This window comes from Solea solea, chromosome 12 (genome assembly GCF_958295425.1).
Source record: "Solea solea chromosome 12, fSolSol10.1, whole genome shotgun sequence".
Lineage (NCBI taxonomy): Eukaryota > Metazoa > Chordata > Actinopteri > Pleuronectiformes > Soleidae > Solea > Solea solea.
The window spans coordinates 17,097,320-17,239,219 of record NC_081145.1 but is presented as its reverse complement, the minus strand read 5'-3'; the positions used below and the strand labels follow the sequence as shown (position 1 = coordinate 17,239,219).

General features: G+C 41.6%; 8 protein-coding genes across 13 annotated transcripts; 1 reads left to right on the top strand and 7 right to left on the bottom strand.

Moving 5' to 3' along the window:
* Positions 1-11,371: 11,371 nt before the first annotated feature.
* LOC131469754 (filamin-C-like) lies at positions 11,372-34,276 on the bottom strand. Of its 2 annotated transcripts, XM_058645051.1 has the most exons (47): positions 33,516-34,276; positions 30,351-30,599; positions 28,846-28,943; positions 27,538-27,688; positions 27,154-27,272; positions 26,985-27,062; positions 26,706-26,868; positions 26,391-26,591; positions 26,110-26,226; positions 25,379-25,516; positions 25,094-25,220; positions 24,872-25,008; positions 24,586-24,779; positions 24,386-24,499; positions 24,000-24,143; positions 23,766-23,889; positions 23,381-23,541; positions 23,181-23,271; positions 22,910-23,079; positions 22,695-22,812; positions 22,339-22,601; positions 21,636-22,233; positions 21,154-21,327; positions 19,948-20,110; positions 19,530-19,858; positions 18,913-19,036; positions 18,602-18,758; positions 18,325-18,514; positions 18,104-18,127; positions 17,771-18,012; positions 17,567-17,666; positions 17,309-17,449; positions 17,003-17,131; positions 16,718-16,891; positions 16,442-16,606; positions 16,118-16,321; positions 15,874-16,026; positions 15,642-15,764; positions 15,281-15,529; positions 14,902-15,174; positions 14,653-14,790; positions 14,408-14,523; positions 13,348-13,480; positions 13,059-13,235; positions 12,720-12,938; positions 12,221-12,442; positions 11,372-12,070 (listed from the first exon to the last, which is right to left on the bottom strand). In XM_058645051.1, exons 1-47 carry the CDS (start codon positions 33,880-33,882, stop codon positions 11,883-11,885), a joined length of 8,229 nt encoding a protein of 2,742 aa, XP_058501034.1. In that variant the 5' UTR covers positions 33,883-34,276; the 3' UTR covers positions 11,372-11,882. The 2 variants fall into 2 exon arrangements, with proteins under 2 accessions (XP_058501034.1, XP_058501035.1); XM_058645052.1 differs by lacking the exon at positions 26,110-26,226 and having other exon boundaries at positions 33,516-34,275.
* Positions 34,277-36,700: 2,424 nt separating this feature from the next.
* Positions 36,701-46,898, bottom strand: LOC131470277 (sarcolemmal membrane-associated protein-like). 3 transcript variants are annotated; one of them, XM_058645996.1, is made up of 7 exons: positions 46,531-46,898; positions 45,225-45,527; positions 43,669-43,786; positions 42,651-42,927; positions 42,280-42,411; positions 40,470-40,582; positions 36,701-38,724 (listed from the first exon to the last, which is right to left on the bottom strand). In XM_058645996.1, the coding sequence occupies exons 2-7, from the start codon at positions 45,499-45,501 to the stop codon at positions 38,712-38,714; spliced, it is 930 nt and encodes a 309-aa protein (XP_058501979.1). In that variant the 5' UTR covers positions 45,502-45,527; positions 46,531-46,898; the 3' UTR covers positions 36,701-38,711. The 3 variants fall into 3 exon arrangements, 2 of the variants coding, with proteins under 2 accessions (XP_058501979.1, XP_058501980.1); XR_009241875.1 differs by having other exon boundaries at positions 38,651-38,724; positions 40,470-40,533; positions 46,531-46,862; XM_058645997.1 differs by lacking the exon at positions 40,470-40,582 and having other exon boundaries at positions 46,531-46,894.
* Positions 46,899-47,043: 145 nt separating this feature from the next.
* Positions 47,044-56,676, bottom strand: LOC131470275 (cilia- and flagella-associated protein 251-like). Its single transcript, XM_058645995.1, has 3 exons — positions 56,565-56,676; positions 56,333-56,396; positions 47,044-49,388 (listed from the first exon to the last, which is right to left on the bottom strand). The coding sequence occupies exons 2-3, from the start codon at positions 56,382-56,384 to the stop codon at positions 48,910-48,912; spliced, it is 531 nt and encodes a 176-aa protein (XP_058501978.1). The 5' UTR covers positions 56,385-56,396; positions 56,565-56,676; the 3' UTR covers positions 47,044-48,909.
* A 19,394-nt stretch (positions 56,677-76,070) lies between these two features.
* Positions 76,071-88,521, bottom strand: LOC131470260 (transmembrane and coiled-coil domain protein 3-like). Its single transcript, XM_058645967.1, has 4 exons — positions 88,280-88,521; positions 79,221-80,209; positions 78,966-79,101; positions 76,071-78,449 (listed from the first exon to the last, which is right to left on the bottom strand). Exons 1-4 carry the CDS (start codon positions 88,343-88,345, stop codon positions 78,144-78,146), a joined length of 1,497 nt encoding a protein of 498 aa, XP_058501950.1. The 5' UTR covers positions 88,346-88,521; the 3' UTR covers positions 76,071-78,143.
* Positions 88,522-91,184: 2,663 nt separating this feature from the next.
* nr2c1 (nuclear receptor subfamily 2, group C, member 1) lies at positions 91,185-98,787 on the bottom strand. Of its 3 annotated transcripts, none has more exons than XM_058645410.1 (14): positions 98,658-98,787; positions 97,188-97,322; positions 96,693-96,926; positions 96,478-96,556; positions 96,216-96,395; positions 95,837-95,987; positions 94,768-94,864; positions 94,343-94,527; positions 93,387-93,540; positions 93,126-93,247; positions 92,886-93,028; positions 92,493-92,630; positions 92,256-92,361; positions 91,185-92,103 (listed from the first exon to the last, which is right to left on the bottom strand). In XM_058645410.1, exons 2-14 carry the CDS (start codon positions 97,257-97,259, stop codon positions 91,929-91,931), a joined length of 1,836 nt encoding a protein of 611 aa, XP_058501393.1. In that variant the 5' UTR covers positions 97,260-97,322; positions 98,658-98,787; the 3' UTR covers positions 91,185-91,928. The 3 variants fall into 3 exon arrangements, with proteins under 3 accessions (XP_058501393.1, XP_058501394.1, XP_058501396.1); XM_058645411.1 differs by lacking the exon at positions 98,658-98,787 and adding an exon at positions 98,473-98,610; XM_058645413.1 differs by lacking the exon at positions 98,658-98,787 and adding an exon at positions 98,477-98,610.
* A 549-nt stretch (positions 98,788-99,336) lies between these two features.
* Positions 99,337-113,260, bottom strand: LOC131469945 (FYVE, RhoGEF and PH domain-containing protein 6-like). Its single transcript, XM_058645409.1, has 21 exons — positions 113,021-113,260; positions 109,837-111,880; positions 108,183-108,354; positions 107,992-108,053; positions 107,548-107,578; positions 104,560-104,711; positions 103,557-103,713; positions 103,306-103,393; positions 102,828-102,878; positions 102,666-102,724; positions 102,515-102,586; positions 102,102-102,170; positions 101,642-101,725; positions 101,463-101,542; positions 101,230-101,332; positions 100,991-101,137; positions 100,700-100,805; positions 100,495-100,589; positions 100,282-100,416; positions 100,032-100,171; positions 99,337-99,945 (listed from the first exon to the last, which is right to left on the bottom strand). The coding sequence occupies exons 1-21, from the start codon at positions 113,028-113,030 to the stop codon at positions 99,909-99,911; spliced, it is 3,894 nt and encodes a 1,297-aa protein (XP_058501392.1). The 5' UTR covers positions 113,031-113,260; the 3' UTR covers positions 99,337-99,908.
* Positions 113,261-120,061: 6,801 nt separating this feature from the next.
* Positions 120,062-125,920, top strand: LOC131469992 (methionine aminopeptidase 2-like). The gene is made up of 11 exons (XM_058645474.1): positions 120,062-120,535; positions 121,203-121,334; positions 121,548-121,610; positions 122,632-122,734; positions 122,957-123,118; positions 123,311-123,492; positions 123,664-123,758; positions 123,861-123,957; positions 124,246-124,349; positions 125,135-125,250; positions 125,349-125,920. Exons 1-11 carry the CDS (start codon positions 120,385-120,387, stop codon positions 125,599-125,601), a joined length of 1,458 nt encoding a protein of 485 aa, XP_058501457.1. The 5' UTR covers positions 120,062-120,384; the 3' UTR covers positions 125,602-125,920.
* Positions 125,921-126,351: 431 nt separating this feature from the next.
* Positions 126,352-137,213, bottom strand: LOC131469989 (netrin-4-like). The gene is made up of 10 exons (XM_058645472.1): positions 136,920-137,213; positions 135,592-136,121; positions 133,120-133,395; positions 131,713-131,839; positions 131,313-131,501; positions 130,337-130,544; positions 129,746-129,858; positions 129,532-129,600; positions 128,413-128,586; positions 126,352-127,843 (listed from the first exon to the last, which is right to left on the bottom strand). The coding sequence occupies exons 1-10, from the start codon at positions 137,059-137,061 to the stop codon at positions 127,701-127,703; spliced, it is 1,971 nt and encodes a 656-aa protein (XP_058501455.1). The 5' UTR covers positions 137,062-137,213; the 3' UTR covers positions 126,352-127,700.
* Between the last annotated feature and the right edge of the window lie 4,687 nt (positions 137,214-141,900).

Here is a 141,900-nt window from a genome sequence, read left to right as displayed (position 1 = left end):
ATGACGATAGCTTGCACTCAGCATCTTTCAGCAATAAGAGTCTATATTCAAAATGATTAGACCTACACAGATAGGGCGCGTGTCATAAACTCAATTGAGTTCCCTGAGCACATGATTGCTTTACCCTTTAAAGGAAATCTTTACACGGAACGGCTTGATTCAGAGATAATGACATATTTCAGTCTTGCAGGAACAGCAATATGGCAATGAATGGGTGAGCTGCAATGAATAAACGAGATAACCTGCCTATTAAAGATAAAAGGAAGGTGTTGAGGTCATCAGCTGCAGCGCCGCAGCTATTGGATAGCAGTTCAATTTAAGAGTGGGTGGACCGTCCTTTGAGAGTTTTGTAATTAATCAAAGTCCCCCCCTTTTAAACTCAACTTTTTCACATTCAATTTTATCTGCTTGTCTCCCACATGCAAAGCCCTTGTGTGATGTGAGCCCATATCTTAATTACTCTCAGATCACTGATACACACACAGGCACACGCGTGCACACACACACACACACACGTAGAATCTCTTGAAGAGACAGAAAATCATTTTACAGCTGAGAAGATAAGTCCCCTTGCTCCCTTTAACAGCCCCCCTAACCAAAGCACATCTGACAGTATTGTAATGACAGACAGGCAGTGAAGGGCCTTGTTGCGATAATTCCTCAGCTACATACTAATAATGAGACCCCCACCCACCCCTACACCCCCTTCCCCCGCCCGTGATGGATTTCAAATTGAGCCCCTGCAAATGTATTAGAATTTCAAAGCAGATATAATCATTAATATGTTATTAATGGCACTGGTTGCTGGTTGGAACTGTCCTGCTGCTGTGCAAGTTTCTCGAGATGAGTGATGGCTCATTATGAGATGTGTGTTTGAGCGTGGGTATATGCATTTGTGAGTTGCCTGCAAAAAAATAAAAAATAAAATCAGAAGAAAAGAAAACATAAGATCACACTACACCTTCCGATCTGTGTACACTGCAGATCAGTCACCCAATGCACTCCCAATGTCATGTGGCCAATTTTCTTAACCTCTTTTTTTCTTTGGCTCTGTTGCTCTGTTGGGATCAACTCCCTTAAAAACGATCAGCAGAATGGTGCTAAAAGTTCATCCATTAAGTATTAATGGATGTTTCATGGTTAATTAAAGATTAGTGCATCCACAGGAGTGACTGCAGTGGCTGTAAAAGTGATTGCAAAGGTATGTGTTTACACAAAGTTTGGACAGAGGGCGTGATTGAAACCTCAAAAACTCTGATTTGGACGCATCGCTGTGAAGTGCCTCCGGTCGCTTGTCAGATATTGTGATTGCAGGTAGCACTTACAAGCTGTAGAATGACACAACCCGGTGTGTCTCTCTTTATGCTACAATAATTATAAATCCTTTGCTCTATAAATAAACCTGCAGCACTAAAGTGCAATATTTTGATATGCTAAGCCCTTTATCTGCAAAGGGAGAAAAAGCCAGAGGGCAATGCTGGGCTTTGAGCATAGCTCAGGGCCCACGCTGACAACACAAGTGTGTGTGGTTAAATTAACAAGAGAATCAAATAAACACGAGCTAAGTGACCCAATCTGAACCGCTAATATTAAATAGAATTCGACTTTCTGATCTGCCTGAGCAGACACAGCAAAATGGTGTGTCTCCTGACTAAATGAGAGTAGTAAAACCACGTTTTATTGCAATTTAAGATTCTCATTATAGTTGAGCTCACCACCACCAGTATAAACATTGTTAAGGAATCTATTGCCGCATGAAGCAGCACAAAGACTCAACTACAGCAGTTTGGTTTTCCCCATTGGAGGATGATTCAGCATACATCGGGCTAATCACCTCCTTTCAATTTTTCAGCTTGTTACTGGCTAACCATGCTCATTTAGATGGCTCACGTTTGTAATTACTCCTGTCAAGCAGTCCCAGGCCAAACAGGTCAGCTTACTAAGAAGGCCAAGCCTATTATGAAGATGTTAAGTTATGATCATAGCCTGCAAGTCAGCTGTAGTGCGACCCTAGGGAACAAATGCCAGCCGTTCTTATCGGGAAAGTGTTTGTTCAGCATAGTGCGATGCGAGATGCATGTGTTGCGTAGCTTCGATTATCATAAATGACCATTACTCATTTATGGCTCGTCAGAGGCTGCTGTTCTCCACTCGGGCCGTTTCAGTCGAACTCAGCAAGCCCTATTGACGAAAACAGTGAATGTGTGCCTCTGTGTCTCGTTTAATATTAAGAACGTGCAACTGCATTTGCAACGGCTGATGATGATCATGAAAAACCGAGCTTGTGCAGTTGATTGTTAGGGTTTTTTTTGTTTTTCTGAGGCCGTGTGAGCGATGTTTCGGGGGGGTGGGGGGGTGCACAGATGCAGTCACGTCCTGGGAAGTCAGGAAGCGTCTGTACTTACCATACAAAGAAACATCTTATTTAGGATGCAGGGAGTGCAGAGACACTCAGAGGATTAGTTGCAGTGTTTTCCATAAAGTGAACGCCGCTCTCAGGACGCCTTCAGGCCTTTCTCACTTTCCATTTAACTCCTCAATTCCTTCCCTCACTTTTCTTTTACTCCATTGTCACACTCCCAAGAGGTAAAAGAAATAAGTCCTGAACTGCTAGAAAAGAGAAGGAAAGAAATGAGAGCGCGGTGAACTTCAGATGTGTGTGCAAGCAGTATGCATGTGGGGATACACAGACAGACATCTGGGGATGTCATGAATCCTGAAGGCAATAAACCAGTGTTAAAAAAAAACCACCCAATGCAGAGCTGCAGCTGGACTGCAGCAGTGTTATGGCTGGTTTATGGCCTGTGCCCATCCAATCAGACCTCTAATTAAGCAAGAGCAGTGTGGGAATGGTTAGAGTGTAGCACCTCATAGCCCCCCAGATTATATTGTTTCCTCGAGCCAGAAGACTTTGCACTGTGTGGCTGCTGCAGAGCCACGTTGACATGGCTGTTTTTACTATAAGCAAATACAGTTTTTCCTGCACCTTCTCTGTTTTAAAAGAGTCTTGGTGAGACGGATCCAGGAGGCTGCACGTTGTATTTCATTTCCATTTGAAAAACCGTGCAGTGGAAATGACAAATGTGAGAGGCCTATTGAGGAGCCTTCAGGGGAGTAATGTAAATAACAGGAATTAATCATCTTTCCAAAGAGGGAGAAACATACCCCGCGGTCACATCAAAGGTCACAAATCCAGCCTACACCTTCACATCTTCCAAACAAGAAATGACAGACTTCTGACACAACACTAATGTTTGACTGTGTGGTCTTCTTGTGTGTTTCCGTGTTTGAGCATGAGTCTTCGCAGGCTTGTGCTTAAACTGCCTTTGAATTGTTCCAGTTTTGTGTGAGGCTGTGCATTTGAATCAATATTCATATGTACTCGCACACTTCTATTGTCTGTTGGAGGGAGTGTTTGGACACAGATTTGCAGGATACCTTTTTTTCTCTGAGGCTGAACCTTCTACTTTTCGCTGACAGCAAATAGTTGAGCAGAACCAATTTAATCTTGTTTTCCAGACTAGGATGACACACGGGAGAATAAAGCAGCGAAGCTTGTCCTAACTCTCCTAGTGGAGGCAGTCACTACAGGCGGCTGCGCACCAAGGAATAGGTGGTAATTGCAATCTTGATTTGAACTTATGGGCATCATGGGAAGCAATGGCAACACAATGCAGCATTACCATGCATGGTGTTACCCGTTCATAGCTAGTCAAACAACTTCCAGGAAAGCTAATTTGCAGCTCAGGAAAATAATACCTGACAGATCGATTCACCAGTTGTGCGGATAATTAATGGACGATTCACTCCCATGGAAAAAGGGTTCTCTGGGGAGCTTTAGCACAGAAGGAAAGGGAGCACAAATGTTGCTCTCCCACATCTCATAAATGTCACAATTAAAACTAACCACAGGCTCTGTGTACATTACAATGCCTCTTGGGGGACAGCTTGACATTTGGACAATCATGTTGAGCTTCCTTTCACAAAAGAAGTTGTATGTACCCCGCAGAGCGTGTGCACTGCCGCATTATTGGCCATCATTTGCGGAGCGAGAGCCAGTTGCATTGGAAGTAAAGCATGGCAGATTGTTGCACACGTAGCAGTGAGCGCCACCAAAATAGGCTTTTTCATGACGGCATGATCTATACATAGAGCAGGTCTGAGCTGAAGTGTTGCTGGTGAGGAGCTCACACCAGCTGTCACTGTGGGGAAAGCGAAGAAAATAGCTTTCATCATGGTGGGGAGAGGACTGCAGGGCCATGGAGACGGAGACTGAGTCAGTCTCACATTTTCAAATAAATTCATGTGGGTTAACTGGAATTCAACTGCAGAAATCTCCAGAGTTGTACATAACACAACCAAACCGCTTATCATCGCACAGAATCTGGAGCGGAGGGGAGCTCCAAACAACAAATCCTTTCAGCTCACACAATTATGCAAAACAGATCAACAGTATTTTGCACAGCATTTGATGAAAATTTAAAGGATTGCTTCTCATAACACTAGGAGTGGATGTGACCAAACTTGTGTTCACCCGCTTCATTCTTTCTCTATTCTGAATGGATGAAAGAGGGTAGACTAATCATTGCCTCCTTGCTTATGTTTTTGTTGATGGACGAAATTATGGGATTTGAGTAAGAGGATATAAACGAGCAGTTAATGAAACACAGCTGGGTCTGGACCACACACACACACACACACACACACACTTATGCCTACACATCAGTGCACAAACACACATCTTACTCTCTCTCTCTCTCTCTCTCTCTGTCTAACATGCACATAGAGACCAACAGACAAGCTGCCACTCACTTCCATATAATTCTTATTACAACGACTTTATTATCCCTCTCAAATAAACCAGATTAATTCACGTTTCCTCTAGTGGATTTGAAGTATTTAGGCAGGATACACTGGGAATAAAAGCATTATCGTAAGCTCCCACGATCTGCCTTCTTCTGTCGAATAAAATCTAATCTTATGTTAAATGTTGGTTTCAGGGAAAGGGGCCAACATGTGCACATAACAACGAGGCTTCTGATGCTGTAAACGAAGTTAAATATTGATCCACTTGGCATTACTGACCTATGTCGGTCATTATTTTTCATTAGGTTTAGATACAGAGAAGGAAATGGCACTTTCAAGAGAAACTATGGCAGCATGTTATCGCTCTCTATTCTGACATGACAGTCACACTGAAAGCTTTGAGCACTAATTGACTTCTGGACATCTGTTTAACACAACACTCACCTCATGTCCCCTTATTAAGTTGATTTAAGTTTAAGTTGACATTAAGAAAGACTTATCATTTGTATGCATAGCTACAAAAAGCTAAGCACAATAAACATCAGCTCTGAAACAAACCCATACACCCCTTATTTTGAAGATATAACAAAGCAGAAGTATAACTTTTCAAATAATAATCTACATGGCCTGTGAGCTAACAGCATTTTTAAATGATGGATCCAGTAGTTATTCCCTCCTGGACAGTAAACTTTACCACTTCAAGAGAAACAGTATTTCTCAGTGTGGTTAGTAACCATGATCCAAACATTTTTAAATGAAAAAAGACAAACTAAAAGAGTTGATTGAAGGGAACTCTCTCGAGACCGCCATATTGATTAACAGGCCTCGTGTTTTTGTAAACAGCAGCAAAATCGATGCAATCAGTAATTACTTATGGATAAGGGTTGCGGTTATGGTTAAACACAACACGCAAAATAATTTAAAGCTGCAGTGTGTAACTTTTGGTGATTTGTTTTGTTATTATTCTGCCTCTGTTTAGTCTTCTTGAACAGAACAAAACCATCAAACCTGACCAAGGGAGCATTTGTGTGTATACATCCGCAGCACAGAGGCAGTCGGAGACAAGAAGCATTTTTCCCATCAACCCACAGAACGACTAGGTTTTTTGAGCACTACAATTTGCTTCTGAATTAGTTTGTTGGCGCCATTTGCCATTTTTACTTTACTATTGCAATGTCACCTTTGACTGTGAATGGACATTTGTTTATATTTATAATAAGTTGAGGTCTACATTTAAAAGTTATGATCAGCCAGCAAACAAACCAAATGACTGCATGCACATGTGCAGACTGATGTAAACATACATATGTATGTATGTTTAAAAAATAATAAATGTATGTGTTCTATATGAAAATGTCAACACGTAATAGTCAATACAGCAACTACAGTATTCTGGATATGGAGCAGAGCGTGTTTTTACTTCATGATCACAAATTGATTTCCTGTGATAATCATTCTCATAATTATTCATGCCGTCAGAATCTGCTGAAGTGAGATTCTCCATGTTATGTAAAATATAAAATGTTAATGACATTAACAGACATGATGTGCTCATGAAAGGCCTGCAGCACTCGGATACACACCAAAAACAACACGCTTAATTAAATCCATGGGCAGTGTGATGGGCCTACATGACACTAATGTGGCCTCAACCTATATGATAATGTAAAATGCATGTTAATAAAGACGCATCGACTTTAAAGATTCTAAATAATGTAAGCAACGCATTATTAATCATGGCGAGGAGCATGCCGAGAAGACGGAGTGCCTGCAACGCATGCATTTTGAAGCAGTCCTGATGAAACTACTAGTGTGTGAGTGTGTGTGCTTGTTCATGTGTGTGGGTGGTTTAATCTATGCACTCCGCGTGACTTTTGCACACATTGCAATGCATTATTTTACATTTTCTCATGCAACAGTCGAAAATGTCATCCCCTGCACCAATTTGCTGCGGCACAGTGGTTGTGATTCCTCTCATCTTTCAATCTTACACGCGGCCCTGTGTTCAGCTGCTACATTCAAACGGGGGCGACTGTTCTAATAAAACTTTGATTAAAAAAAAAAAAAAATAATACTGATAAAATAAAGTAGCTATGATTCTCCCGCAGAAACGTGCATTAAAGTGAGCGCCGCCAGTTAGTTGGATACAAAGGATAAAATGCAGAAAAGGCATTGGGTGTCAGAGGGAGATCACAGCAGCACGTCCGTGGCTGTGAATTTCAGTTCCATGGTGTGATATGGGCTGAGGAGTAAGCTAGCAAGATCAGAGGAAAAACTTGTCTGTTTGCAGCGTTCCTGTGGTCATGCCTGCTGGACGCACCCAACATCGCACCAAGTACTGACCTGCCTGCTGGTAATCAGATTCATCAATTAAGTCCAGCACTTGTTGAGGGTGTAAACAGTCAATCTGCTCTAATATTTGGAAACATGTCTCTCCTTTCAAAGCTCAAGGGCCACAGCATTGTTTAGCTTGGTCTGATGCTGTGATGAATTAGTGAAATTCTGTGAATGTGCTCTGAATTCCATTATGCTACTATGAATTCATTATGCTAATGTTAGCAGACAGACTATCTGCAAGGAGCATAGTGTTCAGTCAAGCTATTTCTTGGCAGTGGAATCCAGATTTAAGCACCTGTGCATATTATATATATTTATATATATATATATATATATATATATATATATATATATATATATATATATATATATATACTATCTGTACAACACGATTTTCATGGAAAGACTGTGGCCGTGACTGAAGACATGCTCTGTGATAAGAATTGACATACTTAGTGAAATGTAAAAAAAAAAAAAAAGGTAGTGTACATGCAGGACCCTATTTTTTATGGGTTAAAAGCAGTGACTTCAATAGTATGGGGGGAAAAAATGACGCTCCCATTTCAAATCAGCCCGTGTTTCAGACTGCACACAGGACTGTGATGCTTCAGTGGTCTGAGAAATTACAGGATACCACCCCTTCCAATTTTGCCATCACTGGACCGGACTGTTGCAGGCTTTTGAAACAATTACCCCAAGGGGACCAGAGTAACCTTGTTTACAGCTCATTGAGCATCCACAGTTCCAATTTAGCCCAGGTAATTACAACATTGTTATCATCTTCTAAATCTTCACTGAAGTCGTATCCTAAAAAAAAAAAAAAAACTACCTTTGAGTCACTGCTACCTTTAACTCCGATCCAAAGCAACGCGCCATCAGTGTGTGCCCAGGCATTTCTTTGATGAGCTTTTGTTCATTCTCTAGGTGTTGGTGACCCGGCGCAGTCTGCTCACCCAGAGTCCATCAGTCACACTAGCACACATCTGTCGCACCAACCCAGTCTGCTCCATCAGAGTCATAGTTGGTCTCTCTCTCTCCTTGAATTTCTAGCCCCGCTTGGAGAGGACAAACAAATTTTCTGAATTGTCTCTTATCTGCAGTCTAACCTCAGTGTGGGACAGCGCCAACCTAGCACATCAAGGACAAGCGCTCCACATGAGCTCTGTCCATTAGAAAAGCATCCTGCCTCCACCGTTGTGTGCTAGGCACAGGGCAAAGGGATACGCTCCAATTAGAGTTGTAGACACGGGGACTTTGCCCCTGACATGTCCCCGATGCTCCACGAAGAGAGTGCGAGCACACCTCTCGCATACAAAAGGAAGGGTTTCTTCTCAGTCATCTTTCCTACCTCGGGCTGTTGCTGTCCATTCACCCCATGAAGCCATACCATTTTGAATCTGTGTGCCGTGTGGTGCATGAATGCCCCGACCATTTCTGAATGTACGTATATATGAAATAAACCATGTGTGACGTGTACTGATGCCTGTATGAAAATAATATCTTGAGGGGATCTTTGGCATGCATCTCTATTCCGGGGCTTCCGTCGACAGAAATCCATACATTTATGTTCAGTCTCGCTGTATTGGCTTGAGGTAGGCGGCACCAGCTTCATGCCTCATGTATTTGCATGCTGCATCAACACAAACTGCTGACGTCCTGTGGGAACTCCTTCAATCCATTTACATAGTTTTTTTACACTGCAATGTGATAGCAACCAATATATGGCCATACAGTAGTATGTCTTGAGTTTTAATCAGGATTTGTGTGCAGAGAGCTAAAAGACATAGAAGAAAGCATAACAACTACACTGTGTTATGAATATTTCATCTCTGTTCTATATGAATAAAATACAACAAGGTCTCTAGTCAACCACAGGACAGCGTACCTTTGACTACCCCTGTAGCTAAAGCTAAAGGAGAGAGTAGCACTTAGATATGAATGAGGCTTTCCTGTACAGTATAAGGCACCTCCCATGGAAACATAACTTCACCAATGGCCTGCAAATGTGAGTACAGCCCAGAGAAAAACTAGTGTATTTGGTTGATTATGCAGTGTATCAACTATGCATGAAGCAATTACATTGCAGAGCCTAGGGGCTTGGATGGAAACTGAATGGATGCATTCCTGAAACAATTCTTCCCTCCGCTCTCTCTCCACGTGTCCATTCATTAATCCAACCGAGCAGCCATTTGCTTGTACAAACATTAGTTTAGCTGTTTGTTGTCTATTCGCTCAGCCATGTACATTTTCTGCTTTGTCCCCCCCACCCCCCACAAATGAAAGTGTATAGTGACTATTGATACAGATTTCCATCTGAGCTGAAGAGACGGGCTGCACAGATAAATAAAGGTCAGAGGTTCAACAAGCAGACCTGGGGACAAGGCTCGTGGTGGCAGAAGAAGTGAGACGAGAAATAAACCACTGGCTCTGCAGAAGCCCAGATTGATTGAAATTTATAGAGAGGGAGAAAAAAAATTAAATTGGGGAAGGGTTGGAGCAAGGGAGGCAGAAGATGGATCAGAGGAGATGGAGGCAGAGAGAGAACAAGAGTCAGCATGATTGGACGGGCCAAACGGAGAATGAGATTTCAGTTCGCTGACACCAACACACTAAGCCATTACAAAATTTTACCCTCAACTAGGCCTGATTTTTGAGACTGTGTGTGTGTGTGTGTGTGTGCCTCAGGGTTAGGGTTATGCATTTTGTTGTGATGATTCAGGTTAGGGCAGGATGGGGATGAAAGAGATGTGAGAGAGAAGCATCTCCGTGGCAACCACACCTGCTCATTGATCCCCTCAGAACAGAATTAATAACTCATCACCCATTTCACTAAATCCAACATTTATGATTGCTTTGAAGGTTAATCTATAGTCTGCAGTAGCATGTTCCCAATGAATTTGCATGTTTTAAATTAACCCACAGCACTGATTAATTCTCATGCAGTGTGTGTGTGTGTGTGAGAGAGAGAGAGAGAGAGTGTGAGTGAGTGTTTTTCAAGTTTTCTCAAATACTCCTGCTTGCCTGTGTCTGGGTATGTGTCTGTGGTTCTGTCCCTTTCTTCCATCTGGATACTTTTAATCCCATTCTCTTCCCTCCGTCTAATTCACACCACTACTACCACCAGCACGCTGCTGTACCTCTCGCTATCAGTCTATTTGCATGATCGCTGCAGTCTGTGCAGCAAGGAGCTGCGTCTTGTGATTCACTTGGCAGCCACTTGAGATAAACATGTTGTGGTGGACAGACGCCTGCGTCCTGGTCTGGAGGAGCAGGACGGCGAGGACAGACTGACGTGGGCGGGCCCTACACTGGTCCCAACGTCAGCCCGGGCAGTGCCAGCCACTTGGCCAGATGGTCTAGAGTCATGCTCTCGCCACTGTTCATCAAATGCACCCACTCGCTCTGTCTTGCCTCGCCATGGCCCCTAGCATCATGTCACAGTGGAACCAGAGAAAATTAGCACCTAATTATAGGCTCCTCTCTGTGAAGAATGGTACACTTGCTCTGGAGTGTGTGTCAGTGTGAGGAAGCTGGGTGGTTGACTCACTGAGGGAGTGAGGACTGCAGAGGACACACGGAACACACACACACACACACACACACACAGGCCATGGCAGAGACACGTTATATACAGTATGCATGGGAGCACAAGGCTGAACCTCCTTTCTCTCTGGTTGATATGTGCCTCAGCAGGGTCTGCCTCCCACCCATGACGATGCCACAACAGAAACCACTTGTGCTCCATCTCTGATCCAACAGGATTAATTACAAACACAATGGAAGCTGATGCCTCTGGTTTCCATGCTCTGCAGGCTCCCTTGTGTTGAGGATGGTGTAGTTAATCTTCACAGGGAACAATGGATATTTTGTTCTGGTGCGTTTGGTTGAGACGCAGACGCAGAGCAGAGCTTGACTATGCTGCCATCTTGTGATTGTATCAGCACAAGTACAGGATGCAAATGAGCAGACCAGGATCATATCATGATGTGTTTTATTAATGCGACACCAAATGCCAACTGATGAACATGAAGTGATGTCAGAGGTAAATGAAGGGCTAAAGGATTCAACTGCTCCAGGTCAGACGCTCCACTGAGCGCCTCTGTGATAAGGAGAGAAAGTCTCAGAGGGATGAGCCGGCAGCGGTCAGAAAGCGGCTGCATGATAAAAGAAAAGCAAAAGATACCACCTGCTGAACCAGCACTGCCAGAAATCAAATAAACTCAGTCACTTTCATGTGGGAAGTAAGCAATGAAATCTTTATTAGGGCTGCAAAGACTTACCAAAAAATAGGTTAATATAACAAAAAGGTAATTTTCCCATTCTTAGACCATACAAAACCACGTCGCATCACACTTTGACACTGCTGATAATTCCAAAACATTTCTAAAAACATCCGCATATTATTGAGTGTTATTGTTTACATCACAACAAAAAAAGGAGTGGGGGAACTTTATGGAGCGAGCACAACATTTCACCAACATCACTCGAAGGCTTGTAAACCGTTGCCTTTACACCACTCACACAGAATGTGGATTCTGGAGTTAATACAAAACTTTGGCACGGTAGGTATTCTATCATGGCGGAAAACTGTAAGCAAGTATTTCTGCAGGTTTTAGTGAACGTCGAGTACAGTGTGATCCATGGAAGAGCGAAGTACGGGGAGTTTGATGTGAGCACACGACAAGTAAAGGCTGCTGGGTCAGCAGAGGATGAGGGATGGAATACTGGGGCAGTTTATTTTAGGGTATGACCACTTTGTATGGGCTCCCAGGGACACTGTCATCCCCCCATTTGACAATGACGGTGTAGCTGCCCTTGTCCTTGACAGTGTAAGTAACATTGTAGAGCTTGTTGCCCATGTGCTTGACGTACACCTCTTCACAGGGAGTATGGGGCCCATGCACTCCCACCATCAGCATGTTGGTACCTGGACAGAACAGTGAGAGGCAGGTTTTGTGAAGTATAATATTGCACCGGTGCATGCATTTGTGTATTATCAGCTGATTCTGTAGTTCCCCCCGGCTCTACAAACATTACTTTCATTAATGGGTTTGTGCATTTAACTGTTTTCTCTCACCTGCTTTGCTGCAGTCAACTGTAAAATTGTTTTTCTGCCCCACCAGAGCCTTGGACAGCCCCGCTCCGCGACACACAACCTTGCTGGCATCGGACGACAGTTTGCTCGCGGTGGAGGACGAGGAGGCGCTGTAGGCACCGCCCACTTTGGAGGACTTTGTGACTGTTTCGACCAAGACGGAGGAGGTCTCGTGGAGGCTGTGTCCACCCGAGAGCCGCACACCTGGAGGTGAGAAAAACACACAGAGAGATGGTTACCCGATGTCTTTCAGCACAAAAGGAAAAATATTCTTAAAAAAAACAACTTTTTAATCAAGTACGGCAAATAGTAGCAGGAATAGACTGCACGAATCCAAGTTGTACACTGAGCAGTACAAGCACAGATGACACAACATTCTCCTGACATCCACACTTTTTTTCAGGGGAACATTTGTTTCGTGAGTGAGACACTTGTCATCTGTGATCCACAGATCAGATGGGAGAATGACTGTCAAGCAGACCTGTGATTTTAGCTTTGAAAGGGCTGCCCACGATGTGCTGCGGCCCGCCGTATTTGATGGTGATGAGATAGTTGCCAGGTGCCATGGGAGTGTAGGTGATTTTGTAGCCTTCAGGACACTCCCGACAGTCCATCTTAACCTTGGAAGGTCCGTCGATGTTGACAGATAGAGTGCCTGAGCCGGCATTACAGGTTTTGACCACAAACTCTGAAGCGACACCTGGAGGGAAGATACAACAGAAAAAGATACAGATGGTGAGAAAACAGATTTTTTTATTTTTTTTTTTGCACATATTACATCTTAAAAGGTGCACATTTTAGAGGTGAAAGTAACACCGACCTGTGGTTCCTCCCTGTAGTCCAAGACCATGTGCAGTCACCATGCCTGGGTCTCCAATCATTCCCAGGTCTCCCACTCTCACATTGAAGGGGCTTCCAGGAATGTGGCATCCATTGAACTTGACATCTATTGAGTGAACTCCATTCTCCCGTGGAATGAAACGGATTGCACTCTTGTCTGGAAACAACACAAGAGGGGAGGAGAGGTTACAGCGAGATTCAGACAGATACAAAGCTGCACTCTCTAACTTTTTGGATTTTGCGGTGTGATTATTGCAGTCCATGCGTACCGCTGTCGAGCTCAGTGACGTAGCACTCCTCAGAAGAGCCAGAGGGCGTGTGGACTTTGGCGTCAACCACACCTCGAGCCCCATTTCGCTGCACCATGAAGGAAGCTTCTTGGTTTATCTTCAAGTCCTTCTCCTGCTTGAGACGGGGAAGAATGTCATCAGAATATCTGTAAGTGCTTTGTAAGTGTGTTTGTGTGTGTGTGTGTGTGTGTGTGTGCCAGCACCCGAGGGACACAAAGCATGTGACTCATCAGGCCCGAACAAGAATAGATCGAGTGGTTTGATGTGAGAGGCAGAAAAGGTCAAAGTTTACAGCGAGGCGTTTAGTATTTTTGCCCTACAGACCGACGATTGGGCCTTTCAGATATGAGAGGTAGTGTGACATTTTAAATGCTGGTCTGTTATTGCACTTCACCTGGTTTCTAGTGGTAGAAAAAAAAAAACACACTGAAGTGGCAACGCAGTGAACTAGATATGTGTTTCGGCATAGTTGGCAGCTGTGATGGAAACAGAGAGTGCAAATAAAACAAGCATCTGCAAAGTGAGGTGAGCCACAATGTGAGCTGTCGCAGGTATCTTTATCTTCTGCCACTCTTCTCTTTCTCCCTCCCTCTCAGACTGAAACACAATCGCACTGCCCACACATACCACAGCTTGTGTTGACCCACATTGGCAAGGGACAGTTAATCCAGGCCTTCATCGCTGGCCAACCTCACAGTATTATAGTCATAGATGCTGCTCCAACACTGGCACTCGAGCACACTTTAAGGGCAAAGTGCTATTAGACAATCCCTCTTATATTTAGTTAAAATTGCCCTGTGTAGCTGTTATAAACAAATATCTGTTGCATTCAAATCATTGTCAAGTGACTAAGCCTGTGTGTTTCTCAATATAGCGGTGCTTAGATTCACCGTATACACACAAATGCTCCCTCAGTCACGACTGATAGTTACGCACTGCAGCTTTAAATACAGTCTGCTATTCGGGAGTTCACCGATTGTGTGCGTTTCACGCAGCAAAATGTGGCTCTTTGACAACGTTTTTTGCTGTTTCATCTTACATGAAGGCTGGTGACGGTGAGCCTGCGGGCCTCGTCTGACAGCGTAGCAATTGGGACGATGAAGGGACTGTCGGGGATGTGCTCGTTATTGAACTTGATTGACACCTCGTAGTCACCTGGGGAAGCAGACAGGTTGTTTATTTAATTTCCAACACTGAAAGAGCTCAAGAAAGTATGCAGGAATTACTGAAATGTTGAGCAGTTTAGAGACAAAGTGGAATATCTGTATATGACACAAGTCCTACCTGGTTCTTTCACGATGTAGGAGACTCCGCAAGAACCATCCTTCCTGTCCTCAAAGGAGATTTCCGCTTTGCTAGGGCCCTCGACAGCAATGGACAGTCCACCAGCACCAGCCTCTCTGGTCCAAATGCTGAATTCAGCTAATTACAGTCAGACAAAAATAGATTAGATCGCTGTGGGTCATTATTTCATGAAATAATTGATCTCTAGTATAACGGTTGAAAACTCAATTCTTCCAGGAGATAACATACTGGGTGCACCAGCCACGCCCCTCTGCAGGCCGGGTCCTCCAGCACGGACTTTATGTGCTCCTCCCTCCCCCATGGGCCCTACAGTAAACTGGAAGGGGCTTCCAGGGACGTGCTGGCCTCTGTATTTGACGTTGACAGTGTGGGGTCCCATTTCTTGTGGGATGAAGCGGACGCTGTACGTGTTGCTCCCTCCATCCACAATGTCAGCATCCACCGTTTTCCCACTGGGGCTCGTCACCTGACCTGTCATGGCCTGCGAGCCGCCACTCTCCACTACAAAGGCAGCACGGCACAGCAGGTTAGATGCAAACCAAGCAGTGATTTGCTAATTTAAAAGCAGAGATTTGCTAATTTAAAAGAAGACTGTTTAAACTATTACCTTCCGGTCTGGCAGTGATGCCAGCGAAGCTGCTGAGGCTCTCTCTGCCCAGAAAGTCTCCAAAAACGTCTCTAAATGGGCTTCCTCTTCCTCCCATCTGTGTGCTCTCCTCCACTCGAACCTCCCTCTTGGTCTCTCCGCCACGGGTTTTGCTGATCTCTGTGCGCTCTGTGCGTGTGTACGTGTGGCTGCTGCGGGTAAATGTCCTGGTCAGCCTCTCCTGAGCTGAAACCATCTGAAACCAGTTTCCTACATCAAGGAGAAAGCAGATAGAATGTGAAATGTGAGTGTAAAAGCCATTTGGTACATTTTAAGATGGCTATTCACAGCGGTCTAACCACTGAATGGCTCCTGTTCTCACCTGGGATCTTGAGGTTAAGGCCACATGTGCTGCCCACTGAGGCAATAGAAGAAGCCTGCCTCTTCCTAGTGATACTTTCTTTGATCCTTCCTTCTCCAGTTACCTTCACTGTGAAAGGACTTCCTGTATTGAAAGAATAAATTGAATGCAGTGAATAACACTACATGCTTTTTAAAAAAAAATTTGCTGTCAATTTTATTTATATATATATTTATTTTTATTTTTTTTGTACCTGGAATGTGCTTTTCAGCAAACTTGATATTAACAGTGTAATTCCCAGGTTCTGTTGGACAGTAGGTAACTCTGCACGTCCCGTCCTCCATATCTTCACAGTTGATGTCCACTTTGCTCGGACCCTCGACTGACAATGCTAGACCTCCATAACCTGAATGGAAGGGGAAAATATTAAACGTTAAAAAGAAGGTGTTCTATATTTCCGTGCGTGGCTATTTTCTCTCTTTGCTGCTCAGGCTTACCTGCATTTCTTGTATCCACAAAAAATTCTGCCATTTCGAAAGTGTGCGCTTCCACCAGGCCTTTACCGAAGGCCTTGACTCGGCTGGCCTCACCGATCTCTGACTGGCCGACCATGATCTTGAAAGGGCTGTTGGCTACGTGCATGCCGTTCTTTCTCACACTCACTTCATGTTCGCCAACCTCCTTAGGTGTGAAGGAGATGCCTGTGAACATGACAAAGGTAGGCGGGGGGGGGGGAAGATTTAAGACGTAGAACCAGAGTGAAAATGAAACAAGTGCCAGAGATGTGTTTTATTTGTGTCTCTGTGAAGGCAGTGTCTCACCAAGGTGTCTGTTGGGCAGTCTCTTGAGCAGACAGGGCTCCTCGTTGCCTGATGGAGCCCTGACACTGGCAGTGAGAGAGCTCAGATCAGTCTCTGTGATCTTCAGGGACACGTCAGCTGATGAGCCCACATTCAGCTGAGATGTCCTGGTAATGGAGTCATCACCTTGAAGAAATAATGCTGGTTTAGATGTTTATCAATCCTAAAAATCTTAAGTCCTAAAAAATATGTCAACAGTTTTTCAAGGTCTATGGGAGCCATCATTTATTTCCTCACCAGTGATCTTGGCAGTGAAGGGACTGCCCGAAATGTGCTTGTTGTCAAACTTGACAATGATATTGTAATCTCCAGGAGCCGTGGGCAGGTAGGACACAGTGCAGGTACCGTCCTTGTTGTCCTTACAAGTGATCTCAGCTTTAGAGGGGCCCTCTACTGCCAGTGACAGCCCACCTGAGGGGGAGAGAATACACATAGGTTCATCCTTTTCTTCGCTGTGAAGTTGCCACAGTTTGTAAAGGTCAGTTGCGTCACCACAGATCCACTGTGCTGTCACAATCTTACCTTCTCCTGCGTTCTTGGTGACCACAGTGAAAGTGGCAGACTTGTTCACTGTGCCGTAACTCAAACCTGGACCATAAGCATTCACCACCCCACTGTTCACAGCGTCCACATAGAATTGCAGAGGGCTTCCTGCGGGAGTTAGAATCATTGACAAACAATAATTAGACCTCAGAAATGTGAAAAGACTCGTTTTTTTGATCGTATTTCGCTGTCTAAAGAAAAACAGCAATGCACTCTTTAATTAATCGCGGCAGTGTTCTAACACAACAGGGCCACATCCTGTCACTCTAAGGTTGTGTCTCTGACCTGGAATGTGGTTGCCTTCATATTTGATATCCATCTCATGCAGTCCTCTCTCTGTGGGCTGGTACTTGATTGTGATGGTGCCATCGTTGTTGTCAGTGATATGCGGGCGGCCAGTCTTGCCTGAAGGCATTCGCACCTCACCTAAAAATGACAGTGACATGGTTAAAACATCAGTGACCTCAACAATATGTGGAATGGCATGTGTGTGTGTGTGTGTGCAAAAGGATTTTGCTTCTGTGCGAGTGGAGTACATCACACCTGTGATTTCTCCCTGATGTGGCGTGAAGGGAACGAGGAAGTTAACGGGACGGAACTGGGGATCCACGGTATCGCGGGGGGCCACTGGTTCATTTGTGGCCTGTCATTTCGGTAAAAACAAAAAAGAGAAATATTTAAATATCATGAACAAGAGACCACATAAGTATCCAACTGCAGCTTCTTAGAGTAAATATGTTTACGCACCACCACATGGAAGGGGCTCTTGGGGATGTTCTGTCCCCCAAAGCGTATCGTAATTACATATTTTCCAGGTTCAGGGGCGGTGTAGTAAATGTCAAAGGTCCCATCGTGATTCTCCACCACATCCATGTCCAGCTCCATCCCCTGTGGGGTCAGCACTTTACAGGTCACCTTGCCTTTCCCAGCAGCTTTGGCATCGACTGTGATAACTGTATCCTCAGACGTCTGCAGTTTCTGAAGGCTTGCTGTTCAGAGGACAGGGATGTATGACAGTTAAAAAAAGTGCTGCATGAATGCTGCATAACAGAGTATGGAAATAAAAGGAAAATTACTCACATACACCATGTCCTCCAATGGACACTGGAAGTAAACAGAGAATAGTAAATTTACATGTTTATATTTTTTTTTTTATGCTTTCTTGTCAAAAGTGAAACTTGTTTTTTATTATTTTATTTGTTTAAGGGCCCCACATGTGGTGTTTCCTCTTTGTTTTATGCATATTCTGTCAGGTATGCCAGGGAAGTGTGGCTCAGTGGGAGCTATAGTAGTTTTCTTACCAGTAAGGCGACATTTGCTGGCATCTCCAGTAGGCAGGGACTGGATGCAGTACGGGGAGTAAGGAATCTCATCTCCACCATATTTAATGGTAATAGTGTAGGGGCCTGTGGAGTCAGGTACATATGACACTGTGTAGGTGCCGTCCCTGTTGTCCTGGATGGTTGCATTCTTTGGTTTGCCTTCTGGGTCCTGTCAGTTGAGGACATTGTTAGTTATTTTTATTTTTGTCACCTTCAGATTTACTTTAACTCTTTGACTCAATGTAGGTGAACTCACAAGAATCTGTACTGTGAGCAGTCCCTCTCCAGCATCGCGGGCATCGATAGTAAACTCAACAGGCAGACTCGCAGACACACCCTTTGTGTCCAGTCCAGGGCCACTGGCACGTACCTTGCTGGCATCATGCCCGGGCTGAGACATCACCTTGAATGGACTGAGGTAGAAGGACATCACAATTATCACATGTAATTGCTAAAGAAGATACAGAAAGTGTGCGAGGCGATACTTTTCTTCCTCAGCCAGGGCCTTAATTAAGACATATCTGCAGGTAATATCTGGCTCAGTGCTTCTCTAAACTCGTTCTGTACCTGTGTGGGACTTCCTGATCTGCATATTTGACAGCCACAGTGTAAGGGCCGTCCTGAGCCGGGGTGTAGTGAACCGTGTGAGTTCCATCGCCATTGTTCTTCACACCAACTGGCTCCACAGCACCTGAATTTAAAACACCAAGTAAATAAACACCACACCATGAATGATATTTGGACACACTGTTCAAATCTAACTCTGATTTATGACAGATCAGATTTGACGGTTCACATGCCGAACATGACTGCCCTCTACAACAGCACATGTGCGGTTTAGAGTGAGCTTTAGCGCTAGAGGACAACAGTCACCTCCACTGCTGTTTGATTTTTGCTGCATTGCCGCATAGATTCTCATTCACGTTGCATGGCCACATATTGGATATAAATCTGATCTAGGACCACATACTAAAGTGACACAGATCTGATTTGAAAAAAATCTGAATTTGGGAACAGATTTCTTTATCCACACTGCCCCAAGGTTTGTTTTTTATATGAAATTTTAGCAATCACATCAACCGAAACTGCATATGAGTCCCTTCAGCCTCGTAATCTGAATGTAGCCTATGAGTCAGAGTGTACAGAGTTTATGTGTTTTTCACAGTTGTCCAGTCTGTCCTCACCTGTTGGGCCATAGAGTTTGACATCCAGTGGGGCCTGTCCAGCTTTGGTACAGTCTGCTGTGAAGGTCTGAGGAATGTGGGCTCTCACTCCGGCACCCAGACCTGGACCTGAGCACTTCACTTTGCTGGGGTCCACAGGATCCCTCACTGGAACACGGAATGGACTGCCAGGGATAGGGTGACCTCCATAGTTAATGTTGACATCATAATCCCCAGGGGTGTAGGGGACATACTCCACACTGCAGCTGCCATCTTTATTGTCTTTACAGGATATTTTTGACTCTGAGGCTCCCTCGATAGTCAGGCCCAGGCCTCCTGTACCAGCACCCCTAAGAAGAAGAAGGCCACCACTATCACATATTTGCACATATTTGAATTAATCCAGAGTTTTTTTCCTTTAAAAAGAAATCCAAAATACCTGGTCTCCACAGTGAAGCAATTAGGCTTGTTGGTTATTCCTCCTTCCAGACCTGGTCCAAAGGCACGGACACGGGTAGGATCACATCCTTCCACCACAGACACTCTGAAGGGACTCTTTGGCACAGGTGCATCATCATACAGCACCTCTATCAGATGCATTCCTACACACAAGCAGACACAGCACATCAGTTGAGTATGTAATGTCCCTGCATTAGAGTTCTCAGAGCAAAGTAAATACCTTCTGCTTTTTTTTTAACCACTTGCTTTTAATTATGGAGCAGAAGACAAACTCCTTTTTAGAGAGATAAAGACCTGTTTATTTATAAAAGATGCCATCTAGAGTGCAGACGCTCTGGTGAGCATACAAGGAATTACATGGGTTCCCTCTTTGTTATTCTGTTACAACATTTTTCTGACAGAGCCCTCTCAGCAGGCCTATATGAAGGACTCCCAGCCACACTATGATATTAGAGCCTGTCTAGTGGCAGAGAAATGCTCTGTGATTTCGTTGCTTTGTGTTATAGGTCTCTATTAATATCCCCTGTCATTCACCCCACGATACTGCTGTGCGCAGGCAGCCTTGAGCACACATACCTGCCTGGTTAAGAGCTTGTGTTCCAGAGCACACTATTTATAAAACAGAGCTTGCCTGCTTCACTCCCTCCCTGCTCCCTTCCCTCTTAAACTGTTGCTTCACTGCATCATTTTGTATTTATACCCCCTTTCTCTCTCACCTTCTCTTTTCCCACTCCTATGCTCTATTCCCAAATGGCGCCTCGCACAAGCAACTGTTAGTGATTTCTCTGTCTGTCTGTGTGCACCCTTTAAACAGGCTGTCTATGTAGAATCCTCAGTCTATTGACTGCAGATAAAAAGATTAGTTGTTTTGGAAATGTGACCAATTATACAATTATACCTCTGCCGAGGAGGTTTGTTTGACTGTGACCAGCACAACTCGAAAAGAAAATTAAACATTTGGTTCCAAATTCCCGGGATGTAGATTAGCGCCTAAGGAAGAATTATTCAATTTTGATGATCTAATTAGGATATGGATGCAGCGATCGTTAATCTTCAAAGATAGGGGAGTGCACTGGTACTGTGGGAAACAGGTCAGCTTTGGTGAAGTCTCTAGTCGATTCTTTAATCATATGGATTAGCACTGATAAATGCTGTGTGATGTGCTACTTTTCCTCTATGCACCTACCGTCCTCAAATGCAGTGTACTCCACTCTGTAGGTGCCATCTCCCTTGTCGGTGATGTAGTTCTCTGTGTTGGTGCCAGAGGGGCTGATAATGTGAACCTTCACATGAGCTCCTCCAACCTTGCTGAGGGCTCTTGCATCAACAATGAAGTGTGTCGTGACTTCTCTGAGGACCCCTTTAAACAGGAGAGAGTATAACATTAAACAGAATCCCACAACTATGCATTAAAAAAACCTTTATAACTATACTGAGGCTTGTACTACCAGTTAACTCTTTTATGTCAGCTCATAGTGAAAAACGGAGTGAATGTATTAAGATTTTAAGTAGTGAAAAGCAGCAATTTGAATACTTTAGAGAGAAGAAATGATGCCTAGCTTTGCATTTAAAATAAACAAATCATTCGACATTGAAAAACTAATAATGTAATCATCTTTTTAGCACAGGTATAAGGGCAAACTCATTTGAAGCCTTAGATCTTTGTACCTCTGGGCTCCACTCCTGGTCCGTACACATGCACCCCACTGGTGTCCACAGCTGGCTCGACCTGCAGGACCTTGGGAAACTGTGGGATCATGTGGCCACCATATTTGATTGTGATGGTGTGTGTGCCATGGAAGGAGGGGGTATAAGTCACAGAGAACGTGCCCTCTGCAGTTTTCTGGATGTGAACTTCAGCCTTGACCCCAGTCTCTGACACAATCTCGATGGTGAGCTCGCCATCGCCTGCTCGGGTGCAGTCCACGGTGAAGGTTGCTGGTTCACCTGCCTTGGCCCTCTCCAGACCAGGACCTTTAGCTGTTGCCTTGCTGGGATCGAAAGCTGGGCGCACCGCAGCCTTGAATGGAGAACCGGGAATGTGTTGCTCTGCAAACAGGATGTTAATGGCATACTCCCCAGGCTCAGTGGGCAGGTAGGACACCGCGCATGTGCCATCGCCGTTGTCCTGACACTCAATTTTAGCTTCACAGGGGCCCTCTACAGTCAGGCCCAGCCCACCGGCACCTGCTGCTTTTGTATCAATAGTGAATGGAGCAGGTTTACCCACAATGCCATTCTTCAGGCCTGGACCAAAGGCTCTCACCTGTAGAGCAACAATGAGGCCAGTTTTTAAAACGTGGTATTAAGCACTTGTATTTAATAGACAGAGAGGAAAAGATGCAGCTTTGAGTTTTTTACAAAGTTTTACCTTTGAAGGATCAGCAGGCATCACTGCTTCAACACCAAAGGGGCTTCCCATCACCGGGTTGCCATCATAGCTGACATCAACCTTGTACTGGCCCTCCTCTGGGGGAATGTACTTCACACTGTGTGCACCTTTAGCTTTGTCAGATTCCAGCTTACATGGAATTGGTCGACCAGAAGGTGAGGTCATCTTCACACCTACATTTCCCAGCCCACCAGCTCCCTTTGTGTTAACAGAGAACTCCTGATCCTTTCCAACTTCCACTTCTGCAAGGCAAAGTAACACAGAGTATCAAAGTATGCTGCCAAAAGCCAATACACCAAACAGAAGATCAAGTTTTAGTAGTAGTAGTAACTTACTGGTGTCTAATCCTTCCACTTTCACTTTTCCAATATCCAGCTGTGGTGCTACTGTGATGTGAAAGGGGCTCTTGGGAATGGGATCTCCTCCATGAGTCACTGAAATTGCCATGTTACCCTGGATAAAAACAACAGAAGCACAATGGATATCCATCAAATTGTTGTCAATAATGCTACTCTAATGGTAATAGACTTCAAACAGAGGCGTACAGTACCTGCTGAACAGCCGTGTACTTGACAGTGTAGGAGTAATCGTGGTTATCAATGATCTCAAAGTCACGAACCGCCTCTCCTGGGCCTGATGCTGCAAAATGCACCTCAGGCTTGGCTTTTCCAGCTCCCTTTGTGTAGATGGTGAAGTGGGTGGGAGTGCCCACCTCCACTCCTGAAGCACACGTGTTTTGTTAGAGTTACAGCATTCAAAGTCAAACCACGGCTACATTAATACATTTTGTGTGTTTGTCATCTTACAACTATATATCTCACCTGTCTTGTTGAGTCCAGGACCCTCGGCTCTCACCTTGCCAGCATCATGGGAAGGATCTACTTTGACTTTGAATGGACTGATGGGAATTTCCTGGTGAATTGTTACAAATGACATAAGTCATTTAAAAAAGACAAAAGACAGTCTATATTGTCAGAAGGGAATGACACAGTGTCTCTGCCACTGGAAACTGTGTTCTTACCTGGTCAGCAAACAGCACCATGATGGTATATTTGCCTGCACCAGGAGGAGTGTACTTGACAGTGAAGGTGTCATTGTCATTCTTGATGATGTCAAAGTCAATGTCTGCCTCGGCAGGACCAACCACTCCAGGGGCACACTTGATTCCAATGCTGATGTCCCCTAACGGTTCAGAGCAACGGCCACAGTTAACAAAGGTGAATGAAAAGTTGACGGCCTGAATAGTAAAAGTAGCAAATCTTCTTTTCACTAACGCTACTTCATTTCGAATTTACTCTTTTGATAAGTGCAAATGAACACATTTGTATTATTCTGTTCGTTTTGTGCTTCAAGAAATAGTGTTTTTTCACCCCCCTCCACATGATCATCACCTGGTGCATGCTCACCTTGACCAGCCTCACTGCAGTCCACTGTGAAGTAGGTTGGCTCGTTGGCCTTCAGCCCCGTCTTCTCCACTCCAGGCCCATAGACCTTGACTTTTTCTGGATGAGAACCCTCTCCAACCAGCACCTGATGAAGTCACAGTGTACTTGAGGTGGAAGCAGCTGATTGAATTAGAACTGCTGCACTCCTCTTACTTTGTGAGTGTGTTTGTGTGTGTGTGTCTCCACACTCCTTACCCTAAAGGGGCTGTTGGGCACATTAACCTCCCCCCAGGTGACGATGATGGTGTGTTTAATAGGCTTTGCAGGAGTGTACACACACAGATATGTGCCATCTCCTTTGTCTGTGATCTTGATGTTGATGGTGCAGCCTTCGGCGTCCTTGGAGGATACAAAAACCTATTAACTGTAGTCAGTGCAGCCACACGACACAATATAAACACGAGAAAGCACTGCATATACTGTTAATGCAATCCCCTATTGTGAAATGTTTTAGAAATCCGGAATATGGATCCATATCACGAGTAAAATCCAATCATTTCTTCCTTGTCGTTGTCTTTGCGAATGATGCTGTGAAATGGTGTTTTCCTATTAATAGTCATGAGAAATAGTGCTCTCCATACCTGCGCGTATATCTTGAGGTGACCCTTTCCAGCCATGCGTGCATCAATGGTGAATTCAGTTGGTTTGTTCACAATGACACCAGTTGGCTTCAGACCTGGTCCAAAAGCTTTCACCTGCATCGACACAAGACAATAGTTTTGACATCATGATCAGGATTGTTCTTACATGTATGGTTCCGAGCTCAGTAAGTAGGCATTACCTTCTCCGGGAAGATGTCATTGGCTGCAGGGAGGATGTGCGCTATGAAAGGACTGTCCTTGATGTCTTCATCGTCACAAATGACATGGACAGCATAGTCACCAGGCTCAGTGGGCCAGTAACGTACGTCACAAGAGCCATCACCCTTGTCATCGCATTCAATTTTAGCCTGGGATGGGCCTTCAATGGAGAACCCTGAGCAAGGAAAGTATTCCCACATCAGAGTTGAACATTTTAAAATAGCATTTTTCATTTGTAAGAGCTCATAGCACTTGCACGCGTCTTACCCAGTGTTCCAACTTCAGTGTTGATGGCTTCAACGACAAAGTCTGCAGATTTTCCCACCATGCCAGTCTTCAGACCTGGACCCCAGGCCCTCACCTTCTGAAGACCTGCCTCCAGACCCACTTCCACTTCAAAGGGACTGCAGCACACAGCAGTACATACAATTCAAGTACTGCAAATGATCATTTACATTATTAATGAGGAGCTAAATAATGGGACCCTACCTGCGTGGGATGGGCTGGCCTCCCCACATGATGCTGACTGTGTATTTACCAGGTTTAAGGGGGTAATATTCACATTCATACACGCCGTCCCCTGCGTCACGCACTTTCACTTGCTCCTCTGCTCCAGCTGAGGATAAATTAACACATTCAGTGTAGGTTTTTTTTTTTATGAATTACAGGGAATATGTAATTTCATTACTGCAGACCCAAACGCCAAGCAAAAGAAATCGCTCTAAAAATATTCCATGAAGTGTGTTGCAGAGAAGAGAGAGCAGTCTGACTCACTTGGTCCTTTGACTGAGACATTCAGTGCTCCACTGCCAGCTCCCTTGGTGAAAACTTTGAAGTCTGCAACCTCTTTCACTCTCACGCCTTTAGGCTGAAGGCCTCTACCTGTAGCTCTGCAGGCGTTTGGGTTCATGGCTGAAGGGAGTAACAACAAAAAGGAAAAATTCAATACAAGAAACATTTAGCAAAGCGGAAAGCGAATGAGTGTAGCCAGCATTTGGCAGCAGAGTTAGTAGCGAACATGTAAAAATAACACATTCAAATGGGATTCCTGAAAAGGTTGACAGACATGACCTGAAAATGATGCTTTTTTTGCAGCACATACAAAAGTACAGAATGCTTAATGCTATATAAACACGCTGAAGTACATCAAGGCAGCGTCTGACAACATTTCCGTCAGTCAGTCAGAAATGTTGACTGCAGGCTTAAACTGAAGGCTGGCTGATGCAATTTTAGATGTGATGAAGAAGAAAAAAAAATAACATGTCAACAGCACAAGCGCAGATAGACGAACAAAGTAGACATAAAACGCAAACTAGAAACATCTCTAAACTATTTGTACAAAATTGTATCCCAGTGCTGAATTTAAAGCTGCAGGGCGCAAGAAAAAAACACATTGAGCCACCAGAATCTCATAGAAAGCACAGAGGGGCATCAACATGGTGAAAGCTTTGGGGCGATCTGGCTGAGCAATGGGAGGAAGCTCCTTCCCAACAGACCATACTAACTTGGACGGCCCGGTTTTGGAGGGGGAGCCCCCTTCCCCCCTTTCACTCCTGGAGGGGTGCGCACTGACTGAGGGATTATCTGCAGTGGCGCTCCCTTGGGAGCAACAACAGGCGGTGCTAGAATTGACAAATAGGAAGGGTTATCGTCTCGACTGGGTGGGTTTTCCCAGGAAGAATAAAGATGACTGTAGATTGTGATGGATAGATCACCCTGACACTAATGGCACACAGAGAAATCTAATTTGTCTGACAGTTATTTACAACACAGACGGATGGCTCACCCTCTGCAATGTCGACAGTGAAAGGGCTCTTGGGGATCTCCTGGTCTGCAAACAGTACATGGATGGTATGAGGGCCCTCTAACATTGGACGATAGGTGCAGCGGAAGACGCTGTCGCCCTTGTTCTCCAGGATGAGCTCGACGGTGTCCTTTTTGCCCTGAGGATCGACGATGACCACACTGACATCGCCCTTACCGGCACCTGAGTGAGACGGAGAAATCATCGTTTATGAGATGACACAGTTCCTGCTGTAGCTTTAGTCGCTCAGATCCTAGTCCTTCCTTTGCATGTCTGTGCATCACTATGTGAAGTTACCAGCTGTGTAGATATCAAAGTAGGTGGGTTTGTTCGCCAGATTGCCCGTGCGCTCCAGCCCTGGTCCTCTAGCATGGACTTTGCTAGGGTCGCCCAAATCTTTCGCCACATTCACTGTGTAGGGGCTCTTGTCAATGTCCTGACCAGCAAACAGCACTTTTACCTACAAATACAAAATGAAGACACGCTAAGGCACATTCAAATTGAATTATTTGTCCCTTTGTGCTGGCTGACCATTGCACTTCATACAGGATAATGGCAGCTCACTCAGGTCTTTACCTTATGGACACCCTCGACTTTGGGAACATAGGTGACTGTGTAGGTTCTGTTTTTGTCGTTATTGGGTTTAACCTTAGCCTGAAAAAAGAGGAAGACAAAGTCAGAGAGGGCTTGATTCAAAACTGAGAAGGCAATCGGACAGTATGTTAATGATGAAGGTAAAACTTGCCTCTTCTTTGTGTCCCTCTGGATCCTCCACATACACCAGGACCTCACCACTTCCAGCTTCCAGAGTTTCCACAGTGAACACGGCTGGTTGCAGCACTTTGTTGCCATGGGGCTCAATACCTGTCGTTTAAATATACAGTAGAGACATGCGGTGTGGTGTTATACTTGATCCTATATTCCTAACACCAGCCAACGAAGTGGATACACCAACAGAAAAATATATTATTCATTTTCCTGAAAGGAAGATGTGTGTGAAGTTTTTCCTGAAGCACAGTAGCACAACTGCCTTTAATATTCTGAATGAAGAAGGAGGAGGACAATATTCATTCAACTTTTATACTGTTCTTCTGCGTTGTTGTAAATTGGGCCACTCTGGGCTGCCTACCTGGTCCATAGGCTTTAGCCTTGTCTGGAAAAAGCTGTTTGGTCTTGAGAGGAGCGCCGGGCTTCAGTTTTGCTTTCGGGAATTGAGACAGGTAGGTCATCACAGAGTGCTCGTCCACATTTGGGTCCACAATCTCCTCGGGTGCAATTACCTACAGTACCGAGAGACGACAGGGTTTTATCAGTCAACGTGGCTGTAGGAAAATATATTTGTAATTAAAAGGTAACACAAAGTGTAAAGTTCATTTGCAAGTTCTTGCGACAACTGTTGCACCACAGTTGAATTTCCATTTCCGATTGCATTATCTGTATGAATGGCTTGGATTTGACAATTTCTGTATTCCCTCCACCTCTTACTTCTCACCCCCTTGCAGCACTTGTTTGCCTGTCTATCACACAGAGGCACAAAGCCATGCTCCATGCCGGTTATATTTAACCCTTGGACAGGAGGGTTAAGGATTGTTGCCTTCAATAATCCAGCCAGGGGGATTTATCCTGAGCCAGACCTCTCCCACATCTCCTAAACACCACCACAATGAAACCCAGCCTCGGGAGGCTTGCAGAGCCATGACATACATCCTGCCGCTATCTCACCAATGCTAAGCCTCATGGAGGGAAAAAGAAGCTCCGTGTCTTAGACAAACAAGTAAACAACCTGCATTGTGCACATTACAGTATGCACACTCAGAGTCTTACAAATGGGTCTGGGAAATGTTGCACTCTTGCCTTTTGCCTCACATTGTTATTCTGATAAGCACAGTCATATTTTTTCCTGTGTTTTGGTGGCTGGCGCTGAAGGTGTTAAGAAATATCACACCTTCACAAATTCACAAAGCTACCAAATAAAATCACACACACACACACACACACACACACACACACTGAAAGCTACAATAAAGTGAATGGAAATATTGGATGTGAGCTGGGTCATAAATATTTCATGAAACCCTCCAGCATGATCTCCATGGAAAAAACACTGAGCACTATTTCATACACATTACTGACTTTTTTTTCAGTTCAGTGCAACCTCACTGGTGTATATAACCTCACTGGTGTACGTACATGTGCTGAGGAATGTTCACATTTGCAAATGTGCTACTTTACTTGCAAGTAACTGCTTCTCGATGGTTGGCTGTCACTGAGTGTCTATCAGCCTGTGCTCAGAGAGTGTGTTGCCAATCACAAAAGATGCTTGCTTCCTCTTGTCGTACTCTTGTGTCATGAGCTCAACCCCCCACCTATCTGACACGCAGTGGAGCTAAAGCAAAACAAAAGGCACTGTGTCACTGGCACCTTTCGTGCATCTTACCTGGGGCACACCCAACCAGTCGTCAGCCTGCTGCATGGCTTCTCTGGCATTTTGCACGGGCTGGTTTGGGTCCCACTCCGCCCAGTCGGGACACAAACCTGACAGAATGAAAACAGACACATTAAACAGTTGTGCGCGATCACATGCAGGCGGCATTACACTGTGATTACCCCTACTATCTCTCCAGCACCTCACCTCCAACTAGAACCTGCCTTCACTGCTGCGCTCCTGACTGTGATCGCAAATATGCAACAATGCAGGTGTCTGTTGACTCTTCAGAGGAAACAACTTTCCCTGTGGCTAAAGCTCGCCTCCTCTGTGCTACTAATGCCTAAATTGGATTAGTGCTGGTGATGGAAAGGCTACTCGCTCAACAAGTCCACACAGGCAGACCACAGAAAATTATTATCCAATTAATAAACAGTGAGCAGCTCAACGGGAGCTTCACAGGCGGGACTGTGCACTATAATAAAACAGAGAAACATTTATTTAAAGCTGTCAGCATCATAGCACCGGGCTGGGACTTCAGCAATATTACAGTTCTGGAGTAAAACCACAGCCACGTTGTTCATACTACAACAGTGTTGTAGCAGGGGAAGCAGGCTTAGACTACCACTGTATAGTTGAATTACATTTGAATCAGATTTAAAAGCAGCACTTCAAATTTAGAACAGTCAGTGTTTTATGTAACCCTGCTGTTCGGTAACAGCTGACGAAACAACAGAACCTTGTATGGTCAGTGTAGCAGCATTGTTTGAAAGATCTGTCTCCTCAGATCAATGGCTCATGTAAACACAGTTAAACACGGTGATCTAGCCTTCGCCTGCTCCTCGGTCACTTTGATTTTCATTCTGCGGAGCCAGGTTAGGAGAGGACTTTACAGTGTTCCATGTTGGAAACACAAAATCCTAAATTGGCAGTGACTCAAATGTTGTGGTCCTTGGATGAGTGGCTCAGACACCTCCCTGTGACAGATCACTCCGCATTTTGATGCACAGCCAAGCATCCCCCCAGAGAGAAGAGGAGGAATGGTGCCCAAATTAGGGGTTGTTGTGTAGCAGCGAAGCTATAAACGCTAAAGCCAAGCCTCGGCCTCAGAGACCCAAAATGTGAGAGTGAAAGCTTCAGTCATTGTGAGACAACTGGCAGGGACGACCCCTTACCATCAGAAACGCCTCTACACCCCCCCTACACTGCCTGCTCTCCAGGGGGAGATTACACTGGCTGACATATGAATCTGTGTGTGTGTGTGTGTATGGGCGCTCCAGAAAGTTTATGGGATATTCAGTTCACTTGTAGACGAGGAGCAAAGGAGATAGATTTTCTTGAGTAGGTGATACGCTCTTAAATACCCTGAGTGACACATGCCTGACCCTGAGCTCCACAGCAACCAAACAAAACTGCTACATACAACAAGGCTGTCAACGGGCACGGCACGTATTCTGACTCAGCACTTTCTCAGCGCAGTGCGTAGTCTCAGCGGGAAACCACTAAAAGCTTCTTACCGGGGGCACAGTTGTCGACCAGAGCTCCCAGGGCTTTGCCATCCCGCCAGTCACGGTGGAAGTTGGTGATGGGCAGCTGAGGCACTTTGTTCTGTATCCATCCCAACAAGCGCTGTTTGGGCGTCAGCTTCTTAGCTTCCTCGTCATCCTCGTCATCCCACATGGGCATGGAGATGGAGTAGTGGAGGATGAGAGTCCAGATAAGACCCAGGATCAGCTTTAGATTCCCATCCACAATGGCTTTGCTATCTGCATTTGGAGAGAAGACGGAACAGACTGTGTGAGGATTATAACTTCAAAAAGTTCACTAAAATGCATCACGTCCTGCAGCGGCAAGTTGTGTTTTCATTATTAATTATTCTTGGAACCTGCAGGGAGGTTTGTGCCATCTATTATTGAATTAGTTTAATACATAATCTCATATGTATATCACAGTGACACATCACCACCCAAGGCACCTTAAAGCTCCAGTGTGCAACTTCCATCGCGGAAACACTGCTCGCGTTGCTACCCACTGGACTTACGCAGTGTCACAGGTGAACCTGCGAGCTTTCTGACTAACATTCACTTCAGTATCTCACGACCTCACTGGAGTTTCAGAGAACTTTTCAGAGCTAATTCCCTAACTTAAACTTTGCTGCCATCTCACTGTAATAATGCAGAGAGTGCACACATCTGGCAAAAAAAGTTTGAATGCAACAAACGTTTGTTTTTTATTGAAAAGTTACACAATTATTATAAAGACCGAATTATTCATATACTTTAAATCACAAATAGTCCTTCCTTGCTGTAGTGCAGCAGACTTGACCCGGCTATTCTGAGTCGAAATATAAACTATAATGATTGACTGCTGAGGTGACAAGAATCTAATGCTCCTTGCTGCTTCCCCCCCGAGCCCCTTTCTCTTAGACAGCTGTCTGGCTGAGGACCCCTGACAATCTGTCATCTAGTCACAATGGTGCTCGAGACAGTGACAGCTGAGGATATGTGGAAGTGGATCCCCTCTGCATAAATACCACTTGGACTTCAATTACTTCTGAAACTTATAGCGCTAGAGTGCGATAAATCAAACAGACAGAGATTAGGTTCATTGACAGTGAGCATGCAGCTCCTTTCCTGTGGTCCTCGAAGGAAAGGTTTGTCAAATAAGCCATTTTTCATTTTAATTGTAAAAAAAGATTTCAGCCCTGTAAGCTGAAAACCCTCTGAGAAGTGTTAGACTTTAACGTTACATTGACTAATCTACTGTGTGATGCACTCTGGTTAATTCAGTAAAACTTTCAAAGCGGAGGGACTTTGATGCAGTTGTTTATCACGAGGCTTCTCCCCAGGCTATTTATCTTCTCATAAATCAGTGGCTTTTATCACAGGGCACTGTTTGATGTGTCCCTGTTTGACAGGCACAGGCAGGTGGCACGATGCGGCACAGTGTGGTTTTGATCCCGCTGTGTCCAGCTTTAAGGGCAACTGTGTAGTCAAAGGGACATCCATCATATGGTGTCAGGTTACACACTGTGACACATGTGCAAATAAGCCTGTGGTGATCTTTTTTAGTGTCTCGGGGGTTACTGTAATAGGAGTGAGACATCATTTCAGTGGTGACCCACTGGAGCTGCATGCAGGAGGGAAATGTAAAATGCCGGGACTTCTATTATCATGCCCTGTTTCTGTCAAAATCGTCTGACCTATTGTGTGTGTGTGTGTGTGTGTGTGTGTCTATACAGCTGCTGAGGCTGAGCCAGACACCTGCTAATGTTGCTCTGCAGACTCTGTGGTGATATCTGTGATTGTGATCTTTGGCCTCCACTGATCAGCAAGACCCCCGTGCTGATTCATCCAGAGTTCAGTGTAATCACACACACACACACACACACAAAAACACTCAGGGCATGTCCAGGGTGACAAACTGTGGCCTTCACAGTGCAGCAGCCAAAGCCTCAACTATGCCAAGAATTTCACTCAGATGTGTGGCCATACCGAGTGTCTCCAAACCAGGAAAATACTGTCAGAATCTTAATAAGCCCTCTCATGGTTGAATTGTGTACGTGTCTATAATTAAGTCGTAACTCTTCGTCTCACAGTATTTGCACTTTTCGTGTCAGGCTACGACTTTCTCCTCACTTACGAAACAGGCGGCATCCCGTTAGACGTGGACGAGTGAAGGTTGTCCTAATGTGACTCTGTGGATGTGACACAAATCCACTACAATTTAATGTAACCTCAGTATTATGTGGCAACGGACTGATCCCTAAATTCCACCTGAGTTAATCCTCACCTCACAGGAGCTGCTGAGTAAAATTGGCTGTCAATGAAAAGCCCCCGGTGAGACACGCGTCTGAGGCGAAGCACATACATTTGTGCCTATATGTGTGTGTGTGTGTGTGTGTGTGTGTGTGTGTGTGTGTGTTATGGTACGTTATGTGCCTTGCATGAATTAATAGTGTAATTGTCATTAGCACAGTCCTAGTGAATTTGCAGCCCGTCATATTGTTGCAGTCGGGGTACAGCTGAAGCAAACTATAAGGTCCTTGACTGTGACACAAGTTAATGACCTCACCTCTGCAGTATCTGCCCAATAAGCTTTTGACCTCTACTCTGTGCAGCTTTCCAGAGGTGTGTGAAAGCCATGTCTCACTGCTGGCTGACACCTGGGCTGATAACATACCAGAATGTGTCTCTTGTGTATTGTGAGCATGTGGCTGTTTTAAAAATACCAAAGCAATGTGAGATATTGTCAGTGTAACTGCGTAACTTTTTAACTGTTTAAAGCACCGCCTGTGACGTGCCATTAGGATTCGGACACGCTTTGTCGGTGTCAGCCATCATGGATTCCTCCTCTAGTCACAGGTTCCTGTCTAATAGAGTCACTTACCCTCAGGCCACAGATACAGCTCCTTCACTCGCATCAAGCTTTGTGTCAATATTCATCAGAGTCATTAATTAAAACATACATTTACACATTTACGTCTCACACTACTACTTTTTAGGGTTATTTATTGTTGTGATAATAGATGATGTGCCGTGGAATAGTCACTGAGGATTGTCACATGCTGAGTTGATGGTATGAAGTTGTACATAAATCAGTGAATTGTTTGAATTGAATTGACCTGGCAAACGTTTTCTATTTTTTTCCTTGTTTTAAAAGACAATTTAAGACTGACTCACCAATAGAGACCAGTTTGATGTGCTCTCTGTCCAGGAACTCCAGCGCCACAGAGACATTTTCCAGTTTCATCTGACGGAAGTTTGGCCTGATGTGGTACTTTCTGTACATTTTCTTCTGGCTCAAAACCTCCAGGAGTGAAATGAGCTTGAGCCCATCACTAAAATCCCTCTGAAGGTCAGTGATGGTCTTGTTCACGCACTTGAGGTGCTCATTGCACCACCTGGTGAAGGTGTTCTGCTGGATCTTCTTCCATGGCGCGTCCTCGGCGAGGTCCTTCTCCGTGGCGGGCATCTCGTCGTCCTCCTCTTCCCCAAAGTCAGTGGCCTGGTAGTACTGCGGCTCGTCGGTGTAGTTATTGCTCATCATGGTGGCTTTTTCCGTGTCCACTTTTATACCGCGGTGACACCTGGGTGTTGAATTGTGCGCTCGGCGGCGCAGAAAACTTTCACAGGTCGGTAACAAGCGCGCGCTCGCGGAGGAGAGTTCAAACTCGGAGGAGTTTAAAAAAGCAGCCAGGAAAATTTTTCAGAGGTGCTTGCGAAGAGTCCGCTTGTGTCAGGGCAGTGATGAATTAAACGATTCGATTTCTAACGGGCAAGGCAGCTGCTCGTCGTGGGTTGTTTTTTTTAATTGGCACCCTCTCGATAGGTCCGTCCTTCCTGATAAGTCCTCGAGAAAAGTTTGGAAAATGTTTGGTGGCAGGTGAGCTGGATCAGCACTGAGCGTGTGTAAAGTTGACTGAACATAGGGGGAGGACATGGGTTTATAAAGGAGCCCGGGCTGCGTCACACACAGCCTCTGTGATCATAGTCTATTTGTTCATCCACGGGGATAACGGGAGTCGGGGTCAGTTTACGGGGAGAATGGGGCAGGGGATTGGTCAGTGCAGCGGCAGCGCAACAGATGCGCCACGCTCTATGCATGCTACTTATTTTTAGGCGCGCCTATTTGGGAACGTGGGGGCTGTAACTTAGCGATTGTTGTGAATGTGTGTCACACTCGGGGTCCAAGTGTCTGAACAATTGAGCTAAGAAAAGAAAGACGTCTCATCTTAAAAAGAGTTTCGTCTCCTTCCCTCTGTTTCAGAACAAACACGTTAAGAAGCTCAGTTTGTCTTTAAATGTTTTCCCTACTTATTTTGTCATTCATTCCACCTGTTGCCACTGTACAGAAGGGTTACGTTCATTATTCAAACTAAAGTTATACAGTATGTTGTGTCTTGCTGGCTGTTGCAGTTTATTATAGGGTAATAAAGTGAGAAGTGTAGCAATGTCTTAGTCTGGATACGTTGTCAGTGCAGAGGATCATTTTCCAAAGCTGGATTTTTACGCATCACATTTTTTGACACTGTGGCCCCAGAGAGGCACATTTTAAAGGATGAGGTCATTCTGGTGAGGATGTAGCAACTGCATTACGTGTGCTTCTCATCAATCTGCCACCACTCAGTGAAATGTTTCTCTACGTGGACAAGCAAAGGTCAACGCAAGCACAGGGAGGGTCATAGGAGGAACCCTGATATTCATGCACTACTGTGATTTAGGTCTTTGATAGAGAATTAGATCATTTTTCCAGCATCAACAGGCAGTGACATAGTACCGTTTGAAGAAAAATGTTGTACTGGAGTTCTCTTGACAAGGGCTGCAACACCAAAAAGTAATCAATTACTAATTATTTGGATGATTGAGTTGAAATGTATGCATTTCTCTTTCTTTGGTTTGTGGACAAAACAAGACATTTGAAGACATCATTATCTGAAACCGTTGACCATTTAAAAACAGTTATTAGTTGCCACCTCAGTAGTAAATGATGCTGAAGGACAAGAAATCATAACACTTGCCACTATACGTGATTAAAATGTTCCACACGAGAATCTCTTTTGACAGGATCAGAAGTGACAGACGCTACAGAGCAGGAAATGTAATCATCTTTATTGAAAACCAGTCAGAGCCAATGGATATTGTTTTTTGCCCGCTTGCTTAGGAACTGTGGTGGTGGTGTTGTGACTCAGCAGTCAGTGACAAGGCAGTGACACCAGATGCCAGCACCAGCCTTGATGAAGCAGTGGGAGGTAAGATTCACTGTGACACATGCAGAAAGAATTCTCAGGCTATTCTCTGTGGACTCCAGGAACCTCAATGTTAATCTCCCCCCCCCCCCCCCCCCCCCCCCCCCACTATGTAGTGAGGTTGTTCTGTTTAAACCATTCTGAGCCTTTTGGTCAATTAGCTTTATCGTGAATTATAGATAAACTGTAGAGCCACTGATGTGTGAAGTTAAATGAATCTGACACTTGTGTGAAGTCAACGACTCCCACAGTTGGATCGGCGACAAGAATGGCTACTACAATTATTATTAGTAGTAGTATAGTAATATAGTATTTGTCATCACGTCTAAATGAATAGAAAGGCCGAAAATAGATGGTTACGTGACTTCATCTCTACGTTAAGTATAAGTGTGTATGTGAGTAACAAGTCACGGAACTGTATCTTTTGACCTGGACACTCTTCACCTGACTTGGTGTCTCCAGAGAATCCATGGCTTCTCTCACAGTCCTTTTTAATTAGCATTTTCTTGTTAGCCTGTCAGCTGCATATATAAATTATTTAAGACTGGATTTGGGGTGAATTTGTTGGACAGATAAGCCCAAGGCCAAGGGACAACTGATTAGATTTAGCTGGTGATGTAGATCTGACATTTCCTTTTGGTCATAACTCTGATACTGAATGAGATTTAAAGAAAGAAAGAAAACCTGGGTCAGAAACATTTGAGAACATTTGGAGGCGAAGATGAAGATGTTCAGTGAGGGTTTCTCCTAACTTTATCTAATGACTTCGACCTCATGAAGCTGGCGTTTGGACTATTTTTAGATAATTAGCTGCACTTAGTAAATCATGAGTCCTGGCAGCGCGGGTCATAGCTGTAGTATAGACACCTCATGAGTAACATTCACTCACCAGTTCCGGCTATCTGTAAAACCTCCATGTCTGTGAGCCTATGTCATGTCTCAGGAGTGAAGGTTATTAATAACCACACAACCCATGTAACGTGACGCCAGCATCGAGATATAGTTCTCACTCACTTTGACTGCTGACTGATTTTGACTGATTTTAATGAATGAGATTGTGTGAGATCCTAAACCATTCGTTTTTTGATAGGGGAAAAAAAAAAGGTCTCAAACATCATATGAGATGGACATATTTATTTTCAAATCATTTACAGTACAAAATAGACCTCCAGGTAACAAAATAGCCACAATTATATTTAAAACATCACTGCTATCAATATATAAAGCAGCAAGCTGAGCAACACTGTGCAACATAGACTCGTAGGATTAAGTTAAATATTCATGGCGTAAGCTCAAAGACGATAATAAATATTCCCAAATCCAACAAACATTCATATATTCATATGCACTATTGCAGTCAATGGGAATTCATTTCTGTTTCAAATGACGTATGTGTAAATGCAAGAAAAGTGGTCATGCTTTGATTGTTAAGTTTCTAATTAGCACGTTTCAAAAAATGACTTTCACTGCATTTCTGAAATGTAACATACTGGAAAAAGCAGGAGTTTTTTTTTCCGTTTCCCAAAGTCAAATGTAATCTAAATGAATGCAATGCCTATGTGACCTTTGTGCTTAGAGGTACATAAGTGATTAGCGATGCTGGAAGGGCTTGTTAATAGTATTACCATAAATAAACATTAATTATTTGGCTATCAAATATACGGTGCTCTTTCCAGAAGAATAAACTTTCTAAAAACGGAGTACAAATGGAGTTAAGAAACCTCTCGCTCCCATAGTACTATTGTGTCACATCTATTTACACGAAAATATAACGGTAACATTGTCAGCTTAAACAACATAAATTATACAGCATATTGTGCTTCTATGCATTTTGTAGCATGCTTTTCTCAGTCCTAGAATTATTTCACAAAAAAAGGTTTCACAAATGTAAACAATAATCAGAGTCCTTCCACATATGTATATATTTTTTGTGATTAATGCTTAGACAAATTTCAAAATTGACATAAAACATTGCCCTCGTTGTTAAATAAGAATGACCGTTTCCTTCATCTGGGCTTGACCACATGCACACTGGTCAGATGTGATCTACGGTTTGTCACATGAAGTAAACGACGGCGGCAGCGAATTGTCAAGAAAATTATTTATCCAACTCGTCTCGGAATTCGCTGTCAGAGTCGCTGAGATAAACGTTGACTGCTACTGCAAACTGTGTTTGAAGTGTAACTGTGCAGCTGTGGGTGTGTGAGCGCTCAGTGCCATGAGCCGACCAGATGAATCAGAAACACTGCGCCGACTTTCTGGCTTCTTGGTTAAATGATAATTAAAGGGAGACAAGTGGGAGTCGTCTGTTATCAGAGTCAAGACAGCAAGACAACGCCGAAGCAAGCGGACAGATGGAGCTCGATGCAAAGCAAAAAAAACGGAATAAGCACACATCAAGCGACGATGTGCTGTCTTCACCCACAGAGGCTGACGTCCTGTTAAATATTGGTTTTACATATACAGTTAAATTGGCAGGTGCTGTTCTACCTGCATTAGCATACAGTTGTTTGTAATAGAAAGAGATTATAGTGCCGGGGCAGCAGACTGGGGAGTTTGCATTCAGTGCATTATTTTGGGGTAAGTTGGTCACAGGTTGAAACTCGATAACAACAAATAAAAACTGCTCTTTCTATTGACGTATAAGGGCATATATTCATGTGACAGCCACAAACTCTATCTAAACAAACAAACAAACAAATAAATAATTGTTAAATAAACTGAAAGCCATTTCGTTGCACATTAATAATCATCTTAATTCCATAAGTGGAGGAGAGGAAAAAGTACACGCACAGACACACAGGAGAACACACAACACTAGCATACATTTAGTGGAGTGAGATCAGTCCTCGCGTGGGCTCTCTGCAGGTCGCCGTCGTCGCCGTCGTGGCTGCTCCCTCGTCCGAGTCTGCATGTGCAACACACTTTCTACTCAGCTCTATTATTCTATGTAGAGAATGTCACTTCAGCCTGTAACGTGGCCGGAGCAAAAGAGGGCTGGTCTGAAGCAGACGTCTGTCCCCGCGCAGTTGTTGCCCATCCAGTCAACTTCGGGCGAGGGCTCTCAACAAGCTAGTCATCATTAGTAGCACTGCTGTGGCTGCAGTGATAGTCAAAATGGAGTTCCAACCTACCTCACTCCCCTGGGGGCAAACAGGAAGAGGAGTGAGTCAGGAGTCAGTAAAGACAATCCATCAGTCATTAATAAACCATACTGAGCTGATAAAGGAATAGTTCAACCGCCGAGAAGATTGTTACCACTCTCTGTATGTTTAATAAGGGGCTGGGCTCAGGGTGACGTTTGCTAAATGAAGCAGGGAGAACTGAGACACTGTGGTTAGTTTATTTCCAAATTAATGTTAATCACTGTTACTAATTCTTGAGGTGAAACCACAGACTGTATATAAAAACAGACTTTCACTTTGAAACGTAAGAGCCCACATCTAGTACCACAATGTTGCAAACAATCAGTGCAGGTTTTCTTCTCATAGAACCTATTTCCTCCGTATCTTTACGGGCTGAGGAAACAAATCAGCATACGTAGTTCCCAGCATGTTGAACTATTCCTGTAAATGATTTATTCAGTGTGACTCAGGGATTTTGACAAACTGCCCACCCGTCCCGTGTCCATTTTCCATGAATATATCATTATCTTTCAGTATCTTACTCCACTGAGACTTCCCCCAGCTGTATTTGGCTTTTCTTCAGCGTAGACCCTTCCATAACAACCAAATAAATCCTGAGTAACGGCGACTTCCAGAAATTACAATTAAACACATCATCAGTTCATTCGAGTGACAACATAACATTTATCTCAGTGGTATTTGGCCATAAAAAAAGGCTTGTATTCATTTTCAACTGGATTATTTGATTTGTGATTCTCACAGCATTAAGATTTTACATGTTTACATTATGTTTCCAGAGACATTGACCTGGTTACTTTGGATAATCAGTCATTTCATTCATAGGATCATTGATCAGCTGGTTTCTGCAGATAATACAGTGCAGCTATTCACACTTAACACCTGTCATTATCACTCTATTGACTCCCTCCTGCCAACATCTCTGCTCCACGTCCTCTTCTGGCTCTGCTGCGTTTGCTGTAAATCTAATTACGTTCAGAATATGTTTATTACAGGGGGGGTTATTACTCCCAGCTGAACCACGACTCTTGTCCTAAAAAGAGGAGCCATTTTTCCAACTATAGTCTATTAAATGGTTGTATATGGTTCTTGGCATTCCCTTAAATGTGTGTCTCTAATAAAGCACATTCTGCTTAAAGGAATACTTCACCGGTTTGCATTAAGCTTTGTATTACTAGAATAGGGCTAGTATTTTTGAAAAATTGTGCTTCCCAACCTCAGTTTCCCCTGAGTTGAGAAATATCTTCATTCTTTTCTTTGTTACGTGCTCACCAGTGACACTAGGTCCTGTTAGCGTAACTGTTAGCAAAGATGGCGGACACTGTTTACATTCTGGGAATGAGGTCCCGCCCCCTACGAGTGGGTCTAAAAAGTGCCGAATTAGCGTAGCAGTTGTACACGTAACAAAAAAATTACTGAAGATATTTCTCGACTCAGGAGAAACTGAGGTTGGGAAGCACAATTTTTTTTCAAAAATACTACTTAATAATACTTACTATTCTCGTAATACAGAGCTAAATGCAAATCGGTGAAGTATTCCTTTAACAATGCATCAACAGAAACTATGGACAGTTTGTTAGAAGAGTCTAGATCAAGTTCATAGATTTAGATGAGGCAAACCGCACTATGTGCTGTGCTCAGTACAACTAGCACATCGTAAGAAATAAATTTGCTTTATTTGTACTTTATTTGCATGGAAAGCAAATGTGTGTAACATGTCAGAAAGAGATAAGCTCCTCCCATACCTTACTCTCTGGGACGCCAGCTCCGACAACCAGCACCAGACCACAGCCACTATAACAATCATTCCTATGAAGGGGATGGAGAGAACAGGGTGCTCAGATGGATGGATGAATCTCTGAGGAGGGAATAAAAACAAACACAAGGGCAATGGAGATGAAGGGGATGGATGAATGGATGGACTGAAGTTGCCAAATAATAAAACAGATAAAAAAAAAAGGAATGGACCACCACGGCATAAATCACTAACACAAAGGTGTGACATGGTCTATGGCTGTGATAAAACAGGGGATGGAGTGTAACAGAGGGTGTGTACATTTTCTGTTAAAACGACTTAATAATGATATACACATCAACTATGAGTGAGCAATCCTGTGTGACATCTACTGGCTGCATATGATGTTATGCTCACAGAAAAAGAAAAAGGGAAGACATGAGGTACGGACGTTGCGACTGGCACATACGGAGATATTCCTGTCTCTCTCTATCCTCACATTCATAATGAAGTCGTTTTTGCTGTTTAACAGGCTGAGAGGCCACGGACATTCAGAGAACAAGGACAGCATCAGAGACAGGTGGACGGGCAGACAGTTTGACAAAACACAGAAACACTGCGTCACGGCTGTTGGAGACAAAACACAATGTGGTAGTCTGTGTGTGTGTGTGTGTGTGTTGATAACTAACTGACATTAAGGAGTGACTTTTAGTAGTGTTCACACAAGTCAATCTTGCTGCATTGCTTTGGGCAATTTTCCGAAAGATTTTTTCAGTTTTACTCTCGTTTTTATATTCACTGGTATCAAATACAAGAAAATCAACTTGCTTCAAATGTGAGGCGAGGTGAAAGCACAAATTCTACACTGCACTGCATTTAGAAAGTGTTATTGTCAGAGGTTAAACCCAGACAACAACAAAAAATAACTTGTGCTCAGTGGCTCAGATGTTTCTTGTGAAACACACACTGTATTTGTTTAATTTCATGCATGTTTTTCCTCCTTTTATATTTTATATTATATATATGTGTGTGTATATATATATATATATATATATATATATATACACATATATATACATTATATGTAATATTTACTAGAGTACTATTTTTCTACTCTTAGTTTTGTTACTCTATTCTTTTGCATGGGTAACATAGTATTGTGTGTGCATCTATATTTGTATATGCTACTATTTCTATCCTGTTGAATGAATGCATGAGTGAATGCACGTATGAATGCATGTCTGCTAAGTCTGCTGAAACGAAATCTCTGACCCAATTTCACTGTATGACGCCTGCGTTCAGCGACAATAAAGGAATCTTTAATCTTTAATCACCTTATAAAACCTTATAAAAGTCTGAATATAGAAAAAAAAATAGGTAGGTAGGTCTTTTAATGGACTCTGCATAGTGGTTAAAAAAGGGGAGGCTCTCTTGCTGATTATGTTGGCGAGTTTTGCAGATTTTGTGTTTTTGTCCATCAACAGTTTCAAAGCGTTGCTGTCACAGAGAGGTTAGGACACAGACACACTCCCATAGTTTACGATATGTGCTGACAGGCCAAGTCAGTTCATATCAAAACACACAGTATTTCTACAGAATGAAACATATAAAGAGAGCTCAACAGACACAGGGTACAGTAGGTTTGATGTGAGTTGAGGATACAAAGAAACGTCTCTCTAAATCTTTACCCAGGAAGAAAAATTAGCTGGAAATGAATTAATATACTACACTATAATATATATACTATAATACACTGACAACATGGTATGTATTCTAATAATGATTTCCCACTGCTTGAGATATTCCTGGCTGCCCCTCACCTGAGCACCCCCTGACAACTTCTCCAGCTCTGCCTTGCAGCGCTGCAACTCCTCCTCCAGCTCGGCTCGTTCCCTCTGGCTACTGTCGTACAGCACCTGCAGCTCCTGCAGCTCCGTCTTCAGACCATCGCACTGGGAGAGACAAGGGGAAATCAATATGGTGTTTGATTAACTGTACAGGTCCCACATTGTAAGATGTCCGTGTCTCTTTTAATTATATGCTTTAAATCGTCCAAATTATTCTCTGAATTGTTCAATTATGCATAAACGTTCTCTTGTCAAAATGTGTAGCGTGGATTGTGGCGCGATAGTGTGTCGTCTTTAAAAAGTGTGGGTCCCCTTTCTGAGTAGTTTGGGAAGCGGTGCACTACCTCTCTTTGAACCTGTGAGGCCTTCTCCTCCGCCTGTTTGAGCTGGTCCCTCAGGGAGAAGATCTCCCCGACGCCTCCGTTCCAGGCGGTTGGTGTCACGGGCTTCCCATCGAAGGAGATATTTTTCTGGATGGAAGCGTCCACCAGGCGACTCTGCGCAGACTGGGCCATGGTCATGTAGCTCTCTGTCATGACCTCATCTGTGCCCGTCTCCATCTCCTTCCCCTCTGTGTCCTCACCCGCGTCCTCCTCTTTCAGTGAGAGATAGACGCTGGAGCTGCAAGGCGGAGGAAAAGAAGCGTTGCGATAATAATGTCACGCTCAGCTAAAGTGAGCTATGGTTGATATTTTGTGTGATTATGACAAAAGTTAGTACTGAGTAAATACTGAGCACTAATCATGTGGTAATGACGACTCAAAAGTCACTGTGTCAGGAGTGAGGTCATAGAACTGCAACTAAGGACCATCTTTGATGAATACTTTAAATATTTCATTTTTATATTTTAGATATTTTATGTTTATAAAATGCCTATAAAAATGTTTTTATTTTTTTATTTTTTTTATTTTGTTTTGTCAGAGGAGCAAATCTGTATCCACATTATGTTCCCTGTATGTACAGTATCTACTGTATGTAACATCTATGACCTTGACTTGAGCTGTTAATGCATCACAAGATCATCCTCAGAAAACAGTTTGACTTCTAAATCTAATTAGATGCACGGTGTGATGCGTTCAGCAAACTCCAAAACAGCTACTAAACAAATCTCTCGGTGAGATTGTTCTCAAGGTCACGAAGGATCTCTGAGTCTCACATTTAAGTTGCACCCTGCTCTGTGAAGCCTTTGATTAAATATAAATAAGTAATTTCTCAATCATAAAACACATTTACAGCAATCAAGACACCCCTGTTGGCAACGATTTACTGAATTTGAATGATGAGGTGTTGTATTCCAGAGGGGAAGCCCTCTCGCTGAGCCAGTAAGCACAGACGATGAGTGAGGAGTCATTGACCTCTCACCATGTCCTCTGTCTCTGCAGCAGCTGCAGCCTCTCAGAGAGACGTCTGTTGTCCTCCTTCAGGGTCTGACACTCCTCCCGCAGCATACGGCACTCTTCCTTCAGCAGGTCCACGTCACCTGACGGAACGAGGAAGGTCACAGATGAGTGTACTTTAAAAGGATAGAGGTCAGAAACAAATGTGGAGCTATTCCTTTAAAAGCTGATGTTGACAGTGTAGATTTTCTACCCATGATGTTTCATGATATAATATGAAATGTGGAGATCGTCCACTCCCTCAGTCCCAGATGAGGCTCAGCTGCAGAGTCCAGTCCCCCTGACATCATGAGTTGGAACAGTGTGTCCCTCCTCCTAATGACTTCATATACCCAGCGTCCACAATGCCAAACACATGTGCACATAGACTTTTGGGCTACACCAAATAAGTGTGGGACACTTCTTTCAAATGACATGAATTAAGCAACATTTTTTCCTCTTGTGTTTTTCTAATGGATTAGAGTGTTTAATCTTTGCTGATTTATCAAAGAAGGGATCAGAAATGAATCATTTAACAATATGGTTTTCACAATTTATAAATGTTCTAAAAATAAAATGTAGCATTGCACTCTGTTAGGATTAGAGTGATCAAAATGGCAACTAAATGATGTATGAAATACATATCTATATATGGTGCAGTGTACATTAGCGGCTATTCACGTAGTACATGCTTATGTACCTTGGTACTAGTGTATTACAGAGTTGCGACAAATGCTCTGCTTCTTCTTTTTCTTTTTTTTTGTTCCATACTCAAACGTACAAGCAGATGTTGAAGTACAAACCAAAGCTAACAGTCCATGTGCTAATTAAACATGGTTGCTGCTCCCGGAACAAAGGAGGGTTGGTTTTTTTTTCACTTAAACTGCAGCACTCTGAGTCTCAGACACACATTTAAAGCTCAGGGTGGTTAAACCGCTCTAATATCAGGGGCCTTGCAGGAGCTGCTGCACATGCATCACTGACAGTGCAGTCTGTGCGACGCTGCTCATCGTGTTAGCTCATATTATTCAGATTTACATATCAAGTGATCATTGACAATGTGAGGACAGATTGAATTATGCGCCTACTTTCGGCATGATCAAAACAGACGGTGAGGGAGGAGCTTTGACCTCTCGTGACCTCCACACAAGCAGACGTGCTGGAAAACGATGAGTGGATAATAAAGCACATTAAGTATAATTTTTGTTACTGTGTCACTGTATGGCCATATGTTGCACGGGTATGCAGGAGGAGGAGAATTTTAATATTATTAAATGCAATGATTAACGGCTGAAGGATGTAGATGTGGTTTGATTCCATAACAGAAGGTCACAAAGTACGAGGACTTGCTGTAAGTTAAATGGTGTTGTCTTTTGATCTTGGTGGTCCTACTAACTTATTCAAACAAGGCCAAAGAGGAGAGGGGTTCTGTGTGAAGAGCAGTTGAACATGGGTCAGTCAACCTTAAGACTTATCCATGCCTCATCGCACACATCCATACATATCACACTGATCTCTGCGCCCATCAACCCCATCCCTCACCCTCTCTCCTCTCAGCCTCCCTTCGCTGACTCTTCATGCTGATCTCTGCCCTCAGCGTGGTGATCTCCAGCTCGTACTCCTGGGTCTCGTCGCTGAGGCGCTGCAGCTCGGCCCGCCGGCGACACAGCTCCTCCTGCAGCGAGGCGATGTCATTCTCCCTCTCTGCTGCCGCTTCTTCCGCTGCATGTTGGAGAAGCATCACCTCCTCCTGAGCAACACGCAGCTCCTCCTGGGCCTCGGCCAGCTCACTCTCCTTCTCCTCTTCCAGGCTGTCCATCTCCTCCTGTACAGAGCGCAGCTGAGCTGTGGGGAGAGGAGGAGGAGGAAGAGATGGAGGAGGAAAAGGAAGTTAGAAGTTTTTTATGGAGGACGTGTGGGTGAGACTGCAGCATCAGTGTTTGTGTGTCATGCAGTATGTGAGTACTGTTTAGAAGGTGCTGATGTAACAGATGGCAACAGACTTTCTTCTGGGTCAGACTTTTAGTTTAGTATTTTAAGGACACCATCTTGTAGAGGTAGAGGTGTAGAGGTTTATTTATTTTATGAATTAGTAGATTACAGTATTTTCCCACTTCAAAGCTCATAAAAAACCTTACCAATCAATATCCAGAAAATATTTGAAAAAAGAGAAAGCAAGTTTAACTAAAAAGGAACAGAGATCTTTAAAAAAGAAAAGAAAAAAAACATTTCTGTCAAAGGAATCAATCTGTGGAACAACCTGAACAAAGAAACCAAATAATCGACATTCAATTAAAACCAGTATGTTAAGGAAATACAATGAAATATGTTACATTTAAATAACTTCCCTGTGAAATTTTGTAATTTTCTTGTTTGTCTTAACAGGAAAGTGAGTGGCTGTGACTATGATTTGATTTACTTGTTTTATTTTGTATATTGTATATATTATTGTAATTTTGTTTTTTTATACATACACATTCAAGACATTCACGTCTTGGAATTTTATGTTTATATTAAATTGTTGTTGTTTTTTATTTGTGAATGAAATGAAATAAATAAACTTGTAGAGGTAGAGAAATAAACTTGTTTGCTAAATGGCTGTTATCAATTAGCAGGTCAGTTAGTCCGTTACATCGCAGCACTTCCACTACTCCGTCGAAAGTGGGTCAAGATGAATGTCTTATTGATCAATGCAAATAAACTGTCCAGCCTGCGGAGCAACAAACAAACAATGGTGTGATTTGTAATTCTTATCATGCTGTTTCCATTATTGATCAGCTGAACGGCAGAGTTATACAGAGAACTAAACAACTGATCTCCACTCTGAAGAATTATATTGTTTTGCTACCTTGTAGATTCTGGATCTGGCGCGTAAAGGCCTCAGCCTGATGAGCACTGGCCAAACGCTCGTCCTCCAAAAGGCCTAGAGGAGAGGAGAGGAGACAGTAGATGACAACTTAATAAGCTGTTCATCCTGAGAGTAAGATTAAATGACAGAGGCAGGTTTGTGTGACTATAATGTGAGCAGGGATTCTTAGTACATTCATTCATAAAAAAATCTATTTTATTTGACAGAGACTCTAATAAATTTTAACAACAGCAGAACAAAACAAAAGTACCATAAATCATTTTGGCTATTTCCCTTCACCTACACGATGTCCGTGTGGGGACAGAAAATCTCAAACCAAAAACTACATGACCAGATACCCGGAGGGACCTGAGTCAGAAAATATTGTTGTCACTGAACTGTAAAAAGATTTTATTTCCAGACTTTTCCAGGTGCTTCCTATCACAGGTCATTTTCTGCTTCCGTCACATTATAGGACAGGTCAGTGTGGTGCATCTGACACAGCCTGTGTCAGTCATCTGTCATAGATATTTGTAGAGCCGTACAGAGATATCCTGGATTTTTACTTACACCTCAGCATACGTCACTCTCTTACCATCCAACGTGGGCCCCACCACCACCACCACCACCTCCAATGCTCCGCCACCTCCTCCCCCTAACAGCTGCCAGCTCCTGGAGCAGCTGACTGTTCCCCACTGGGAGTTTACCAACAGCGATTTCTCATTGTGGTCTAGGACACCCAGTCTGGAAGCTTCCCTCAGCATGCACGCAGTTGTCTGAGGAATGCCTGAACTGTTGCCAGACAAACAACTGAGCTCATGTCTTTTAGTAGGACACAGTTACATATGCTCCCTCTCTCTTTCACACACACACACAGTGTAGATGTTCACTGCGGCTCAATGCCTAAGGTCTTACTCACTGCTTGTGTCCCTGACCATTAAGCTCATCATTTCTAAGGTATGATGCGATGCTCCATTTAGCTGCTGTGAGGCACAGACTGTGTCAGTGACCGCATATAAACATTTATTATATCTAAGCGGCTTCATCGAGATTGCGATGAACAGGAGACACTTCGCTCTTGCGGGCAGAGAATGAGGCTGAACTTTTGTGATTGTGAGTACAGAATTATAAAAGCATAGAGAATCACTGAGAGGAAGGTCGTCTTTATCTCTCCTGGTAATTCAATGCAATGAAAGAAACATTTGAGATCACAGCATTATGGTCATCATCGGCGTAAAAAGTGTCTTTGATTGAATTTAAATTGATTTCTTTCCACTTGGTCGAATGGAAAATAACCTTAAAATCATTATGATGCTGCTGTGTTTCATTTGACCACATTTGACCAAATTTTGTTTTTAATTTCCTTTAAAACACAGTAAAGAGCAGTGTGGACTACAATATTCTGGTACTGGACCAGACCTTTGTTTTTTTTGGTTTTTGTCTTCAAATAAATCGACGTAAACGTTTACCTGCCTCCTGTGGAATACTTGTGAGTAACATTGGGTTTCTCAAAAATAAATAATTGGACACGAGTCAGAAACAAAACGGCTGCAAATTAAGTGGCCGTAGGAACATGGACTGTGGTATGAACGGCCATTACAAGCAGTGTAGGGCTTTTATTTTCTTTGAAGGAAATTACTTTGATGTCAACTGTTTTGTCAATTTGATTTCTTTTTTCAAACCTAACTTCCTCTGTTCAGCTCAGGTCCACTGTCTGATGGTAAAATAACACAATTCGATTTTTGGGTGAAGTGGCCCTTTAAAGCAAGATGGTGAGATGCCCCTAGTAGGATATTTGAGTCATAGCAGAAGGATCATGTTTACTTGATTTTTTTGTTAAGCTTATAATGGGACATTGACTTATTCTTTAATCTGAGTTCATCTCAGTCAACTATATTTATTGATCTTTATCATATTTGTACTCACTGAGACTTAAAATGGTTCCAACACTGACGTGGACCGATTGTTGTAAACAAACCGTGTGTCGCAGAGGTGATTTTGTGAGCGCTGCTCATGCACAGATAGTGACGGCTTCAGCCGTGACAAATAAAAATAATGAATGCATTTTCAAACCTGCTTATGAAACTAAGAAAAAAAAATGGAGTTGTCTGAAATGTAAATTTGGAGTCGTTTTGGTGAAATGGACCTCAGCATAACATATTTACTGCATGATCAATTGGCCGGAGTGGCTGTCACACTGGTTTGTTTTCATTTAGGAGCAGGCAGGAGCATGGTTACTGTCTGCACACTTCCAATTTGCAGAAGTGAGACAACAAACTACACACTCTGCAGACTGAATTGAAAATTGCTCCTTAGGAACCATTAAGATGGTACAGAAACTAACATTTAAGATGCGAGCTGTGGCTGCCGAGGCCCCAGTTATCCTTTCCAAAACAGCTTGTAAAAATACAGCAGAAGAAAAACACTGAGGTTAATAAATGGCTCCAATAGGAGAGTGGTTTTAGGGATGAGACGGCTGATTATTAAGAACGAATAAAAAGGCCTGTTGTTACTGTCAGTGGCCCCACCTTGCAGCTCACTGAAGCTCTCCTCGTGTTTGTTTGACGTTTCCCTGGCATCCTCCAGCTCCAGCAGCAGCTGCAGCACCTGGGCCCTCAGCTCCTCCAGCTCCTGCTCCTCTGTCAGTGGCTCCTGCTCCTTCCTGCTCTTGTCTTCGCCCTCACCCTCCTCCTCCTCCTCCTTCAGCTTCCTCTCTTCACCCTCCTCCTCCTCCTCCTGAGCTCTCTCCTGGTCCATCTCCTCCTTCTCATTGTTCTCCTCCAGCACACCTCGCTCCTTGGCCGTCATCTCGTTGTCCATGTTGGGGCTGATCTCGGCTTTTAGATCGCAGGGGTCATCTGCAGGAAAGACGACAGCCTATATTACAATGTGCTGGCTGCATTCAGAGGTTTCAAACACCTCCGATAGAATTCAGTCATGCATCAAACAGCATCGCTGCTTCTGTTTCTTTTGAGTCAACAGTGCCATCTTGTGATTAAAGTGGCACTGAGTCCATTGTACATCAGCTTCTATTCAACTTCACTCATCAATCTTTTATGCACAGTTTAACACTTGGCGGTCCTGGAGGGGAGGGGAGGGGGGGGGGGGGGGGTGACTGGAATCACATCCCAGCTGACAGTGAGCTATACATGCAGGGGCACATTCATGTCTCCAGCCTTAAACAGGAGGAAACATACAGAGGCAAGTGAGTGTTCACGCTCACACTCACACCTACAGACAATTCTGTGCCTAACCTGGACTGTGGGAGGAACCTGAAGTACCTGGAGAAAACCCACACGCACTCGAGAAGAACACGCAGAGAGAGAAACTTCTTGCTGTGAGCTACCAGTTCCCCCGATTGAACACGCTAATAACCCTTCAAGGGATTAAAGCTGAGATAATGACAGAAAATAAGAATGTCCTTCATCTGGGAAATCAAGAGGTCAGAATATGCCAAAAAAACAAAAAACAAGGGCGTCATGCTTTAAATAGTTTTATTCTTGCATCACTTTGCTTCCTAAATCTGAGCTGTGTGGATTCAGGTTTTCAGCCAGTAGGTGGAGCGAGTTAGCCAACCCAGTGGGGGGAGAAAGAGAGGGAGAAAGAGAAGGGGGGGAGGAAGGGCCAATATGCTGAAGCAATCACTGTGACTCACCACAGAGCAATGCACCTCAGTCCATAATAACACAAGCTACTACTCATAGTAAGACGTGACAAGACATCTTTCTCATATTACACACATATTGGACACATCATGAGTTATTTTTTCGTGTCCCATTTGTCGTTGTCGTCGTCGTGCCAGTCTTTGTTGGTAACTGTGGAGCCAGATCAGACGTTGTAATATGTGACGTAAAGTAAAGTTGATCTGATATCACAGCAGCTGTTGTTTGCCACAGCTGTCGAAGACAAATGCAAAGCAGGGGAAGGTGTCGTTTGCGGCGCGGCGGCATGACGACGACTCCCATTAGTCAAATGAGATTTGCCGCGATGCAGGAAAAGGCCACGGCTAAATGGAGATTAAAATCACAGTGATTGTTTGTGCTCAGGAGTAGTTTTACAGGTGAGCTGTCAATGTGCCGTTTCCAGTCTCATCCAGTTCAATCCGGTATACACCGAACACACTGGCCTGCTGTTAGTTATGTCCTTTATAGCTTTCCAGAAACATTTATTCATATGCGGGATCATCAAGTGGTGACATAAAGTAGTGTGAGAAAGGAAGAGAGAGAGAGAGGGGGATGCTGAGTGACAGGAACAGAGAGGAGGAGGAGGAGGTGCAGCAGGGGACAGAATGAAGCATTAACTAAAGATCTGCCTAATTAACAGTGAAGCTCACTAGTGTAATCTCGGCTCGGGGGATTCTTCTTTTGGTATTAATTATTTCTTCTTTCTTGTTGCCATTGTCGATAGATGTAACTACCAAAACCACACGTGACACATTTTAATCATATCTGTGAGACATTAATTGCCACCTTATTTTTGTCCCATTAATTCAAACACCGCAGCCCCTGAGAGGCGTGTGAGAGGTTTCATGAGCACAGGGCTATTTTGTCATTAAACTTTGATGTCGGTGTAATGAGTTAGTCATAAAGAAGAGAAAGCTGGGTCCGTGTGTGGCAGGGACAGAGCCGGAGCTGCTTTTATAGCCAGCAGCAGCCAAAGGCCATGAAGAAACAAAAGACTTCCTACGACTGAATCACACTCACATCCAAACCCTTCAGGGACGTCGAGTTCAGGGTGTAATAACTAGGAGAGATAAGTGATTTGTGCTGCATTTCAGCGCTTTGTCTTTGTAGATGCAGTATCCACAGTGTTCATACAGCATACAGTGAATCCACATGGGAAAGACTGGCTATTGTTTACATTTTACTTCTGTTGGGATGCTGCACTTCATTTTCACAAAGTCGTCCGGGGAGATATGGCGTTCAAGGTTAGGGCTGCATGCTAGAGAGAAAATGTACCACAGTCTTTATTTGTCACAAAAGATAGAGCAAAGACTGCTGTGATGGCGATTAACATTGATTTTGTTTGGCCAAAGACCACAAAGGTTGTTTTTTTAATGTTATCATTTTCTCTAAATATTGCACACATATTTAATGATTTATTTTAATAACCAAGGTCATAAGGGATGTTTTCTCACTGTCTTAAGTTATATCATCATCCCAATATTCAACAATGTCTTTGCATATTGCAGGTTTTGCTGCTCCGTCCAAGGACATTTGGCACACAGACTACAGGAGCCAGGACAATCTGTTTGGTGGACGACCAGCTCTACTTCCTACCAGCCCACATGTCAACTCTCCTCATTTTCCTTTAACGATATCACTATCTCTTAACGGTGTTAACGTGTCATCGACACCACATCAAGGAACCTCACCTCCCATCTTTATTTCACACTTTATCTATCACTTCATCAAGCTGTATCACCTAACCCTCGTGCAAGAAATAGCAAACACGGCGTGCAAGAGAATCGGCTGCTGCACCACCTGTGATCACTCCGCTGCATACGTGGCACAGTGCTTGCGTTTAGTCATGCTGGGATTGCATTAGACATGGAACGCTACATGAATACAGGAGCAGGGACGGGCAGGAAAAGTCGTCTCAGGCTCCAGGGTGAGGGCAGCTTTATCTAGCCCTGGCACATTCTTTCGTAATCACATTGCAGGGAAACAAATTGAGGATTTCAGAGCAAACACCGCGCCACTCTCCAGAAGAGAGACAACAAGGAGGCCGAGGGTTCACTTGTCAGCATCCCAGAATAGCTGCGTGAGATTACATACATACCTACACATATATAACACTAATGTGAAAACACCAGCTCAGTGTTCGGTGATGGAGTGAGCAGTGGATTGAAATTGGCACGTTGCAAAATTGAGATTGGGAGTGCAAAGAGATGGATTGATGGATGGGAAACAGGATATCCTGCTCTGATCAGTGTGATCCAGCTGTTTTGAGTTCTTATCAAATAAAATATATTATTATAGCGTAATAGAGAATATACTGAACGAGATCCAGAATCTCCAGTATTTTTTACCCTCCTTCAACCAAACTTGATTATATTTGAATACAAGATCACTTAACAATACTATACACACGTTATGTTATGGCTCTGTTGCAAATGGATTCCAGCTACTGGCTGTTCTCAGTGAGATAACCCTGCTCCCAAACTTCACCTCTAAATGTATAACTATGGAGTTGTCATGTGGAAAAATGATTCAAGATTATGGCACAGGTCTTTTCTTTATGAAGCAAATGACTCGGTGCTGTTCTCTCCTTGTGGCGGCTGCAGTTGCACACTTAACGTTCCTGCGCTGAGAGGAACATCTGGAGTGAAATCAGCTGTGGAAAAACATGAAGGCTCACTGAAACAAACAAGCGCTGGAGGCTGTCTACAGGTGTGTTGTGCCATGTGTTTGCGTGTGTGTGTGTGTGTGTGTGTGAGTGCAAATGAACGTCACTGTGTGGTGACCTATATGAATATAAACAAGTCTTTCATGTTTAAACTGCGTGTGTTCAGTATGCACAGTACAGAGTGTATATATATATATATATATATATGTGTGTGTATGTGTGTGTCACTGAGCTCTGAGGCTATGTATAGGAGACCATGCATAATGCACACCAGCCCTTCATAACCCAGTTTTGAAGCAGCCCAGCAGTGATGTTGCCGGCTTTTCCCTGCACTGACACGTCCTCACAACATATAACACAGAGCAGGAGGGAGTGTGATAAAAATACAGAGAGACGATATCAGTGATGCAGGGGAGGATAAAAAAGTTGCGGTATGGACTGAGGGCATTTGAGCTGCTAGAAGGAGGCAGGTGAAGACACTGGTTCGTCTCCATGGAGACGAAGACACCACACTAACATCCCAGGGCTTCAGCATATGGAAAGTAACTGTGGTAAAAAAGCTGAGTCCACAGTTTTGCTTACCATGGAAACTTCTGTTTGCCGTTTGCTTTTCCCCCTCCCGAGAAGCCCAAGTGATTTTATCAGATGAATAAATGACGTGCTGACATCATCGTCATAAAAGATCAGCGCACTGAAAAGTCAACTGCTGGCGATGAGGAGTGAAATTACAACACTTATGGTGTTAAAGTCACTGCATCTCTTCCCGTCCCTGAATGGAAAACGTCCAGGGAGTTGGAGGAACAACAGCAGGACGAGAAGACAAGAAAAGAAACCACGAGCACCCAAGGGTTGGGCCAAATAAATGAGCTGCTCTGTTATTTAAAATTGAAAGCCCATGATTGTACTTTCAAAGGGACTTGAGAGAAAGTGGGCTAATGGAATACAAAAGCATCACAGATTGCGCTATAAACTGGCCTCATTAGATGAGCATGCATTAAAAACTGTGTCAGTCAGTCCATATACTGTACATGACTGATTCAGAGATAATGGGTTTGTTGATAAGCTTTTGCATTAAAGGATAATGAATAGTGACGGAGAACAAAGCAGCAAAAACAAGTGGCGTGGTAATAAGTGATTTGATCACAAATCAGTGCCATCGCAGCATCGCATGTCACTGCAAAACTCCTACAGCAAAAGAGAGAGGAGGGTGGCACAGAAGTGATAAGGCGACAAAGTTCAGCATCTCTGCAAGAGGACAATTTAAGCTGAAGGAATGGGCCACATGAGTTCACCAACATCTCTATTCAGCTCCAAAAAGGGACTGAGAGGAGATAAATGAACAGGCACTTTTGTCGGGAACCTGCAGAGTGGTTTGAAAGCCCCTTTTTTTTTAAACTGAAGCACATGCAGTCTGAGTAAAATGTGTCGAGCTTCAGGCCTGAGAGAGAGAGAGAGAGCGAAGGAGCCAGAGCGCTTTAATATGAAACAGCATCTAATATTTGTTTTTTCTTTAAAGCCCTGCGACTGACCATGTTAAACACTGACATGAGAATCTCACGTTGTTGTTTTTCTCAGTGGCCTGTGCAGCTCAGATCTTCAAAGTTTGTCTATGGCAGCGCTTTTTTCCTTTTTATTAGTTCCAGAGAGCTGCGAGAAATCCTGCGTGTGAACCCATGGGGAGTATCACTGCTGATGTGGATTTCACAGGAGGAGAGAAGAGGACAGGGAGAGAAAAGCTGTGTGGGCTGATGCACTGGCAGGTGAAAAGGTTTCTCTGTGTGTACGCGCGCGTGTACACGTTGGAGGGTGTGTGGGTGCTAAGGAGAGCAGGGGATTGTGACTAAAAGAGGGGAAAGAGTATACTGAGTGGAAAAGCCAAAAAAAAATAGTCGATAAAGAGAGATGGTTGGCAGCTTGTACAAACCTGGAACAATACGGTGACGGAAACAACCGTGCGATTGTCAAATCAGCCTCTGATGGTGTTGTATTGATCTGTGGATGTGTTTGCTTGTGTGAGAGCATCTGTATTCCCTGTTGGCAGAGGAGCCAATTGATGTCAGAAACATATCTTCCAGTGCAGTCAGTGTGGAAATTATCTCCAACAGGACAGAAAAAGCACTGGAGATAAAATTATTTAAAAAAAATGTGTTCAGAATAAAGGCATCCAGTTCAAAATAACCCAGATAAAATAGACACTTTAATCAATTGACGAAATGAAATAGATGTAAGATAAAGCTGTCACTCTCTCTTTATTTTCTTTATTGTGACTAATCAGTCAGGATTCATGCTGCATTAAGTCAGACACTTTCCATGAGTCCTTGCTGAATTTCCGGCTTTAAAAGCAAGCCTCGGGCTGTGATGAAAGGAAAGAGGTCCCCAGAGATAAGATAACAGGAACATGCTTGTTAGAGAGGAAGAACGTCTCATGAGACAGCCTCCATTTTATGAAGGTCACTACTTGGGTTTCAGCATAATAAATGTGGTAAAGGAAATTACAGGAAGTGATTTAATCACGCGGTAACTAGTTCTACAGAGCGCAGAGGCCGGCAACTATACGTTATTGAAAAGAAAGCAAGTTCTGGCAAAAACACTGCTTGCTGGTCTGGGGGCTGCGACCTGTGTTCCTCTCTGAGTCGCTCCACACCATAAACATCCTCCAATCAAAGCAGTGTCCCACTCTTAGCTGCTGTGTGCAAAACCATTCACAAAAAGCCACACAGAGACACACTTCTTCCTTGCCGGGATACAACAACAACATTCCACACATTCTTCCCCCCGAACACTTGCTTGCAGTTACACAGAACTGCTCCTTTATCAGGCTTAAACTATGAATATGCATTTGTGCCAAATGTCACAGAGCAGCAGCAGCAGCAGCAGCAGCAGCAGCAGCAGCAGGAAGAGCAGCGTTATTCAGTGGTGATGAAGTTTCCAAGCAAACCGCAGTTCAACACAAGCCACAAGAATTCATGTGTGAGCTGAATATAATCAAAGCAGAAAGAGAATAACAAGCAACACGGCACGACGCCACGCTCTCTCATCATCCTCACAATCACACAGACTCAAGAAAGACAGCAGCACATGCAGTCTCCTCATTACCTGGCAGAGTGCAGCTCCCGTCAAATGTGCACAGATGCCACAGCTCATATAGCCCACTCGTCAGTTTAGTCTGTCAGCTCCAGTCTCACCGCTCCTCATAATAATGACGAGCTTCCACAATAATCCCCACACACCTCCTACCACCTGACCATCTCTCCTCCTCCTCCTCCTCCTCCTCCTCCTCCAGCTCCTTCACCGCCTCCTCCCTCACTCCACCAGTAAACACCGTGATAAACATCGACCCATCTACCTCGATCACATCAGATCTGTAGTACAAAACTAAAAATAGCACACAACTTCACACACTCACACACACACACACACAAACAGAGAGAGAGAGAGAGAGACGCACACAGACCTGTAGAGTCCAGAGCCTCCTCGATGAGTGGAGGTAAACGCAGCCCATCCATAGTCTTCTGTAGCTGTGGAGAGGAGAGGAGGGGGGAGGACAGAAGAGAGGGAGAGTGGGCGAGAGAGGGTCAGAGGCTTCACACGCCCACCTCAGCTGCAGGGAGAGAGAGAGAGAGAGCAAGAGAGAGAGAGGAAGGCTACAGTGCACAAACACACACACACACAAACATATGCTGTACCTCAGGAGACTTTGGGAGGGAGCTGAAGACTGAGCTGGGGAGCGTGGGAGAGATGTCGAGAGAGAGAATCAGGAAGGAGCAAAGATGCTGTTTTCTAGGCAGGAATGCTCTCTCTCTCTCTCTCTCGCTCTCTCTGTGTCTCTCTCTTTCTCACAAACACACACAGACTTGGACTCTGTTTACTATTTTTTTTGCAGTCAACTCCCTCCCTAAAACCCCCATCCTCCACCAAAAATCTGTTTACTTCACACCACAGATGCACCAAAGAACACGATAAGGCTGCATAACAAGATTCAGGTCACATCAAAAGATATCTGATTTGATATGGAGGTGTAAAGATTAACTCAATCTAAACATCAATTCCATCTCATCCACATCCCAGGGATGGGGATGTTACGATAACTGCAGCACTGTGGGGACATTCAAGAATCTGTGCTTTAACCCTAACCTTTTAGTGCCTAACCCTAACGTTAACTTAACCACAGTTCAAATCTTAAAGCCCCAAATATAACCAGTTCCTCAGAAATGAGGTTCTGCCTCATTTGGACCACATGTGCACAGGGCTACTGGTGCTGACAAGGTCAGTATAATGCCAGAAAAAGTCCAAAAAAGGCAACAAATACAAGCACACACACACACACACACGTATAATCAGCCTCAGCCCCTAAACCAAATGATTTTACCTATAATGAGATCCAGACGGAGTTGCAGTGGAGGCTGACAGCTAACACCGGCAGATTACTGATCATTTCCTTTTCATTGTTCATTTCCTCCCCTCCCCTCTCTGACTGTCATTCTCTGTTTACTGCTAATGACCAGCTTTGGCTTTCAAAGACACGGCTATGTCTGCTATGAGCAGCAGGCCCCATATTTATAACTAGAAATATACTATATACTATCTATACTATAAATATGAATGTGAGGGGAAACACAGATACGGCAAAGAGGGCCAAACTTGACTAGCCAAGTAGAACGATATTCCAAACATAGCACTGTCAGAGAACAGGAAGTGCTCTGCAGGCACACACAAATACACATGCAGACACACACAAGTGTGGTCAAAAGTGTTGCATGTGGAACCTGGCAGCATCGAAAAGAGGAAATGAAGTTTGTGTCACAGAAATAGACGGAAGAAGAAGGTCTGTTTCTGAGGACCAGCGGGTGCTTGTTTGTACCTGTGACAAACGTTGAGAGATTTCTCAAGGACACACAACATGTAACGAGGGATAAAAGGCAGCAAATTGAATATATTGGTGCCTATTTTTAAGCACTTCCCTCTCCGCCGTGTGGCTCTGTGCAGCTCTCCTCAGGCAGCTGTAATCACCAGACAAGGTGAGAGAGAGAGAGCGGAGGCATCTTTCAACTTGAAGTCATCCCACACTCTCCTCCAGCACAGTGACACACACAAGTGTACACAGGAAGTGGGCACCGTGCAGAAAGTTTGCTGACAAGGTGTTGGTAATGAGCTGACAGCTAGTTCCTGGCTTCAGTCTAACCGTGTCACACAGATGTGGCAAGATTTTGACAGCATTGTCCAAGATGTAGTCGAATTATTTTCATTTACAGCATTACATTACATTAAGTACAGGCAAACTTTAAAAATGATATATGTAAAATATGTCCAACAAAATGGTTACTCTAATCCCAGATGCATACACAGCACACACATAACCGTCCAATCGTCTCTTTTGTTTTTATATACATTGAAGTATGTCAGCAGCAAGCGAAGATTGGTAGTGAAAGTGGATAATTAACATATAATGAGGGGAGAAGACAAGGTGACCGTAATAGACTGTAAAGGCATTTTTTCATGAATTCACTGTCAACAGCTTTATACTCCACATGCGCGTTTGTGGGGAGATGGAGCCATTGGACAAAAGACTGTGTACACCCTGGACAGGTCAACACAGCGTCAAACAACCGTCCACTCTCACACACGGTCAATTTAGAGTGTCCACTTAACCTCTGCATGTTTTTGTACTGTGGGAGGGACCTAGAGTAGCCAGAGCAAACCATAAGAGATGTTTTTTAAAGGGGTTGTGAGGCTTTTAAGGTTTGGTAAAGGTCAGTATTTCTGTTGCTAACAGCTAGCTGCTCTCTGCGACACTACATGATAGACTACTTTGCTCCATCACCAAATATTTACATATTTACAGTATATGAAATCAACCAGTGGCATGCACAGACATTTGGAAGGGCAGGGGCGAAAATTAAAAGGGCACCTACTGTGTATCGGTGGGGCAGGCACCACTGGTATATAATTTGCCACGTTCTGAATATCTGAATATCATGTCCTCTAAGGACACCATTTGTCCTTAGACCATGTAGGGAGAGTAGGAAAATTCAAAACAGCACCCTTTTTGATTGGAAGGGCAGCTATAGGAAACACAGTTGCAAGGACATCGTATAGAACACCACATCACTTTTCACCATTATAAAAACACTCCAAACTATTTATTTTTTAATTCATATATTGCTCTAGAGGCCACAAATGAATGGTAGCCAGTAGGGAAATTCGTCATGTGACTCAAGAGGGCACTTAAGCACGCTGCATTTTTGTCCATTAGGGCACTGGCCCCCTATCCCCTGAGAACGCCTCTTATCACACATCATGGCCATTTGTTTTTTGTCTTGATGTAATAAATTTATAACGTAAAGCATCTTTAAACTGCAAAAAGTGTCAAGTTTCATATGACTCAGATCTGATGGCCTTGCAGTGAAAGAATGCTGGAGACAGATGAGCTGTTTGTTCTGTAAAAGAGGGCAGTCTCACAGAGTATGAGGTCATATGAAAGAATCTCTGCACTCATGATGAGACTGTGCTCTTTGTTCGGCTCAGATTCGACACATGGATCCCACAGCTATGGTATGGCAGACCTCAGAAATGTGAGCTTGTAATTAACATGTGACAACAATGAACATAAACATATGTAAACACAAGGGTCATTAGTTTCAATGAATGGATGCTTAACTGTGTTTAAAACAAATTCAGACTTCTTTTTTTTTAACTTACACTATTAATGTGTCTCACTAGAATGCATGCAGCGCAAGCATCTCTTGTTATTCTCCAGCACCATTCTTCTTGTTATCCATGATAAAACTCTGCTTTGGAGCTTTTAAAAAATCAAGACGAGGGTGATTTTAAAACTGTAATTTCTAACACGCGTTTTTCTCAAATTGAAATGTGGGAGCTGACGCTCACAAACCAAAAATTGAATCGCTATCATCAACCGTTCTTGAAATATGACAACTTTAAAACATATTGTTTTCACAAAAATACCAAGTCTGGCCTGCGGGCCAATCACAGCCCTCCCAGATTTTGTAGGGCCCACAGCTTCGGTTAAACAGTGCATTGTATGTAAAAGTTACTGTTAAAAAGAATGGTGTGAAGTGACAATTGGCCCCCGGATATCTTCACATTATCAAATCTGGCCCTCGTTAAAAAAGGTTTGGACACCCCTGGTCTAAATACTTCAAGTTTAAAGGTTCAATCCATCCAAAATCAGCACCAAGAAGCAGGCACAATCAAAAATTTGCAGCGGAATTTTCTAGTAGATGCTTTCAGAGTTCTCACTAGAATGCCTTGCAGGAGCAGGCACTCTAACTATGACTTTTTTGTCTAAATTTTGGACGACATTTTTGTGTGATTTTGGACCAATGTACTAAACTATGACATTTTGGTGACTTTTTAGATGACATACTTAACTATTTGACTAAATTTGTGACACAACTAAGTTCAATTATATATTATTAAATTATAGTATATATATTCTGCATATATATATATATATGTGTGTGTGTGTGTGTGTGTGTGTGTATATATACACATACATATATACAAAAAAGTCAATGGTTAGTATGTCGTCCAAAATGTGACAAAAATTTCACATTTTCTCCACCACTGGGGGGGTGGAGTGGCTCATTGGTTAAGTGGTTAAGATGCCCTGTGTGCAAAAGACTTCATGGTCGCAACTCCACCCCTGGCAGGTTGTACTCAATTGCCTTGTAAGTCGCTTTGGATAAAAGCGTCTGCTAAATGACATGTAATGTAATGTATGACGTTCAAAATATGACAAAAAAGTAATAGGTTAGTATGTCGTCCGAAATGTGACAAAAAAGTCATAGTTTAGTATGTTGTCCAAAATATGGAAAAAAAAAGTCATAGGTTAGTATGTTGTCGGAAATATGACAAAAAGTCGTAGATTAGTATGTCGTCGGAAATATGACAAATAAGTTATAGTTTAGTATGTCGTCCAAAATATGACAAAAAAGTCAATGGTTAGTATGTCGTCCAAAATATGACAAAAAAGTCAATGGTTAGTATGTCATCCGAAATGTGACAAAAAAGTCATAGTATAGTATGTCGTCCAAAATATGACAAAAAAGTCATAGGTTAGTATGTCGTCCAAAATATGACAAAAAACTCATAGGTTAGTATGTCGTCCGAAAAATGACAAAAAATCATAGGTTAGTATGTCGTCAAAAATATGACAAAAAAGTCAATGGTTAGTATGTCGTCCCAAATGTGACAAAAAAGTCAATGGTTAGTATGTCGTCCAAAATATGACAAAAATATCATAGGTTAGTATGTCGTCCGAAATGTGACAAAAAAGTCATAGGTTAGTATGTGGTCCAAAATATGACAAAAAAGTCATAGGTTAGTATGTCGTCCAAAATATGACAAAAACGTAATAGGTAAGTATGTCTTCCCAAATGTGACAAAAAAGTCATAGGTTAGTATGTCGTCCGAAATATGACAAAAACGTCATAGGTTAGTATGTCGTCCCAAATGTGACCTGAAAGTCATAGTATAGTATGTCGTCCCAAATGTGACAAAAAAGTCAATGGTTAGTATGTCGTCAAAATATGACAAAAATATCATAGGTTAGTATGTCGTCCCAAATGTGACCAGAAAGTCAAAGTTAGTATGTCGTCCAAAATATGACAAAAAAGTCATAGGTTAGTATGTTGTCCAAAATATGACAAAAACGTAATAGGTTAGTATGTCGTCCCAAATGTGACAAAAAAGTCATAGGTTAGTATGTCGTCCCAAATGTGACAATAAAGTCATAGGTTAGTATGTCGTCCAAAATATGACAAAAAAGTCATAGGTTAGTATGTCGTCCAAAATATGACAAAAAAGTCAATGGTTAGTATGTCGTCCGAAAAAATGACAAAAAAGTCATAGTATAGTATGTCGTCCGAAATGTGACCAAAAGGTCATAGGTTAGTATGTCGTCCAAAATGTGACAAAAAAGTCAATGGTTAGTATGTTGTCCGAAATTTGACCAAAAAGTCATAGGTTAGTATGTCGTCCGAAAAAATTACAAAAAAGTCAATGGTTAGTATGTCGTCCGAAAAAATGACAAAAAAGTCAATGGTTAGTATGTCGTCCGAAAAAATGACAAAAAAGTCATAGTATAGAATGTCGTCCGAAATGTGACCAAAAGTCCATGGTTAGTATGTCGTCCGAAATGTGACAAAAAAGTCATAGTATAGTAAGTCGTCCAAAATATGACAAAAACGTCAATGGTTAGTAAGTTGTCCAAAATGTGACAAAAAAGTCATAGGTTAGTATGTCGTCCAAAATATGACAAAAACGTCATAGGTTAGTATGTCGTCCAAAATATGACAAAAAAGTCATAGGTTAGTATGTCGTCCAAAATATGACAAAAAAGTCAATGGTTAGTATGTCGTCCGAAAAAATGACAAAAAAGTCATAGTATAGTATGTCGTCCGAAGTGTGACCAAAAGGTCATAGGTTAGTATGTCGTCCAAAATATGACAAAAACGTCATAGGTTAGTATGTCGTCCAAAATATGACAAAAACGTCATAGGTTAGTATGTCGGCCCAAATGTGACAAAAAAGTCATAGTATAGTATGTCGTCCAAAATATGACAAAAAAGTCATAGGTTAGTATGTCGTCCGAAATTAACCAAAAGGTCATAGGTTAGTATGTCGTCCGAAAAATGACAAAAAATCATAGGTTAGTATGTCGTCGAAAAATATGACAAAAAAGTCAATGGTTAGTATGTTGTCCCAAATGTGACAAAAAAGTCAATGGTTAGTATGTCGTCCGAAATATGACAAAAAAGTCAATGGTTAAGTATGTCGTCCAAATATGACAAAAATATCATAGGTTAGTATGTCTTCCAAAATATGACAAAAAAGTCATAGGTTAGTATGTCGTCCAAAATATGACAAAAAAGTCATTGTATAGTATGTCGTCCCAAATGTGACAAAAAAGTCAATGGTTAGTATGTCGTCCGAAATTTGACCAAAAGGTCATAGGTTAGTATGTCGTCCGAAATATGACAAAAAAGTCAATGGTTAGTATGTCGTCCCAAATGTGACAAAAAAGTCAATGGTTAGTATGTCGTCCGAAATTTGACCAAAAGGTCATAGGTTAGTATGTCGTCCGAAATATGACAAAAAAGTCAATGGTTAGTATGTCGTCCGAAAAAATTACAAAAAAGTCAATGGTTAATACGTCGTCCCAAATGTGACAAAAAAGTCAATGGTTAGTATGTCGTCCAAAATATGACAAAAATATCATAGGTTAGTATGTCGTCCGAAATATGACCAAAAAGTCATAGTATAGTATGTCGTCCGAAATGTGACAAAAAAGTCAATGGTTAGTATGTCGTCCAAAATATGACAAAAAAGTCATAGGTTAGTATGTTGTCGGAAATATGACAAAAAGTCGTAGATTAGTATGTCGTCGGAAATATGACAAATAAGTTATAGTTTAGTATGTCGTCCAAAATATGACAAAAAAGTCAATGGTTAGTATGTCGTCCAAAATATGACAAAAAAGTCAATGGTTAGTATGTCATCCGAAATGTGACAAAAAAGTCATAGTATAGTATGTCGTCCAAAATATGACAAAAAAGTCATAGGTTAGTATGTCGTCCAAAATATGACAAAAAACTCATAGGTTAGTATGTCGTCCGAAAAATGACAAAAAATCATAGGTTAGTATGTCGTCAAAAATATGACAAAAAAGTCAATGGTTAGTATGTCGTCCCAAATGTGACAAAAAAGTCAATGGTTAGTATGTCGTCCAAAATATGACAAAAATATCATAGGTTAGTATGTCGTCCGAAATGTGACAAAAAAGTCATAGGTTAGTATGTGGTCCAAAATATGACAAAAAAGTCATAGGTTAGTATGTCGTCCAAAATATGACAAAAACGTAATAGGTAAGTATGTCTTCCCAAATGTGACAAAAAAGTCATAGGTTAGTATGTCGTCCGAAATATGACAAAAACGTCATAGGTTAGTATGTCGTCCCAAATGTGACCTGAAAGTCATAGTATAGTATGTCGTCCCAAATGTGACAAAAAAGTCAATGGTTAGTATGTCGTCAAAATATGACAAAAATATCATAGGTTAGTATGTCGTCCCAAATGTGACCAGAAAGTCAAAGTTAGTATGTCGTCCAAAATATGACAAAAAAGTCATAGGTTAGTATGTTGTCCAAAATATGACAAAAACGTAATAGGTTAGTATGTCGTCCCAAATGTGACAAAAAAGTCATAGGTTAGTATGTCGTCCCAAATGTGACAATAAAGTCATAGGTTAGTATGTCGTCCAAAATATGACAAAAAAGTCATAGGTTAGTATGTCGTCCAAAATATGACAAAAAAGTCAATGGTTAGTATGTCGTCCGAAAAAATGACAAAAAAGTCATAGTATAGTATGTCGTCCGAAATGTGACCAAAAGGTCATAGGTTAGTATGTCGTCCAAAATGTGACAAAAAAGTCAATGGTTAGTATGTTGTCCGAAATTTGACCAAAAAGTCATAGGTTAGTATGTCGTCCGAAAAAATTACAAAAAAGTCAATGGTTAGTATGTCGTCCGAAAAAATGACAAAAAAGTCAATGGTTAGTATGTCGTCCGAAAAAATGACAAAAAAGTCATAGTATAGAATGTCGTCCGAAATGTGACCAAAAGTCCATGGTTAGTATGTCGTCCGAAATGTGACAAAAAAGTCATAGTATAGTAAGTCGTCCAAAATATGACAAAAACGTCAATGGTTAGTATGTTGTCCAAAATGTGACAAAAAAGTCATAGGTTAGTATGTCGTCCAAAATATGACAAAAACGTCATAGGTTAGTATGTCGTCCAAAATAAGACAAAAAAGTCATAGGTTAGTATGTCGTCCAAAATATGACAAAAAAGTCAATGGTTAGTATGTCGTCCGAAAAAATGACAAAAAAGTCATAGTATAGTATGTCGTCCGAAGTGTGACCAAAAGGTCATAGGTTAGTATGTCGTCCAAAATATGACAAAAACGTCATAGGTTAGTATGTCGTCCAAAATATGACAAAAAAGTCATAGTATAGTATGTCGTCCAAAATATGACAAAAACGTCATAGGTTAGTATGTCGTCCCAAATGTGACAAAAAAGTCATAGTATAGTATGTCGTCCAAAATATGACAAAAACGTCATAGGTTAGTATGTCGTCCAAAATATGACAAAAACGTCATAGGTTAGTATGTCGGCCCAAATGTGACAAAAAAGTCATAGTATAGTATGTCGTCCAAAATATGACAAAAAAGTCATAGGTTAGTATGTCGTCCGAAATGTGACCAAAAGGTCATAGGTTAGTATGTCGTCCGAAAAATGACAAAAAATCATAGGTTAGTATGTCGTCGAAAAATATGACAAAAAAGTCAATGGTTAGTATGTTGTCCCAAATGTGACAAAAAAGTCAATGGTTAGTATGTCGTCCGAAATATGACAAAAAAGTCAATGGTTAAGTATGTCGTCCAAATATGACAAAAATATCATAGGTTAGTATGTCGTCCAAAATATGACAAAAAAGTCATAGGTTAGTATGTCGTCCAAAATATGACAAAAAAGTCATTGTATAGTATGTCGTCCCAAATGTGACAAAAAAGTCAATGGTTAGTATGTCGTCCGAAATTTGACCAAAAGGTCATAGGTTAGTATGTCGTCCGAAATGTGACAAAAAAGTCATAGTATAGTTTGTCGTCCAAAATATGACAAAAAAGTCATAGGTTAGTATGTCGTCCAAAATGTGACAAAAAAAGTCAATGGTTAGTATGTCGTCCAAAATCAGTCAAAAAAGTCATAGGTTAGTATGTTGTCCAAAATATGCCAAAAAGTCATAGGTTAGTAAGTTGTCCAAAATATGACAAAAAGTCATAGGTTAGTAAGTTGTCCAAAATATGACAAAAACGTCATAGGTTAGTATGTCGTCCGAAATATGACGAAAAAGTCATAGGTTAGTATGTCGTCCAAAATATGACAAAAAAGTCAAAGGTTCATATGTCGTCCAAAATATGACAAAAAAGTCATAGTATAGTATGTCGTCTGAAATGTGACAAAAAAGTCAATGGTTAGTATGTCGTCCAAAATCAGTCAAAAAAGTCATAGGTTAGTATGTCGATCAAAATATGACAAAAAAGTCATAGGTTAGTATGCGTCCGAAATATGACGAAAAAGTCATAGGTTAGTATGTCGTCCGAAATGTGACAAAAAAGTCATAGGTTAGTGTGTCCTCCCAAATGTGACAAAAAAGTCATAGGTTAGTATGTCCTCCCAAATGTGACAAAAAAGTCATAGGTTAGCTCACTTGGTAGAGCTGCCGTCCCATGCTGAGGTTACAGTCTTCACTGCAGCCTTGGTTCGAATCCAGCAGCGGACAGTCCTTTCCTGCATGTTGTTCCCCCTCTCTGCCTCCCCATTTCCTGTCTCTCTGCACTACACTATTGATTAAAGGCATTAAAAGCCCAAAAAAATACTTAAAAAAAAAAAAGTCAATGGTTAGTATGTCGTCCAAAATATGACAAAAAAGTCATAGTATATAGTATGTCGTCCCAAATATGACAAAAAAGTCAATGGTTAGTATGTCGTCCAAAATGTGACAAAAAAAGTCAATGGTTAGTATGTCGTCCGAAATGTGACAAAAAAGTCATAGTATAGTATGTCGTCCAAAATATGACAAAAAACATCAATGGTTAGTATGTCGTCCAAAATGTGACAAAAAAGTCATGGGTTAGTATGTCGTCCGAAATATGACAAAAAAGTCATAGGTTAGTATGTCGTCCAAAATATGACAAAAAAGTCAATGGTTAGTATGTCGCCCAAAATATGACAAAAAATATCATAGGTTAGTATGTCGTCCGAAATGTGACAAAAAAGTCATAGTATAGTATGTCGTCCAAAATATGACAAAAAAGTCATAGGTTAGTATGTCGTCCAAAATGTGACAAAAAAAGTCAATGGTTAGTATGTCGTCCAAAATCAGTCAAAAAAGTCATAGGTTAGTATGTTGTCCAAAATATGACAAAAACGTCATAGGTTAGTATGTCGTCCGAAATATGACGAAAAAGTCATAGGTAAGTATGTCGTCCAAAATATGAAAAAAAAGTCATAGGTTAGTATGTCGTCCGAAATGTGACAAAAAAGTCATAGGTTAGTATGTCGTCTAAAATGTGACAAAAAAAGTCAATGGTTAGTATGTCGTCTGAAAAAATTACAAAAAAGTCAATGGTTAATTTGTCGTCCAAAATGTGACAAAAACGTCATAGGTTAGTATGTCGTCCGAAATATGACAAAAAAGTCATAGGTTAGTATGTCGTCCAAAATATGACAAAAAAGTCAATGGTTAGTATGTCGCCCAAAATATGACAAAAAATATCATAGGTTAGTATGTCGTCCGAAATGTGACAAAAAAGTCATAGTATAGTATGTCGTCCAAAATATGACATAAAAGTCATAGGTTAGTATGTCGTCCAAAATGTGACAAAAAAAGTCAATGGTTAGTATGTCGTCCGAAATGTGACAAAAAAGTCATAGTATAGTATGTCGTCCAAAATATGACAAAAAACGTCAATGGTTAGTATGTCGTCCAAAATGTGACAAAAAAGTCATAGTATAGTATGTCGTCCAAAATATGACAAAAAACGTCAATGGTTAGTATGTCGTCCAGATGTGACAAAAAAGTCATAGGTTAGTATGTCGCCCAAAATATGACAAAAAATATCATAGGTTAGTATGTCGTCCGAAATGTGACAAAAAAGTCATAGTATAGTATGTCGTCCAAAATATGACAAAAAAGTCATAGGTTAGTATGTCGTCCAAAATGTGACAAAAAAAGTCAATGGTTAGTATGTCGTCCAAAATCAGTCAAAAAAGTCATAGGTTAGTATGTTGTCCAAAATATGACAAAAACGTCATAGGTTAGTATGTCGTCCGAAATATGACGAAAAAGTCATAGGTAAGTATGTCGTCCAAAATATGACAAAAAAGTCATAGGTTAGTATGTCGTCCGAAATGTGACAAAAAAGTCAATGGTTAGTATGTCGTCCAAAATCAGTCAAAAAAGTCATAGGTTAGTATGTTGTCCAAAATATGACAAAAACGTCATAGGTTAGTATGTCGTCCAAAATATGACAAAAAAGTCAATGGTTAGTATGTCGCCCAAAATATGACAAAAAATATCATAGGTTAGTATGTCGTCCGAAATGTGACAAAAAAGTCATAGTATAGTATGTCGTCCAAAATATGACAAAAAAGTCATAGGTTAGTATGTCGTCCAAAATGTGACAAAAAAAGTCAATGGTTAGTATGTCGTCCAAAATCAGTCAAAAAAGTCATAGGTTAGTATGTTGTCCAAAATATGACAAAAACGTCATAGGTTAGTATGTCGTCCGAAATATGACGAAAAAGTCATAGGTAAGTATGTCGTCCAAAATATGAAAAAAAAGTCATAGGTTAGTATGTCGTCCGAAATGTGACAAAAAAGTCATAGGTTAGTATGTCGTCCAAAATGTGACAAAAAAAGTCAATGGTTAGTATGTCGTCTGAAAAAATTACAAAAAAGTCAATGGTTAATTTGTCGTCCAAAATGTGACAAAAACGTCATAGGTTAGTATGTCGTCCGAAATATGACAAAAAAGTCATAGGTTAGTATGTCGTCCAAAATATGACAAAAAAGTCAATGGTTAGTATGTCGCCCAAAATATGACAAAAAATATCATAGGTTAGTATGTCGTCCGAAATGTGACAAAAAAGTCATAGTATAGTATGTCGTCCAAAATATGACAAAAAAGTCATAGGTTAGTATGTCGTCCAAAATATGACAAAAACGTCATAGGTTAGTATGTCGTCCGAAATATGACGAAAAAGTCATAGGTTAGTATGTCGTCCAAAATATGACAAAAAAGTCATAGGTTAGTATGTCGGCCCAAATGTGACAAAAAAAGTCATAGTATAGTATGTTGTCCGAAATGTGACAAAAAAGTCATAGGTTAGTATGTCGGTCCAAAATATGACAAAAAAGTCATAGGTTAGTATGTCGTCCAAAATCAGTCAAAAAAGTCATAGGTTAGTATGTTGTCCAAAATTTGACAAAAACGTCATAGGTTAGTTTGTCGTCCGAAATATGACGAAAAAGTCATAGGTTAGTATGTCGTCCAAAATGTGACAAAAAAAGTCAATGGTTAGTATGTCGTCCGAAATGTGACAAAAAAGTCATAGTATAGTATGTCGTCCAAAATATGACAAAAAAGTCATAGGTTAGTATGTCGTCCAAAATATGACAAAAAAGTCAATGGTTAGTATGTCGCCCAAAATATGACAAAAAATATCATAGGTTAGTATGTCGTCCGAAATGTGACAAAAAAGTCATAGTATAGTATGTCGTCCAAAATATGACAAAAAAGTCATAGGTTAGTATGTCGTCCAAAATATGACAAAAACGTCATAGGTTAGTTTGTCGTCCGAAATATGACGAAAAAGTCATAGGTTAGTATGTCGTCCAAAATGTGACAAAAAAAGTCAATGGTTAGTATGTCGTCCGAAATGTGACAAAAAAGTCATAGTATAGTATGTCGTCCAAAATATGACAAAAAACGTCAATGGTTAGTATGTCGTCCAAAATGTGACAAAAAAGTCATAGGTTAGTATGTCGTCCAAAATGTGACAAAAACGTCATAGGTTAGTATGTCGTCCGAAATATGACAAAAAAGTCATAGGTTAGTATGTCGTCCAAAATATGACAAAAAAGTCAATGGTTAGTATGTCGCCCAAAATATGACAAAAAATATCATAGGTTAGTATGTCGTCCGAAATGTGACAAAAAAGTCATAGTATAGTATGTCGTCCAAAATATGACAAAAAAGTCATAGGTTAGTATGTCGTCCAAAATGTGACAAAAAAAGTCAATGGTTAGTATGTCGTCCAAAATCAGTCAAAAAAGTCATAGGTTAGTATGTTGTCCAAAATATGACAAAAACGTCATAGGTTAGTATGTCGTCCGAAATATGACGAAAAAGTCATAGGTAAGTATGTCGTCCAAAATATGAAAAAAAAGTCATAGGTTAGTATGTCGTCCGAAATGTGACAAAAAAGTCATAGGTTAGTATGTCGTCCAAAATGTGACAAAAAAAGTCAATGGTTAGTATGTCGTCTGAAAAAATTACAAAAAAGTCAATGGTTAATTTGTCGTCCAAAATGTGACAAAAACGTCATAGGTTAGTATGTCGTCCGAAATATGACAAAAAAGTCATAGGTTAGTATGTCGTCCAAAATATGACAAAAAAGTCAATGGTTAGTATGTCGCCCAAAATATGACAAAAAATATCATAGGTTAGTATGTCGTCCGAAATGTGACAAAAAAGTCATAGTATAGTATGTCGTCCAAAATATGACAAAAAAGTCATAGGTTAGTATGTCGTCCAAAATGTGACAAAAAAAGTCAATGGTTAGTATGTCGTCCAAAATCAGTCAAAAAAGTCATAGGTTAGTATGTTGTCCAAAATATGACAAAAACGTCATAGGTTAGTATGTCGTCCGAAATATGACGAAAAAGTCATAGGTTAGTATGTCGTCCAAAATATGCAAAAAAAGTCATAGGTTAGTATGTCGTCCGAAATGTGACAAAAAAGTCATAGGTTAGTATGTCGTCCAAAATATGACAAAAAAGTCATAGGTTAGTATGTCGTCCAAAATCAGTCAAAAAAGTCATAGGTTAGTATGTTGTCCAAAATATGACAAAAACGTCATAGGTTAGTTTGTCGTCCGAAATATGACGAAAAAGTCATAGGTTAGTATGTCGTCCAAAATATGACAAAAAAGTCATAGGTTAGTATGTTGTCCAAAATATGACAAAAACGTCATAGGTTAGTATGTCGTCCGATATATGGCGAAAAAGTCATAGGTTAGTATGTCGTCCAAAATATGACAAAAGAGTCATAGGTTAGTATGTCGGCCCAAATGGGACAAAAAAGTCATAGTATAGTATGTCGTCCGAAATGTGACAAAAAAGTCAATGGTTAGTATGTCGTCCAAAATATGACAAAAAGTCATAGGTTAGTAAGTTGTCCAAAATATGACAAAAACGTCATAGGTTAGTATGTCGTCCGAAATATGACGAAAAAGTCATAGGTTAGTATGTCGTCCAAAATATGACAAAAGAGTCATAGGTTAGTATGTCGGCCCAAATGTGACAAAAAAAGTCATAGTATAGTATGTCGTCCAAAATATGACAAAAAAGTCATAGTATAGTATGTCGTCCCAAATGTGACAAAAAAGTCAATGGTTAGTATGTCGTCCGAAATTTGACCAAAAGGTCATAGGTTAGTATGTTGTCCGAAATGTGACAAAAAAAGTCAATGGTTAGTATGTCGTCCAAAATATGACAAAAAATATCATAGGTTAGTATGTCGTCCGAAATGTGACAAAAAAGTCATAGTATAGTATATCGTCCAAAATATGACAAAAAAGTCATAGGTTAGTATGTCGTCCAAAATGTGACAAAAAAAGTCAATGGTTAGTATGTCGTCCAAAATCAGTCAAAAAAGTCATAGGTTAGTATGTCGTCCAAAATCAGTCAAAAAAGTCATAGGTTAGTATGTTGTCCAAAATATGACAAAAACATCATAGGTTAGTATATCGTCCAAAATATGACAAAAAAGTCATAGGTTAGTATGTCGTCCAAAATATGACAAAAAAGTCATAGGTTAGTATGTCATCCAAAATATGACAAAAAAGTCATAGGTTAGTATGTCGTCCAAAATATGACAAAAAAGTCATAGGTTAGTATGTCGTCCAAAATGTGACAAAAAAGTCAATGGTTAGTATGTCGTCCAAAATATGACAAAAAAGTCATAGGTTAGTATGTCGTCCGAAATGTGACAAAAAAGTCATAGGTTAGTATGTCGTCCAAAATATGACAAAAAAGTCATAGTATAGTATGTCGTCCGAAATGTGACAAAAAAGTCATAGGTTAGTATGTCGTCCAAAATATGACAAAAAAGTCATAGTATAGTATGTCGTCCGAAATGTGACAAAAAAGTCATAGGTTAGTATGTCGTCCAAAATATGACAAAAAAGTCATAGTATAGTATGTCGTCCGAAATGTGACAAAAAAGTCATAGGTTAGTATGTCGTCCAAAATGTGACAAAAAAGTCATAGTATAGTATATCGTCCAAAATATGACAAAAAAGTCATAGGTTAGTATGTCGTCCAAAATGTGACAAAAAAAGTCAATGGTTAGTATGTCGTCCAAAATCAGTCAAAAAAGTCATAGGTTAGTATGTCGTCCAAAATGTGACAAAAAAAGTCAATGGTTAGTATGTCGTCCAAAATCAGTCAAAAAAGTCATAGGTTAGTATGTCGTCCAAAATCAGTCAAAAAAGTCATAGGTTAGTATGTTGTCCAAAATATGACAAAAACATCATAGGTTAGTATATCGTCCAAAATATGACAAAAAAGTCATAGGTTAGTATGTCGTCCAAAATATGACAAAAAAGTCATAGGTTAGTATGTCATCCAAAATATGACAAAAAAGTCATAGGTTAGTATGTCGTCCAAAATATGACAAAAAAGTCATAGGTTAGTTTGTCGTCCGAAATATGACGAAAAAGTCATAGGTTAGTATGTCGTCCGAAATGTGACAAAAAAGTCATAGGTTAGTATGTCGTCCGAAATGAGACAAAAAAGTTTAGTATCCATCCGTTATCTACTGCTTTATCCTGAGGGTCACAGGGTGTGCTGTATCAGTCTCAGCTGACAGGGCGATAGGCGGGGTCACACCTTGGACAGTTTGCCAGTCCATCGCAGGGCCACATATAGAGACAAACAACCCTTTGTCAGCTAAGATGGGCACAGCCCCCCCCTTGACCCTCCTTTGGAGGATAAAGCAGTAGATAATGGATGGATCACATCACTGTTAAGCCAACAATAGCTTAATGTTATTTATTAATCAAGCAGGTACAGAGCATCACTGCATTCGGGCTGATAATATATCCTTCATTCGGAGTCATAGTGTCCACTTGACAAATTCCCTCGCCTTTTAGCTTGATTTTAGTTCACCTGTTAAATGGTCTATACATTACCTTTTACCAATTGTCTGTTGGAATCCATCCGTTTAATTTTCTCTCTGTTGTGTACAGTAGTGTAGAACAGACAGGTTTTTCTGCCGTGACAGAAAACAACAGGTTAGACAGAGAAGGGAGATAAAACTGACGGCTGGAATAGCACAAATAAATATATAAATAACGGTTTCATCTGGTGAAATGCACATGCATGTCGAATTTCACAAAAAGAAAAGCCTAGTAAGTGGTGCAGTACCCTGTTCTGAGTAGAGATAGACACCCATACATATGAAAATCATAACAACCCTTAACATACAAACACACTTACATATGAAATAACAGGTGCAATCTACCAAATTCAACAATTAAGCAGAAGCATGACAGGTCGTTTAGAATCAGTCCTAAATATCAAAATGGCGAACTGCTTGTTCACTTGCACTTGGTCAGATTCTACAACTGATTTAATTTGCTTGTGGATGCATCAGAGTGACTGACAGGCTGAATAATGACTCTTACTGTGGTAGTGTATCATTGTCACTGTCAGCTGTCTGTGTAATGGAACCTCAGAGCTATAAAAGTCAGTGATTCACCCCACAATCCCCGTTATGACTGGGTTTAACTCTGAACATCGCTGCAGCGCTCCATGGTTGCCTAGCAACTCAAGGAAATTGGAGGTGCCTTTGAATTAAGGCATTTTATGAGGTGATTTATATGAAGACCTTCATGATGAATGTTTCCATAAATCCAGATTTCCTAAAGACGCTTTTTATGTGATCTTTTTTTTTGTATTCTCTGGTCACAGACACGTCAGCATCGCAGAGACGCAGACCCTGTGTCTGCTCAGCTGTGACGATGAGGCTCTCTGCTCGGTGCAGGATACATTTTTATGTTGTAGTGCAAAAGCAGAGGAAGGGAGCACGGCCGGTTTCCATGACATCATAAACAGGAAATGGGAAGGGACCAGTCCTGCCAGAGGAGTCTAAATCAGAGTGGAGGTTGACAGAGGTCAGACCTTTCCCATAATGTGAGTTCATGCACTCAGAGACTGACACACAGAAACCCAGACTCAGCCACATGTTTAGAAAACACTGGCACGGTTAACACTTACAGGGGGGAACAAAAGTGTTTCTCTCACTCGCCCTCCTCAGATGAAAAGAAGCAGTGGCGAAGCTGCAGTGGTTCTCTTTGTGGCCTCCTCCATGCTGGTCCCATCCCCTACGATCACCATGCCAACCTGTGTGAAGAGGAGGTTTGGCCGCAGGCCCAAAGAGACTTGATGAGGTCCTGGGATAATTATCAGCTCATTATGGAGCCCAGTGAATAGGCCATGAGCTTGAGGAGCCACAAGGGAGCGTGCAATGGAAAACATACAGGATCTGAGCGCACATCAAAGGGAAGCACACACTTTTTAGATCACCTCATACAGAGAGGAGAGGGAGAGAGGATGGGAAGAAAAGATTGTTCTCCTTTCACACCTACAAATATAGCTCATAATCCCTGTTTTTATGCGTGTGTGTGTGTGTGTGTGTGTGTGTGTGTGTGTGTGTGTGATGTGTGTGGGTGGCTGTGTGCATATGTGTCCTAGTCAGGATCTCTGCATCACACCAAAAAAGAGATTATTTTTTTTCTCTGCCTCAGAGGCCTTAGTTGCTCCACAAATGCATTAAAACAGCCAGCCACACACAATAAAGTTAAGCTCTCATAAAGAACAGGAACACTGTGTGAGAGCCAGAGATCCTCGGTTAAGCTTTCTGTCTGTCATCCCTGTTCCTGTATCTCACCTCTGTTGCCTCCGTGTGCTCTGCAGGCTCATGCCGGTCACTTTGCCTGAACCAAGCACATCTGAGTCAGTCTGTTGACCCATATTACAGCGACGCTGAATTTAACCCTGTATCATCTTGGTCACCAGCCACTTTATCTGATAAACAAGACATCTACATTACAGTACATTGTAGCCCTTCTTCTTTTTTCTTTTCTTTTTTACATGTTCAATCAGACATGGTCGTCCTTATACCTTGGTTGTAACAAGAGTTTATTTCAGTCACTGTTTTGAATCATTCTGGCAACAACAAGACATATAAACACTAACTTAGTCTTGTTTCGGTTTTTTTTGTGTCACTAAAAATGGCTGTGCGTGAAAGACCCAGTCGATCAGCAGTTTCTGAAACACTCAGACTGACCCACGTGACGCCAACGACCAGGCCACATTCAAAGCCACTTGAATCACCCTTCTTCCCCATTCTGATGCGGACCTTGAACTGGAAATAGAAAGGTTGATCATGTCTACATGCCTAAATGAACTGAGTTGCTGCTCCATGATATGATTGAACCATTAGATAATTATGTTAACGAGCAGTTGATCCTAATAAGGTGGCATAGATAAGATGTGCCCTGATTAAATACCGCTGCTGTTCGATATTAATACAACCACTTTAGTCTCGGTTGCATACAAGTATCTGTCTACAGAGAGCACTGCTGCTCACAGCATGTGACCCAGATTTGTGTAAATACACAGACATCTGCAGCAGTGGAGTCGTGCACTCAAGAACTGCAAAGCAATATGGAGAAAAGCTGTACTTTCAATATTTATTTGTTACAACAGCGGGGAGCGCCATGCTTCTATCCTTCACCACTACATACTTGTCTTGTCAGTCTTCTGTGATATCGAGATCATAAACAGTGTAGGAAAAATACGTGTGAGAGGCTGATTGATTTTGAAAGAGGGGGGAAATTAATTCATTATTTTAGATATTTATAGAAAGGCATATAACATGTTTGGTGCAGCCTCCTGTAATGCCAAAAGTGTAGCACCGACTCCACCTAGTGGTGGTAAAGGAGAGAGTATTTAGTTTGAGTGAAATGCAAAAACTTTATTTACACAGAGTGTAATGAAACATTACAAACAGCGGAAACTGTATGCTGAGTTCTAAGGATATATTCTTCTGTTTTGAATGTTCCCCAGGTAAATAAAGAAGCTAACGATTAAGAAATCTGCACTTTTATGTGTTTATCTTATGTAAATAGGTTACTCTAAAGAATACACCTTTTGTTATTTGGCATCATGACACATGACTTTAATAGTCAGTGTCCCCACAATACTGAAACAAATCTCATCACATGACCAAACTAATTCAAGACATCCATCACAGCTTGTTTAAAATGGTTTAATTTAACAGAAATTATCAGACAAAGGCACATAATGCATGAGGATAAAAGTGATTGATCACATGGTGCACTGGATGAGAACAGAAAAATGTAAACCAGATTTGTAGTTCTGCAGGCAAAACTTCCTCAAACATTTCAAAACGGGAACAAAAACAAATATGACACAGTCAGTAGAACAACAACAAACAAATGTTACAATGGTAAACAAACAATGTCAAAAAAAGTGGTCCGTACATATATATAGGCAATGTTTGTAAGACGAATATGAAATAACACATTAGTCCATACAATAGGCTCAGAATACATCACTTAGAAACAGCACTGTGCTCCTCTGTCGTCAGTGGAGCACTAGAGGCTGTTTGTTGCTTCTCTATTAAAGAAAAAAAAAAAAAAAAAAAAAAAAAAAAAAGGTAAATTGCATTTTCCTCAAATGTCTTGTATCACAGTATAACCCATTGCCGCTCCACCGCATTATTAGTAAAAAAAGATATCAGAGTAAAACTCATAAGACATGTAAATGGTGGACAGTGTCTGTGTTGTTTGGGTGTGAGCAGGATCACTGCACTGGTGAGCCGGTGTGTGTTGATATCACCATGCTAAGACGACAGTAATGGAGTTGGAGCCCTGCAGAGAGAAGACAGCTGGTCTTATCAGAGCCCAGCAGTGGCTTCAGTGGTTGTGGATCTCTGACGCCAACATTAATGACTCCTCCTACACACACATACACACACCATACATAACCCTGTAAAACATTGCTGTAACACACTTACTCCTAAATGAATCTTTTTTTTTCTTCTTTTTTTTTTTTTTTAAAACAAACAGTGCTCATAGTAAAATCAACATATTGCACTTTAAATATGATGAACAGAACACAGAGTAACTTGAAGAGATGACTGATAACACAACGGGAGGAAATAAGGCAGGGATGGGGAACCTCCAGCCTGCAAGACAAAGTGTTGTGGCCTGACAGACGATTTATAAATACACGCATGCACACACAAAATACTCATGACAGAAAAATTTACTTTTCAGTGATTCAAAAAAGACAAGGCTAACAGGTCCTTCTGCCTGAATGCCCGTCTGGTCACAGGTTGGGTGAACAAAAACACCCACATCATCACTTATGGTGACTGTTACGGAAAGTAGATGTGGAATGTTGGAAAATTGACTGGTATCGTGAGAGACATGCCAGTGTGCGGAAAGTTTGCAGGAAGCACTTGTAGTGATAAAAAAAATGCCAACAGGTGGAGACTCTCCTCTGTCGTAAGGAATGAAAAAAAAAAAATGCATAGAAAAGAGGATGTCCATTTCCTCTCAGTTTCAGGTTTCTCATTTAAAAGAGTCAGTGACATTTTAAGATCTGTGATTATTTACCAAATTTTGTGAAAATAATATGGAAGTAAAACCAAAAATGTGTTAGCTTAAACTAGAAAAGAGACTGAAAAAGAAGGAACTAACTAGCCTGGCTCTCGCTGTCTGAAAGTAATAAGATCTTCCTACCAGCATCCAAACCTCACAAACAATACTTCACGGCTGCTGATTCTCGCCCAGTAATTACCACACAGACATGAGAGCGGTACCAATCTTTTCAAGAGTGCAACTATTTCTACAAAGTACTTCACAGCTTTGCCCGACAATCGACCTACAGAAGCACAGAATGTTCCTTGTGTTTTCATGTGCATGCTTGAAAGAACTTTGAGAGATATTTTAAGGTGCACTACAGCAAAATGAGTAGCCATTCGTCTCAATTTTACCTGACCTATGGATTATTTCGCCAAAATCAACGGTAAAAATGTGAGTCAAATATTACTGTTGTTTTAGAAATCATCAGGGAAGTAACACAATTAATTGCAATATAATCATTATCTTTGAGATTAAGTGAAAATATAAGCTAAACACTTTCAAGTTCTAGATAAGAATATCAGCTAATTTCAATTTCAGGCTAACTTTTTAAAACTAGTGATTTCTGTAAATGCAAGTGTTCTGACGATTGTACAACCAATCCTCTGAGACATCCGACAGTGTTTCGTCACTGTTTTCAGTATGTTCTCCTTTCCGTCAGGCAAGCAACAACAGCCTGTCCAAGGTGTACTGTAAACGGTCCCAGCTCTTCCAGAAAATGGTCAAAAAACAAATCCCCAGGATGGTAGCTACCACATGGTATCGGCTCCTCATCAGTGGAGCAGCAAACTTGGCAACGGTGGACACGCACACCAAGATGACCGTGATGATGGCCAGCATGATGTTGATGCTCTTCCCCAGCAAAACCCGGGCGTCGTGGCTCTCGAGCTGGACTGTCTGCTGCTGATGCTGCTGCTGGAGCTCCAACTTGAACACTCGCGTCTGACACGACTCGAGGGCTTCCTAAAATAGACGAGAGAGAGTCTTAATGGGTCTGAATACTTGCGTTTCCTTTTTTCTGAACTTTAAATCTTACTCAATTACCCTAAATACCACAAAAAGCTTTATTGTTATTGTTATGGTCAAAAAACATGGACATTATCAACCCAACTCAAATGTATTTATCGAGCACATTAAAAAACGATTGAGGTTGACAGAATGACGCCAATAAAAATCAATAAAAAATAGAAAGCATAAAAACATTAAACATTTAAATAATCGATACAGAGCATAATAAAAGCACATAAAAGCAGACAAACGACCAAGAATGGGAGTCCAGCTCAACCTGACCAATTTTCATATGAGGGACACAGCATTCACGTAACATGACATCATTTGTGCTCACACAAAGCAAATAGAGGCAGAACAATAACAACAACAACAACAACAACAAAGATCACCAGACGTTACACACTGCAGCTACTGATTCATGAAACAAGCATGAATAAACCTGTACTCTACACTATTATATGAATGTACCTGTATATCCCTGGCCCTCTCTTGTGCCTGGTAGGCCACCCTCTCCTCAATGCTGGCCAGTTCTTGTTTCAAATTGGCCATTTCATGTTGATGAAGCTCCGTCAGGTCATTCAGCTGATCTTCCAAATGCCCGTACCTGGCCATCAGAGTAAGAGAAGCACAAATGTTATCACTGATAACATAAGATTTTTAAATGTATAATGATGTTTATATTATGTTTATGATTAAGCTGACAGTAGGCATAATGTTAGTTACTTGTATCTCTCTTCCTGCAGTGTTTGGCTGACGATGCCATACTCTCTCTTGAACTGAGACTTTAGTTCCTCCATATCTTCCTCCAACTGGCTCTGAGCGTCTCTGATCTCCCTCACCTCCTCCAGGCTCAGAGCCAGTCTGCTCTGACTGTCGCCACCTGCTGGCTGCCCCTGGCCCTGGCCCGGATCTGGGTTATTCTGCCCTGCTGATGCTCCTCCACCTGCTGGGTTACCATTACTTTCTGCTGAAATGGAAGCGCTCTCTGAGGAGCACTCGTCATCACTGGGATACTTAGGCTTTCCCACCATGGAGGTGCTGCTGCTCAGCCCCTTTTCTGCACCGTCGGTGGGCAATGAAGAGGAAACGTCAAGGCTGGTCTTGAGTTGGGCAATGTTGTCAGCACTGCCAAACCTGTTCCTAATGAGGTTGGCAAACTCTCTGGGTTTGCTGAAGAAGAAAGGAGGGGACAGGGAAACACCAGGTCCTATGGTCTTGATCTTGTCCATGGTTGGGTGGCGGCCACTGCCCGTCATATCCTTCAGCAGCTCTCTGGGTGACTCCCTTGGAATGGTGCTGTGTTTGACAGTAGACAGGCGAGGGGATGTGCTCTGACTGATTTCGTTGTCTTTCATCTTTCGATGATACTGCTCCAGCTTCTTTTGCATCTGGGCAATGTGTTGAGCTGATTTCTGGTTCTTCTTCTCAAACACCTGCTTGATGCGCCCCATTTGCTGCTTGTCTGCACTGTTCACCAGCTTCAAATACTCAGCTACATTCTCTTCTTTCGCCGTCTGCTCAATCTTCAGCTGCTCGGTGACTTTCAGTATCTTTTGCTGGAGGCTGTCTAAACAAGAACGACTACGGTGGACCTCTAAACCAAGAGCAGGACCAGGACTTCCATCACTGACATCAAAATCAAGGTTGTTCTCTGAAGAACCCCTCCGCATCGATAAGGGGATGCTGGTGAAACTGCCCTCAGAACCCCGATCCTACAATGAGAAGAAATAAAGACTGTAATTAAGCATATTCACAGAGATTATTTAGGTATGTATGTAAAGCTATTACTTATTGGTACATCCGTTGTTTTAGCAACAACAACTGAATCCTTGTTTGTTCATAGTATAGTGCACAGATGCAAGTTGAGCGCGCACATCTAATTTAGGTCAGTGTTAATGTCTCGCATGGTGGCGCCTAAGAAAATCCCATTTCCAGACAAAGTCCCTTAGGTCTACAGTAAGTAACAATTTTCCGGATGAGGCTGAACATCACATTCAGTAAACTGTGACTGACACGTGAATAGTTCACTTCTGAGTATACATCTGTAATACATTTGAGGAAGTGAAACAAATAAGACTCCAATAAGCAATTTTAACAACCCCAGAATGCACAAAAAAGGAAGCTGGGGAAAAGGGCATTAAATGAAGATTCAAATTAGTTTCGCAGGGGCTGCATTTTTAGAGCACAAGTGTTGCTTCAATGCAACAGAGGCCTATAAGAGGCACTTGCTCACAGCACAACACCAGAGGATGTAAACCTAATAAAAAGCTGTTTTACAACAAGCACCATGGGCTGTACAAAGCTGTGCTTATACTTAACAACTGCCCGTCTCAAGCAAATAAACAGATCACTGCTAACTCAAGCAGACTTAGAGCTTGATCCTGCTTTGCATTTCCACATTTCCACATAACACAGTTATATGTCGCAAGACAAGGACCTTCACAATTGACTAATGTGTCAAGCTCAAGACGCGATGACGCTCCTCGACACATGACTGTCAGGTGAACTCAAGTGAGGGGAATACCATGTACGCTGAGACGAACAATAGTGCACAAACAGAGTAACATTTATTGGTGACCTAAAACAAAACTAAAACCAAAAACACACTGAGCAGGATTATTCCTCTCCTAATTCAGTTACACACGCACCTCCCTACATACTTGCTGTTGGCAATATGACATCACCCTCGAACAACCAGACAAACTTGTTTGTGAGGCCACTTGGTGAGTAGCAGGGGTATCAGCTCTGTTTATTCCTCAATGTTGGTTTCACCATAGAAGGTGACAAAGAATCAGCTTTACTTTTATTTGTCCGGACTGAAATATCAGTCAAATAGCAGCTATGGGATGTAGTGTCATGAAATGTGCGTTCTCCAGAAGATAAACTCTAATTATTCTGGTAATCCCATGACAGTTTCTGTAATATGATTTCCTTTTTTAACATTATTCCAGTTTCAGTGATTAGGTACTCATGGTCATATATTGACAAGTTTGTTGTAATAAACTGGTAATGATAATGCCAGCTAAACATCAGCATGGTCACATGACATTGTAAACATGCAGGCATAACTTAGTCCAGTCATTTTTGGGTCAGCATAAATTAAAAACTCAGCATTTCTCTCAAGAATTATTTAACACCTACATAAAATAAAGTTGGAGTTAATTTATTAAACAGATATCTCGTTTAAATGTTTACCTATTGCAAACCAAGATAAACTATAACAAAAATGGCCCTAAAAATAGTCAGAAAATGTAAAATAATGCACAAATTTGCTCTTGTCACAATTTATTGTGTAAATTGTGTTGGGAAAGTTTGTCATCTTTAAAACGTGAGCCTTTTGGGGAAATGTAAGGGAAATGTACCACAGCTATGGGTAATAGATTAGCGCAATTTCGATAGGCTGCTAGTTACACTGTAAATGTGTATAAAATGTATGGTCAAGTCTCTTTGTGACTGTAATTTTACTGTAATTTATGTGTAATGTGTGGCCACAGAATGGCTGACTTATTTCTACAAGCATGTCTGGGGTATTTCGGCGACTCTGTCCTCGACCCATTCTCTCCCCCTCGCTGACATCGGTCCGTCTTGAACACAGGACTCTTTCTCTACAGAGAAAAAGAGCACACTTTGTCGTGTCCTACCTCTGTCCACAACCCTGATGAGCGAGCTGCTGCATATAGATCCACTGGCCTAACGCAGCCAGTGGAGCCTTGTACCAAGTCGTAACGCAATCGCTCGCCTTCCAGGGACCAAATATGCAAATATCACTCTTTTCGAAACAATCAGTTTCAGTTTAAGCTGACCCTTCGTCAAACCTGTTTGCACACAAAAGACAGGGGGCCTAATATCCTCCTCCTCAAAGAGGAAGTATGGGACAGGCTGCTGTGTGCTCATATTACCCTGTCTTTTCAGCTTGAGAATGAGAATACACAAAGAACTGCCTGTTCAACCACAAAGCTTTACTGGAATGACTGGTAGCTTTTTCAGGCACTTTACCACCACTAGCTTTTACTTCTGTATTAGGGGCCAAATAGAGGTCTGCCTTTATTGCTTCAATGTGCTGTGGCAGCATAGATAAGGGATGAGTGTAAAACAGATGTAGCAGTGACCTAATTGCAACCATTGCTGAATCACTGTTAAGAGCTGCCACAAAACAAAGCCTTCACAGGGTAGGAGGTGGTTGAAAAGAGTATCAATACAACCTCCATAGTTGAATGTGAATGTCAAGCCATATTTTACACAGCGAGAAGGATATAGGTGCACCCTTTGGGTTACAAAAACAAGATCGTTTTTGGCAGGTTGAGGCCTAATTCACAAGACAGAGCTCAAGTAATAGAGATAACACTACCCAGATGTTTTAGACATATTAGAACCCAAAGGTTTGACATTTTACAAATTCCCTGAAGAGAGGTTCCTTGGAAATTTATACAATTTCAGTTTAATAAGCCCATGTCCACAGCTGCTGCTGCTGCTCAAGATTTCTTCTCTCACACTGATGAAACTGCTGGAGCAATCTGAGGTTCTGTCCGGATAAGATGTTATACGAAATGAAAATGTGCTCCCAAATCTGAAGAGGAGGTGCCCTACTGTTCACCCCATTTCTCCCAAGCTCTTATGGAGGCGTTCTTGAGGTAGGAGGATAAGAACTGGAGGTCACCGGGATGGGGATGGTTGGAGTTGTCAGAGGGGGTGGAAGCCCAGGAACTAGGGGAAAGGCTACAACACAGCAGATGGCAGCCGAAAAAAATGTCTCAACAGTAAAATGCACTGTCCTTATCTAAAACCACAGTGGATATGGATGAGTTACCTTCTAGCGTCATGTGACCAGTCTGTCTGTTCTTGACCAACACAATATATATGTGGGAGTTAAAATGGAACGCTGTGCGGCCCTCATCGTATCTTCAAAATCCAGTCTGTCACTACAAATGTGAGGAAACCCACTCACAATTACTTGCTTAGACTGTTGTCTTGAAATTAACAAGCCAGGCATACGCCCACTTCTTTGTGACTCACCCAAGGATGTTGGTGTCAACACAAGCAGAACAAACACATAGACAGTAGGAGACAAAACAGACAGACTGACAGAGCAACAGAACCTGAAACAGAGGATCAATAAGGGGACAGGATTGAAACCAAAAAGAATTGTGACTGATTGGTTCTCCTGAGGATAGATGTTAATACCAGGTCTGAACGGGGCCAAAGAGAAATTGGTTCCAAAAGCAGCTAAACAGTGCATGATCATCTGCACCAACAGGATCTATGAGAGTCCTCGGGGTGTCTCTCTCACACCTCAGCCCTGCATGACCCCCCAACTGCCCTACATAGCACACAGTGTTTGTGCAACACTAGAGCCTATTTAATATGCTCTGATCTCACTAAACAGCAGAACATAAAGATCCAAAAGCATGGGCCTCAGTCTTTAATCCATCAAAGGGGGCTTTGTACTGTTGTGCTTTGGAAATTCAAATCTTTGATACTATGGGGACAAAGTCAGGGGAGTGGATAGAAACTGCAGATCCTGCTTATCTTGCACTGCAGTGTTCTCTCTCTTGGATCAATGATCTAGTTAGTGATTCAGTTTTTAAGGCAAAAACAGACACTACACTCATTTTTCTACTGCAGCAGCAGCAGCATCACCAGCAGAGCAGAGCATAATAGAAACTGAGCCTGTTTCTGACCGAGCTTGCTGGCCCTCAACAAAGAAGACGTCTTGTGTAAATAGGAAGGCACTGAACATGTCATGTGGAAGTGATGTTTTGAAGAACGTACTCACAATCGTAGCTATAATCAGGTAAAACCATCAGTTCACAGTGTATGCAAGCTGATAAGCACATTTGTTGACAGTGATCTGAATGTGGTGTGACTAGTTCATAAGGCTGCACTTATTCATCATTCACCCTGTTATTGCCTCAGTGTGCACCACGTAAACACACACAAACAGAGCTGGCACACTCTTTGAGAGGGAACAAAACCGTCCCTTCAGTTCAGAACAGAACCACAGAGGGGAAGAAGCCTGAAGTGCTTATTGGTATTCCTTCCAGCTGATCCACATGGATACAGACACTCTCCCACTTGGGGTTCACACAGGGAAACGGGACAAAACTAGAGATAGAGAGAGTGAACGCGACAGAGAGCACATCTTTCATTTTAGTCAGAAAGCTGACCCAGCATCATTTCATATGCATCCCACAGCTGCCTGTGGTCACACTTTGATTCCTTTCCTTAAGGCTAAACAGTATGCCTCATGTGAAGAAAAGAGGGGGGGGCGGGGGAGAAAACCAGCAAAACATATTGAAGTGATAGGTTTTCTGAATGACTAAGCCCCAGAAGTCCAGTGGAAGGAATTCATGTGTTCACTATTATGTCATTGACAAGCTCCACTATGACTAAATCAATAGCCCATTAACACAGAGCACACAAGCATCTGCTTTGCCTGAGAGTAATGACTGGGATTCAATTAAGATAAATATGTAGTAATATTAAATGTACTCCAAGTGAAAGAGTGACTAGAGGCAGTGACAAAGCAGAGTCAAGCAGCTCATTAGCCGAGAAGAAATATAACAGACCATGAAAACAATACAAAAGAGGGACAGTCATTTTGATTTCATGATTCACAGCAAAAGGGAATAAAGCTTGTTAAAAAGTTTGCCAGTTAATACGTTTGCCTTTGTCTGCTGGTAGAACTGTGAGACAACTACTGCAGGTAAAACACACAGATTATGTAAAGACTGACTTGTCTAAGGGAGATTTTCTGGACATGAGCCATTCGAACTGAATTGTTGCGTCATCTTGGCCTCTAAACCAACTATATCTGCTGCACAATGGCTTTTTGAGAAACAAAACTGGAATGTCATTTCTGGACAATACAAGGGGGGAAACACAGTCCAGCAGTAATAAACCAGCCAAAGAGTCAGATACGTCTTTGCAGCACTGTCTTGATTTTTATACAGTGGCTTCAGAATGTAAAGAAACCCCTTTATTTATTGCAGAATGTATGTTGTATGTACTTCAATGTTCTTCATTTCAACTGTCAACAAATTTTACATTTGGCAAATTTAAATATCTTCCAGAATAGTGACAGTACTACCTGTTCCATTAATAATTCTTGAGACCGTGTATAGGACTTTGCACACACATCGGTGTATCTAAGGTCCCATGGACAAAAGCCAAGTCATGAAGTCCAACAAACTCTCTGTACACCACCATATTAGGTTGTGATGAGGCAAGGATCAGGTCATTTCTAAAAAAGAGTTGAGTGCAGTGGCCAAGAAGGTTGGAAGCACCCAGCCTTTTCCTTGAGTTGCCGGTCTGGCCAAACTGAACAAGAAGAACCTTGATCACACTGATGACCAAGAAGCCACAGGTTGCTGCTGAAAAAGAAGACCAACCAAAAGAACAACCATCTCTTTCTGAAGCCTTTCAATCAGTGCCTTATTCCTGAAACATATTCCCACCATAGCATTCTGGATTACTGAATTTGAGTATTTCATCAGTTTATATTTGTACAACACAATAAACATTAAAAATGTGAAAGAGTCTGAATAATCTCTGAATCCACTGTATTAGGTGCTGATCGATTCATCGAAATTGTTATAAAAATCTCAACATTTCTACAGCAAACTTCAAATCGCAAGAGGCACAATATTTGTTGAAGTCCAAATACGTGTCAAAATATAATTTCAGACTCATTATTGTCTGGATCTATACACGTCTTATTCTACAGGCTGAAGTGAATGTCTTTGCTTCTCACAGATCTGCACAAATATCACACAGTATTCATTTTAAATGTTTACTTCCAATAAAAATGAGAATAACGACCTGACATCGCGAATCATATCGCAATCGCAATTCCTGTCAAAATAATCGCAATTAGATATTTATTCAAAATCGTTCAGCCTTACACCGTATCACGACCATCTGACTTACATTACTATGTTAGTTATTATTAGGTTATTCTTTTTAGCCCTTGTTTTAATGTAATCAATCAAAGTTACATTTTAATCTGAAATTCCTGCAACTGATGACCACGCAGCAGAGTGAAGCCAGTGCTATTGAACAACATGTAATCATAGAGAATAAAGGACAACTTCCATCTGTGTTGAAGAACTTCGAACTGTGATAACAGACTGGGAACTTTGAACTGTGGAGGGCAGCATTTCACCATTTCCTTGCAAACAGCCTGGAACTTTTTAGAAGAAGAAGAAAATGTCATTATCTCCATTCCTTTGAAATACATACGTGACTGTAACAGTTCTGAGAGCTTACGCACACGCTTGAAAGACAAACAGTATGTGTGGTACTTTGTTGACTTTCTGGTTGCACAAGAACTACACTTGACCAGGCATTCCACTCCTCAGTGTCAACGTGACCGGGTGCACCTGGCTGGCTCTGAACACATACTCAGGCCACTGGGAGAATTTTGACAATTACATACATTCACACTTTCATTTGTTATCGCGTGATTAGGCAGCTTCATCCAAAACTTGCTGGCTTTAGGTTAAAGGTGGTTAATTCTCTATGTGTAGGAAAGCACTACGTTGTCATTAAAATCGTTCAAATTTGTGATTCTGGCTCGAAAACGAATCACTTTGACTTCACACATTCAATACTTTGTTTCAGGGTAAAGACATAAAATAAGATACAGAGTCTGAAAGTATTTACTACTCATGATAATTTTCATTTCGCACTGAAAACACATTTTGCATAATGTATGAGTACAAGTGTGGTTGTACATGAAATTACAACACAGAAAATCTGTTTTAGAGTTTAAATTATGTTTAACTTATTTCAGTGACCTCCTTTCTACTTCCTCGACAATATTTAAAAGAACACCAATGTAACAAAATGGTAACCACTTCTAAATGTCAGAGGCATAGCGGTAAAAAAAGGGGGTCAGAAATTAACCACAAAATCAGAAAAAAGAAAAAAACCTTCTTGTATACTTTTTTGCTTTGTAGTGTTTACAATTCAATAGAATGATCTTTGGTCATAAATATTTTTGTTATGGTGCTGCTAAATTAGACAAACTGCAATTATACATGACATTAAATACCTCACACACCAACATGGTTGGAGAAGGGTGGAAAAATTAGGAACTTACAATCCAATACAGTAATGAACCACAATGTACAGTAGAAATCACCATATGGGTAAACTCACAGTGCAAATTCAGATCCATTTCATACAGGAACACACTTGTGGACTGAATTGTATTTTTTCTAGGCAACAGAAGGGTCGACACTTTTAGTCGATTAATCCATAAGGGGATGAAAAAAAAATAACTGACTGATTTCTTTGAGTGATTTAAGTCGAATACCTAAAATCTATGGTTCCAAAGCTAACAATTCTTAGCTAAAGACTCTGAACCCGTGACAGGAATTTCTCAATAGGTCCTTACAGTGTATGGTCTCTACACTATTAATCAAAAAATCGATTGATTTCAGATCAAATTTAACAATTCAACGCGACACAAACAGATATGACCATCATGAATGCATACGATACCGTACAGCGGAAGGTTCGCGTGTTTTTGCTGCGGTAGTTGCTGTAACTGATGGATCTACTCGTTAATAAAAAAGCTCTTTGTTTGATGAGGGAAACACAAACGGCTTTAACAGAAACAAGGCGCAGCTGTTTAGTTTCTCATGACGAGGAGTTCAACAGGCGACAGTGGAGTGAAACGCTGCTGCTACATATACATACGTGATACATGTACATACATGTACATACGTGATACATGTGTACATGTACACGTTTGTATGTCACACTCGAACGATACTCACCATACGGCTGCTGAGGTATTTCTCCACTTGGGATAAACTTCGCACGGACACGTTGGCGCTGGGCATAATAATCCCGGTTTAGTGTTCAGCCAGGAGACGGTAGTTTTTCCAGCTCGACACCAACACCGGTTTACAACTACTGTCTAATCTCGTGTCCATGTTTAACCCCGGTCTCTCTCTCTCTTACTCTCTTTCTCTCTCACCCAAAAGCACACACTACACACGGACTACTCTCCTCAACAAACTGTGCGAATCTAAACTCCGCCCACTTCTCTCTGCAGGCAGAGGAGAGGAGGAGACAGGAGGAGAGGAGAGGCGAGGCAAGGAGGGAAGGAGATGAGAGGGGACCACGACCTTTTTTTTTCTTTCCTTTTGCTTTTCTGGAAGAAAAGTTGCAAAAAAAAGAGAAAAGAAATGTATAAAAATCCAACACGGGTTTGACGTAATACAGAATGTTCTGAAACAAATAGGTTTGATGTATGAATAAAATGTAGATGGGAGTATTCTTTAGAAAAAAACAAATAATGAATAAAACAAGGAAACAGGAAAACAATAGTTGGAAATGGTGACTCAATCGAGTACATATTCTGTTGCCTTTGATCTGTGCCTGTGATCTACCATTTCCTGAAGAAGAGAGGTTGCAAAAGCAAAACAGTCACATCAAAACAGTCACATCGTACCTCTTCTTAGTCATCATTTGCAAATCTTGACGTTGTGTGATTAAAAATGTAAAAATGTAAAGCGATTTGTGTTGTTGTTTATCATGCCAGTTGTGTCTCCATGCTTTGTAACGTGCAACACTTTGGCCATGGGAACAGTCTGACTGAACCTTTTCACTCAGCTTGGAATGAACTAATCCACCTCGCGATGAACACAAAAGCCCATGTTGCATCACAAAATCCCTTAACCTTTGCAAACTTACCCAAATGTTTGTGTTTGCAATTTCAAATTTGTTTTTTTGTAGTTTGTAAAAAAAAAAGATGACAGTGTAACGTGAGGGTTCGATGTGAGGTGGTTGGATCACTCTAGATGTGAATAAACAGCAAGATGGAGATTATTGGGATTTATTGTTCCCTACACTTCAGCAGCTTCACAACAACCACCCTTCCTGTTTACTTCCTTGTTATGCATCACATGTGTCTGAAACAACCACTGAGAAGCTAGAAGGACTTAGACAGGTAAATGTGAGTCAGAACAACTAAGGCAGATTCAGCTATTAATTAAAGTTTTTAAACATGCTGCTGTAAATATTTCAACATGTAAATATGCAAATAATAATTGGGAACATAAATGTGTAAATAGCCAACTGTATAAACAATTTATTTTTAGCAACCTAAAATACTAAATACTAAAATATATAAACTAACAACTTGTAAACCTTACAACAGCTTATCAGAACGAACAGTGGTCATGATATACGCTGACATGCTTTACCCTCTCTGGCTCAAAGAGGATGTACCATGTGATGCAGGGATATGATAGGCTTCACATAAAGAAGCTCTACTGGACAAAGGACTTCTAAAAATAGTATAATATCATTCATGTGATCATTAAGCTTTAATGCTGCAAACAGTGCCTTTAATTAGCTTGACACATTCACTGGGTAACTACAGCAAAGGAAAGCTGACAGAACCTGTTCTCTGGTCGCCCATATCTGCAGAGGCCTAATTAAATATTGATTAGTTAATGCTAATAACACTTGAAAGTCTAGTCCCTCGCCTTCGCCACGCTGCAACATCTCAACATCACCTGACACGAAACACGACAATAAGACACAAGGGTGGGGGACACACTTTGCATTATTCATTATAACGGGAGCATGTAAACAATCTGATAGAAGCAAGGGCAAGTTCCAGGGAGCATCATTACCAAGTGCACTTGAGTTCAAGATCCTTGTTTATGTCAAGGTCCAGTGTGTAAAAATTAGTGGTGTCTTATGGTACGACTGTAAAAATGTAGCAAACAGAGGATTTGTCCACTTACCCCCTTCCTTTCCCAAGAGCACCAGGGAACTTCAGTGGCCTTCACATCGCAGAAAGGATGTCGTTTTTCATTTGCCTAATAAGTATTTCCTTCAAAATAAAACAAGGCCTTTGTCTAAAGTACAAATAAAAGGCTTACAAAAATTAAACAATTGTTTTAACAATTAATCACTTCAATTTCAACCAATACACCCCTTTAAATGTTACCCATAAGACCATTAAATCTTGAAATCTGTATATGAACTGATTCTTTTGAGCAGCTGTGACTGAGTGGTAGAGCGAGTCCTTTGACCAGGGGGTTGTGGTTTGATCCCCAATCCACTAGTCTACATGCAAACATGTCCAAGGGCAAGATACCTAACCGCAAGTTGGTGTTCCCGGTGGATCACAAATGGTTATGATAGATGAGCGATAGAATAAAAGTGCTGCTGTGCTGTGGTGTAAAACATTTACCATTTATGTACAAACAACTGCTCAATGAACCCACTCGTCAGGGTAGAAGACCTGTTTGCCAGACTTCGTGAGTGTTATCATGTCACCTTACCCAACAAACAATCACTACAAGATCACTTATCTCTTGAAAGAAGACTTTGGATGACTTGAGGTCAACGTGGATTATTTGTTAAGTACAGAATGTTTATCACAGATTACTCAGCTCCATGTTTGTGCAGAGTGTTCTGTAATTTATCATTGCTACTGTATAGATGAAATACTTTTGACTGAGCGTTCCACCTAAACACACAATAAAACCATACAGTGCTACAGATAAGACTATCTACACTCCATTGACAGAGTCTGTTATAATGCAGACAGGTGATAAAATGACTGCATATGCAGCTGAATGCAGGACATGTTGTATAAAATGTTGGACTCGATCCATGCGAGAATAACACAAACATATTGGTTGTTCAAATAACAGGTAATCATGACTGAAAGATGTTTTTATTGTCAAACAACTTGACTGTTTACTGTTCACATTCAATATTTGATTTGTCCAAAAGATTGAATCCAAGTTATTACCAAGTGCTGCCCATTAAAGCCTTCTTGGTGCAGTCTATATACAAATCTATATACACATTTCATATCGATATCCATGTCAAACAGTTGGAGTGGAGTGCTGCTTCCCTATCCTTTCGATTGGCAAACATATACAAAATAAAGGTTATAACCTTCAGCAATAGTAATATCTCACAATGAATTTCACATTGTAACAAGTACTCTTTCCTCATAATTACTGGAAAAAAAAAAGCATGGTCATGTATGAAAGCAGTGAAAAACAAAGCATTCAGATTCCTTCAAAGTACAAATATGATCTGCAGGAAAGGAAAAGCTTGGAGACCATGAAGCATAAAATACTATGTACAATAAAAAGCACAATCTATGGTGCCGTTTTTAAAGGTTCATTCCTGAAAGGGCAGATGTTGGCGGGCTCACTTTCTATTGTTTCAATTTGTCCTCTTTGTGAGCTGAGCTCTACCGACTGCTTACTGAGGAGCCAGAGGTCGGAGCAAGGTAAAAATGAAGGAAAAAAATAAACCCAAACACAGGATGTTGTGTCATAAATACAGTTTGTTATGACTGCTCAATGACCAGTCTGCGAAGCGCTCTGGTTGGTTGGCTGTTGAGTTTTCACAGTCCAATGTTGATAATGCAAACAGCACCGAGTGTCAAACGCCACCAGAGACTGCCTGGCTATTATAATCAGTGGACTCCATTTTGAGGATGTAAGGGATAATGCTGTCAATCTGCACATTGCCGATGAGCCCGGCAAAAAACAGCTCCTCTGTGACAGCTGCACTTATCAGCCTGAGGGCAGGAAGACGCAGCAACAGCTTGGATAACCTGAGAGTAATAGGGCGGAAAGGAGACGTGTAATTTAAACATACAGTATGTAACAGATACTTCAAGGGCATCATTCCATATCTCATCTCTTTAATATAGTGTAATTCTGTCTTGCATAATCGCCTTGTGTAGTACAGTGGTGAACAACTCACCGATAGGAGTCTTCTGGGTAGGTCCTGGTTACATAATCCTGCAGCTCCATGTAAGCCTTCTCCTGAAACCTCTCGATCTGCGGGGTGTTATTTATGCCTGGGTGATCTAGTAACAAAATGCACAGCCAGAGAGAAGTCTTTGAACATCTGATCATCTCTAACACGTCCGACAGGTGTAGGAATCTGTCCTAAAGACACAATTTTCATTATATACACAATGGCCCGTTATCTACGAACCTGGACTGAAGAGAACAATGGCTTTGAGGTAGGCATATTCATAAGAATCTGGGGAGAGTATAGACATGCTGTTACAGAACTCCTGCATCCTCCAAATGTGCTCCATGACTAGCTTTACTCGATCTGGGGACAGCTTGTCTGGAAAGAAAAAGGAAAAAAAGACAAGAATGTAAGAGGCCAAGTATCACAACAGCGTGTGCTAAACTGAAGACAAACTGTGCAACAGAAAATTGACATGACATTCAAAAATATCAGTTGATTAAAATTATGCTTCAAATTTGCAAGAAATCATTGCTTTCTCCTCAGCACCACAGTGCACTACACACAGTTTGAGCTTTTGAAAATCAACACACAGATAAATCTTGCAGGGAGAAAACAGCAGAGCTCTCGTACCTTCCTGTAAGCTGGTCTGCAGATGGCTGACAATGGCAGCTAAGATGGTACCAACATTCATAATGTTGGAACACTGTGCCAGACCCAGGGCAAAAAGTTCATTCCAGCAGGCCTTCATTAAGTTGATGTCATTGTCCTCTCCTCTGCAGAATAAAACAAGATTAATCTGTCATTTCATATTGATTTGACAATTATTTTTATCAATGCGTTTATAAGACAAAGAAAAGAAAAAAAACTTACCCAAGGGTTTGAAAGGCTGGTATGGAGCGTGCCCAATGCATAGAGAGGAAAAGTAAGCGGGAAGCTGACTCACAGATGTAATTAACGTTGAGGTACTCTGGCACAGGCAAAGGCATGATGAGCTGTACGAACAAATTGCAGAGCAGAGGAAGAAGACATGACATCAACTTTGAGCCTACAATCTCGCTTGGTAAAAATCTGAATTTTTCTGTCTCAGCTGGATTTCTCCCTGGGGGTGAATGTCAGTAGCTGTGCTTTTACCTTGAAAGGGATGTGGCTGTCAGAGAGCAGAGGTCCCTCCAACTCCACCACAGGACCTGACTGGTCCCCTGACATCAGCTGCATTGTGGCCTCCAGGGAGTCTGCTGCTGATCCATCCCCAGGGTGCAGCACTTTAGCCAGGGTGTCAAAAGCTCTGACACACGAAATGTGAAAATAATAAAAGAAAAATGACTAAAAAAAAATATCTTCACCTTGATTTATAAATTGAACAGGAAATACATGTGACAACTCAAAGCATCACGCGGGGGACAAACCAATACGATAAGTATGTAATGTAATGCTGCCCTTGTGTATTCGTATTTGTGTTAGTAAACTACTACACCTGATACTTTACGTACAGTATCTTCAAATGAGCTGAGCAGGTGTGCTGTGATTAAGTGGATGTGCTGCAATGTCAGTAGTTTGGAAATTGTTTGAAGATAAGCAATGGTGAAAAAAATAGAGCAGACTCTACCTCTTCCTATAATTTCAAAGGGGACTGTAAATGTTTAAACAGTGGCAATAGCTTCTAATGTTATTTTATGTTCACAGTAAAAGTGAGGCAAATACAATTTGTTTTCAAAACAGTTTTTATCTGGAATGATCTTATTAAGTAGTAGGTACTCAGTATTTAAGTTATCGTACTTGTACTCACTCAGAAAACAAAATGGTATTGGAGTATCCCTACATCACTCCCAGAGATAATCCAAGAGGATATATTTTGATCGACTGCGGTTAACTCTAATCAAGTCTCTAAAAGCGTCAGCGTAAGAGAGTCAGAAACCACATGGCCCTGCACATAATTGTATTAAAAAGCTTTGAGAAAAACAGAAAACTAAAGACTGCCCCAGGGCTTCTTTCCAGTGCTCCTGTAGCTCTCCACTCCAGTTATATACTTGTTTACAAACCACTGGTCCATATTAACGTCACTTGATTCATTACAACATCTTCCTCACCGGGTGATTTCACTTGCAGTTTGCTCATCTCCTTGGATGTCTGTCATCGAGCTGTCACCATTGCTAAGTGTTTCATCTCCCATCAGATCATTTCCGCCATCACTCGCCTCCCTGGCTTTGTTGAGGTGGGCGAGAGAAGTCACTACATTTGCCAGCGTACCAAGGTCACCGTGAGATGGGTCGTCCTGCTCAGGAGAGCAATGTCATTAGTTACAATGCTTCAAAAAAAAAATGTAAGCACAACGGACAGTGCTCAACACTCCACTGTTTCCACAAACTCACACACATAATAACTACACAGGCATCTGTTGTTTTGTTCAGTGCAAGCCATCAATTAAATTGAAATTAAAACTCAATACTTACTATGGCGTTCAAATGTATGGATAAAATAATATGAGCATATACTTTGAATGGATCAGTCTTACCTTTTCGGGGGACGTTGGGATGAAGATGGTGTTTTCCATCTTGGAGAAAGGTTGTTGGATGTTAAGCAACATGCTCGACTCCAGCAAACTTGTAGACCTGCAGTTGAAGATTTGACATTACAGATCATGCATTATAATTATGACTGGATATGTTCTTAAGCTAACAATAATAAAACATGACAACATCAAAGAGGTGCTGATTCAGCTCTACTGCCATTAAGGTCATAGTTGGAGCTGACACGATTCAAAATGATGCTGCTAAATATAAGAGACTCTTTTCAAAAGGTCTTTCCTCCATCATGTGAAGAGGAAAAAACAAGCGGAAAGATGATGCAATTTAATACATAAAGTTATTATTATGTCACATAAGACTGTGCAATGTGTATCCAATCTGGTGAATTGGGGTATTTAAATTTGTTTAGTTGTTGGCTAAGTTTTATTCAAATGGTATAAGGTGAAAAAAGTGTGGGAAATAAAAAAATCAAGGGATATTTTTTTAGATATTAAAAAAAACCCGCTATTTTCGGAGGCTGGCAATTGGTTAAATTTTTGCAACAATAGAAACAACAGTTTCTTGACAACAAATTTAGCTTTAAATATTATATATATATATGGTTTAGTACTGTACATCACTACCTGAATGGAGACGGCCAATAAAAAAAAGAAAACCTACTGGTTGGTGAAAGGTTCACCCTGACCTTCGGCAAAATAATGACCAACGGCATTAGACAAAAATAACTAGATGGTGGCGTGACATAATACAAGAGAAACACAGTCCCTGAAACTTCATGATGCTGGGCTGAGGTAAACAAGGACAGATGATGAAAGCACAGCCACCTGCTATTTCAACAAATATGTGGGAACAGAGTTTCCAAATAGTGTTCTGTTTCGGTTATAGAAAAAAAAGGTAAGAGTCTGTTCAGCTGCTGAATGAATAAAAGAGCTTGGATAATTTTTTTGATTGAAGAACACAAGGTAACAAGGTCCTTTTTTTCTATGTTATAATTTCAGACTACACTGGGACTGTAGTGCATCACACGATGTTAATTTAAGGAACAACATAATGTACCTGGCAGTTTCTTTGTCCGATACAAAAGTGGGTGTGGCAGCCAGTGGGCTACACAGGTTCTTCCGGATGTAGATCTTCTCGGTGGAAGCAGCACAGTTGACTGATTTCTCTCTGGTGGCCACCTCCATTGGCTTCCTCTCACACTGCACAGCTAAATCAAAAAAACAAAGACATCATAGATATTAGATATGGCAGTTTTCAAAAAACATATTCACAGGAGAGGAGATGATGAAAAGAGGATGAGACTGAGAAGAAGAGAGGACGAGAAGGGACAAAAAATGTTTTTCCTGTGGAGGGTAGTATTGCACCTCAGGTGTATAGCCTGTCAGAAATTATTAGAAGAAAAAGAAGGACTATATTAAACATTACAGTCTCTCACAATCTTGTTTCATGCCCAGAGATATGCAGCGCTGCAGTCGACAGTACTGGCACCGATTTCGGTGAAGCTTGTTGATGGCACATTCTCCAGATCCCCTGCATGTGTACACTAGGTTTTTCCTAATGCTGCGCTTGAAGAAGCCCTTACACCCCTCACAGCTGACTGCACCATAATGACGCCCTGAAAGAGAAAAGAGCAAACATTGATAATTACTGCATCATATATCACTGAAAAATTGTAGCAATAAAGCAAACTTCCATACCTGAGGCCTTATCTCCACAGACAACGCAGTACTCAACAACTGGCTTCACAATCGACTGGTCTGAGCCCTCAGTCACAAACTGAAAAAAAAAACAGAGACAGTGAAATAATTTAATACAGCAAACACAGGATTCCACATGAACTCCAGTCATGTGACCTTTCAGTACACTTAATTGAAACTAACTGGAGGAAGTCACAAATATCCTCTGGCAGTACCTGAATCTGCTGCCCAGCCAGTTCAGGAGAGGCAAAGAGAAGCTGGTTAACCCCAGAACCATCTGGGGCAGATAGGATGACCTTGTTGGGTGAGCCCTCCTGCTTTGCCACGATAACCTTCCCACCAGAAGAATACTCGGCATTTGCAAGAATAAACTGCTGCTTTCCAGGGGAAGATGGCTCAAGTGCTGTGACAATCTGGATCTTCTGTCCAGTCTGCTGATCTGTTACAATCTGTTAATAAATTAAAAAAAATGTAAACATCAAAATATTATATAATTAATATTTATAATATATATATTTATAATATTATTATAATTAAATAATAGAGTGCTGGCTGGAAATGCAAACACTGTGTGTAGAGTTATTTTATTTTATGCCTATAATCAAATTTAAAAAAATGTCAAGTCAGACTATGTAAGAATGAAGCAGGAAAATCTCCAGCAGTACACGCCCTTGCTGCAAAATATCATTATTATTATGGTGGTGCATCACCTGGATTCTATGTCCTAAGGCCATGTTGTTGTCTGCTGACACGAGCTGAATCCTTTGAGTCTGTCCATCCATTCTGATGTTTCACACACCTTCTGGCACTGCTCTTCACATCAGTGCCCCATGAGGGTCACACACCTTTAGAGAGAGAGAGAGTCAGTCAAATGTTGACTTTCTTATTATGGCAAAAATCTAACAACTCAAGCTTGATGTCCAGGCAGTGCTGCAAGTTGTATGTTCAAGCAAACATCCTTGCACACAGGTTTAGTACATGTGCTGATGCCATGAAGGCATTTCTGTTTTAAGCATTATATCATTGTACACTATATAGATGTGGACAAACTACAAGAAATCTATCTCGCAGAGTAAGAGATGTGTATAATGATACTCTGAGAATTACTTCGGTTCAGAGTCGTTGATGCTGCCAGTGAACTGTAATGCCTGCGCGCGATAATGCTCCTCGCTACTGGAACAGGGAATCACAAGGTTTAAGTTATATTTTGGTTTTAATGCAACCGTAAATGCGATCATTTTGTTACTGTGCAAAATCACTCAGCACACTTTCGTAATTGGCCCCACATATAGAGAAAAAACGGCACATATGGCTACTCTTATGAGAACCGTAGTAATAAATTAACAGATAAACTATACACTATACATAACATTGCTTGACACGTTAGTTTGTGGCCTGTGCTAACCGAGCTAACCGGTGCTAGCTCGAAACAGCACTTGTGGTGATTTAAAACACATTAAAATCACTGAAAGGTGACTTCGGGGGAGCGGTAAAGCTGCAGCAGTGACACAAACGAGCTCCTGTCAGTCCGCTATTTAAAATCGATACGGAAGGTAAAGGTATTTCTTTTCCTGTGGGTGAAAGGTCAACATTGAAGGGTTAAACAATGCTAGGCTTCGGGCCCGTGGTGTTGAGTAGTAGCGTTCACGGAGGCTTTCACAACAAAGATAACATTGCATGCAATCTTATGCTGTAATATGTAATTTTCTTGTCGCGTTAAAGCTACATCGTTGATGTTTTGACACTACAACGCGCAGACGTCGCGCCTTCACCGATGTGATTGTTTAAGTTTGTGAAATCTAGTTATCAACGTTAGCATAGCAGCTAGTATCAGGTAGCACTGACATTAATAGCTGACGCGGCTAAGCTTAGTGGTTACCTAGCATGCGTTCTAACACCGCTATCTTTACGACACCGAGCAGCCAATACGAGCGCTATATGTGACATCTATATATAACAGTGAAGCTGCGTTAAAATGCCAACATTATTACATACTTGCCGAATTTAATGTCTGTACCGAACGACAATGCTACCAAGCTAAGTTAGCCCTTGCTAGCTGGTAGCTAATGGCAGCTTCCTTGTTGCAGACCCACTGAACACTCCCTTCCTTCTTATGCTATCAGCCACTCGTGTCTCCTTCACGAACCCCTCATGCCTCTACGAGAATAAATATGTCTTACCCTTCGAGGAACTTATACTGGATAATGTATTGCTTTCAATAAATTAATATTTTATCTGTTTGCTGGTGTTAGTGGGAGGGTCAGAGTTCGTGACCTTTTTTTCATGATTTTTACGACTTCGCACACGCGCAGTTCCAGTGGAAGCCGCTGTCTACAGCCCGCGCCGTTTTGTGTAAACACTAGTTCACAATTCATTTAACTCAAGCTCATAATACACCGAATCTAAACATTGATATTTAAATATGTTTTATCAATTTCCAACAACTGATCTGTAAAGCAATGTTTTCTTTCAAAATGTCATCTTTGGTATATTACAAAAGTTGGAATGCTTAATGTTGTATTACAGTTTTCTTGTGGATTCAAACATCCTTTACAGCTTCACATTTGTTGCTGATTACAACTTATTTTGACAGTGTCACACCAGAAATGTTTATTGTAAAGATTTGACTGCCAGCCAAACTTAATTCTATAGAACTGACAATTTCTCTGCAACTGTAACCAGAAATGGATTTGATTTTGTATCAAAGAATATGATCAGCAGTACTTGAAATATGTCAATTATTATTTTCTCATTAGCCAATGTAAAACATATACAATTTTTACTTTAATACTTAGTACATTGAAAAAAAAAAAGTTGTACTTGTTTGGAAATTTGGAAAGCTGAGTACAACAGAAGTACTGTAAAATAAACATTTATTAGTGGCAGAACAATAAAATCAAGATTAAGGGAAGTTTAACAACATTAATTTACACTCTTCTCTATTTATAGATGCTGGAGTGTGTCAGGATATATAACGTACAAACAGCAATTTGCAAAACATTTGTGTGAATTAACTAACTTGTTCATAAACAACATTAAAAAAAATGCAATTTTTGTTTCAACCTCTGAACAAAATATGTGTATTTATCATTAAAAATATATTGATGGGGGCTTTTATTGACAAATGTGTACAATCCAAGCAGGTTACTATACAATTAAATTAAAAGATGAAAATCAGATCTTAAATATTGAAAATAACTTGAATAATTTTCCTGATGTAAAATAATGATTTTAATATTTTAAAAAATGCTTGATTTCCACTTTCACATGATTGTTGTAAAAACAATGTAAATGTCACTACAATAAATGTTTAAAACAATTAAATACCTTGTATTTACTTTATTTACATCTAATATACACAGCAGCACTGAGGTAAAACATGGTTAATAAAAGAAATTATGTTTAATAACTTTGCACACAGTTTGATGATATTACAATACAGTGGCTTCACCGAATGAGCTGATCCATCTATAAAACAAAAAAAATATGTTTAGTGACATTATCTGGGTTTTTCATATGAAATACAGAGTTGATCATCCCTCTATATACTGTACCTCTGAGCTGTCTGTATGTCATCAGCTTTAAAACTGTAGTAAAGTGTGTTTTTGTGGTAGAGCTTAAATTGTAACTTCTGAGATGAATCTTCTTTCAACACAAATCCTAACAAGGGCTGACTCTCCAAGGCTGCGACATCCTGCATGAAGACACAATTAAATACAAATGTAAAATGTAAATGGAACTCATTCTCATCAGTCCAATTACATCATGTCAATGGGCTTTTTTGGGATAATGTAGGGACTTTACCTCACTTGCAGCATACATGTACAAGACTTTGTTTTTGATGACAAACCACAGCCTCTTCCCCTGCTTCTTATTGCCCTTGGACCGGAGGAGATGGAGATACCCACTGATTGAGGAATTGTCTGTGTTTGCCGTCACCTGAAACAAGTATGAAGCCACGTGATGAGATGCACAGCCGTTATAAACAACAACACATCCTGAAGTGAACTGAAAAACCTCTTTGAGAGCCGCAGGTATCTTTTTATGCTTCCTGGTAAAGCCAAAGGCGCCTCTGCTTCCAGGGGACACCACTGAAAACGTGGACCTTTCACCTGACGAACGAAATGATGATCAAAACATGCAGTTTAATACACAGAGACTAATATGTGAGGATGAGAGTTTTTTATCATTGTAAACAACGTTTGAAAATAGTCGCTCTTACTTTTCTGCTGCTGAAGAACAACGTAACATTGGTCACATACTCGTGCTAACTGGTTCTTTAGGTATTCAAGGCGGTGTTTTTTGGAGGAACAGGACTGGCACACCACCTGATAGGATGATAAGAGTATAATATAAACAACCTTTTCACCAATTAAAATGGGATGGATGAGGCATATTGGACACTCTAAATTGACCGTAGAAGGGTGAAAGGCTAATTTTGTTTATTTTGTAGTACTGGTTGTGTATTAAATCAGTATATTAAGTCCCACAAGGTCACATTTTGCCACCTTACCTTACCACATGCACGACAGTGGTGTCTCCTCCATGCTATGGAGAACTCACAGGTGCAGATCATACACATTGTGGTCCGTGGGTCAGGGATCCATATTGGGGCTTTGGATCCCAAAGGAGCACCATCACCACTGTCCATCAGGTCTACCTAGATATGTGAGTTATGTGAGTTATATTGACTAGCAGTTCTTATAACCCAAACATCCCTGTAGTAGTAGGGTGTTCCTGAGACTGATTTACCTCTTCTGAAGGTTTGCCATTTATAAAAGTGATCTTCTTCCTGGTGTAGTCACCGATAGCGGTGGAGATGGCCACTAACCATTCATCCCGCTCTGTGGCCGAACTGTGAAGCAAGAAAACAAGGTGTAACTGGCAGGCCTTTACTCACCAAGGAAAACACATGAACTATGAAAAAGATATTATGTGGATATCAATTAGATATCAATCAGGTGGCTTTCATTTCTGATAATTACCTGGCAGAGAGAATGAAGGAGCGCTCCACACTCTCAATGTTCAACTCGTTCTGATAGGCCTCTTGACTTGGTTTGCTTACCTGTAACCATTTTTAGTGTGAGCAGTGATACCAGCTCTTATTTCGTGATGACATACATGTGGAAAAGATGAAAAGTGTGAGTAAATGACAAGTTCTCACCTTCATCCCTGCCAGACACAACATGTTCTTCAGCTTGTACTGGCCTGACTGAACAGGAGTGGTGTACAGCAGCATGTCGTTGAACTACAGGAGAAACGATAAGCATTTTGTTCCGTTATTGATATCGCGTTGTTCTTTTGGTTTAATTTGCCCCTTAACTTGCAAGGTAATTGAAAAAGTTTAGGTCCATATGATCGCAGGCTTGATCACCCTGACCTCAGCACCATCAAAAGTTTCTTGTCTACAACTTCCTTAGGATCATTACAGAAGTACAATAAATAAATATACATGGATGCGTCAACCAAAGGATGTATTAAAAAGAAAACCACCACTAAATTTGCACTAGACTAGAGCATCTCTTAGGACCTACATGTGCAGACTGAACACACGTCACACTCTTAATCATATTTCAAAAGCAGGAAGTGAACAAAGGAAGAGATTTTGTCAGTGTGTGCTTTACCAGGAAGAACATTCTGGGTTGCATGACCTTCCTCGACAGCTTCATCAGAACACCCTCTTTCAGGAAGACCTGAGAGCACAAACACGTCACAGTAAGACATTAAATCATGTTTTATTCAGTGAGACACATGGCTGTTACTGGAATGTTAAAAAGTTTGGTTTCCCATTCCCATCATTATTTTATTACCTAACTTTAACATTAACTTAAACATCGAATAAATGACGTGGTAATATCAATCACAAACATCATTTTGAGTTTCAAACAGGACTTTGAAGACCCTGTTCTCAAGGCCAAGAGTGAACTGACAAGTGTCAGACTCAAATTCTTTATTTAAAAATCTACTATTTTCTGGACATATGAGGAAATTTACATGCACAAATGTTCATAGTAGCAATAATAATCTAATTTCTTACCCGCCCAGGCTGGACTATCTCATGATGTCCATTCAGACTGCACTGCACCTGGATCAATTTCTGGAAATTATCCTTAGATTTAAAAGGAAAAGTTAAGCTCAGTCACCAGTTTGGAACATTTGATCCAAGTGTCAAATTTGCATTTTCTCACCCCTTGTTTCATGATGTCATTGGCATGATTGGCTACCTCTTTTACTAATGCAAGAGCAGCTGTGAAGATAAAACACACACACACACACGATAAGCAATGTTTTATCCCCACTGACACTGTCACATTCTAAAGTACACACGTGTGACAGGGTTTTTGTTTTACCTTGCGTATCCTTGTAATCATCCGAGTCCTCAGACAGGTTTTTCAGATAGTCTGAAACCAATTTACAAACAAACAACTGTGTAGTAAATTCCTGGGACATAATCTGAGAAAATCCTGTATGAAAAGGTTCTCCAGGTTCTTACGTAATAGTAATTATCAAAGGGTGACGCCAGTGACATTCTTAACATTCTGGCACTGAACGATCACGTCTGATGCATTAGACCCATGATGACCTAAGTCCAGCACTCATGTTAAAGCTTGTGTTATGTCACCAAATCTGATTTAAATCTCAAAGATCTTATTATACGAGGACTGAAGTAGCAGGACAGAACTTCAAAGTGTTTTTGTTTTTCTGTACACTAGGGGGCAGCATAATGCCTACAATGACACATAACAAGCCCGGGCAAATATGCAATGCAGCAGATGTCATATGTACTTTGATGTAAGAATAATCCAACTGATGTTTCCGAAGAAGTACCTGTGAGCAGCAGCTGATACTGGGGAATCCTCTGAATAGGTTTGAGCAGGTAATGCTTTATAGCCAAGCCAGCACAGCGCGGAGTGGCCTTGAACACATAACCATACACGACAAATGTAAATGACTCAGTTCTCAGATACAAACACACCTGCACTTCCTGTGCACATGCATAAACCAAGAGCCCTCCTTCGCCTAAGAGACACACCCCTCCCCAAGACACAAACAATAACTAGTCAAACAAGCATCGTTACCTCAAATTCACGTACTACAGCTCCAAATGCCAGGTTCCTCTTACTCTGCTCTTCCAGTAGAGCCACATTCTTGTCAAACTCACGGATGTATGTGGAGTACATCTTTAGATAAGGCCCTTTCTTCAGGAAAATGTCTGCCAGCTGTGCTTTCTCATCCCTGTACATGGTATGAAAGAAGAAGTAGATGCTGTGACACCTCATACCGAATGTGTGATTCCCCCCAAAAAATGTACTGGTCATGCTCATACTGGCAACTCTAGTCTAACTGTTGTGTAACTAAACAAACAGACTTGGAACGGTTGAGTGTGTGTTTAGTTACACTGACAGTCTTAAGCTGCTGGGAAGCATCTGTTTTGTTTTGTGTCAGGCAACTCCATGTTGTTGTACGTTGACATGAATGTTGTTTACAAGGTGTAAAGTGACAAATACTGTAATGGCAACATTTTTATAAGAACCTGATGACAGCTGGAATGTTGTTAATAACATCCACACGGTCCAGTGTGTAAGAAAAAGTTACATGTCTGGACTGACAGGAAAAGACTGGATTTCTGTCTTTACCAAGCACACCAGGGGACCACAGTGGACTTCCCATACCAGAAAGAATGTCACTCGTCTTCTCTCGGTGGAGTAAGCTTCTACTTCAGAATGTGAAACACTAGCCCTGGTTGGTTTGTCTGTTTGGGAAACTGTGGAAAGGTGGCGGCACAAGATGGTGGCCTGCTTAAACCATGGCTCTTGCCTAAAGTACAAATAAAAGACTTATTCTAGCTATGAAAACCAAATAGTTTTGATTTTAAAGTGATTATACACATACAAACATACTTATGGGTAATATATTTCGTTTCTGCTTCTGAAACCTGTTACAAACTGGACCTTTTAACTCTAAACTAGATATGTTTAATCCGTTACGAAATGCAAATAGCTGAGTTTCACGGTGCTTTAAGATTGTATGTACACAAATGATCACAAATGTGAAAAGCACTTGTTGGAGATGATGTCGTACCATTTGGCCAATCTCTGCCTCAGCTCTCTCAGCAGGTCTTGGTTGAGTTCGTAGAGTTGTGGGAGGTAATAGAGGATCTGGCTGAGGAGACGCTCCTCTATGACAGGCTTCCCATTCTGACGCGATGCTTTGGACACCGCCTCACGGAAGTCCTTTTTTTAGACAAGAAAAGCAGACAAGTGAACATACTGGGGAACGGTAAGACTGATTCATCGTCCAAGAAACTTTTAAAAAAACTACAGCACTCGAAAACTAATGCTCGGGCAAATCATTTCGCATGGTCCTGAAAAGAGCATGAGACATTAGATAAGCTCCAGAAACAGGACTGATATGAAGAAGCACAGAAGAGAGCCTGAGGGTGCCATTTCTGCACCTTTTCTGATGACGTGGAGAGTCTTGGCACTTTATGTGGACACAATTATAAACAAGGATGGATTACTGGGTCCAGAGCACCATATTTTAATGGGGCCCTGAAGCCACATAGCACTGCTAATATTATGTAATATAGCTTAATAGGGCTCTTAAATCATATACGTGTTCTGTTATCCACTCCTTCAATCTGAAAGGGGCCCCTGAGCCAAATAACAGTGGTTATAATGCAATGTCTTCATAGGGCCCCTTTGGCTATATTATCCACCCCTGATGTATTGACGGGGCCCTCAGTCGTAGTAGGGATTTTTGTTTAGTTAGTTCCATTTTTGGTTAATATTTTACGTAATACTGGAAATGGAGATGCATCAATGCAGATGTTGGCATGTGATGTACATAATTATTATTCATTATTAACAGCTGATCATTTTCGACATGAAGTAGTAGAACAAAGACAGGTTGGACCAGGTAAAAATAAATGTGGTGAAGCTTCTTGCAAATTCTTAATCCACAAATGTAGTTTCTATTAACGCCACCCGTGTTGCTCTGCCACTGGTGTGACATGGATGATTGTGACACAGCTTGTGATTCTGAAGCTTTTGCCATTTTTAACTGCCGGTGTACTGACGCTGTCTGGGTTCAGTCAACTGATTTTTGCTTCGATGCTCATGTGGCGTCTTTTATTTGAGTGATTTTTAATGGTTACAACTTAGCAGTTTTCATTAGATGAATGAACAAACAATTAGTCATCTCCACATTCTTAGTATGACTGTTGCTCATTACTGGACTTCATTCACCTACAGAGACACAACAACTTCCTGTCTGGCCCATCACCCATGACTCAGTCCTACTACATATTTCTTTCATGACCTCGGTCTCTCCACATCTGCTCACATTTCTGCATTCATCCTGTCGAGAGAAGGGCCATAACCTTGAATTGACAAAAATACTGCAAACACATGGCTCCTACTGAGTGATGACGATGTGTCAGCCAACTGTGTGTAACAAACAAATTGTGCCTGCCTGCGTTCGCTTGTCTGCTTAATAATCCATATAATAATCCATATTTAAGTATAAAAACTCTGTGTCAACATTGTGATTTAAATACGTTGAATAGATCATTTAAAATGTTTATTTATCTATTCATTCACTTATTTGTATTTACTGGTATACATTTGGTTGACTTTGGTCCTGACTGGATCAGACTGATGACATTATGGGTCCCATAATTTTCCACCTATTGCCCTGACAATGATGACTTGGCCACCATGAGTTTGGCACTCAGTTATGGCCTGACACCCACTGGGTGGCTAATTTGTGTTCAATTTATTACATACAGTATATTCTTCTTCATAAGGATTTGTCCTTAAACTTAGGTTCATGACCAGAAACTTAGATAAAGCTATCTCACACACACACTGTGTCTTTATTGCAATACTATAACTGTGGTCATATCATAGCACATATAACACAATCATATGCACTCCCTCACTGTGTTAGCATTGTCAGTAGGGTTGCCAACTTCCCGATAAGAAAATAAGGAACAGTTATACTGTTTACATATTGCACTTTACACACACATCATAGCTGATACTGCTACCCCCACACACGTACACACGTACACAGTTGAGTAAAATATTCAGTTTTTCTCTTTTACAATAGTATTTGTATGTATGTAACTTTCTATCAACCAACTATGGGTTTAAAAATGTTATATTTTTGCAATACTGAACAGTCAGTATCCTCCTGTCGTCATTTTACCTTTACATCCCACCGCGTCTCTGTTGCTACGATACACAGGACACAGTGAATTGGACGACCAATTAAAAGTGCCGATTTTCTGTGGGATAGTAATAAATGACACAGTCTGACAGCAGGAGGAGGATTTTATTTTCCCCTCGTTTATGTCACGGTTGAATAACTTGAATTGCGAAAAAAAAAGGGAACAAAGTACGTTCCTTATCTGTTCAATACGGAACACGTCATTTATCTTTCGAATAAGGAACTAATTCTGATTGTATGCAACATTTGGCAACCCTGGTTGTCAGTATAAGAGCTGCTTATAGTGTGACCACATTATCATACAAGCTAAAGTGCAGCATTTTGTTCAAGTTTTAGTGAGTGTAGCTCGCCACTGTGGCTGCGACGCGAGTCCTGATGAAACTACTTATGAAGCCCCTTATTTTTATACACTGCCTTTTTTGTTTTGTATCATTTTGTGTCAAGCTAAGAACCACAGAGAGAGAGAACATGACTCGTAGGTGTGGTGTTACTCTTAGCTCAAGCTGCCACTGAAATTAGGGGGGAAAACCATGAGGAATGTGAGGACAAGACTGAGGGGAGTTGGGACTGCAAACAGTCTTATCCTGAATGGGGTGTGCCCCACTAGTTTGCAAAATGAAACACATATGGAGAATGTGGACTGTCACGGTAGACCAGCACAAAATAAAATATATACAGAGCAACACCAATTTCTGCTCTTATCTCAACAAACGTGACGCCTGTTTTTGTGTGGAGGAAATAATGGAGGGTGACGTGTGGGTGATGTGTGTGTATGATGTGTGTGTGATGTGTGGGTGATGTGTGGGTGATGTGTGGGTGATGTGTGGATGCTCTTACAACATGAAGCAGCTTCAGGACATCAACAAACCTAGAAAAGCAAAGTGGGAAAGGTTGAATAATGTGTGGATGTTAAATAAAGCAATAGGGTATAATTATTTATTCTAAGTACAAGTAAAAGTTGTTTTTTTTCACTTGAATATCTGTGGTTTTCTTCTCATATGAAGTGTTTCTGGCTCCTCACAATACAAATTACAAAGTGCACTCTTTTGTCTTCTAGTGAGTTTTCATTTAATGCAGAACATAACGTTCTCTGGCAAACTGTAAATGGTGACGTTTGTTATGTGGTCACATTTACAGTAAATTTTGAAGGTCAATGTTGTGAGAAACACAGAAAATGTCATTTTCCCCTCACACGTGCTTGAGTGACGGGAAAATGCTTGGGCAAATAAAACCAAAACTAACCTAATACCAGTAGTAAAGAGAAGTAGTAAAGACTCTTACACATTCTCAGAGCTCATGATTTCTGTGGCAATGTGATGAATCTTGCTCTTCTTCTGTGCACCCTGCATTTGAAAACGGTATAAAAACACATACTTTATATGTTACACATTAAAAAAAAATCTAATAGCACACCACTCACAGCAGATACAGTAATGAATTACATGCACCATGACACACTCGGCTCTTCTCACCAGATTCTCCTCTGGCTGCTCAGCATCTCCTTTACTTGAAATGGAGCTGCTATCATTCTCATCCTCCTCATCTGAGAAAGAGGTGTTTGCCTCGAAATCATCCTCCTCATCATAGTCATCATCATCTGTGGGGTCATCGCCCATTGGTGCCATTTCCTCACTGGCGGAGCTCCTGTTAAAACAGCCAACAAGTGAATCAATAAAGAAGAGGCAGTTGTCAGAGCATATGAACAAACTGTGCAGGTGTCATGAACACACAAAACAACACAGCTGCAGAAACACTGAATGCAGCACGTGGCTCACCATTTGTCTTTCAAAATGAAGGCTCCAAGAAAGTGTAGTCGTTATTTAGAGAAAAGAGGAAAGAGAAGGTGAAGAAATAATAGAAAAAACAACATCTATGTCAGCATACATCTGTGGGGGGGTTTTGTGGGTTTTGTCAGTCTAGCAGTATTTCCTGCTAAGATCAAGAGGGAGTCATAAACAAAGAACACACAGGAACACAGGCACATGATGTAGCCGGAAAAAACATTTAGTGATAATCATCACCACTGTCACATAGTACGGCACTGGCCCAGATGCGTGCGTCCAGTCACAGAGCAGTGGTTTGGCTCAAGTCCAACTGAAGCAAATACCAAATCTGACTCACCACCACTTATCGCAACCATCACACGCTTTGTTAAATTAACACTGCAGCTAAAAAGTAACCTGATAAGGAAACAGCGAACGTGAAAACAACAGCACCTCCCTGAAGAAAATTGTTTAAGGAACAAAAAACTGACTATGGCCGAGCAGAAAACATACAGTGATGGACTTTCAATAGCTCCTGCATTTAAAGTGAGACTGTGCTTTTCAACATGTGATTGTTGCACTGTTTGAACTACAGAGGAGTGACACAGTAAGCTGCAGTGGCATTCACACAAAGTACAATTCTACTTTTCCAACTGACTTCTGCTTAGTGGGCATTCGTAACACACCGCTCGTTACAAACACCACAGAGCACTAACATACTGGAAGTTTCACTGAGGCAATTTAGCCCCAAAACAGGTTTTTGGATATAACCAAGTGATATAACATTTTATTGTGCCACCAGCTACTGTTTCTGTGTGTGTGTGCAGATGGTTTAGTTTTAATTCAAACTATTGGCAGCACACATGTAATTCTATCACCTTCACTGTGTTTGGTTGAAGGCAAAAACCTCTAAACCTGAAGTGTTAGCAGATGAAATAACCCTTTATATTTTAAGTGCACGCTCAGCCTTAGATTTAAAACAAAAAAACAAAGACCTTTTCAAAGCTTCTCCATCTGATAATTACTTATTGTCTGTGGTATATATTTAAAGAGTGTTTTAAATTTTTAGGTCAACCCGCAATCCATCAGCAGCAGTCTTTGCAGACACGCTTATCACTGTAGGCTACTTGTCAAACTCACCAGACAGGAATCAGCAGGAAAAGACAATGGCCATACCTTGCATTAACATGTAGCGTAGGTGATCCGATTACAAGCATGACGTGCCTCTCAATTATACTTCCTATTTACAAATGACATGCAGTCACACTTTATCATAACCTGATTTCTTGAAAGATAAACGGTTCACTTCATATTAACTCATTGGTAAGTGAAGGGTGTGATCTAGAGAAAGAAATCAAAGTACCTCTGTGTTGGTGTCTGACAGAGCTGAATTCTAGTGTTTTTCTCAAAGGGCATATACGGCTCCTGCTCCTCGTAAATGCCCTCATCGTTGTACATTTCATTGTGCCAGGCTGTAGGCTGTGAGAGGGCTGCCTGAGGAGACGCCTCTGCCTCTCCGACGTTAACGTTCATGTAAACCGGTATCTCCTCATAGTGACGGATGTTCTCATAGTAAACATCTTGGTCTATTCCAGGACAAAATTCTTCTCCATCCACGCTTTGCTCTACTCCAACAAGAGGGCAGGAGAATTTGCGTTCACCCCTGAGATACTCTGGGAGAGTGTGGAGCACATCTTTTTGATTGTCAACACTTTGTTCGTGATCGTTCGCAGAGGAGTCTGTGCTCTGGCTTCCTTTAGCAATAAGCTTGGGCAGCATCTTCACCGAGAGCTTTAAGTCCATCAGTTTCTGGAAAGAGTTCTTTCTCTGTCTGTTAGAGCTGATGAGGTCAGCACCAGAGAAAGACTTGGCTCTCGGTTTGCCCAGGCTGGACCGTGGAGGCTTGATTATTCCAGCTTTTAGTTGGTTGTTGTTTACTTTCTCGTGTGGAGGCAAAGGCAGCTCCCTCTTTGCTCTCTCCTTCAAAACACAATCTGGACTGGGAAACATCCATCCTCTCTCATTATCTCCTGATTTCTCCATTTTCTTCACCTGAAAGGAATCCTTCTGCATGCATGCCATTGGGCTGGAATGTCTCTGAGGCTTCTTTGGACGCATCTTGACTGCCCCATTCTCTGCTGCCATAGTGATGGCAGGAGGCTGATAGATCTCCAGTTGATCAGGCAAACTGCAAGAAGAAGGACACTGTATAAGGTTGGTGTAGACTCCCCCCTGATCTTCATTTTCCTCCATTGCCTTCTCCAGCTCTTTGTCCTCCTCATCAACTGATATCTCCATCTGATAGATACTGCTGTCCCAACCCAGATCTTCCTCCTCCACATCCTTTGCCAATGCCTCAGTTGGCACTTGCTCAGGTGCAGAGAGAAAAGCCTTCTTCTGGGGTGGAGGAGCCGGTGGAGCACATGCTTTCCTCACAGACAGAACAATTGGCTGACTGTTTTCTTTAACAGGTACACTAACAGATAGGGAAGAGCTGTCCTTCCCCTCTGATGGCACCTTCACCTCTCTGACGTTAACGTCCCTCCCTTCCTGGCATATAATCTCTTCCTCCGCCTTCTCCACCTTTTCCTGAAGAGCAAGAACAGATGTCCTGGGTTTCCGTGGCAGGGGGGCAGGTTTTGTATAGGCTGGTTTGGGTTGGGGCACTGAACAAATAGCATCTTCCTTTGGTCCGTGACCAAATGAACTCTGAGGTATGACATTACCATTTGCCCCATCGCTCCATGTTCTGTGAGGGAGAGGCTGCCTAATGTTCACTACAGGACTGGAGGCACTGATGTCTGTATTTGGATTTTTGTCCAAATTAAGCATCTCTTGTAGAGGCTCATGATTACTGAGGTGGGTATTGGTAGAGGGAGGCTGAAGACGAGCATTTTGTGGAGAATTATCGATCACATGGAGGTTAGCAGCGTCTGTTCTTTCTTTGCTACCCACTGCACCTGAAGGTCCATAGAGAATCCTTCTGCCATCTTCATGTTTGCCCTTGTGCGATATTTTCAGCTCTCTCTCCACTTTGTTTATGACTAAAGATGTGTTCCTGACGCACTGACAGTTTTCCCTGCTGCACAAGCAAATGGGAATAATATAGTCCCAATTTGGCTTTTTGTTTTCTTGCTGTAATCCATTTTGGGAGTTCAGCAGACCAATGGTCTGAGGGTCTTCTGTTACAGATGTTTGATGAAGGCTCTTTGAAGTGAGAGCTTTGGATTGCACCGTAGCAGTAAGTTTAGAGAGGCATGGTTTGGGGGCCAGTACTGGTTTAACTCTTCTCTGTGTGCCAGGAGAGGGGAGGGAAAGAACTTCTCTTCTGGTGGTCGAGGGAGAAAATCCAGGCCTGTGGGACTGCACCAGTTTTGGTTTGGGGGCCAAAGGTGGCTTGTGCATGCCTTAGGAGAGAAAAAAATAAATAATTAAAGATTTTGAATGATAATCAGAGCCTTAGTGAAGCTGCATCAGCAATACAAAAGTAGCTAAATGCTTATGGCTATAATTTCTAATCTGACATAGTCATCCAGATGGTATGTTTGCTGTATTTTCAGGCTGGTGGATGTTGAATGCAAAAAGCATTTGCTCCTTAACTTTTCTGATCCTAACCTAGTGACAGCTTAGTGTAAAACTACAGTTAAGTATTAATCCACGTCTCCATGGGGTTCAAATATCACATGCAGCTCAGTAATCCATCTGAAGGCCCTTGTCAACAAGCAGAGGAGGAGGAGCAGATGGGAGATGAGGAATGGGAGAAAGATGGGAGGAGGGGATGCAACAGTCATCTTTCTGAACTGTTGCCCTAAAACCTTCTGTGGTGGAGTGCCGGGAAGGGTTGTTGTTTTTTTGTCTCCCTCAGCAAATTGCTCTTTGGCAATTCTACAAAAATGATCTAATGTAATTTAGCACAATGAGGCAATAAGTGTAAATGTGCATAAGTAAATGTTTTTAAAAGCATGATAGTTAGACACTTGGCTGCTCAGTCCAAACATAGATAAATACACGTCTGTCGTGTTGATCTTGTTAAACTGTTTCAACTTCAATGTAAAAGTCTACTACTGAGCTTCACTACTGTTTACTTGTAGGAGTTGGATTCATACTTGGCCAGTGCCAAGACACACACCCACACACCCACACACACACACAGCACTGGCTTCCATTAATTTGAGCCTAACCAAAACCTCATCCTTAACTTTAACCATGGCCACTTCATGTCATACACCAACCTTAACCTCACTTTAATCTCAATCCTAATTTACACAACACACATTATTGGGTTCTGCCTCATTAAAACCAGACTTTGGTCCCCACGAGAACAACTGGTCCTATCAAGGTCAGAGTATACACCAGCAAAGGTACTACAGGAGTCCCTGTGATGGACTGGTGACCTGGGATTGGCACCAGCGACCCTCGTGTGGAGGACAACGCGATTGACAATGGATGGATGGTCCAACAGAGGTAGCAAAAATACCAGTGCGCGCGCACACACATACACACACACAGAGAGAGAGAGAGTGTCGACAAAGTTACCAGACACTTACCTGAGTTCATCGTCTCTCCTCGCGCTTCTTTTCCGTGAGTTGTTGTGTCAGTGACGCGCCATCAAATCGCCGTTTATGTCCCAGTCAGTCTCAAGCCAAGTCACGAGTTAAAAACCGGACATGTTCTTCGAGTCCGCTCGAGGAACACTTGTGATCCTCCAGTGAACCATTCATCCTCAGCGCAGCTGCACTGGCTGCTCTTGTTGTTGCTCCTGCTGTTGCTTCACATGTCAGCTGTTTGTTTTCACTAATCCTCCACTAGAGGTCCCCGGAGGCCCAGGCAGCTGCGGGATCAATTAAAAAAAAAGAAAGCATACATAAATAAACTGATTTAAACTGTATTAGATGCAACGTTTACAAGACAGAGCATCCTTGTGATGGTGAGTAATCAGCAGCACTCACTAACATCAGAATCCTCACGTCCACCAATTTAATTAAACGTGTTTTTCGTCATAATTTTTCCGCATAATCATCATTATTCATTTTTAGGAACATTTCTATGACTCAGAGGCCAGCTGATGATCTGTCTGTCATATTTGTTAAGGAAGTAAAACTCAAAAAAACAATCAGCCATCATCAGCAGCAGCGGGAGCAGCTATGGTCAAGTCATCAGTTTGGCCTTTCTTACATTCTTACAGGAAACCGTACTGGTTATCAGGAAGCTAATGGGTAATGGCAATGAAATATAATATTTAGCAGTTAAACTCAATTATGCTGATGATGACAAATCAGTTTCCAACAGTGTTAGTAATTATTTATTTTTTATAATATAGGGGACAGCACACATTAATGAACATATACATGTAAATATGCAAGATTAGAGCGAAAGCTCATTTCCATCTTCAGTCCCTCAGCAGGTTCTCAGTAGGTGCAAAGGTCACACAAGGTCACGACAAATCAGTTTTCAGCAAATGGATAAACACACAATGCAGTTATGATGCAGTGCACATATAAACAAGAGCGAAAAGAGAGAATGATGACACTGTGAGTGGGCAGATCCTCTATAACAGTGGGTATTATAATTTGTATAGTTTGAGAGGCACATTATGAGAACACTGCCCGTCCAAAGGTGCTTTTTCTAAATGGAACTAGACAGTTTTTTCTGCAACTTGCCCTGTTTTGAACCTGTTTTGATTTATCTTTTGTTTGTAAAACTCCTGTAGTAGTACATGCTTTTATCTCGCAAGGTTAGACTTTTCTTTTTAAATCCTGAAGCAACATTTGTGTCAGGATCTCCACCAAAATCCTTTCTTTCCCCTTGAGCCATAACCTATATACCCAGATACTGTGATCAAGATCCATCGTTTAGTATTTGACTTATGCTGCTCACACATAGTTCACACTTGATGGCTGCACCAATAGAGCACAATATTTTCTATACTTATGGTGTCACTGCAACTACCTCTGCAGGCAGGGCCGGCTCTACCTAATTTTGTGCCCTAGGCGAGATTGCTCTCCGGTACCCCCCCCCCCCCCCCCCCCCCCCCACACACACACACACACACCCGTCATGTGATTCAGCAGCACCACATTTTAGGAACATTATTGTTTATTCATTTGTTAATATTTATTATTTTCAAGAGAGAACACACAAATGAGGGCGACTGGGAATAGAAAATCATTTTTATTTTCATTGTTTTAAATTTTTTTTTTTTTTTTTTTTTGCTGGAGGGGTGCCTCGCGGCGCCCCTCCAGCAGATGGCGCTCTAGGCGACCGCCTATATCGCCTATGCCAAGAGCCGGCCCTGTCTGCAGGGAATATGCATATATATATATATCGGCATTGATCGGCCCAAGCACTCCCGATATATCGGCATATCAGATCCCTACCTATAGTTTTAAATCACTAGTCAGATGCCAGCATCTGTTTTTAATGCTGGTGTGATGCCTCAGCATCTTCAGTGTTTCTTTTAATATTGGAACAAACCATGTGGCAGATAATTCAATCAAAAGCCTTAAAAAAAGTAATATTATTCAACAGCAAAGTCAGACTTAAGTTCAGAGGTGGGGAGGATTCATGACAACACAATACATGACAGAAAAAGAAGTCCCAATTTTCACCCAGAGCAATTTAACTTTAATTTTAAAACTGTATGTCAGTCATTAACATCTCATTGGTCTTGGGTTTTTTCCACTACTGTTGACAGTATTACGTCATTTCCTCTTTTAACTGATGCATGGTGTGCATCTGTGGCTGCAGGGTTTCACATTGCACCACTGCAGGTATATGGAGAGAATCAAATTCATCATCATAATAAAAAAAATAACAACAACAACTTTGTAATGATCAAATTTAGATTGGTTAAATTGTAGTGTAGTTGACGCATGCTGATCTTGGTGGAAGGTCAAGACCTGTTATCTGTAGTCTGCCTTGCTTTTGGAAATGTGTGTTTGAAGGTCCTTGACTGATCAGCAGTGACCAAAAAAACAACAGCTTCCTCTGATGTGCATGTGCAATACTAACCAGATTAAATGACCGCAGTCACACTTTTACTGTCATATTTTTATTTAGATTACAGAGAAGTGGATGGCCACACGATGATCTTCTCTTAAGTCATATCAGTCATGTGGTCATTTATAGTTCAATGTTTCACAATAGATGGTGTCAGCCGTGATGATGCCTTTTAAGTGAAAACACTGCTTCATATCGCGAGACCAGTGACGTCTGTTTAATTTATGGACTTACATTTGTTAAAAAAGATGAGTTTATGGAAGAAAGAAAAACAAACACTGTCGACCTCCTCTGCTTCAAAGAAGCACCACTGCTGCCTCCCAGTGGCAGCCATGAGAACATGCACTGAGCAGAGCCTGCAGCAGGTTGACTGAGCAGGATGGGGCAGCATTGTGTCCTCCTCCTCCTCCTCCTCCTCCTCCTCCTCCTGCTGCTGCTGCTGCTGCTACAGCTGCAGGGTGTTCTCATATCCTCAGTTAGACATTCCTCCTGACATCCCATCCCTCACCAGGCGAAATGAATCAATCAAACAAAAAAAAAAACATGATAGAATTTGAGTTTCCAGAATCTGAAACTGATTCTGTGATGTGTCTCACTGGCATCTTCCCTCTGCCAATATAATGCTGCATTGTCCTTGCAAAGTGTCTCTCTGTATCATGCACATGTGCACACATGCATTGCTGAATAGACTGAATATTAACTACATTAATGCAACAAATAAGTGCAGTGCAGCAGAGATGCTGGTGATATACAGTACATACTGCATATACTGTATATCTCATATTAATAAATGCATAATGTAAAGGTATAGATTTCTGCATTTTAAAGGTCCAGTGTGTCACATTTAGGAGGATTTATTGGCAATAAAAAGTGGTTGTGTCTAAGTGTACTACCTTTTTTTAAATAAAAATCCATTGGTTTTCGTAGCCTCAGGATAATACTTTGAGACAAGGGGCTTGGTTTATGGAGGCTACATCTTGCAGTGACATGTACAGCAGCTGGTAAAATAGACGTGCGTTTCACTTTTTGGAGCAGAGATTGTTGATGTAAATGCAGAGGAAATGCTCCGTCCACATAAACCTGATGTATAAACCAATAAAGGTGGAAGGATGAAACAACAGAGAGTGTGAAGGATCTTTTCTGGAATGATTGGACACTAAACTTGGAAGGACCAGTAGTCCTCATGGAGACCAACACCTGGTCCTAATCAGGCAGAATTGATGATGACTTTAGGACTTGAAATTTGGTTAGGTTAAGGTACATTAACTAGTTAAAGTTAAGGTTAAGGTCAAGGTTAAGGAAAACGCTTTGTTTAGATTGTCCAAATGTTTGGAAGTCAATCAAGTGTTTCACGAAGAACAGCTGTGCAAACCTGTGTGTTTGCATTTGTTACCTTTAGGGACCTTTTCTGGGATCTTGTCAGGATCAGTAGGTTTCATGGAGACCAAAACCTGTAACACTCCACCGGTATGTGTTTGACTTTGTGGGCATTAGTCCATCACAATGGTATCATACTCCAGATCCTGCAGTGTGATACTGCATTGCCTCCACCAGCAGATCAGCTCACTGTGGGCACACTGTGAGGAGGACGGAGGGGGTGAATGATGCTGGTTGCTGGACATCGGCATACTGCGCCTCTGGACTCTCTAGAATAATAACTCACCTGGCAGGTTTGTCGTTAACACCCTTCAAATTCTTCACAATAAAATGTGTCCGAGGTGTAAATGACACAAACGGATCTTTCTCTGCTTTGATCTTGTCATGAATTTGAGAGAGTCCTGTCTGTGTGACACAGGATGTGACAAAGATGAGGTTAAAAGGAAAACATGCCACATTATTATTGCTCACATAATGCAGCATACATCTGTTTAAAGCACTGCAGAGCTCCATCACTGAAACTGATCATTAAACAGTATCTCTCCATCACTGTTAAAAAACTAATCACTGGCTTCTGTTGAAGAGTCGCTGCATTGATTATGTGATGAATGCAACACACAGTGCAACCCTTAGGTTTTAGGTCCAACTGTAATCAGTAACTAATTCTGAGTTAATGTGTCTATTCCAGGTTTAATTATAAGATCAAGTATCTGTTCAGTAGTTAACCCATTTCTTTCAAACACTACATCTATATTTGTGATGCTGCTTATGCTACTTCTCTCATAGCTATTAAATCCACTCTGAGAGGTAGAGTGAGTTTGGTCTTGTGTGCTGGTGTGAAGTGTGCACCTTGGCAGCCTCATGGAGCAGTCAGCAAGTCTCTTCACTTGTGCTGACAGGTGTCTCTGCAGTCCATTTGCCATTTAAAAAAGTGTTTTTAATGAAAAGTTAAAAAAGAAAAAAAAGTGCAACGTAAGAAGACGCTATAACATAAATTTAAACTTGCAGAATTAAAAATGTTTTATGACATCAAGGTAAAGTAATGTGGCACGAAAAATGATGTCAAAAGCGTAAAATGCCACTGCAACAGTTGCTGCTCCCAAAAGATAGTCGTTAGTGTCATCCTCTTGTACTTAGACCGTGAGCAAGTGCTCATCAAAGACTGTGAGGGTTCAGGGTTGAAGGGTTGCGGAGGGACACTGGGATTTGGTCCTATACTGTACTTCTCTCCTTGGCCTGGTCAGTGCTCAGTGGGGCATCAGACATCTGCTGCGCACAAGGACACTTGATACCTAGAGGAGAGGAAGAGGTGACTCAGAACTGCACACAAACACAGAGTGACATGACTGACCCTGAACAAGATCCCGATAGAACTATTCAATATTGTTGAGTACGCAAGACGGAGTGATACGGGAACTTTTTGCTTCATTGAAAAACTCCAAACAAACTTACTCAGTCAGACCCACACTCATGTTGGTTTTATATAATTATGTATCCCTAACACTAACCCATGCACTTTCATTAAATATTGAAAGAATAAAACTTGTTTAGTGTAAATGGATGTATGAACAAAGCAATCTGCCTCCATTAGAGGAGCATGACTGCATTAAATGTAAAGATTTAACAAAGATGTTCTGCTACACATCAACTTTAAGCTCTTTAGTATTGATATGTGTATATGCAATGACTCAACTTTGTACAGTATGGTTATTAGAATGAGTAAACATGTTGAATGCAGCAATTGTGATTGGTAGAATAACGCAGTGTATCTAGATATACATGCAAATATACTTATACAAAACCTGTCTTATAGTTTAACCCGTTCACTGCAGGCAGTCAGACCCCAACTGGGAAACGTGACGACATCTCATATATTCCAGAAGAGATATAAAGAGCTGGTAAGCTGCAAGTTAATCAGTCATCCACAGTGTTTCATGCTCTCTGCTGAAGTTTCATCAGCTCAAAAGCCCAAAATGCCCTCCCTTCTTTACAGTGCTTATGGCTCTTTAAGCCCCTCTCCCTCTCTGACCTCCCAGCAGCACAAAAAACACAGCTCATACGTCATTGCCTGCATGCAAATAAACCCCAAGGGAAATATATGTAGTGCAAAAACCTTAGAGATTGTACCATCCAGTCCCTCTACTATATCTGAATCTGACATAGAATGACATCAGGCATTTGGCATTATACTCTATAATAAGTGAATAAACTCAGACTTAGTGAATAAATCAGCAGAAACCAACATTTTTTAAAAAGAAATCATCTGGTTACAGGTTAATTACTCCAACTCGCACATGGTTGATGGGACTATCTTGCAGGTATTTGGTGAGAAGGAATATAAGGGCCATAGTTTTAACGAGTAAATATTTATGGAAGTAATAAGGTCATCAGTGGTGCGGACAGACACCTGAAAGGGCAGGGACGAAAAATAAAAGAGCACCTATACTGTGCACCAGTGGGGCAGGTGCCACTAGTATATCATTTCCCACATTCTCACACACCTGTGTATACCTATACAGGGACATCCTTTACAGCACAACATTCTAAGGACACAGGAAATTAAGTTTCAAGAGCATCTTATAGGGCACTACGTCACTTTGCTCCACTAGAAAGGCACTCCTTTAGAAACAATAAATCTTTAAAATGTATATTTTGCTTTAGAGGCCACAGATAAATGAATGGCAGCCAGTAGGACATTTCCTCGTGTTCCTCAAGAAGGCCCTTGAGTGCACAGTCATTTTGTCTATTAGGGCACCAGGGGGGGTGATTGCTCGCCCTGCCCCCACCTATGTACAGCCCTGAGGGTCAATTATAACATGCATTAAAAATAAATTACAAATTTAAACTGCAGTTAGGAGACCAACAATGTCATTGGGGTGTTTTGTGGACATGAATCATGAATATCTGTACAAAACTGCGAAAAAAACTTTATCACCTAGTTGTAGGTAAACGACATGAACAGAACAGAACAGAACAGACTGACAGTGCGAGAAAACACAAGTTGTTATGAAACCTGAACGTTTGGAATGTAACCCTCTCACTGACGCACTGCCCACAGCTGTACAAACAAACAAAAAACAATGCTTTGTAATAACAAATATTACAAAAACAGCAACACTAACAGACAACAAGCCTCCGTGCGCACTCAGAAGAGAAGTGCGGTGCGCACAGAGCAGGTAACCTGAAGCTGCAGTGGCTGATGCTCAGAGAGAATGATGATTATTTACAGGTCATGCATCAGGACACAGTGGTCACACCTGTAATCACATCTGCTGAAAACACACGGATTGTGTTGCTCCAAATGTGACTTCTTCTTTTCTTTTTCTTTTTTTGCCCCAAAAGGAAACAGAAAGTTTGTGTTCCTTTTGTACAGACACCAGAGGATCATCTTCTCTCTATATCCAGGTCAAGTTGTTGCACACAGATGGTCCAGCAGCTCATGACAGGCTCGGCTGCCTCCAGCTCGCACTGACGTTTCCGCTTTGACCACTGGAGGCTGCCAGCAGCGTATGCGTCACTTCATCTCCGCAAGCTGATGATGGCGGAGCTACAGCGAGAAGTGGAGCCGCAACTTCTGAATGGGGACGAAGTGAACGAGGAAAACGAGGAGAAAGAGGACGCAGATGCGCCGGAGTCAGTGAAGAAAAGGAGGAGAAAGAAGAAGAGGAATAAGACCAGTGCACCAGGTAAGGAACACCACACTCTGGTTTGAGGGTCGTTGAGGAAAATAGCGCATAAATGAAATGTGTTGCAACACGATGGAGAGCATCGTGTATGCGGGACAGGAGACTTTGTCAACTTGTCAGAGGGTTGTTTTTTTTAATTGTTGTGCAGCTCTTCTAACTCTGACAGCTGCTGCTGAGAGCGCTCAACTGGAAACGGACGGGAATGAAACACAAGAGATTGATGGAAATGATCCATTTGTAGATATAATATAACTCCAAATTAAACATGCTTCATTTTTAAAAACACCGATGCAGCATGAAAGTATATAATAGCATTTATAGCTTTAGTGCAGGAAGATGGCAAACATAAAGACATGCTACTAAATGCAGCTGTTGAGCCCAAACAATGGGCGATATACAGACAAATCAGTAGTTGAACATGTCCTACAAGTTAAGTGAAGCCCCTGCTTTTAAAGGCTGGCTGTCATAATGCTGCAGGTTCACACACACACACACACACACACACACACGTGTCCTTGAGCACATTGACCCTTTATGGTACAAGAATTTATGCGCAGAAGCTGCCAAGTTGAGATGGTGTTGGATGCACTTTCTTGAAATGAACCTCAAATAATTTACTTAATTGTGTGCGTGTGCGTGTGTGTGTGTGTGTTCACGTGCACAACAGTGTGTGACTTTGCAGCAGCAGCGACGAACGAGGCTGAGGGCAGAGGGGAAGCTGAACGTGTTGGTGATGAGGCAAAACAGTTGGAGCTGCGATCACTGGAGGACAGAGAGAGGGAGGAGGATGGAGAAGAAGGTAACTCTTAATCTTTACTCTCCTCATCATCATCCTCATCATCATCATCATCCTGATCTGCAGTGGTGGTTGTGCTGCAACAAAGTGCTCAGTGAAATGCAGCTGATCATATCTGCATGTGCAGTAGAGCTCACTGGGAAAGTTGCCCAAGCTGCTGTCGATTTTGCTCACTTTCCCATCAGCCTGTACTGTAACTGATGGTGCTTTCAACAGACGGGGATGAGGGAGAGAACTCGGCTGGGAAAAAGAAGAAGAAGAAGAAAAAGAAGAAAGGATGTAAGTCTCTTTTTTCCCCTTTTTCTTTTTTACTGCAGCAAAACGGCCTCTCTACAACTTACAACAGATCAATCTGGCAGTAGAATTAAGACTGCAACTTTAATCCAATATTGGTGATCTTACTTTACCGAACTGATTTAGAAAGATCTGTAAGGTTTAATATTATTGATTTACTTATTGTAAAATGGACAGAGTGACAGTGAGTAGAGCAACACACAACACACAAGCACACCATAGATGCATGTCAAAATATAAAATCAAGTGTCAAAATCAGGGAGTCGCTTGTTACAGACTTTCAAAGTTGTTTTTAAAAGTGCTTTAAAATCAGAGGCAACAGAATGAACCTAAATCATTATGCACAAAAGCAGATAGACGTGTCAGAGCGAGCAAATGTAAAACCAACTTTCTCAATCCCTTATTTATTCCAATGTCAACAAAGGAAGCAGGTTAACTCTGTTGCCACTTTACACTGTGGTTGCTGGTTTGGTTTGACAGTGTTTTATGGGGTTTTTATCATTATTATTATTATACCTGGTCTTACCTACATTTTATTATCCTTTACGTTTTATGTGTTTTTAGGGCAGGTGCAATTACTATCTTGTGAATTTAAGTCCTTTTCTGTCTCTGTCTTGCTGTGTATTGTTCTGCAGCTGCTGTAGCACAAAGACAAACTTCCCCCCCCAGTGGCACAATAAAGTACATTTGACTTGATTTGAAAGCAGTTTGACCTGCAGTGATAGTGTCATGATGGTCACATGTTGCAGGACTGACAGGGACAGTAGGTGTAGGACAAAATGTGACTGGCAGATTCAACATGAACTAAAATAATAATACAATAAATATGTGCACCATAGTTATCATTATAACTGCTTTCTTTAACTTTACATGGTCTCGCCTCATTAGATCTGTATGTCATTATTCTTCAGCTAAATTAGAAAAGCACCGTCATTGGCACAGTAAGGATAACTTGTGTTTTCTCGTCTCTCTCTTCTGCTTCTCCTTCTCTCTATCTGGGCCACAGTGAAGGGACAGACTGACCCTCCCTCGGTCCCTATTTATGAGCTGTATCCCAGTGGAAACTTTCCAAAGGGAGAGGAGTGTGAATACCCCAAATCAAAAGACGGGTGTGTGACCTCCAAATCGACCCTCACACACTAGCTGTCCACCGTGTGAAATGGCTAACATTTATTCACCTCTCTTTGGTTTGCACTTAGATTGAACAGAATAGTGATCATATTTGCCCCCCTGTTAAAATAAACACCACCTTATCCTATGCAGGTTACAACAGTGTGTTATACCCTCAGTGAGAGGATGATCACCCCCCCTGCCTGTCTTCCTCTCACCAGGCGCAGTGCAGCATGGCGGACCACCAGCGAGGAGAAGCGGGCGATGGACAGGGCCAATGAGGAGATGTGGAGCGATTTCAGGCAAGCGGCCGAGGCACACCGACAAGTGCGCGCCTACGTCAGGACCTGGATCAAACCAGGCATGACCATGATTGACATCTGGTGAGACCTGTACTGGAATATTGTCCACAGCAAACTGTGGCTTTAATGGACTGACGTTGATTTTATTTCAGCACCATTTTCCCAGAGGACAACTGCTTCTCCATGTTTTATTTTTTATTTTTTTTTACTAAAAACTGTCTCATGTTTCCTGCAATTAAATGTCCCTTTGTGCTGCTCTCTGTTTTTTGGCAGCGAGAAGCTAGAGGACTGCTCCAGGAGGCTCGTCAAAGACAATGGGCTGAAGGCCGGCTTGGCCTTCCCCACCGGCTGCTCCATCAACCACTGCGCTGCCCACTACACTCCAAACGCAGGAGACCCCACCGTGCTGCGCTATGATGATGTCTGCAAAATTGACTTTGGAACGCACATCAACGGTCAGAGTTTGCTGATAAATTCATAAGTGCTTTTACTCTAATGCTATGCCATTTCACCAAAAAAAAAAAAAAAGTGACTGGAGCTGTTCTCATAAGTGAACTAACTTCCACTTTTTTTAGATAATAATAAAAATTATGACAACGATCTAAGTCTAGGTTTTGATGTTCCAGGTCGAATAATAGACTGTGCCTTCACCGTCACTTTCAATCCAAAGTTTGACGGGCTGTTGGAGGCTGTGAGAGATGCAACAAACACCGGCATCAGGGTAAAACTGCTCTGCTCTTTCTGTGAAGCATATAGGGTGTGGGCGGAGCAAATAATTCAAATAATGTAATGTCATTTACACCTTAACACCTTTCTGTCAAAGTGTGCAGGAATCGATGTGCGCCTGTGTGACATTGGTGAGACGATTCAGGAGGTCATGGAGTCGTATGAAGTGGAGATAGATGGGAAAACATATCAAGGTACCGGGAGGCCGTTTATCTTCACGCTGAGTGCTGCGTCCTGTTTGTATTATACCTGTGTGTATGTGTGTTCTTGTATCTGTGGCTTTGTGAGGAACACACATTGTATAAATGATGTGGTGTGTGGAGATTTTGACAAAGTGAGGAGTTTTTTCCGCTGGTCTTCAGATCTTTAAAGGGCTTTTGCAGGGTTAAGACCTAGTTTTTGGGTTTATTGTTAGAATTGGTTTTAGGTCTTTGATCGTGTGTGTGTGTGTGTGTGTGTGTGTGTGTGTGTTCTCTTTACAGTGAAGCCAGTCAGGAATCTCAATGGCCACTCTATTGGACCGTACAGGATACACTCAGGAAAGACAGTCCCAATTGTTAAAGGTGGAGAGGCCACGAGGATGGAGGTGTGTGCAGTAATTAACACTGAAGTGCTTGAAATCAAACCTTTTCCAGATGCTTGACCTTCCCTTTAATTAAATGAACCCCTTTAATTCTATAATGGCAACTAGGATGTGGTTGGCGAAGTGTCCCAATTCTAGTCACCCTCATCACGACTGTAATTACACCTTTAATGCAATTACCAGCCCACTCACATCCACACCTGCGTCATACCTGCACAGCTGCAGTGACTGCATTTAGACAGAACTGAGGATGTTAATTGGCGAGTTGCTGTGTCAAGCTCTTTTTACTGATGGTTTGCGGGGTGTGGGGAGGGGGGGTGTGTGGGGTCGTGCTGCTGCTGATGTGGCAGCTTTGTGTATTGTATTTTTAGCTGAGGTGTTTTGGCGTGATCACACGGGAGCGGCTCAGCTGGGCGTGCACCGCTGGGCTGCCTGCACTCTGACTGATTATCGAGCAGTGACAGAGGGTGTCACAGTGTTATCAGCTAATACCACAGGGACTCAAACAACCGCCACACTCCGAGAGAGAGAGAGAGAGAGAAACAAAACACTTATGAAACCCAGCCAGTCCATTTACAGAGAGGACACTACTGTCCTCGAGAGGCTACACATTCATCTGTCAACCTTGATAACTTTAGGTTTCTGATAAACGCACTTGAAGTCGTTTTGTCCTTTACAGTAACGTTACACCCATTCTGGCCCACATGTGGGTAAATACTCCAGATAGAATTAAATTGGCAGGTTCTTATAAACTTTCTGTCTTCTTTTTTTCCACCGTCGTCTCTCAGGAAGGTGAAACTTATGCCATTGAGACATTTGGCAGCACAGGAAGAGGCGCAGTCTACGATGACATGGAGTGTTCACATTACATGAAAAACTTCAATGTCGGACACGTGCCCATAAGGTTGTTGTTTTCTGCATGCCACTTGACTAGTGTGGATTCAGTCTACAGCTTGTTATAATGTGTCTCACTCTTGGCTCCGCGCCGTCTCTGTGCTGCAGACTTCCAAGGGCTAAACATCTGCTAAATGTCATCAATGAGAACTTTGGCACCTTGGCTTTCTGCCGCCGCTGGCTGGACCGCCTGGGCGAGAGCAAGTACCTGATGGCATTGAAGAATCTATGTGACCTCGGCATCGTAGACCCGTACCCACCCCTCTGCGACATCAAGGGCAGCTACACTGCCCAGTACGAACACACCATTCTTCTCAGGCCCACCTGCAAGGAAGTCGTGAGCCGGGGAGATGACTACTAAGCATGCAGCAAAACCTAAGGCGAACCAGGAAGAGCATGGCAGCTCAATGACAAAAAAACCTCTTCAGTCCGATAGCGATTATGCAATATTTCTCTGACCTTACTTTTCACTGCTAGAATCCCTTCAGCTCATTGACGGCCAAAGACTTGTGTCACGGCAGTAGCTTAGTAGTTATTTTCCACAAGTTAAAGCCAGTAGTCCCAGGGCATATCTTTAAAAAAACTAACATGTAGTGTGTCATTTCATAATGATGAGCTGCTTTTAAAGTGCGCACAAAATACATATGCAAAATGTTTTGGATAACACACAATATTCTGTGCTTCATATTTATATTTCTATATTTCTTTGCTGGATTTTAATTTAAGGGCAGTTTTTATAAGAAATAAATTGTTATAAATCTCGCATCGACTTCTGTGCATTAACTTTTCTGACGCCTGCAACGAGATCTATACTTACATGAGCCTATATTGTTTTTTTGTTGTTGGTTGAACCGTATGGTCATTAAGTTAGAATGACAGCTATTTATTATTTGGTATTTATCCTGGTTCCCAAACATTTAATATGAGGACCCACTTTCAAAGACAACCTATTACCGTATTAGACTATTATGAGATTTTTGTTTCTGTATCACCTAATATTATTTTGAATAGATAAATTAGAAATGTTCAATAGATATGTCCAATAAATGAATTACGACTTCACTTGCATGTTGCACGTTATTTAACATGAACACATACATTACATCTTAGGTAAAAAGCTGGAAAAGAAATCTTGTACATTTATAACCCTTCCTCCTATTAGATAGAACTCTTTAAAAGGTTTGTAAAAAAAAAAAAAGTGAACACTGCAACTTAAATTAAATATTGACATTGATTACAGCTGGCTGTAGCAAATACATTTGGCATTTGATGATCAGAAATTGAACCGTGTAAAAGTGCATTTCTCTCGTTTAACCAACGGATGGCAGTACTATGACATACGTAGGTCAATCACCTCTTCAAATGAAGGCGCTGCAGGCTTTTCATAACCTCATACTTCAGCATAATGTGACCATGTAATGATATAGACTTTTCTCTAAAGCATTAAGAATGAGCTCACTGACAGAGTTTATGCAGTTTAAATGAAAAAAAATAACATATAGGCCAGACAGAAATAGCATTACAAATGTCACATTGACAGCAGAGTACACTCATGTACCGTAAATCACCACTTTGTCCCATATGAGGAACATTTGAAGCCCAGTTTTTCTTATTTTGGTAAAGTATTTGGGACAAGGACATTGGTAGTAATGGTATGACTGAGGAATGCATCATACCTCCACGCACAGTTTGTAATTCTCCTTGGAGACAGCAGACCGGGACTATTCTTAACTGTGTCTGCCTCAAAAACATGTATTGGATACAGTGTGATGACAATCAGTACCCAGGCTTTTAATACGTATTTATTTCAGGACGGCAAGAGTCACTGGCCAAGAAGAGAAACATGTGGTGGAATGGTGTGCACCCTCTCTCACACACACACACAGTCAGATTAGAAGTGTCTTGAAGTGTCCCCTCTCATGTGATTCCACCTCATATAGAAGCAGGTCTTTTGAGGACAAGAGAAAATCCTCACAGAATCAAGTCTGACAGAGGAAACCTGACAATGATCCACTCTTGTAACTCAATCAGCTGAGTGTGCCAGAGAAACCACCTGAGAGTCCTTTAATGTTTTTGTTTTGCATCATCTCTCCTCACACAGGAATTACTTGTGTGGACCTGCACTGTCCCACACCCACAGGGACACTCAGCATATGCACACATCCCCACTCCTGTACACATATACATACACACACATTCTCATGTTAAATCATTCATTCATGATTTATCACCAGTTTGTGTGAAAAGACAAGGATGATTCAGTCTGAGAAAACACAACTCTTTTCACGTCATCAGCTGTGACAACATCTTCACCCAATCAAAGAATGGACTCTTTAGTAGTACCTGTTTTTGTTGCTTTCACTTTTGTGTCCAAGCAACACCAAATATAGTTCCTCAGTTCCTCGGTTTCTTTTTTTTTTGCCCATTTAGTCTGAGTTGAGTCTGGGTCTGGGCGATGACCTACCACCGGCCACACTCTTTCCTGAGGATGTGGAAGATTTTGTGTCCCAGGCTCGATTTCCATGGTTTAACAAAGCTCTGGGTGTTGACCATCAGTCGGCCACTCTTCCAGTCTTCATGACCAGCAACTACATACTCAGATCCTAGAGAGGAAGGCAGAGCAGGGCATCAGTAAATGTCAAGCCCACAAATGTTAAAAAAAAAAAAAACAAGAAAAAAATTCACAGAATACAGAAAAATCCCTGTGAAAAGTATCTTTGTATTGTATACCGTCATATAATTATAACTATAGAGAAACAACTCTGCCAAGACTGCTCTGTTTCCCTGTGCCAATACACTTAAAATTAGTTTTTAAAAATTCTAAATCCAAATGATTTACCTACATCGTGCAAAAATGTCACCTGAATCCATTCTTTACTTTTTAGTGTATACTGCTCACAGACACATGCAGCCAAAAACATCCTTGGTTATGTTGCCGCTCTGTGATGGCTGCCTTAGATTAATGTTGCTATGGTGACGTGCTGGATGTCAAATAGTTTCATAACAGTGCGATAGATGGCTTAAGTGTTAAGCTTTAAACGTCTCAACTAAGTGAGTGATACTAAAACATTGCCACCCTCTGTGAGGATCTTTCCAGCACAGGGTTCGTTAAAGTCGTCTTACTCTGCATCAAGAGCAACACGTTCTTTCATTGGCACTGACGTCAGCTGACCTGGGTTGAGGATGGGACATGTACAGCCTTGGGTAGTCCAGGACTCTGGGTAAAGGGTGACACTTCCCGTCTGGATCTTCATCAGAGGGTTCTGGTACAAGACCTTCTTGACTTTAACCTCCACCTCTGCATGGGAGCCTTTATCGTGGGCTGACATCACCTTCACCACCAGCACTGCCAAGAAAACGTTAAGAAATCACTCACTCCAACTAGAAATAACAGCATCTACACACACACACACACCAATCTGGACAGAGGAGAAAAGGTGAGACATGAGTCACTTGTGTCTTTCCATCACTCGGGGATCCAGGATTTGTGTGTCTCAATCACAGATTCATCACAAACACCAGCTTCAAGTAGCAATGTCTGTAAAGATTAAGTGATTCAGGTCTGTGCGATGTTTTAAAGGCTGCAGTTGTGTAATAATCCACAGTCACTGTGTGTGTCTTTACTTACAGGTGAGCTTGTCTGTTATTTATTTGCAGTTCCAGTTACTAAATGATTGTTAAGAAAACAACATCCTTGCTGCTAATGTGATGAATTTCCTCATTTTTACAAACACAAGCCTGATAACGACGACGACGATGATGATGATGATTAACTTCTCAAACTTTAAAACTTGCTCTCTACAGACCTCTTTCATAGCACATTCCTAAGGTTAAAGGGGAGTCATCTTGTAAAAACCAAAATCCCTTTGTTGCCCATTGGGGAACTACAAAAACTGTTTATTTAACATCAGGGAAGAGGAAGACTGCTAAAATAAACACCGATATAAACAATACTGGTTTCAAGATTAGCCAGAACTCTTATGTTTAACTGTTATTTGAGGAAGGAAATGCCTTCAGGATGTTTGTTAGGCATCAGGGATGCGTGTTGTGTTTGTGTGAGCAACAAACATCAAGTGTAAACTGAAATTCTATCATTTGGAAAACAAGGGTGCCTTCAGGGAATCACTGCGCCAAATATAAAGTGGAACAACCAGAGTTATTTTATGACTTCATTATAAACAGTCGTGGGTTTAACGCTGCAACAGACTTTCTTATGATGTTGAGTGGCCCCCACAATGCATGACTGATTTACACAATACTCAATCAATTCACTGTGTCAAACACCACTTACCATAGTCGTAGTCTGCGGCGCAGAAGAGTTTAGCGCTGCCGAGTGTTACCGCGACACACTCACATCTGTCTGGAAAAATGAAACATAACCAGAATGATTTGTGTCAGTCATCTCCTTGTTATGGCTCACAAGAACTAAAGCGACTGCATTTCTATATATTTATGTGCGCTGGTGAGTGTGCAGAGTATGAAGTGTGACTTGACCTGTGACTCACCAGAGTGGTGCAGTGCAGAGAAAAGCTCCTCTACCCTTAACTGTGCTGTCTCGCTGTAATTGCTGCCGTGTCTTGTGTGGTCAGAGAGTGTATAGGAGAGGTCCACATCTGAGCTGTGGTGCAGAGGTAAAAAAAAAACAGTCAGGTCCAGGGCTTTTTTTTTTTTTTTTGAAGTAGGAGTGTATGTGGTTCTTATGTATAAACAGTGTGATATACACAGTACACAGTACACAGTACACAGTACAAGCATGCTGGAGGAAGCTGGATTGGACATAGTCTTCCGGTTGCAAAACAATCCCCAGTTGGATGGTACTAGCTGTGAATCACAGGGTGAACACTCATGTGTGTCACATTTTATCATCTATTTTCAGCATCATTTACAAAATTGATGTGCTACTGATGAAACTGATGAGAAGAATGTTTCCTGACTATAAATCAAGTGAAAATTTGGCAAATAACAGCGACATTTACAACATTTTACGACATTGAAATGCTTCATAGCCTGGTTTTAAAAGCACAAAAAGGTGCTATATGCACAAGTGCCTCATAATCAGTTTGATATCTGGTCAAACATATGTTAAGGTCTCTCACCCCGATATGCAGTCACCGGTAAAAGGGTCACAGTCACCCGCACAGTCACATGGTCGGCAGCCATATTCACGCAGCCCCCAGAATCCCATCAGGCAGCTGTCACAGCGGGGGCCTCCGACGCCAGGCTTGCAGGTGCACTGCCCGCTGGTAGGGTGACAGAGAGCGCTGCCACCTGAGAGGACAGAGCCCACAGTGTGGCAGGAACAGGCTGCAAGAGGACAAGAGTTGACAACATGTTAACATCTCCCCTAAGATATTCCTCCTTTTCTGGCACAAACCTACAACCACACAGTGAACATGACGCACATGCACGTACGCAAAGGACAAACACAAATGTGTGGACACAAAAGCAGACGTGTGTACACAGTGAACTCCCGTGGCAGTGCAAGATGTAAAATGTACTTCATCATGTACTAAATCATCCTCTCATAATAAGTCACAAGCTGGGCATAAGTGCTAACTGTGATTTAAGCAGCTGCTGCAAAAACAAACAGTGCATCACTCTCTGTCCAGACTGTCAGACCCACTGCTTGCTGCTTCTTTTTGTCACACATGTGTCTCATTTGTTTCCAAATACAGCATGTTTGTTTTTTAAAAATGGCCCAACACACAGGGGGACGGGGGGGGGGGGGGGGGGCAAGTATGGGAAAAAATCCTGCATGCTCACATGGACCGTGAGAAATTCCTCCACTGTTTACAATGAAAGTCAAATTCCAAAACATCTCTGTCATTCCTGCCAAAGAAGATCATCTCGATATCTCGTCACTGACAAGGCAGTGACTTGAAAGACAAGGCAATCTGTTTTAATCTGGAGTGTCAAAACAAAAAAATAAGACCTCTTTATTGCCCTCCATAAATCAAAGCCTGCCCCTTGTAATTGGAATTCTCAGCTGGTGTAATCAAGGCGGAGTTATGGAGTGAGGAATAGCAAAGCGTGACCGTGTGACTGCGAGGGGGGAAAAAACGGGGGTCTTACGTGTGCAGGAGTCAGATGCCGTTTTTGGACGAGCGGGGTCTCTAAAGAAACCCTTCTTGCAGCTCTGGCAGTGACGGCCCTCTGTGTTGTGGCGACAGTTGTCGCACACGCCGCCGCTGCGCCGGCCTGTTGCCAGCCACAATCCACGACTGAAGTGGCAGCTCTCGGCGTGACCGTTGCACTTGCACTCTGTGTTTGGGATGGACAGGAGAGAGAGAGAGAGAGAGAGAGAGAGACTCTGTCCTTAGCTCATCACGCAGAACTTGGCTGACATTACATTCATCAAACATCAGCGCACAAAAAAGGCGACAAGTGACTTGTGACACTAAATTCATTTTTGAGAGGAGTCTACATGCTGCGTGTCCTACTCTGCGTTTGACTCTCTTGCCCCATCACTCACTCTGGCACTCGTGTGGTGTTCCGCTGAGGCCGTTGGCAGCCTGCCATGGCCGGTCATTGTAGAGAGGTGCACAGTGCTCACAGTGGTCACCGGCGCTGTTGTGTCTGCAGACACACTTGCCATGGACCTGCAAGGCAAGTACAACACACAGAGGAAGTCTTGGGTCAAAAAAAGTATGTTTTTAGTTTTATATGTCAACAGTGTTAATCCATCAATCTATCCGTCTATCCAACGACCTGCTGAAATTCAACATCAGCATCAGGATGAGGAAGAAAGTTTTAAAGGAGTACTTCACAGATTTGCATTTAGCTTTGTATTTCTAGAATAGGGCTAGTATTTTTGAAAAATAGTGCTTCCCAACCTCAGTTTCCCCTGAGTCGAGAAATATCTTCATTCTTGTCTTTGTTACGTGCCCACCACTGACACTTGGTCCTGTTAGCGTAACTGTTAGCAAAGATGGCGGACACGGTTTACATTCTGGGGATGAGGTCCCGCCCCCCTACGAGTGGGTCTAAAAAGTGCGGAAGTAGCGTAGCAGTATCAAGCACATAACAAAAAAAAAAAGAATGAAGATATTGCTTGACTCAGGGGGAAACTGAGGTTGGGAATCACAATTTTTCCAAAATACTACAACTATTCTAGTAATACAAAGCTAAATGCAAGTATTTGAAGTATTCCTTTAAGTGACTTTAAAAGTGCAGAATGGCCGGAGTGAGTCGATATGACAGAAAGACAAAAGTAACTCAAATAATAACCTGACTACACAGAAGACCATCGCTGAACAAACAACATGTCAAACCTTAAAGCAGATGGGCTACAGCAGCCACTCCTTCCACTTTATTAGGTGGCCTGCGTACACAATAAATTGGCCGATGAATATAGATATTAAGTGCAAGCCTTTTCAGTATAATGGCGTTTGTGACGTTCTAAAATCCATACGGATAATGACTGTGTTTACACGCTGTGTGCAGCTTAAAGCTCCTTGTGTAACTTGTTGACTCCTCCTCACAGTGTGTTAGAGTTACACTGGTGCTTCTGTTCTCCACTTACAGCGAAGACAATGACATGACAGAGACTGCGGGTTGTTAAAGCATTAGGCTAAATACCATAATTGAGGTTTTCGCATCCCTAAATTCCTGTAATGGTGGGTAAACCCATGGCCTCGCATCCAGTCCAACCCTCAGCTTCAGCGGCACATACCTGAGCACAGATGAGTAAGAGGGAGGGAGCGGTGGGAAGAGAAGAAATATACCCAGAACCTTCACCGCCCAATTTCACCACAAGGCAGACAAACTGAGGCCGTCAGCAAGACATACTGTAACATCTGTGGGTTTTCACAGCAGAGCGTTGATGGTGCAGTTTCACACACACACGCACAGTCGCTGACTTCAGCTCAGAGAAGCTCACCATGTTACTCGTCTTCTGTGGGTTCTGTTGCTGGTAACCCTCGGCTGCTACACAGTGGTCAGCGTGTCCGTTGCACAGACAACTGCCCTTGACAATGAAGTCATAAATGGCATAATGATCTGTGGGAAGAGCAGCAGCGCGGGGATGTTTGCTCTGGCACGGACACGGCTGACGCTGAAGCAGGCGGACTCTCAGGTTGGTGATCATGAGCTGGTCTCGTGCAGCCAGTCCATACGGATCCACTGACTGCCAGAGGGACAAGGCGCGATAGATCACCTGGAACATGACGGACAGGACATGAATCGCTCGTCGCCTGAGTTTCACATATAAAAAACATCAAATCTAGCAATTACAAATGAGAGCATCTAAGCAATAATCCAAATAAATAGGGTAAATGATCAGTTTCTTCTTTTTCATGAAGCGACTTCAATCAGCTTCAGTATAAAACACAGACACAGAACCTTCAATGTTGGTCAAATGTGAAACTTTCAGATCTTCTGTGCCTTTGAAAAGTGGACACAATTAGGAAAAATGTTTTTTTGCCCAGTATAATATTACGTACATTTTTATAAATGACTATCAAACACAACTTTTTTCCTTTTTTTAATTTTAACTCTTTACTCCCAATTTAATTGTATTTAATGTAATTTAACTGAATCACACACATTGCATTCACCAAATCCCCCAATAAATGAAAAACTGCACACTTTACAGTCTCTGTAACACACAAACACCTGCATTGTCGGTTTGCACGGTAAAAAAGAAGGGCAGTCTTTATACTGTGTCATAATGGATATACAGGTTTTCGTATAAATGGCACAATTTGGTTAAGAACATGTCAACAACACAGGGATTTACAGTAAACTCACAAAAAAGTCATTCTTGCACGAACAAAAGGTGGACTTGTAGCGACGGCATGTGTATTCCAGCTGTGTACGGCAAGCGGCAAGTTCAAACTGAGCATTGTGTCTGTTTCTATTTTATAATTATAATGGCTTGGGGGCTTACGCGATAAACTGATAAACTCTGCAGAAACAAACACATACCTGCTGCAAATACACTGCAATTACAAGATCAGTCAGAAGCAAGTTTTCACTCTGACATTCACTCATAAACCTCCCAACGTGGTCTGATCCACTTTGGAGTAAAACAGATTTCTACCCAGTAGAGAGAAAATGACTCTGTCAAGCAATACTATCAGACCTGACTGAGGTCTCCCCCTCTCTCCCCTCAAACTGCAGAACCACCAGATTTTTTTTAGTGGTAGTAGAAACCACTTTTCTCTGTGTGCTTCGTTGTGTTTTCAGTCAGACTCCGACCTGTTTGCTGCCGCCTCACTTTACCGGCATAGCGTTGCTGTGGCCTCCATCTGTCTTGTCATAAAATGAATCACTTTCTGTGTGCAATGCAGTGTGGGAATGTTGCCAGGTGACACGAGATCCAAGCACCGCTACACTGAGAAACACAGGGAGAGTCGTGTGGAGCTGATAGATTTAATCAGCATTGTGTGAATTCATTTTTTTACTATGGCATTTTAAACACGACACACAACAGTTTAAAATGAACTTTACCCTTCAGTGTGTTTTCTCTAATGAAATACCTTTTTACCAGTGTTCTGTTGAAAGTGTTTTAACATACTGTCTAACAGCCTGGTGTGCAAACTGCACGGAAACCGACCAGAAAAGCCTCCAGAGAGACACCAAAAGAGCAGGGGGAAATAGTTGGACTCCCCCCTGCCCTCTCTGGAAGACATCTTCAGGACTCACTGCGTCCTGGCAGACACCACACACTCCTGCCACCACCTGTTCGCTCTCTCTTGCCGTCCAGGAGTTTTTATCCTAAAGCCATCACTGAACTCAACAGGAACCCTAACAAATGAACTATTACTTTTCTATGTGTTTATTGTATGAGTTGAGGGTGTATGGCTGTCTGTGTTTTGTACTGTTCACTGCTTTTATTGCTGCTTTTATTACAGCTTTCACCATTTTCGCAGGGTAATAAACTATTCTTCTTCTTTTAAACACCACCATTTTATAAAAACTGAGAAATCTGCTTGGGTAACATAATAATGTCCTTGTCTTGTGTTAAATGTAACATGTTCACCATCATGAATTGAATTAACAAGACTCAGATTTACAGCTCCTTAAATGTGGATATTTTCTACTTTCTTTCATCGTGTAACAAATAAATCATTAAAACAAGACATTTGAGAACATCATCATTTACAGGCTTGAAAAACCTCGATTTTATGGACCAAACGATTAAATAATTGATTATGAAAATAATGCCCTAATCCTTTCACTGAGTGAAATTACATCACAGTCACCTGCATTATAAGGAGTTTATGTTTTAGGAGCATTTGTTTGCCAGTTTGTGAGCAGTGTAACACATGAATGGATGAATTTGGATGAAACACTTATACTTATTAGCCATTTTATGTTATTGTTACTAAGTACATCTTTCTAGACTCACCTCTCCTCTGGTACAAGGAAAAGCTCCAGAATACTTGGAGGTGCAGGTTGCCCCCTTCTCCCCGGCCTGTGACGCCTCTGCTAGGCCAAACACCTGCTCACAGTCCCTGGCGTAGTACCTGAGGGTCTTCCATGTGTGCCCATGATCCTGCGACCGCTCCAGCACCATGGCAGCAGGGCGCGGGGAGCGGAATACCAAGATGAGGTGGGTGAAGAGGAATTCAGTCTCCAGGTCCAACTGGAGCGTCTCCTCCTTCACCCCCTCTGCAGACTGCCACCAGGTGTCGGGGTATCTGAAAGAGGAATCGCTCATGGAAGAAGGAGGGTGAGTCTGACCGGGGATGGCAGAGCTGCACTTGCTGCATTTCACTGCTGAGCAGGTCCCTCTGCTGCGGGGGAAGCAGTACAGCTCCGAGGAGTTGGAGCCACACGTGGACTGGGTGCTCAGTACTCTGCCCTGGGACAGGTTGCCCATGCGGGGGTTGCAGGCTCGGCCGGAGCAGCTGCTCTCCACTTTACCTCGAGATTTTTCTGTGAATAAAATACATCAAATGTGGTTTGTTCATTAGCAGTACATTCAGCAAGCCCCGTTTTATTTGAACAATGTGCAAAGTTACAGGTATAATAATAACAGTATATATGAAACAAGAGAAATAAACATCATATTTAAGGGTATAAAGAAAAAATATGAGAACTGGACTGTTCTGAATGATTCTGTTTGGACACTTTGGTTGTCTGTTATTTAGATGTCGCAGGGGCTTTTCTTGGTCTTCAGATTTGTGGCACAGTGGCTACCACTGTCAAAATAATTGCAAATAGATATGTATGTATTTTTACATGTTAAAAGCTGCATGTTTGGTTGTTCATCTTTTTTTTCTTGTGCATCTTATTATCCTGTTTTACCTTGTAGTTTCTTGCATTTGTGTTAACTTTTAATACGTGGGTTTGTCTTGTATTCCTAATGATTGTGATTCACCTGTTAAGTGATTTGCACCTGTGTCTTTTTGGGTCATTGTATTTAGGGTATGTTATGTTATGTTATGTTTTTGTTTTTTTTTAATTGCAACCTGCTGTTTTATTTCCTGCCTTTGTTTTTGCATTTGAATATTCTTCTTTCAACTTCCCTGCATCCTTTGCAAGTTTGGACCTTGAATTAAAGTCATTATTGTATTTGTTTCAATGAACAAAACCTGGAGGTGAAGACAAAAGTAGACACCACCGAGTATTTGAGGTACTATAAGGGAATAGTGGTGTCGTTTTGTAACTGTAATTCCACACATTTATGTATTTGTTTATTACTTTAGATAACAACAAAAGTCTCAAACTCACCGGTAAAGAGAGGAGAAGATGCGCACACCGGGAAAACAATGAGTAAAGTCCACAGTCTCATTCTGGAGGATTTATGTGCAGCGGCAAAAGCAGCAGGATGTTTCCTTTCCACAGCTCGATCCACGGACACGTGCACATTCATTTGTCATTAATCCAACAGTCCTTGTCTTTATGAAATAATCTGAGGTCGCGCAAATGAGGAAACCCCACAGGCACGAACTTTATCCACGTCTGTCATGGTGGTGAGTCAGTGATCACTGCAGTCATTATCCTGAGATTATGTCATCACCCACACACGCACTCCGGAATTTAACTTCAGTGTGGAAACTGAATTGACTTTTAAGGAGTAAGAAGAGGAGGAGGAGGAGGAGGAGGAGGAGGAGAAGCGCCGCCCTCGTCTGTTCGACTGCCATCACACTCCTTACTCTCTGATTCTTAAAAAAAAAAAGACAATCAAATGTTTACTAAATGGAGCCATCATTTCAAAATAAAACTTCTATTTTGATTAAATGTAAACAAAACAATTAAATCAATCAACTTGAAACCATGGAAATGGAAGGTTCTGTGCCTCTTAATTGTCTAGGGAGAAGTTCCACAAGGTGAAGCTGTGAACATCTGATTTATGTATATTTATGTTTACAATCTTTGACACTTTTCATATTAGGGAGGTTGAACTTGTCTGTTTTTGTTTATTGTGGTTAGATTGTTGCATATTGTAGATGATGGAGAAGATCAAGGAAATGGGACCAAACAAACAATTCATCGTTTCCCTGAAGAAAAGCCTGTCATTTTTCTCAGGGTAATAAAAGTTTCCTGAGACCATAGTGTGACACTTGGTGGGGAGGCTTCAGTCCAGTTGTGGAAGATGCTCTTTAGATGTTTCATTTCCAAAGCTATGATGGAATGTCCTTGAGGGACGTCCTAACAGGAAAACACCCAGGTGGAAGAACTTAGCTGTCATCAGACACAGAGTCGGAACAAACAACGACCTCCACAAACCACCCCGAGCACTTGAGCGCTGACTGACAGAAGTGTGTCTGTACAGTTTTCCTGCCACATATCACCACTTATTTCTAACGGCCACTCATTAACCACAGTTTACTGACCTTGTCAGACAGATTACAGCCCAGGACCTGCAGGGTCACACGTTCTTGACCTCAGTAATCAGCCAGCTGAACACTTTTTCTTTTCAGTGTAGATGCTTCATCGCTTTGCCTTTAGTATTACTACTTGATACTGATTTGATGTAAACACTTTAAAGGTCCAATGAAACATTTAGGAGGGTTAAAGTTGATGCGAGTACATCATTAACAGAGCAACTTGAGTTTCACTGAGTCATATCAAGACTTTACTGAATTGTTGAATCAAAAATCCTGATACTATAATGTCAGCTTGGGAAAGATACTTACTTTTTTAGCTCACTTTCAGTGTAAAGAAGCAAAATAAAAAATAATTAAATGCTAAACTATTTAACAAGACATGTGTGTTAATTATTGCATGAATTAATGGAGGTACTGTTAATATTTTACTTTCAGTCAAATCCAGACTATAACAATAACAAACAATTATACCAGATCAGAGGGGTATTCCAGAAAGCGGGTTATGTGAGAACTCTGAGTTTGTTAACCCTGAGATAAGGGAAACTCTGAGTTATCCGTTCCAGAAAGAGAGGTAACTTAAACTCTGGGTCTGTTACTGCGGTAACTTACTCTGTGAACATAACCTGCTCGCTGGCAGGTTTACTATAAGAAACCCAGAGTTTCTACCTGTCTCCTCCCACACGAAGAAAGCAGTTAGACATGGATTGCCCATTCATTAGAAATCCAATCGACATCGAAGCCGTATTTATTAGAAATGCATTACGCCGTGCGAGAATCTTCCGACCCAGATTAGACGTTTTGATTAAAAATAAAAGACAAATTCACATGTGTTTTGGTTCTTCTTTATTCTCTAAAAGTACAAAAGCCAACAGTCAGGATTTGTAATATAGTTCCAACTATTAACATATTTTACATATTCACCTGTTTCACCATGACAATGCCCCCACCTCAACTGGCGTTCAAGTAATAGAATTTACAAGTCTGTTTTTCTGATTTGCCGGTCCAGGTACACCATTTCTTTCTTGGTTTTTTGAATGGTTTTCATTAGGTGCACCCTGTACAACTCTTTTACCGGCAACTCGGAAACATATGGACGACATTTAATTCCTGCAGTTCTACATACAGATTTAACATGGTAGTGACCGAAAATCTCACTGTGTCAAGCTGTGCTCTAGAAGTTGATGGACCCTCCTCTTGGTGATGCCCAGCCATGTTCTGTTGAAGGACAAGAATGTGCTAGTTTGTCCATTATCTATGCTCATCACTTCAGTGTACATGTCAAACTCCAAATTCCACTCAAGAATGTAAATGAATATGAATGGGTAGAGCAGTGCCAGTAGCTATACATAATATTAAGACACACTTCAGTAGGCCCCTCCGGATCTCTCCCTGTGGCAGCAGACAGCGTCTAAAAGTTTTATTTAAAAAAAAGACATAAGTGTATACTTGCATCTGATGTAGGCGCTTGTGTCCTGGGGGGTGACAGGCTCAGATGAGCTTCCCCCGGGGATGCCTTCAGCCACAGGGCGACCCCTGTATTGGCTGAGAGCCAGCTCCTCAGCCTCTGTCAGAGGTGGTGGAGGTGGCCCTCCACCCGTTTTTCGGGCCTCTGCCTTCTTTCTGTTGGCTGAGCAGAACTCAATGTTTGCAATCTGAATTAATATTTACGTTACGTTTAATAGCCTAAGTCAATTAAAAAAAAAAAAAAAAATCAAAGTGAGGTGCAATCATAGCCTAGCAAAATATGCCTTACCTTTTTGAATGATGTTTTTATGTTTCATTTTGAGCTGCTTCTAAGTCCTCCTTTCTCCTGTTGGATTGCACCTAAATGAAAAACTCAGATTTCATTCCTACTTATATTCATAACTATAGACTATGTTATGATCTTACGGTTAAATGTTACGTCAATGGAATAGTACGTTCAAACTTACGCGTTGACTCGGGCAGCAATTCTCTCCCATGCGTCTCTCTCTCCTTCGCTGCTGCAGCTGTGTTGCATTCGCGGCGAAATATGTGCTCATATTCTCCGTAGGCCAGCATAAGGATCTCCAACTCCTTCGCACTGAAATGTGTTGATCTTTTTTTTTCTCGGTTGTCATGGTGACTCGTGGTATCGGGGCTCCATTGATGATGGCTTTTTTCAGTGGTTGTGCACGCGCGTACCTCGAGGTTAACATACTCAGAGTTGATTGAACTAACTCAGATCAGCTGTTCTGGAACCGGATACTCAGAGTTTCCCGACTCAGAGTAAGTCAACTCAGAGTTCAGGGATAGACTCAGAGTGTGTTGAACCTGCTTTCTGGAATACCCCTCAGGTCTTGGAAAAACTGCAGTTTAATGGTTTATTTAATGAATGTCAGGTGTGATTTTACATCACAGTCAGAATATTTAGCTCAATAATATGAAATACTGAGATGAGAATGTTCCTCTTTGTTGTTGGATTATGTTCCTGCCTGCAACAGTTTGGTGCTGCACATCACGTGGTGAAAGAGGGTGTTGTGTACTGTGACAGCGGCTCACACTCGACCACTTTCGGTACTTTTTTAATTGAATAACTGGAACACTTTATTCACCTGTTAAATGACTGGAGGACTAAATGCACTTTTCTACATATATATATATATATATACACATATACGTATACATATATTAATATATACATATATACATATATAGCACAATTTTTTTTTAAATAACTGGAACACTGTAGGAGTGTTTTAAATGTGTGGTACTTATTGCTTTCTGTTTTTAGTCAAGTACTTTATTTTATGAGGCTACTTTGGTACATGAGTTGTGTGTGGTGAGCTCTGTCATTTGTGTTGTCTTATAACAGTAAAACTATGCTGGGTCTCCACAGCCAATTACGCTCCTGTGGCTTTGTCATCAAAATGCCCAGTATGATGGCAGACTCTGGCCCACTCCACCACTTGTGTCCCATTTTGTGTCCAGACCTGTGAAAGGATATGTTCCCTCCCACTGTCACCCCGCACCTCCAGCTCACTAAACCGTCCCAACCCTCGTAAGTAATATGTCTGCTCTTCTATAAAAGCCAGACAAAAAGCCAGACATGCTTCAGGCAAGGAGGGTGTAGGTGCTGTGCCCACAGGCTGGCTGTTAAACTGACTGCATTTAGATGCTTTAATCTGTAAATATTACTCCCACTATGTTATTATTTCCATTGTGTTTCCTTGGTGTAAATTGGCAGAATAGCCATTAACTGCATTTCTGTATGAAGACAACAGTGAAGTCTTCTCCATCCACACACATGAAGAAAAACATTCTCTATATTTTAGGTCACCTGAGGTGGTTTCACTTTCATAAAAGCCAGGTAGGAGGATGTGTCCCATTTTATATTTTTAGTGTTGTGGGCGGGGAATGGAAGGTCCTCGGGTGGCTGAAGTGTATACACGAGCCATGTCATTGACTGACCACATGGTGTGAACGCAGACATGCTGAAAAGAAAGAAACAGAGAACAACAGTGTCATTAATAACAGGAGAGGAAAGAGTGACACTTTTACAACTGTTCATGCCACGTGTTTGAGTGAAAAAGCAAAGGTGAAAAAAGAATAACTGTTACACACCATGAGCACACAGTGAGGCAAACAATGGGATGTTTGAACACTGGGAAATAACTTCATCTAATGTCCTTGTGTGTCTTTTATTCCTAATACAGATGGTGTTTCTTGATCACCTGCTCGTAGATTCTATTGTCACTCACACTCAGGCCGTTAAATCATTAAGATAAGAGTCTTAGTGTTGCCTGAAAAATGATGGTTTGAAAAATATGTGAATCAGGGACATTTTATATTGAATTGAATTGCAAATGTGACTCTGTCTGTTACTTGTGTTAAAGAGTTAAAGCATATTTCTGTCTCGTGCA

What these genes read in the sequence shown, in the direction of transcription:
- nr2c1 (XM_058645410.1), bottom strand. Translation starts at nt 97,259, where the DNA reads ATGGATGGACAGACTCAAAGGATTCAGCTCGTGTCAGCAGACAACAAC. An exon ending in TCGGACAAAGAAACTGCCAG is followed by an intron (nt 94,865 to 95,836) that starts GTACATTATGTT and finishes CTTCAACTGCAG; the next exon opens with GTCTACAAGTTTGCTGGAGT. An exon ending in ACTGCAAGTGAAATCACCCG is followed by an intron (nt 93,541 to 94,342) that starts GTGAGGAAGATG and finishes TTCGTGTGTCAG; the next exon opens with AGCTTTTGACACCCTGGCTA.
- LOC131469989 (XM_058645472.1), bottom strand. Translation starts at nt 137,061, where the DNA reads ATGAATGTGCACGTGTCCGTGGATCGAGCTGTGGAAAGGAAACATCCT. An exon ending in TTCCTTGTACCAGAGGAGAG is followed by an intron (nt 133,396 to 135,591) that starts GTGAGTCTAGAA and finishes GTCATGTTCCAG; the next exon opens with GTGATCTATCGCGCCTTGTC. An exon ending in ACCGGTGACTGCATATCGGG is followed by an intron (nt 129,859 to 130,336) that starts GTGAGAGACCTT and finishes TCTGCACCACAG; the next exon opens with CTCAGATGTGGACCTCTCCT.
- LOC131470260 (XM_058645967.1), bottom strand. Translation starts at nt 88,345, where the DNA reads ATGCCCAGCGCCAACGTGTCCGTGCGAAGTTTATCCCAAGTGGAGAAA. An exon ending in CTGCAGGAAGAGAGATACAA is followed by an intron (nt 79,102 to 79,220) that starts GTAACTAACATT and finishes TCTGATGGCCAG; the next exon opens with GTACGGGCATTTGGAAGATC. An exon ending in AGAGGGCCAGGGATATACAG is followed by an intron (nt 78,450 to 78,965) that starts GTACATTCATAT and finishes CGTCTATTTTAG; the next exon opens with GAAGCCCTCGAGTCGTGTCA.
- LOC131470277 (XM_058645996.1), bottom strand. Translation starts at nt 45,501, where the DNA reads ATGGACAGCCTGGAAGAGGAGAAGGAGAGTGAGCTGGCCGAGGCCCAG. An exon ending in GGAGGCTGAGAGGAGAGAGG is followed by an intron (nt 43,787 to 45,224) that starts GTGAGGGATGGG and finishes TCGTTCCGTCAG; the next exon opens with GTGACGTGGACCTGCTGAAG. An exon ending in CTGCAGAGACAGAGGACATG is followed by an intron (nt 42,928 to 43,668) that starts GTGAGAGGTCAA and finishes TCCGCCTTGCAG; the next exon opens with CTCCAGCGTCTATCTCTCAC.
- LOC131469754 (XM_058645051.1), bottom strand. Translation starts at nt 33,882, where the DNA reads ATGATGAGCAATAACTACACCGACGAGCCGCAGTACTACCAGGCCACT. An exon ending in CACTGTCGACATTGCAGAGG is followed by an intron (nt 26,227 to 26,390) that starts GTGAGCCATCCG and finishes TGTCAATTCTAG; the next exon opens with CACCGCCTGTTGTTGCTCCC. An exon ending in AGAGCCCCTTCCATGTGGTG is followed by an intron (nt 17,667 to 17,770) that starts GTGCGTAAACAT and finishes CCGAAATGACAG; the next exon opens with GCCACAAATGAACCAGTGGC.
- LOC131469992 (XM_058645474.1), top strand. Translation starts at nt 120,385, where the DNA reads ATGATGGCGGAGCTACAGCGAGAAGTGGAGCCGCAACTTCTGAATGGG. An exon ending in AGATGGGAAAACATATCAAG is followed by an intron (nt 123,958 to 124,245) that starts GTACCGGGAGGC and finishes TTCTCTTTACAG; the next exon opens with TGAAGCCAGTCAGGAATCTC. An exon ending in GTCGGACACGTGCCCATAAG is followed by an intron (nt 125,251 to 125,348) that starts GTTGTTGTTTTC and finishes TCTGTGCTGCAG; the next exon opens with ACTTCCAAGGGCTAAACATC.
- LOC131469945 (XM_058645409.1), bottom strand. An exon ending in TGTCAGACACCAACACAGAG is followed by an intron (nt 108,355 to 109,836) that starts GTACTTTGATTT and finishes CTGTTTTAACAG; the next exon opens with GAGCTCCGCCAGTGAGGAAA. An exon ending in CTGTAGTACGTGAATTTGAG is followed by an intron (nt 103,394 to 103,556) that starts GTAACGATGCTT and finishes TATGTGTTCAAG; the next exon opens with GCCACTCCGCGCTGTGCTGG.
- LOC131470275 (XM_058645995.1), bottom strand. Translation starts at nt 56,384, where the DNA reads ATGGATGGGCTGCGTTTACCTCCACTCATCGAGGAGGCTCTGGACTCT. An exon ending in GGAGGCTCTGGACTCTACAG is followed by an intron (nt 49,389 to 56,332) that starts GTCTGTGTGCGT and finishes TCTTTCCTGCAG; the next exon opens with ATGACCCCTGCGATCTAAAA.